The sequence below is a fragment of the Balaenoptera acutorostrata genome, chromosome 1 (assembly GCF_949987535.1).
Source record: "Balaenoptera acutorostrata chromosome 1, mBalAcu1.1, whole genome shotgun sequence".
Classification (NCBI taxonomy): Eukaryota; Metazoa; Chordata; class Mammalia; order Artiodactyla; family Balaenopteridae; genus Balaenoptera; species Balaenoptera acutorostrata.
The window spans coordinates 110,106,627-110,223,175 of NC_080064.1; the positions used below are offsets into that span (position 1 = coordinate 110,106,627).

The following is a 116,549-nucleotide window of genomic DNA, read 5'->3' on the forward strand; positions in this document are numbered from 1 at the left end:
GGGTCTTGGGTCCAAGGTTCAGTGGTCAGTCGGGACTGTTTTAAAGGCTGGAAAGAGGTTTTTGGGAGAAAGACACCTCAAAATATAGAGGCACTCAGAGATTGAAAGAAATGTCCCCAGCTCCTAGCACAGGGCTTAGGTATTAAAATATGTGCTTATTGAATAGATTAGTGAATGGGGATTAAGGTATAACTCAAAGTTTTAGGGCCCAACTAAAATCTCAATTCAATCCAATACATATTAAGCACTTACTTCAAATACAAACCACTGTGAGATGTAGTCCCAGTCTTTAAGAAAATGACCATCTATTTGAACTAAAACAAGACTTACATGTACTAAATGATTAAAAAGCAATACCAAGGGACTTCCCTGGTGGCGCAGTGGTTAAGAATCCGCCTGCCAATGCAGGGGACACCGGTTCGAGCCCTGGTCTGGGAAGATCACACACATGCCGCGGAGCAACTAAGCCTGTGCGCCACAACTACTGAGACCTCGTGCCACAACTACTGAAGCCCACGCCTGTGCTCCACAACGAGAAGCCAATGCAATGAGAAGCCAATGCACCGCAACGAGGAGTAGCCCCCACTCGCCACATCTAGAGAAAGCCCTTGTGCACCAATGAAGACCCAATGCAGCCAAAAGTAAATAAATAAAATTAATTAATTAAAAAAAAAACAGGGCTTCCCTGGTGGCGCAGTGGTTGAGAATCTGCCTGCCAATGCAGGGGACACGGGTTCGAGCCCTGGTCTGGGAAGATCCCACATGCTGCGGAGCAACTGGGCCCATGAGCCACAATTACTGAGCCTGCATGTCTGGAGCCTGTGCTCTGCAACCAGAGTGGCCGTGATAATGAGAGGCCCGCGCAACGCGATGAAGAGTGACCCCTGCTTGCCACCACTAGAGAAAGCCCTCGCACAGAAACAAAGACGTAACGCAGCCATAAATTAATTAATTAATTAATTAAATAAACCCAAAGTTAAAAAAAAGAGCAAAAAAATAAATAAATAAAATAAATAAAAAAAATTTAAAAAAACAATACCAAGTCTCAAAAAAAAAAAGCCCCCCCCAAAGCTACATTGAATATAATTCATAAATGAAAGAAAAGACAATAAGTGCTCTTCATAATAACTGCAGGGAAAGATGTTGGATACATTTTATCATGGAGGCCGGGAGAACTTTGGTGGGAGTTGGCTTGGTGCAAAAGAAAGGAGAAAATCTTCCAAAGAATGTAGTTTCAGCAAAAGCTTTTACTTGGTGAACATGGAGCCTGAAGCATGGATAGCAAAAGGGCCTGTGTGACTGATACGTAAGAGAGATACTAGTTAGAAGCAGAGGACAGGGGAAGAGGGAGACAAACTACGGAAGGCCTGGAATACCAAGGTGAGTAGGTTAAAAAATTTGATAGGAAAAGGACGTCATTTCGAGTTCTTGAATAAAGGTGTTACTGTCAAAATGCTTTATCTTAGCAAGATAAGGAGACCTTCTGGTAAGAAAACAGGAAGGTTCAAGGATGAGGGGAGAGAGGCAGTGAGACAAGGATGGTGGCATTGGGTATGGAAAGAAATGGAAGAGTCTTAGAGCTGTTTCAAAGGACAAATCCTACTCCCCAGGGTCTTCTGGAGAAAATCACAGTCCCACAGATTGGAGCCTTTAATAAATTCAGGATCTCCAAGCTTGGAAAATTACCCTCTCCCAACCCCTACAAGTAGCTGTGTCAAATCCTTTCTCAAGTTCCTTTCCTCACAGCTTCCTTGCTCATCTTAGCAGAACCCACATCCATCTTCAGAGAAAAATAGAGATAATAAAGTGAGCATCCCACCAACATTTTGCCCTCTAGAGATGCACTTAGCTGCATTCTCACATCTCTCTCATCCCAGCAGGTGGGGCATCTGTACTGCTTGTCTAAGGTTCACCTTTCTGCTTTACTGTAAGCTCCATTCACACAGGGCCCAGCTGTCTTGTCTCTCTCACCGCAGTTATCCTTTGCAGTTAGCACAGTGCCTGGCACATTGCAGCTGTTAACTAGTAACACATGGTTGAACAAATCTGACTCTGTATCTCCTACTTAGGTGCTTTATGCCACATGTCTTCAAATACTTTCTCCTTCCTTTATTTCTAATCTCTCCTTTTCTACTGACATCTTCCCTTCTGCATATACACATGCTCAAATATCTCCCATGATGAAAAGAAAAAAAAATTCTAAACTTTCTCTTAATCCTTGCCTGTATTGAATCAACACTCAATTTTTCTCTTTCCTTCACAGCTAAATTTGTAGAGTCATCTATTCTTGCTGTACCCATTTTTCCCCCTTCTCAATCACTTCTCAATCATTTTCGTTTTGGCCCCCCATCACTCCATTGAGATTGTTCTCATCCAGGCCACTAATGACCTCTTTGTCACATTCAATGAACAGCTCTCTTCAGTCTTTATCCTTTGGCCCTCTTTATGGCATTTGGCCCTGTTGACCCTTCCTTCCTTGAAATACTCTCCTCTTTTGGCTCCTGAGTCCTTCTTTCTTTCAACAAAGACTAGGGACTTAATAGATACATTTTTTAAATGAATGAATGGCTCCACTTCTATTGATGTGGCCTCTCTTTCTCAGCCTTTCTGACCTCTCCTTAAATGTTGGTGTTTCCTAGGTCATGTCCTTAGCTGTAGTCTACCTCTTAGTCTTAGCTAAAGTCCACCTCTTCTTGCTCTACATACCCTCACCAGTCAAGATAATCTGCACCAACAGTTACAGTAACTATTTATATGTGGCTCCCCATAAACTTTATAGATATTCAATCTCAGTCTTTCTCCTGAGCTCTAAACTCACTTTTATAATTGCTTATTGGATACTTCCATTTGGATTGTTCATAGGTACTTACCACTTAGTCTAAGGACAGGAAGCTTGTCTTTTATCTTTGTATTCCCAGCACTTAAGTCATAATGCCTGGCATATCGTAAATAGAGGAAGAAATAAATGCACCAAAGATGAAAGCTACCTCCAGCTATGTCAGGCTGAAGTCTTGCTTAACTGCTTCAGATCACACTGAACTTTCTCTTTCTGAACGGATATGAGAGTACTGATCCTAACAATGGTAAAACCTCAGCTGATCAGAAACATAGGAATGTTCCATTCTGAGTATTTTTCCAGATAGTTTGATTTTACCAAAGTAAGTGCAAAACATTTTCATGTTAACTGTTTCAAATAGGGATTATTCAAAAAGATATTGTTAATTTCCTGTGGATTATATAGTGGAAAGACCACAACCAGGAGTCATTAAGACCCTGACTGACCTTGTAAGATAAACCACTTTATCTCTAAGGCAGAGTCTGTCACGTGTGAGTGGACACTTTACCTGCCTGCTTACTCACAAGACGAAGTAAGATAACGTAGGTGAAATGTTTTGTAAATCTCAAAGTGTTTCACACATTCAAGACATCATTTAACAAGATTTTTGCTTACTCAGAGGAAGCACTGTGAACTTAATTGTCCAGGTAAATAGTGAGGACCCCAAAGTCTAGAACATATGTACTTAATACTGTTTGCTTCTTCTCCACATGGCCAAAAATGCTGCAATTTTCAATTGTCAGCTTTTTTGTTTTCCTTCTCTTCCCTTGTTATTTGTGTTAATTCTCATTGTTATCAGTGTTCTTGCTTCTAAAAGCTCCTCTTTCCTCTTTTAACTTGCTGCTAATTATATGCTGTGGGTTCAGAGAAGATTACTAGAAATGGGTATAGATTAAGAGAAAATAAAAGAAAGACTTCCACATGAGTGAAACAAACGAACATTATTGCATGTGACTGTTATGTTCCTACCATTTCCCCCTTATCTCCTGGTTGTTGGTTGTGTTTTGAATTTCTTCTTTCAGCAAATATTTATTGAGCACAGTAGTGCCAGGCACTAAAGCATAACCCCTGCCCTCATGGAGTTTACAGCCTAGTAGGGAGGCAGTTAATAAAATCACAAATTACAATAAAGAGTAATTATCATGATAAGGGAGGTATGCGCTTCTACAGGACTATGGAATCTAGGGGTGCTGTGTAGTTTAGGGAGTCACGATGGCTTCACAGTCATGATGGCTTCAGATGACTTTCCAGCTGAGACCTGAAGGATGGGTAGGAATTAACCAGGCAGGGCAGAGGTATGCATGGGAAGAAAGTTCCAGGCAGAGACACAAGAAGTGGGAAAGTCTAGAGTACAGGAAGAGGGAGAAGGAGAGGGAGAGAGAGAAGCCAACCGCGATGTATATTGGAGGAGCTGAGAGGATTACAACACAGCTAGAACAGAGTGTAAGGCAAAGCTGGAGAGGTAAACAGGTAAGGAGCTGGTAGCAGAATTCTGGATTCAGAAGGTATTACTGTATTTGCATCTTCTTGTATGTTAATTCCTCTTCTTATTATCCAATTCGATTATCTATTTCTTTTAAAAAGGACTTTTACTTTTCCTGTGATTTTGGTAGTGCCACCTACTATTGTTCCTTGAGTGTGTGATCAGTGAATTAATAGAGCGTATAGGAATAGAATGCTGCCACAGTCATTATAAGGTTGAAGTTATTACCTCCTAACCTTGTGAGGTAGTTGTCAGAAAAAGCATAGGCTTGGAAATCACACAAGTCCTCAGTCTGCCATTTATTAGCTCTCTAATTTGGGAACAGGTTATCTAACCTCTTTAAGCCTCAGTCTTTTTCATCAGCGAAAAGGAGATAGTGACATTTAGTTCATAAAGGTATCAGAGGATGAAGTGAGAGATTTATATAACATCTAGCAGAGTGCACCCAACAAATGCCAGCTCCAGTTCTTTCCTCTCGCTTCCCTCCCCTGAACTCGCAGTCCATTCTTCTCCATCTGCCCCCACACCTTGCTCCATAAACATTACCTCTCCTTTGCATTTTCTAAGCCTCCCTTTCCACTGGCTCCTTCCTTTCAGCCTACAAATGTCCTCGAACTCCAAACTAAAAATAGTCCCTCTGTCAATCCAGTTCCCCATCCCCTTAAGCTACATTTCCATTTCTCTTCATCCCTTTACCACCATACTCCTTAAAGGAGTTGTTAACATTTCCTAATCCAAGTTGTATCAAGGACCCTCAGCTCTGGAACCTGGGCTGAGAGAGGTGGGAATAAGAAAGGAGCCAAGACCCAATCACTGTCTCCAAGGAGGAGAACCAATGGTTTTGGAGTCACTGGTATGCTGACTGCCTCCACTTCTGAACTTCAATCTTTACTCTTCAACTTTTCACAACCGGACACTGTTCCAATTCTTCCCTTTCTGTTAGAACTTCTTATAAAACCACCAGCTCTCAAGGTCTCTCACTGGTTCTCATACTGTGCTTAAGCAAGCTATACCAGTGATCACTTCCTTTTAAGCATGCCCTTTCCTCAGCTAAAATTTCGCTGAAGCCTCTAACCTAGTCCCACTGGGCTAATGATTTCACTCCCCCAATCAAAAACCTTTAATGTCTCCCTACTGTCTACAGCAAAAGTCTGAAGTGTTGAGCAACTCCCTTAAAGGCTTTCATGATCTGGTCTTTTTCCTTCTTCACTTCTCTTTCAAACAACCTATGCTCCAGTCATACAGAATAAATCACCGCTTCCTGAACATGCCCTGTATTATCTTTGTTTGCTCTATGGCTTATGCTTATCTCCATTATCTGGGAAGCAGAAGCATTTCTTCCACACTCTGCCTAGTAAGTAGTTAAATCCATCCTTCTAAGTCCACCTCTTCAGCCCTCCTATCAGAAATAATCTAAATTTCTCTTTACTCTCATAATTCCTTAAACTTCTGTTACAGCTAATGACATCATTTGACTTGTATTACAGTTATGTGTGATTACATTTATCTCCCTGACCAGGCTGGGAGATAAATGTAAGCACATTTCTTTTTTTTTTTTTTTTGGCCGTGTGGGCATGTGGGGTCTTAGCTAGCGAGGCATGTGAGATCTTAGTTCCCTGACCAGAACTGAACCTGCACCCTCTGCGTTGGAAGCACGGGGTCTTTTTTTTTGGAAGCGCGGAGTCTTAACCACTGGACTGCCAGGGAAGTCCCCGTAAGATTCTTTGTAAAAAAAACAAACAAACTTCTTTTTACACATTTATTTATTTTTGGCTGCATTGGGTCTTCATTGCCGCACATGGGCTTTCTCTAGTTGCGGGGAGCCAGGGCTACTGTTCATTGCGGTGGCTTCTCTTGTTGCCGAGCATGGGCTCTAGGCGCTCGGGCTTCAGTAGCTGTGGAACGCGGGCTCAGTAGTTGTGGCTCGTGGGCTTAGTTGCTCCGCGACATGTGGGATCTTCCTGGACCAGGGCTCAAACCCATGTTCCCTGCATTGGCAGGTGGATTCTTAACCACTGCGCCACCAGGGAAGTCCCTTACCTTCATTCTTTTTTTTTTTTTTTTTAACATCTTTATTGGAGTATAATTGCTTTACAATGGTGTGTTAGTTTCTGCTTTATAACAAAGTGAATCAGCTATACATATACATATATTCCCATATCTCCTCCCTCTTGCATCTCCCTCCCACCCTCCCTATCCCATCCCTCTAGGTGGTCACAAAGCACTGAGCTAATCTCCCTGTGCTATGCGCTGCTTCCCACTAGCTATCTATTTTACATTTGGTAGTGTATATATGTCCATGCCACTCTCTCACTTTGTCCCAGCTTCCCCTTCCCCCTCCCCGTGTCCTCAAGTCCATTCTCTAGTAGGTCTGTGTCTTTATTCCTGTCCTGCCCCTAGGTTCTTCATGACCATTTTTTTCTTTTTTTTTTTTTTTTTGATTCCATATATATGTGTTAGCATAAGGTATTTTTCTCTTTCTGACTTACTTCACTCTGTATGACAGACTCTAGGTCCATCCACCTCACTACAAATAACTCCATTTTGTTTCTTTTTATGGCTGAGTAATATTCCATTGTATATATGTGCCACATCTTCTTTATCCATTCATCTGTCGATGGACATTTAGGTAGATTCCATGTCCTGGCTATTGTAAATAGAGCTGCAATGAACATTGTGGTAGATGACTCTTTTTGAATTATGGTTTTCTCTGGGTATATGCCCAGTAGTGGGATTGCTGGGTCGTATGGTAGTTCTATTTTTAGTTTTTTAAGGAACCTCCATACTGTTCTCCATAGTGGCTGTATCAATTTACATTCCCACCAACAGTGCAAGAGGGTTCCCTTTTCTCCACACCCTCCCCAGCATTTATTGTTTGTAGATTTTTTGAGGATGGCCATTCTGACTGGGGTGAGATTAGTATATATGCTGCAGAAGCGAGCACTACCTTCATTCTTATAACCTGTTAGCAGCTATAAAGCACAGTGAGAGCGCTGCCTCTAGTGGTTCAATGATGTGCTGACACCTGCTGGTCATATCTAGTTCGGCAGCCCTGATCCCAGCACCTTCGTCTCTCTTAAGTATTAAGGGTGGGGACCCCCTTACCCAGCCAGACACTGAAAGCGTAAGCTCGTGGTAATGTCGCCCCACAGCACCACCCATCCCTGGAGACTCCAGGGACACACTCCGACCTCCTGATCTCTAACTTGCTTCTGGTGTCTCCAGTCTAAGTTCAGTTCAATCTTCAGAACTTTCCCCACGGACCCCCCACCCCAGCAATCTGTACTTAACATTTTCCCCCATTACCACAGACATATAAGGAGAACAAGATCTCAAGGAACTGGGCAGCAAGGATAGAAAGAGGCAGACAACTTGAGAGCAGGAGATGTACAATTCCTCTTCCTCACCTCAAAGAATCAAGACTATTTCCTACAGAGTGCTATTCCTTTTGACCTTTTATTTCTAGGAGGCTGTCGGGGTCATAGACCTTCTTGGTGACAGTGTGATGAACGGGAGGTTGAGCACAGAGTAGGTAGGCGGGGCTTGGGGGTGGGGCCAGGCCAAAGGGCCTCTCACTTAGGAGCTTCTCCATTCTGTCAGCTCTCCCGGAACATCCAAGGCAAGACTGGCACCCAGGGCGCAGCAGGTGAGGGACCGGGCAATGACAGAAGGGTAGGCTTTAGGGGTGATGGTGGCAGAAGAGTCCTAGCTCTGTCAGCCTGAGCTTTCCGTATCGTGAGACTCTCATTTGATAGAATTCTTGAGCCCCCAGTGGGGAGGTCCAGCTCAGTTCTTCCTGGGTCCAGGCAGCCTCAGAAAGACATGGTTTGGTTTGGGTGGGGGCAGGGCTGAGGGACGGCGGTGGATAAGGGTATGTGACAGACCACTGAGAGATGCAAGGAGATCTTAGGAGACATGGAGGTAGACGTAAGGGCCAGCAGGAGAGCATGGCCAGAGGACCACAGGGCAGGACTCAGACAAGAGAAAACAGGAGACTGAAACACGGAGAGGGGGAGAGGACAGTGGACAAAACGTGAGATGGTAACGGGGGCAGTGGAGAGCTGGGTAGCAGGAAGGCCAAGGAGGAAGGAAGGCTCACATGGAGCAATCTCCTCTTCCGGATGTAGAGCGTGGTCCAGAAAGCCCCAGGCAAAGCCGGGAGCAGAGCAAGGTTCCAGATTCCCACTGGACCAATTCAGCTGGGGGAGAAGCACCCCTCCTCCCAGGTACCCACCTCCCCTGCTTCTTCAGACTCCTATTTTGTTTGGGGGAGAGGGCCAGGCTGCTCCTCACTGCGGTCAGGGCCACATCCTGCAGAGCAGGGGAGGGGGAAGTAAGAAGCAAAACAAGCAGAACCACCACGGGCGAAGACCATGGGGAGAGCGCCCTGGATACTTGCAGCTGATGTGCCACCAGGAGGTCCCCAGCACAGTCCCAGCGGAGGACCTGAGACCGCTAGGACTGTCCTGAGGTGCTTGTTTCTCACGATTCCTCAGTGTGCTTCAACCTCATTGAGAGCATTCCAAGGGAGGGAGGCGTCTCTGGATTATGTGGTTCAAAGCCCGCTTTTATCATTTGCTAGTGACTTTAGCCAAGTTGCTTAATTTTTCTTAGTTTCATTTTTCTCGTTGCAATTTGGGGATACCTACCTTACAAAGGGCTGGGAAGACTGAGATAAAGCACTTGGCACATAGTAGGTTCTCAATAAATGTTCATTATTATTTTTATCAGGACTCCCAGGACCCCTATATTTCTCACATCTTTAAAGGCAGTACAGCACACTAGCTGACATGGGCTTTTGGAGTCAGAAAAACAGTTGTGTTTGACCTTGGGTAAATTATTTAACGTAAGCCTCAGTTTGCTCAGCTGTAAAACAAGGATAGTAATACCTACACCTCACAGATGTACGGTACCCAGTCAGTGTCCAAAAATGGCAGCTGTGAGAACTATCTGCCAGGTAAGCTTTATCTTCTCCACTGTAGTAGCAACAGCCTACTTCCCCTAAGGTCTTAACTTGTGGTGCGCTAGCATCCGGTGTGCCTTCATTCCTCTAGCCAAAGCTATTACTGCTCCTCTGGTTTTAGAGATCATGATTTCCTACAGTACAAAAGGAGAAAAAAATGGGAACAAAGCACAGAGGACTGAGGGGGCCCAGGGGGAGAAAGATGACAAACAAAGATGAAGATGAGATAGAAACCAAAGAGACAGAAAGGGGAAAAGCCATTTCTCTCTAAGGAAGCCTGTGGCCTTTCTTCTAGTGACTATGACCACATACCCCCCCCCCATCTAACCCTTCCCTAGGAATCATGGAGTCCTTCAGTTCAAAGAGTCTGGCGCTGCAAGCAGAGAAGAAGCTACTGAGTAAGATGGCAGGTCGGTCTGTGGCTCATCTCTTCATCGATGAGACGAGCAGCGAGGTGCTAGATGAGCTCTACCGTGTGTCCAAAGAATACACACACAGCAGGCCCCAGGCCCAGCGGGTTATCAAGGACCTGATCAAGGTGGCTGTCAAGGTGGCCGTGCTGCACCGTAGTGGCTGCTTCAGCCCCAGCGAGCTGGCCTTGGCTACCCGCTTTCGCCAGAAGCTGCGGCAGGGCGCCATGACCGCGCTCAGCTTCGGCGAGGTGGACTTCACCTTTGAGGCTGCTGTGCTGGCCGGCCTGCTGCGCGAGTGCCGGGATATGCTGCTGGAGCTGGTGGAGCACCACCTCACACCCAAGTCACATGGCCGCATCCGCCACGTGTTCGATCACTTCTCTGACCCAGGCCTGCTCACGGCCCTCTACGGGCCTGACTACACTCAGCACCTTGGCAAGATCTGTGATGGGCTCAGGAAGCTGCTGGATGAGGGGAAGCTCTGAGAGCCCTGACCCCAGCATGTTCCTTCTTGGCAAAATGGCTGACTGAGAAAACAACAGATAATGGGCTTTCTAACCCTGCTCATCTGCACTAATGCTTTTCAACCCTCAGGTTTCAGTCTTTCCCAAGAGTGCCTGTGACTCTGAGACCACCCCACCCCCAACTGCTGGTGGAGAAGAAGCAATGCTGAGGGTTGAGGCCTCTCTCCTACTCCAGCCCCAAGACAGGAAACAAAGCTGCCTGAAAAAGATGAAGCGAAACTTGGATCTCTATTTTCCCCACAAGGGACCTTTCAAACAGGGAAGCCCCCTCCCCTCAGAACCAGGGGAAGAGGGCATAGCCCATCTAACTCCTCTGGGGACACTAAGGACAGGGGGCGCAGGGAGCCTTTAGAGACATCCTAGACCTTCAGCTCTACGCAGAGTCTGGACAGATACCAGAGACTCTGCTCCAGAGGGCAGGAAGAAGGGGCTAGGGCAGGGGAGAGTCTCACAGAGGAAATAAAACTACTAAAACATGCACAGGGCTCAATGTTTAATCTCTCCAGCTTCTTGTATCTCATGATCATCACAGAGGAAAGAGGTATATAAACACCACTCATCTCACCTCTCACCATTTCCATGCAGGAGACTGAGGCATATTTCCAGCATCACCGGGGTTCCCTTGCCTACTTCTTCTGTTTAAGAAACTCAAAAAAAACTGTACCGCAGATCAGTGCTACAAATTGCAAATAAATATGCATTGAGGAGCAAGACATAGATCAGTAGGCTCTGGTCGGGAAAGGACATAAGAAAAAGACTTCCACAACTGTCCTCCTCTTCAAACTCCACAGCAATTCTTCTTCCATCCCTTAGCCTCACACAGGCTGAACAGAGGAGCAGATTAGAAGGGTGAACTGGTGGCATGGAGAGTTCAGGACCCTACATCACTGTTTTTTCCTCAGAGCAAGAGTTGTGAAAAAGTTATAGTGACCTGGTTAGTCAAGACTGAGCCCAAATTCTTTCATTCGAGATTGGGGGCGAGGCACAGTCTGCCGTTCCCTGCAGCGGGGCTAGATCACTGATTGCCCGTTCTCAGTAACATGGTTGGCTACGAAGGTGGGGAAGGTGGGCCAGAAGTCACTGGCTCACTTACTGTTCCTGGGTTCCCCTCATCCCAGGGCTATAGAAATCCCATTTTTCAGCTAATAGTGGGAAAGAATAAGATATAGCAAATAAATAATATTTCAGTATAGCACCAAATAAATTAGGTAACATAGTTGGAGATGGGGAGGAAGTTCGGGGCTGTGAGAGTCCTTGCCTCCCTGCTCTAAGGCCAAGGAATGGTGAAAGGGATGGGAAAGGCAGCAGGGATGTTAAAAGAGCCTTTTGAATCTAAAGGACAACTCTAGATTCAGCCCCAGAACTGAGAAGGGGTCTATTTCCCATCCCTTATCCTTGCCAATAGAACTGTTCCAGACCAAGGAACTCTTGACAGACAAGAAGGCTCGGAAGATGGCAGGAGTAAGGGAGGTGGGCTGGGAGGCCATGTTCCTGAGCCTCACCTCAGGCTCCTCTCTCCCTCAAGTTGCTCCTTCAACATCTGGCTTCTCTCAATCAGTTGTGGAGACATCAGAGTTTGAAGATTTCATCCTCCTGGTCCCGAAGTGTCCGGGTCCGAGAGGTCCGGGTCAGCGGCACGGGACCTAGGACTGCTCGTTGCTGCATCCGAGGAGAGCTCAGGTGAAGACCTGAATCCTCCCCAGGTATCCTGCAGGTGAGGAAAGGGGGAAAGAGCAACAGATCAAGGGAAGAGGCTGAGACTAGGCTGAGTGAAGAAGTACGTGGGAAGCTGTCCTCTAATATACATGAGCTGGTTGCCTTAAGATGGGGTCTAAGTACCTTCTGGATAAATCCTAATCCTAATGCTCCTTCATGGAACATCAGAGCAGTAACAACAGTCAACTATTTCACTCCACTGAGAACACAGAACCATTACCCAGTGCCTCTACCCATTCCAGCAGCCACAGGCTCTGCTCATTGTCTTGTGGCCACCTGAGGGAAAGGTTTCACCTTGCTTCTGCTGACACTGGAATTACTTACTTTGTGTCTGGTCAGGTACGGTTGGGGGAACAGAGAGTCTATGGAGGGACTTAAAAGGACTCATTCAAGACTCACCCACTTTCCCCCTTTTTCAGCTTCTGGGCAGCAGCCTTCTTTGACAAGCTGATCTGTGAATCAAGCTTCTTAAGGAAATCAGAGGCAGAGAGGTCATGAATGGGGGGCTCCTGGCCAGGTGTGGGAAGGACTTCACCATTGGCACGTCCCGAACCTGTCTCTTGTTTCTTCCTCTCAGCTGAATGTGGCCCAACTTCATCCTTACTTGGCTGTACCTCTTCCTCTCCATCCTTCTCTTCCTCAGAATCCAAACCATTGAACAGGTCTCTGGGCTCTGTCAGGATGGGGATGTAGAGGGTTTTCTTCAGGAAGATCGAGTCATTAGTATAAAGGCGGTTTGCACGCTTAATCTGTTCCATCTTTAAAAAAAAGTCACCACAGTTAATGACAGTAATACAATCCATCTTATATTTGTATAGCACCTCATGCTTTTTAAAGTGATTGTACAAAGTCTTATCTGACCCTATAACAACCAAAACTACAGTGGGCTGATATTATCCCTATTTTATTAATCAGTAGCTTTCATACTTTTTGGTCTTAGGGCCCTTTTACATTTTAAAAAATTATTGAGGAAAAAAGCTTTTACTTATGTTGATCACATCTATCAATATTTAAGGTATTATAAAATTAAAACTGAAAAAATTTAAAAACACTTCCATGACATATTAACATAAATATTTTGATGAAAAATAACTATATTTTCCAAAACAAAAACAACAAACACGTAGCAAGAACAGAGGCACTGTTTTACATTTTTGTAAATCACTTTAATGTCCGACTTAATGGAAGACAACAGGATTTTCATATCTACCTCTACGTGCATCTGCTGCAATATCACATGTCACGTAGCCTCTGGAAAACACAGTACACCCATGAGAATAAAAAAGACAAATAAAGTCTTGTTATTATTACCATGAAAATTGTTTTGACCTTGTGGATCCCTACAGAGTCTTAGGGACCCCCTTAGGGGTCCCTGGACCTCAATTTAACTACTGTTAAAGATGAAGGAACTGAGGTTCAGAAAGGTTAAGTTACTTGCCTAGCAAGTTATTGACAGAGCTAGAACTAGAATTCTGGGCCTTTTTACTCCTTCCAGGAATGCTTTTCTTATTATGTTAATAATTTCACTGATCAAATATTTATTTAGTACCTATTGATTCATCACTGAACATAGTGACTGACATCACCATCTATATCTACCTGCCTCCCAAGGTAGAAATATCAATGTCATCCTTAACTCATACTTTTCTTTCATGATCCATACCTAACAGGTCAACAAAAATGCTGCAAAAATCTCTCACATCTGGTCTCATCTTCACATTCACTGCCATTGACTTAGAACAGACTCTTAATATTTCTCATCTGGGTATTGTAACAGTTTTTTGTTTTGTTTTTTATAAATTTATTTATTTATTTTTGGCTGTGTTCAGTCTTCGTTGCTGTCCGCAGGCTTTCTCTAGTTGTGGTGAGCGGGGGCTACTCTTCACTGCAGTGCGTGAACTCTTCTCACTGCGGTGGTTTCTCTTGTTGTGGAGCATGGGCTCTAGGCGCGCGGGCTTCAGTAGTTGCGGTACGCAGGCTCAGTAGTTGTAACTCGTGGGCTCTAGAGCAGCGCAGGCTCAGTAGTTGTGGCGCACGGGCTTAGTTGCTCCACGGCACGTGGGATCTTCCTGGACCAGGGCTCGAACCTGTGTCCCCTGCATTGGCAGGCGGATTCTTAACCACTGTGCCACCAGTAAAGCCCCAACCCACTACCTTGCTTATAAACCTTCTATGGCTCCTCATTGGCTCAGAGATAAAATCCAAATTAGCAGGACTTCTCTGGCAGTCCAGTGGTTAGGACTCAGCACTTTCACTCACAGGGCCCGGGTTCGATCCCTGGTCGGGGAACTAAGATCTCACAAGCCACGTGGTGTGGCCAAAAAAAAAATTCCAAATTAGCATTCGAGGGCATTCTCAATCTAGCTCTCATAGGAAGTCCACCCACACCTCCCTTCTTCTGCCACTTATACATTTTGCCATCCTGAACTTTTTTTCTTCCAACATTTCATGATCTTTCACCCTTTTGTGTCTTTATCTGCCTGGAATGTTTCTCCACTACTCCCTTCTCTACCTGGAAAACTTCTCATCAACTCTCATTCCCTTTGTGTTATCTTCTTCAGGGCTCCCAATGCATACTGTAAATATTGCTGTAATAGTACCTACCCTATTATATTGTTATTCATCTCTTTGCATATTTGTCTTGCCCAAACTGTGAGTCCTTTAAGGGCAGGGTTGGTGACTTGCTGTCTCTGTATGCCTAACGCACCCCTCAGCATCGCACAAACTTGGCACACAGCAGAGGCTCATTAATGCTTTATGAGTAAATGAACTAGATAATAAGATATAGGAACCACAGACACAGTATGTCAGTATTTTATTATCCGAGGCCAGGCAGCCAGTTTTACTAAAAACGCATCCCATAATGGCACCAGTTTGGGAAATCATGATTCTTACATCTGTCAAATATCAAAGCTGTTTCCACTCCAGGGCAAGACTACTATAATAAAGTTGACTTATAAAGTCTTATGCTATAATGAGTTTAAAAATAAAATTGGATTGATCTGAACAATAAAAAAAAGTTAAAAATGGCTTGCAGTTTTGTACTTTTTCTTCGCCAAGTGCTTTGATGCTATTCATTTTATTTTGCCTAGATAATATCCTAGGTCTCTTTTGTCTTGATAATATCCTAGGTCCTTTTCTGTTGCTTTTATCATTTCCTAGAAGTACCATATAAGGGGACGTTGTTCCACTTCCATCGAGCCAAGAGCTAGAAAGGTCATTAGAATCTAGTTAGTTTAATAGAGCAATTCAAAGTGAGGATTTTAGAATGAGACAACCTGGTCTGAATCCTAGCTCTACTAATTAGACTAGTTGTATATAGTCTATGGCAAATTATCTCTCTAAGCTTCAGTCTCCTTATCTTTAAAATTTTATTTTTATTGAAGTATAATTGACTTACAATATTTTATTAGTTTCAGATGTACAACACAGTGATATTCCTTACCTTTAAATGGAAATAGTTACATCTACCTCATAAAGATTTACAGAGAAATATGAGATAATATATAGGGCTTGGCGCATACTAAGTGTTCCTTAAATGACAGGTAGGTAATAACTTAGGTAATTGATTTATCTAAGTTTTTAATTTAATACGTCTTCCTCATTTTACAAATGATAAGAAACTGAGGCCCCAAACAGGGGAAGTGATTGACTATTCAGTCACTCAGCTAGTAAGCAGCAGAATGAGGCCAGAACCTAAAACTCTTCTTCACTAGATTACAGAGGTTTTCTGTACTCAGAAAGGTACAGGGCTGTAAGAATAAGAAAACCTCCAAAAAAATTGTTGATTCACTAGCAGCACAGTTTCCTTCATTGCATGGCCTCTGAGCCTCTGCTGGGATGAAAGCATTGCTCAGTACTTTCACATCTACTTCCTTTGTTTAGGCCATCCCTCTACTTGAAATGTTCACTTTACTATACTCCCAAATCTCCATGTGTGGAAATATTAGCCATAATTTCATTCATTCAAAAAACATCTATTAAGCTTTTATGTGCTGGGGACTATGCCAGGCTCTAGAGATATAAAATTGAAAGGAAATAGTTCTGTCCCTTAAAGAGAGTACAGGCTACTGGAAAGACAAAGATGTAAAAGGTGTAAACCACTGGATTACATAGGTTTATAGAGAGAAGCATAGAGGAAAGAATGTCCAAGTCTTTCAAGGCCCATTGCGATGGCTCCCTTAAAATCTGCACTGATGTCCCCTTCCAAATAAAAATCAGTCTTCTTTCCTGACTTCCCCCTCTTTGTTAACACCTCTACGAACTCACCACATTCTGTCACCTACAATCATTATTTGTGTCCCTGTCCATATCTCACTAGACTGTAAATTACATGAGGGCAGCAACTATACACTTTATTTATGTTTCTGTCTCCCAAGGTGGTTACCATAGTGCTTTAAACATACCAAGCATTAAAATGTTGGCTAAATTCAACAGGATATGGAAAAAAAAAACAACCTTTATCAACTTTAAAACAATGTATTTTTACACCTACCAGATACACCCTATGCAGGAGCTGAAATGCTTGGCATAGAGAGTACCTGTTTTGTACCAAGGAGGCCACCTTCCAGAAAAGAAGAGGGCAGAGCATTGAGGAAAACAGAACAAGAAGAGACAGGCACGTAGGGAACTTAGGACTAAAAATTAGCTCTCCATTGTTTGCTGTAAATGTTTAATCACTCTCAATGAATGTTTCTATGTGGTTAACAGTACAAGCTTTGGAGTCAGACAGACCTGTTTGAATTTTCACTTCAACACTTTAGTTATTTGACCTTGGTCAAACTGGTTAACCAATCTAAGTCTCGGTTTCTTCATCTGTAAAAAGGGGACAATAATTGTGTGCTTGATAGCGATATGAGGATCAAATGGGCTAATAGATGTAAAGTCTTTAGTATAGTGACTGGCGTAAGAAATAGGAGTTGCGCCCCTCCACTGGGATTAGTGGGACAGGATTTGTCCCAACCAGACAGTGTAACACTGAGATGGGAACACAAACCAAAAGACAAAGGTGAACCAGACTTACATCACAATTAATTTATCACAATTAGTTAATTTAAACACAATTAAGAAAATTTCAGGGGAAGTTGCCTAGAGGGCCACTACCTTCTCATGAGGAGGAAGTCTCTTCTAAGTGGGTGTCTGCGTCCCAATCCTGTTAGACTCACCGTCACCCCGTATTTGAGCGCTAGTCCAGCCAGGGTGTCTCCGGGCGCCAACTGATGCTCCAGGCGTCTTTCCCTCACCGGGGAGCAGGCAGACTGCACCAGGCTTCCATAAGAACGAGCCCGGCTCCCTTGAAGCAGTCCTGACCCACCAAGGGGGGCCTGTCTAGAGGGAGAAGCCATCTCCTCACCCTGCGGACAACTGGGGTTGCAACTGCGGGAGGCCCGTCTAAGTGACCAATAGTGACGGGCCCGGGGTCTCTAAGACTTAGAAGATTCCTTTCCCCTTCAGTCTTCTGTCCTAAGTCTCCCCGCCTCCCCAGGCACTACGCGACCTCTCAGCCCTCGCCTCTCCTCCCTCCAAGCCCCTTTCCCACCAATCTGTACTCCGACTATTCAGTCCCTACCTGAGTCTCTCCTTAGCACCCCTCCGACTTTCGATTCCCCACAACAACTCGCGACATTGAACTCTGACCTTTGAATTCTAGACAGCCTCCTCAACACTCAGCTCAGTTTGCCCCTAGGTCCGACAGCCCGACCTCCCGGTCCCACAACACCCCGTCTCCGCCCCGTCCCGGGGTGGGCTTGCTAGGGTCAGGAACAAATCAGGCCCACCCCAGGTGGGCTGTGGCCGCAGGAGAAGCGCGTGATGAAAGCGAGAGTCTACAGCACACTTTCCCCTCAGCGATCCTCAAAGGTACCCTCCGCATCAAATTAGTTACACCCTCAAATTCGGGCTCCACATCCAGGTTCTTGTCCCTCCAAACCCTCGAATCTGTCAAGATGCAGGGGCCTGTATCCAGCCCGGCGGCAAGTTCTTTGAAAAAAAAGACTTCATTTCCCTAAAGGCTCCGCGCCGGCGGGGTCGCAGGGCACCATAGGAAATGCAGTCCCCATCCGCAGGCAAGGGGCGGGCTTCCGGGATCGCGCAGTGCATGCATGGAAGAGCGTCCCCGGAAGTAAGGGGGCCAACCGGAAAGAGACAGGAAGGAAGGAAGCAGTCCCACTCTCGCTACGGTGGCCTGAAAGGAGTGGCGAAGGCGGAGCCGTAGAATTGAACATTTCTGGGGCTCACAGTCGTGATGTCTTTCAAGAGGGAAGGGGATGATTGGAGTCAACTCTATGTGCTCAAAGTAAGCGCGAGAGAAGAGCGTCTGGAGCAGCTTCACCTGCCCCCTGAAGGCTGTGAAGGAGTTGTTTTGTTGCTGTGACAACAACTGGTGGGGGGTGGTGCGGAGGGAGCCAGACGACTAGAGCTGCTGTTGACCCCTTCTTCGCCCCAGATCTCTGCTCTCCCCATGGTCTTTATTCCCTTTGAGTCCTCGTCCCTATCGTTTCACTTTTATCCCGTCCGGATTTCTTCCCCTATCTCCTGCAGAAACGAAGAGTTGGGGATCTGCTGGCCAGTTATATCCCAGAGGATGAGGCGCTGATGCTACGGGATGGACGGTGAGGGCGAGGAGTGGATCAAGCCTAAGGGTTCTGCGGTTAGAGGCTCAATAAACTTTTTTTTTTTTTTTTTTTTTGGCTGCGTTGGGTCTTTGTTGCTGCCCACGGGCTTTCTCTAGTTGCGGCGAGTGGGGGCTACTCTTTGTTGTGGTGCGCGGGCTTCTCACTGTGGTGGCTTCTCTTGTTGCGGAGCACAGGCTCTAAGTGCGCGGGCTTCAGTAGTTGTGGCTCGCGGGCTCTAGAGCGCAGGCTCAGTAGTTGTGGCGCACAGGCTTAGTTGCTCTGTGGCATGTGGGATCTTCCTGGACCAGGGCTTGAACCCGTGTCCCCTGCATTGGCAGGTGGACTCTCAACCACTGTGCCACCAGGGATGCCCAACAAACTTTTGTTATTAAGGAGGAGAGTGGGAGTATCTAGGATTCTTTAGCTAGGAGTGAGTGACAGGGATGTGGTTGGTGGACATTGGGAGACTTGGGAGTTGGGCTTTGGAAAGGAGTGCTAGGACGGGGTGTGACCTATGGCCAAGACTCCACTACTCTGGGGCCAGTTATCTTCTTCTTTCCTTCTCCCCAGCTTTGCTTGTGCCATATGTCCCCATCGACCTGTACTGGACACTCTGGCCATGCTGACTGCCCACCGTGCAGGCAAGAAACATCTGTCCAGTAAGTTTGGGAGAAGACAGAGAATGGAGAATGAACCCTTAAAATCTCTTCAGACCACCCTTGGTGCTCTGCTTTTAATTCTCTTCCCCTTTCTCCTCAGGCCTGCAGCTTTTCTATGGCAAGAAGCAGCCGGGAAAGGGCATGGAGCAGAATCCAAGAGAGCAGAATGAACTGAGGAGGGAAGAGACCAAAGCGGAGGTAATCAGAGTGGGGAGGTTGTGTTCCAGGCAGGTCTGTGCTGCACACCTTAGGCATGAAGGGCTTTGGCTTCTTTCTAGCTCTGAAGGCTCTGACTCTGTCTCCCATCTCCATGCCAGGCTCCTCTGTTAACCCAGACTCGACTTATCACCCAGAGTGCTCTGCACAGAGCTCCTCACTATAACAGTTGCTGCCGCCGGAAGTACAGGTCTGTGGGGTGGGAAAGCCAGAGATAGGGAGGGACAGGAAATAGATGGCTCTAAGTGATCGTTTTCCTAATTGTAATCTGAGGAATACTAGTGTTCTGGAGGTGTTAACTTGTATTTCAGGCAGGAAAAAGAATCTTGTAATTAAAAAAAAAGTTTGGGAAGTGGTGCTTTGTAATCCTATTTGAAGAATAGTAATATTAGTGTATTTTAAGGGCTCTACAAAGTCTTAAGATTAAAAAAAAAAAAACCTTAAAAAAGTTAACTTAGCCTTTCCTAAATTCACTGGATCCCAAAATCCTTCTTATGCAGAACGCTTATTAATATTTTGAGGAACACAGTTTAGGAAGCACTGCTTTAAGGGGTTGGGAGTCACAGGAGATTTGGCCCTTTCCTTTACTGCTTTTACAGACTTTGATTCTTCTCTACCCAGACCAGAAGCCCTTCGTTCCTCTGTCTCTCGTTCCCCTTTGCCACCCCCAGAGGTTGAACCCCAAAGTGGGAAGATCAGTAGAGAACCTGAGTCTGAGGCTGGCTCACAGACCAAGGAATCAGCAACTGTCTCATCCCCTGCACCTATGAGCCCCACAAGAAGACGGGCCCTGGATCATTACCTCACCCTTCGAAGGTGAATATGCAGAATCACTTTCCTCAGATTTCCCCTTTTCTCTCTGACCCTCCTTTTTTCAAAGCTTCTCAAGTGTTTTTACTTATCCCCACTAATTTCTTAATAAACTTCCTTTCCTGACCAATTCTATTTTTTCTGATGTTTCCAGCTCGGGATGGATCCCAGATGGACGAGGTCGATGGGTAAAAGATGAAAATGTTGAGTTTGACTCTGATGAAGAGGAACCCCCTGATTTCCCATTGGACTGACACCCTCTTTCCCCGTTCAGTTCACAAATAAACTACAGCGGGTGCTGGGAGCCTAACTTTCCTTGAGTCTGGCTCCTTGTTTCAGGATTTCAGATCTGTACCTTCTCAGCCCAGCCAGTTCTTCTCTGCAATGTACACAGCTCCCCATACTTCTAACCCCTCCCCCACCTTCTACCAAAGTCATGCCAAGCGTCAGCTGCATGCAGCCCGGTGCCCTATTAATAAGTCTGTCAGAAGGAGGTTTTTGCCCTTCATGTTTTCTGCCTTCTTCTCCACCTCCACGCAAAGTCCTTTCCTCCTTCAAATAACATGGGGGTTGTGGGTAGGCGTTCGGGGGGAGGGGCCGGACATGTCAAGAAACAGGGCCAGGGCTGGCCACCCTGTGAAAGTAGAAGAGGCTAAAGGCATTGGCAGGGTTATGGGGAACACCAAGGGAGGGAGCTCCCCCACCTCCTGCTGGTAACCTGAACCTCCCTGCCTGCTGATGCCCAGAGTATAAATAATCCCCTGATGAACTGGCAGTAACCCTTGGGGGTTAGCGCCAAGATTTCCACCCCAAAGCCCAAGGAAGGAGGCAGGCAGAGTGGACAGAAGGACCTTTATTTACAAGATGAGGATTTAAGCTTTCAGGGCTCCGAGCTCTAGTTGGTAAAGGGAAGGGTAGTGTTATCTCTTCTTTTGCTGGCGACCTGTAAAGGAAGAAGAGTAAACACAAGTCATTATCCCATCTCTTGCTTCCTGCAAAGGTGCTCTTCTTCTTTCTAGTTCCTTGGCCAGACTCACAAAGAGGTAATGTCTTAGGCCACCAAACATGCCTTTCCCCCCTCACATTAACAAAATAAGAAACAACGCAGCAAATAAAAATATCATTCCCCCAAACAGGTATGTGTAGCTTCCCTCCGCCTCTCTCCTGGTATATTTGGGCAGAGGAGCTTTTCTGTCTACTTTTGGATCACCTACGGGGTTTGAGCTGCTCATGTGAGTCACTTTGGCAGCACCCCAGGCTGTTAGTCACTAAGTCAGCTTTCAGGAGCATCCACCAGCTTCTGCAGCTACGTGCCCTCTCCCCCACACACCACGTCTGCAGCTACTCACGCAGTTCATTGTTCCGGGTCATGGCCTGGGCTGCCCGAGTTCGTGGCCCCTGCTGTGTAAAGTGGTAGCCAAAGCGGACAATGGAGGGGCACTGTTCAAGCACGGTGGCCATCTCCATCTCCACTGCGTCGCCAGGCCACTGGCGCTGGGGGAAGGAGAGATGGAAACTGTCACCCACCCCGTCTGGGTTGTTCACAGTCCTAGACCACCGACCCTTTGGGAGGTCAAAGAGGCTTGTTTCTCCAGAGTGGGTGATAAGAGGTGCTGCCTTGGCTCCCCTCATAGGGACAAAGAAGAGGAGAGTTCAAACAAGATCAGATGAGATCCTGCCCCAGTGGCTGCCTCAGGGAGGAGGCTCAGTGAGTGTTAGCTGACTGCAAAGACCAGGAGAAGGGAATGCTGACCTGGTTGTCTACGCGGAGCTCAGTGAGTGTGGTATTCTCCCGAACTGCCTTCAGCACAGCCATGAGCCCTGTGCTGCTAATGAAGTTGGATTCAATGTTCAGGCTCTGCAGGCTACGATTCTCACGCAACATGTCAGCCACCGCCTGGGTAGTAGGAACTTGGGTTAGCATTAGGGGACAGTTTCACAGATGACTGAGGAGAGAAAGAACAGGAGCAAGAGGGAAACAGCTCTTGGAGAAGAGTCCTTGAGCTGTGGGTGGGGCTTGAGGGAGGCAGGTGTGGGAGTAGGTAGCAAGGAAAGCAGGGAGATTAAGTGTGCAGTGCAGTTGGCATGGGTAGGAGGGTTGTGGCTCTTCAGGAAGATGAGCTGAGGATTTCAGAGCGGTGAGTCATAGGACTGAGGGTAGGAGTCTCCAGCAGGGCTCCCCTAAGAGAGCATGATGGGAATAGCACCCCCAGCACAACCCTTTATGTCAGCCCTGCCAGCGGGGCATGTCAGGGTGCAGGGAGAGGGCTAGGGATGTCAACTAGCCTTACATTGGCAACGGGGTCACCGCTCCTTGTGGCCACCAGACTGAAGCTCCGGACATGGGTATTTGTCTTCATTGCTTCACACAGCTCAGTTAGCATGGGTATCGGGATGTCCTATCAAAGGGGAATAGGGGATGGTGGGCTAGGGGACTCACACATGTCAGCAGAGTTATCCCAGTGTTATTGCTTAGGGGATGGGGGTCAGATACCTGGATATTATTGAGGTTCACCTCCTCCAGCTCCTTGTCATTGCTTCGAACACTCTTCAGTATCTCCTCGATGTTTGTGGGATTTGGGGGCTCATCTGGCACTGGCTTATACTTGTCAGGCTGCACCACACCTGGTGGGTGAGGGCAGGAAGGAAACCCCAACATGTCCCCCACAATCTCCTCCCCATTGGTTCTCATGACTTATGCATCGTGTCCTCTCCCTGATTCACCTGTTTCACCCTTTGCTACCTTTGCTCAGACTCTGGGACTGCCTGCCAAGAGCCCTGGGTGCCATGCTCCCAAACACACTCACTGCTAATGCCTTCAGTGTTGCAGATTTCTCCGCTGCAGATAGCATCATAGTATTGCTTGTTGCTCATCAGTGTGTACATGCCCAGAATGGCTGGAGAGAGTAGGCAGAGGGGAGACAGGGAATGAGAAAAATGGACTTGTTCCAGGGCCCCCACCGACCTCATTCTGAATCTGTTGCATTTTTGAAGCCTGAACTCTTCCACTCTCCCTTGGTCCTAAGGGTCCCTTCCATTAAACTGCGTAAGGCAGTGGTTTTTAAAACATTGAGACAGGGCTAAGGGAAGATCCCTAAGGAGACACTACAGGGTGAGGGAGTCTGTCAGACCCTCCTGTTTTCAGCCAGAATAGTTTTGCTTTATAATCCCTGTAAAATTGCCCTAGAGTTGTTAACTTATTAAATTTAAAGATGAGTGAATACATACATAAACAAGTAAGAAAAATTTAAAACCACTGCCTGAGGCTTTCTCAAAACGTCCACATCCTGGTTCAGGGCCTTGCCTTCCCTGCTAGCCCCATGCCATGGTTAGGAGCCCCTGCCCCAGATCTTCCCAACTCCTCAACTTCCCGCAGCTGCCCACCTGCTAGATCACACATCTCAGCATCTGTGGCATGGGCCAGTGCCTCCTCCAGCTCAGGCTCCAGAGTGATCTGCTCCTGGGCTGGAATTTCTCTCTTGGGCTGAATGTAGGGTTTCCCTGATGGGGAGATGAGGATGGTTCAGATACAGGTCATTTCTCCTAAGATCCTGGCCTCCAGATTCCTTTCCTTCTCCAGGAGGTGGAATGCTGGGTCACTAGGAGCCACTGTAAAGCCTGAGTCCTCTACAAGCTCAGGACTCCTGGGTCCCCTTGATCTCGTCTAAGAGCTGAAGAGTGCAAGCTGGCATGCAGGTGTAGGCAGCTGAGTCCCTGGGCAGCTAGGAGCTGGAAGGTGAGAGGGAAGCTGGAGGGGACATTTGAGAGACAACCATTTGGGTTCTGGGAGGCATGGATGTTAGTGTCTCCATACCCTTCTTCTCGCCTGTGTAGGGAACCAAGTCATCACGCTCTTTGACCTCTAGTGCCTGCTGTTCCAGGTACTGCAAAAGGGCCTCTCGGTCCAGCGGCCCCGTTGGGCTCTTCTTTGTCTGGTCACGTTGTCTTAGTCCAGCTGGCAGGAGCATGTTCTTAGGGATGAGTTTTGGGGAGCAAGTCAGACCTCCCCTCTGACCTGGGGCACCTCCAAGGCTCCCTAAAACATCTCCAGACACCATTCCCCTGACCCTCTTGGGACTCCAGGCCCTGTAGATAGCCCTGGTCTCAGTCACGCGGGGCCCCACACCCTTCCCAAATGCGTGGGGACTGCCCCTGGTACCCTGTGCTAGAGCCCCTACCTCGGGGTCCATCTCCTGTAGCTCGCAGTCCAGCTGCTCTAGCTCCTCGGGGCTCAAGGTCCTTAGGATCTCATCTTCATCTATGTCTCTGTATTTCTCCAGTTCCTTCTGATACGATGACATGACGGCCCCCACCCCCTCCCCACAGTGTGGCACTCACGGAGCCTGGGGTACATGGGGAAAGTGGTTGGACAATGGAAAGATGTACATGGACGCAGTAGGGACACAGAGACAGGTCAGTGGGGCAGAACAATAAACTGGTTGCCTTGGAGGACAGACCTAGTTGGGCATGGGAAGACGGGGGAAGGTTAGGTTGCTCAGCTAGGACCAGAGCCTCCTTCTGGCTCCCACAGCTTCCACCCACTCCGGATGGGGATACCACGCATCCAGGCTGAATTTGCCTTCCCCAGTGTATAAGAAATCCTGGCAGTACCTCTCCCCTATTACCTCGACTGTCCGTGCCTCTTGCCCTAGCACAGCTGCTGGGAGCCCTGCAAGCACAGCTGGCCCCAAGCCCAGCTCCTATTGAAAGGAAGGGGGGCAGGCAGAGAGCTTCAGGGAAATTCCTCCTCTCTTCCCCATAATCCAGTTTTTCCTAAACTGGTTTAAGAAAGCAAGGAGGATTGCAGGGGGGAAAAGACAGTGCTCTGACTCTACCCTCATTTCCTCTTTTATTGTGTTGGATCAAGATTTCACTGTTTGCTAAAATTCTAAATCCTAAGGCAAAGCAAGGGCTCAGAGGAGCTGGGGGACTTCCAGGTTGGGGGAAGGGTGGTACGGCCTTAGAAGCAGGTACTGAGTTCCCATAATTTGTCCCTGGCTTTGGACAGGAAGGTGACACCAGTCTTATGGGTGGGAAATGCCTTCTAAATGGGATAAAGTTTCTCTAAAAACAGTGAGAGGATTAAACTCGCATGATCTTTTACAATGTGAAAAATAAACACAAGCCACACATACACACCATGCTGAATATGAAAGATTCAGAGAATGTGTGAGATACTTACATTGACAATGTAACCTACAGTTACGGGAGAACACAAGACAGCGGCAGAAACATGCTGAGTGACAGAGGCACACACTCCATTTCATTCCCAGTAGGAGCCACCCTTCTCCTCCCATCTCCCACCAGGCTCTGACCCGTGAGGCCCCTGCCTTCCCCACCTACCAGTCCTGGTGGCCACCTCCGTTCTCACCTCCCCTTCTGTCGGTTGGTCTGTCTGTTCTACAGGAGAACTGTCCTGGCAGCAGGAGGAGCCCAGTGACGGGGGAGAGGGTGGGGGAACAGTGAGCTCAGCATTTTATTATTTTAGCTCTGGCCAGGTGGGGGTAGTGGGAGATCACATATACACAGCCCCCATACCCTGCCCAGCCCTGAGAGCCTCTAGTGGCCACTAAGAGCCATGGCACCTCATCCCCTTCATACAAGCCCGAGTCCTAGAAACTGGAGTTCTATGAGAATCACACAGTTCCTACTTATTTGGTGCCTGCTATATTCAAAGCAGTGACTATACAGAGATATAAAAGTGAGTATAAGGATTTTGTTTTGGTGTCTAATTTTAAGGTGTTTATAAACTGTTAGAGGAATGAATATTTTACAATTCAAAAAGGGCAACTCTAGGAATTCCCTGGCAGTCCAACGGTTAGGACTCGGCACTTTCACTGCTGAAGGCTTAGGGTCAATCCCTGGTCAGGGAACTAAGATCCCACAAGCCACGCAGCATGGCCAAAAAATAAAAATAACCCTTAAAAAAATAAATAAGTAAAAAGGGCAACTCATAATAAATGCTATTAAACAAATATAAAGGCCCATATATACTCATTCACAAATATTTTTTGCTCCCAACCTAGATTAGACACCAGACAAAAGGGATCTTTCTATTTTATTAGATTAAAAAACACAAACAAAAGCAGTAGGAACTAGGGGAAAAGATAGGGAAAGAAATACAGAGAAGGGCTGGACAAAGACCAGCATGACAAAGGGGAGAAGCAGGCTTCTTAAGAGCCCTAACTTAAGAGCCCCAAGTTAGGACAGGAAAGAGGTTTCTAAGGACTAGACATCCCTTCATTTGATGACAATTTTCTGGCGCAAGGCTCGGGGCCCAGAGCCAGGGAGGGGCTCAGGAGGTGGTGGGCCAGGGCCCAGGGCTGAAGCAGTGGGCGGCAGTCCGTGGGCAGTGATGTACTTCTTGTAGGCCTCACGGATGATCTTGAAGGCTCGAGCAGTGGCGTAGGGTATGTCTGTAACAGGGTCCCGGTACAGGGCTGGGCGATGGGTCACTGGGCAGACCTCCCGAACAGGGACCTTTGGAGGCCGCCCTTGGGGAAACCATTCCTCAAACGTCGCATCATCACTAAAAGTGATGAAGGTACGTGAGCAGCAAGCAGGAGGGATGACGGGTCCAGTCCCAGCACGGGGTGTCAATGCAGAAGCTGTGGGAGCAGGATCAAGTCTGAGGGAAAAGACAGAGAAAAACACAAAGAGCCGAGGGACTTCCCTGGTGGTCCAGTGGTTAAGACTCCTCTCTCCCAATGCAGGGGGGCCTGGGTTCGATCCCCGGTCAGGGAACTAGATCCCGCATGCACACCGCAACTAAGACTGAGCGCAGCCAAATAAATAAATAATTTTAAAATTAAAAAAAGCTGAGGAGAGAAAACTGATAAAGAAAGAGATCAGACAGATGAGGAAAGAGGAGGAGGCAGTGGGTGGCAACATTCTGAGAGAATCTATTAAGTGACAGAACAAAACAAAGCAGAGCCGGATGGAAAAACAGAAAAGGAGAAGAGAGAGGCTAAAAGAGAAATAGGAGATGACAGGAAGAGGAATCTGAAAGATACTCAGGTGTTAGAGAGCTGTGTGAGGAAAGCAAGTGAGATGGGGCTGAGGAAATACAAGCTGAATACAGAAGGGAGAAACCGCACTCCTCTTCTCCCCTTGAGGTTCACTCACTCACCCTTCTACGTCGACATTCTCTTCTTTAGGGCCTGGCTCCCCAACTAGTGGCACTGTCACTGAATGGTAGGTGATTATGGGCCCAGGGCACTTCCGCTTCTTGTGGACCTGCTTCTTTTTGTCAGCCTCAAGCCGCTCATATGTCTCTTCAGGAAGGAATGAGGGGATGGTCAATTCCCGTCTTCCCAAACCCCAGTTCTGTCCTACAGTCTCTTATCTTCCTGGCTGTCTAGTCACTGCCTACCCAAGCCAATCAGGAAAGTCCTCTAAGGCCCTCAAGCATCTGCCATTTCATAAGCTTTCTGCTTGCCCCTCTTGACATCCTCTCTGCTCATCATTTCTTAGGTCCACTTGGTTCCTCACCCACTCAGAACTGTAGGGCTTCAGAGTTGAAAGGGACCCTTTGATGAAGAGCCTACTCATTTCCCCAGATACCCCTCCGTTACTGCCCTGTCAACTTGCTCCCATCCAAGGCAGCACACTGCATCTTCAGGCATCTCTAATCATTAGAGTTCTTTCCCATTTTGAGCTGAAACATACTTCCTGTTGACACTGTTTTACCTTTTAAGGCCATAAGGGACACAAGTCTAACCTGTCTTCCACTTGACAGTCCTTTAAATAGTTGAAATTAGTGTCCACGAAGCAACAGACAAGGGATTAATCTCCAAAATATACAAACAGCTCATGCAGCTCAATATCAAAAAAACAAACACCCCAATCAAAAAATGGGTGGAAGACCTATACAGACATTTCTCCAAAGAAAACATACAGATGGCCGAGAGGCACATGAAAAGATGCTCAACATCACTAATTATTAGAGAAATGCAAATCAAAACTACAATGACGTATCACCTCCCACCGGTCAGAATGGCCATTATCAAAAAATCTACAAACAATAAATGCTGGAGAGGGTGTGGAGAAAAGGGAACCCTCTTGCACTGTTGGTGGGAATGTAAATTGATACAGCCACTATGGAGAACAGTATGGAAGTTCCTTAAAAAATTAAAAATAGGGGCTAGGGGTGAGAAAAAAAAAAATAGAATTATCATATGACCCAGCAATCCCACTACTGGGCATATACCCTGAGAAAACCATAATTCAAAAAGACACACGCATTCCAATGTCACTGCAGCACTATTTACAATAACCAGGTCATGGAAGCAACTTAAGCGTCCATCAACAGATGAATGGGTAAAGATGTGGTATATAAATGCACTGGAATATTACTCAGCCATAAAAAGGAAAGAAATTGGGTCTTTTGTAGAGACGTGGATGGACCTAGAGACTGTCATACAGAGTGAAGTAAGTCAGAAAGAGAAAAACAAATACCGTATGTTAAGACATATATGTGGAATCTAGAAAAATGGTACAGATGAACCTGTTTGCAAAGCAGAAATAGAGACACAGACGTAGAGAACAAATGTATGGACATCAAGGGGGAAAAGGGGGAGGTGGGATGAATTGGGAGATTGGGATTAACATATATACACTAATATGTATAAAATAGATAACTAATGAGACCCTGCTGTATAGCATAGGGAACTCTACATAATGCTCTGTGGTGACCTAAATGGGAAGGAAATCCAAAAAAGAGGGGATATATGTATACATATAGCTGATTCACTTCTCTGTACAGCAGAAACTAACATTGTAAAGCAACTATACCCCAATTAAAAAAAAAAAAAGAATGAAATTAGTGTCCGTCTCTCTCCAGGCTGATCACAACACCCCTTCCACTGAACCATTCCTCATACAACATGGTTCTGAGTCACTCCCTCCTTTGCCACCCCTGTGCCTAAAATACTCTTCTATTCCTGTACTTATCACAGTCTATGGCAGAGGCTGCAAGATGGCAGCCCCCTTACGTGTTCTGCTTGATTTGTATAGCGCTTTAAAGAAAATTTTGAATTAGCTGCTGACATTTAAAAGTCAGGAAATTACATTTAAATACAGAGATTTCTGGTCCCTTTTAAAAATAACAAGAAAATCTGGCAACCCTGTGTCTGTATTCTCACAGGGCAACGATTAGCTGAGCTGAGTAACTGCTCCTCCTTTCAGGCACTCCTCTCTAGTTCACCACAGTTGCCCTGGCTGGACCCGGTGACACTGCTCTATGGCAGTTCATTGTTGGTAGATATGTCTCTTCCTTAAGGGCAGTGACTGTGACTCATATTACCTATATATTATCACGGTCACGCAGCATTCCACACGTTACAGGAATTCAATAAAGATTTGTTAATGTATAAACAGATCTAAATATTCCTGGTCCCTTTGTCCTCCTTAAACGTGGTATTGTGAACACAATCCTCTAGATAGAGTAAGAGCAGAAGAGTCCTCTGGACTACAACCCCCCCTGCCCCCCCACACCCCCAGTGATTTAACCTCTTTTGTACTTGAATTCTGGTTGGTAATATTGCTTTCTTTCTCTTGAGCCAACCTTCCAACCCTTCTCTCGAACACTTCCCTGTACCCTCTGTAACTCCTGCTCTATAATCAGCCAACTCATCTATTTCCTTAATTTCCTCACTCGGCATGCCTTCCAAAACTTGCCTTACGGGAAACCTGTCATCCACGGAGGCCACCACTCTCCTCTGGTAGAGGCTGATTATTCTCCCACATCCTGGGCAGGATGTGCCTGTGTCCTACTGGGCCCCACACTTCAGGTCTCTTTGCTCCACACTCTAGATACCTCTGTTCTTCTAGTTCTTCAGTACTTCTAATACCTGAATATCTCTTCATTCTATCTATCACCCCTTCCAGCCTTCATTTTCCTTGTTATTTATTTATTAATTTAAACCCTCTGTTTTATTTATTTTTTGGCCGCACAGCACAGCATGGGGGATCTTAGTTCCCCAACCAGGGATCGAACCCGTGCCCCCTGCAATGGAAGCGCGGAGTCTTAACCACTGGACCGCCACGGAAGTCCCTTGTTTTCCTTTTAAAATCGAGCTTAGGTTCCTCAATCTATCAGTCATTCTCTTGTCAGTCTAAACTCCCTCGCCCAGACCTGGATTGCTGAGTGCTACTGGAGAAAAGTTACACAATAGGTAGAGCGGAACCCCAGAAATTCATGGTCCCAAACTTCAACAGACCCGCCAACACCAGCAGATGATCCTATCTCCACAACTATTTCAAACAGTCTTCACTCTCAAGCTTCCAACTCTATTCCCAACACCTGAGAGATGACAGTGCCTAAAAGACATCAGATGAAAACTACTGCACTTTCCTGCTCTGGATTTACAACCCTACAACTATGAGCCACCCTTCCTTCCTTCCTCTTAATGGAGGCCAATTCTTCCACCCATGCCCTAGCTCCCACCCCGCCTCCCATTTCTCCAAAACCCTACACTACTAACAATCCTTTCTTCCTTTTCTGTCTTTAAATTCTTTCAGTTGCATCTCACCAAAAATACACACTCTCCAATCTTTGATGTTCCCTCTCCTACCCTTCATGGCCAAATTTTAGAAGTCTGGCTTCCCAGCCAACTTCCAAATGGCTTGGTCCCCAAAAAGTGTTAAAGTCATCTCTGACCTCCATGTCACCAAAACCAATGGACACTTCTCAGTTCTCTTCACTGGTGTCTCAGCAGCTCTCAGCAACTACTCTCTTGTAACAGTCTCTTTCCTTAGTGCTCTTATGACAAACTCTCCTGGAGTTTCCCACTCTCTGGCCACTCCTCATATTCTTTTCTAAGCTCCTCCTCTTATAGGAGACCATTACATTTTAGTGTCTGCAGGACCTTCTTGAGCCTCTGTCTACTCTTCTTCCTCTATGCTTTCTCCCTGGGTAATCTCATCCACTCCAATGTCAATTACCATCCATATTCTAAAACTTCCGAATTTATATTTCTAGCCCAGATATCTTGTCCAAGCATCAGATTTGTGTGTTTAACTGACTTCTCAGCACTGCATGAATTGCTCATAGACACTTCAAATCCAACATGCTCAAAAATGAACTTATTATTTCTTCTCCTGCCAAACAAGCCCCTCCAGGATCTCCTATGTCAGTTACCGATATCAGAAGCCTGGGAATCACTCTCTTTACAGTGGCCTGAAACAATCAATGTAGTCAAAGGATACAGATTGTAATTACAGTGACATCAAGTGACCACGTTATTTGTGATGGTTCTCATTTATATGTTTTAAGAGATAGCTACTGTTTTAAAGCACGGCATTGCCATTATACAGACAGAGATTATATTTCCCATTTTAAAGCTAATATATTAAAAAAAAATGTCACGAGAATACATCCTGAAAATGTTGGAAATGAATTAAATCTTTTCTCAGTCATTGTGGTCTTCTGGAGTTAAGTTATCTAAATTTCAAAACTATCATTAAACTGAAATGAGTTGGGTCCAGATATTCTGGGTAAACAATCTTCTACTCCACAGTGAAATTGTATTTGGGTTATACACGTTCAATTATATGTGCTTAGTCAAAAAAGAGACAGATTCAGAGAGAGAGAAATAACAAATTAAATATTGTAGGAGATTTCACCTGTTGTTTCACTCAATGAAAGTATGCCCCAGAGTGAGCATGTGATGGGAGGTACGAAATCTGCTGTTCCCTCAATTTCTCACGTACCTCTCGTGATCTGAGAATCCTCACCATCGTTCAAAGAAATGTATGTTTTTGTACAATATGTTACCATACATGACTGTGTGCCCAATGGCACATAAACTGAAGAGATTTTAAAGAATTCTTACTTTATAGCAATGTATCCCATGAACTGACTGATTCTACTCAATTTCTAATTCTCATGATCATTAAAGTAGGCATCATCACCCCATTGTGTGAACAAGGAGAGAAAGATGCAAGTAGGTTGCAAGTAATTTGCCTGCAGTCTTACAGCAAATGAACAGTAGAACTAGGATCTGAACTGAGTTCTGTATGATTCTTATTTTAGACCAAAGTACTTCAATATAACTTGTTCTTCAGAGCCCTCATAACTGCTTACTTCCTTGCTCCTAATCACTTACTCTCCCCATTTCTTTCTTCTGATTCCCTTGTCCCAAATCTCCATCTTTCCAGTTCTTTGGGTCCTCCAGGTCTCAGTTTTTCTCATGCTCCTTAGCCCCTCTACCCACTGTTCTGAAAACCAGACTGACCCAGTGAACGTAAGTTGAGCTCCTCTGTGATCTTGGCCTCCCTGAGCAGCTCCTCCTGGGTCAGTGGCCGCTCACAGTGGGGCCCCTTTCGCCGCCGTGACTGGCCTTGCCTCTCTTGTACCCGAAGGAATGTTTGTCGTGTGTGCTCAGCTGTAGATTGCCGCATGGACTTCCGACCTGGGAAGAAAATAAGAGAGGGAGAAATCTTTGAATTCATGTCTACCTCCTCTGTATTTTTTTTTTTAAATTTTAAAACTTTTTATTTGGAAATCATGTCAAACTTACAAAAAATTTGTAAGAATAGTACAAAGAACACCCATGTATCCTTTACCAGATCACCTGTTAATATTTTGCCCTATTTGCATTCTGTGTGTGTGTGTGTGTGTTTTCTGAATAATCTGTGAGTTAAGTTGCACACATCATGGCTCTCTTCCCCTAAATACTCGGTGTATATTTCCTAAGAATAAGAATTGTCCTTACATACCCATAGTACAGTTACCAACTTCAGTAAACTTAACACTAATACAATACTTTATCACCATATTTCAATTTTGTCAGTTGACCCAAACATCCCCACTCACTGTCAGAGCCATCATCCTGTAGTTCTAGTGGAAGCAATGCCTTCTCTTCTCGGGTCTTCTGAGAGCTACCAGCTGGGGTGCTGACCTTTCGAGGCCTCAAGCTCTTCAGAGGCTCCTGGGGATAGATTGGAATCAGACACCAGGGAAGAGAAGAAATAGAAGAAAGAAGATGAAGATCTTAGGAAGAGAAAACCAGCACAGTAGAAAATGAGATTGGTGTGGGGACAACTGGGACCTGATGAAAGGGAGACTACAAATTAAGGAAGTCCAAGAAAACCAGGCCTCCCCTGCACCTTATACGCTTTGGTGACTACTCGGCGCTTCCTTCTCGGCTCTTCTGCTTCTCCATCACTGGATGGTTCATCCCCTTCGTCGATGTCAAAGTCAGAGTCCACCTCATCCTCTGTGTCTGACTGGTCCCCTTGATACTCATCATCTCCTGATTCCTGAGGACATAGGGAGATGAGGTTCTCACTGGCATCAGTTATTAATGCCCCTCCAGGAGGAACAGAATCCCTCTGCTTATTGATAATGGCTGCCCCACTCTCCTTCCCATCCCAACCTTTCATTTGCCTCAGGCAAGAAGCTTTCCTAGCTGATGGCTCCAGCACCACCCCTTCTAACATTAATTGATTGCCCTTCTCCTGTAGCACATTGTGTTAAGTGCTGGGGTACAAAAGCATATGGTTTGATCTCTACCTTCAGGGGTCTCACAGTCTAGTAGATGTCACAGCATAATTATAAAAGGAAGTTTTAATACAAGGCAACATATAAACTACCAAAGGCAATAAAATGTTACAGGTGTTCAGAGGAAGGTACACCTGCTATGAATAGGTGGCCTGGGAAGGCCTAAACTTTAGAGTTTATTCCTTTAGAACAAGGGCTGACAAACTTTTTCTGTAAATGGCCAGATTAAAACAGGTAGTGGGCCAGATTCAGCCAGCAGGTTGTAGTTTACTAAACCCTGCTTTAGACTCTAAAGAATGAAGAGGACTTGAGCCATGGTTTAAAATACTGGTAGTATTTAGATAACCAAGAGGGAAGAAGGAATCATGGGCAGATCAAGTGGCAGGAACAAAGATGCAGAAGCAAGAATGTGTATAACATGTTGATAGAATAAGCATTTAGACCTAAGTAAAGCAGAAGGTTTGTCTCTGGCAAGAAGTCTTCCTAGCTGACTGCTTTTGGCTCCAGTACAGCCTCCTTCCAACATTAACTGATTGCCCTATAGAGCTACAAGATTTGAAAAGAAGGTTGTATTCAATCTGTAGAAAAACTTAAGTGTCAGGCTAATAAACTTATGACTTTAACTTGCAGGCCAGTGATTCTCAATCCTCTCCCTCTCCTTACTTGTCCCAGCATTGATAATCACTGTTGAAGTAAACTAAAGTTACTGAGAAATATGTCTCATTCCTCAGGTGAGTTGGGACAGAAAAATAGTTGGGTACTACTACTATCTATAATGGGAAGCCACCGAAGATTTGGGGGGAGGGGAAAACTGTATACAAGGGGTGTTTCAGAAAGCTCTGGAGGTGGTCGGATGCGCTGGAGTAGAGAACATGGAGTAGAGCCAAGGCCTGAGGTGATACAAGCTAGGGCTAAAACGGCAGCCACACTGGAAAGGAAAGAGGAAAAAAAACCAGTTGGGGACAGGAGAGTTAATTGGGTGGGGCTGCACCTCAAACATGTGGCTTTCTCTTCAATCAATGATGAGATTCATGGGCTAATCTTGGTACACATGGTGCCAAAGTAAGCAAATAACACAGACAGTTGACACTCCAAGCCAGCCGGCGTTCAGTCTTGCACTGATGACCATCATTTCCTCCCAACTGATGTTTGTGAAAGACAACCTGGGAACACATTAATCCCCTCAGCCCTGACCTGGTATTAAGTCAAATCACCAGAGGGTAGTAGTTCAACTACACACTAGCTTAGTGCCCAATTGAAATGCTTTCACTAAGTTACGTATTTACTACCATTCCTTTGGCTTTTATCGAGGGTCATTAAGAGACATGACTAGATAAGAGTATATTTTTACATCATCTACCAAACCCCTGTTACTTTATATATAAGGATACAATTCTTCCTAGGTTTAATGCTGAATAAGTTTATCTCTCTTAAAGAACTTATATGCTTCTTTCTTACTAAAAAAAGAAATTCAGGATTTGGCTGCCAGGAGAGTCACAGCTAAATTTAATGTCAACTGCTATTACCATTTTAGCAGAGGCTCCTGGTACAATTACTTCTGATCTGTCTCTATTTTTACTGTTCCTACTTTTTGTTTATATGGTAAGCCTCCTTAAATCCTTTTTGGAAGCACAAAGGGTACATATTAAATAACGACTCGTAAAATGACGGGAATAGGAAAATGGCTTTTGAAGGAGGGATGAGAAGGTTCTATTTTAAACTAATTGGTCAGGGCTGTGTAAGTAATGATTCCTAATCAGTCACCAAGTCCTGTGGATTCTATTTCCTTAATTTCTCTTGACCCCTCCTATTCATGTTTCTCCACTCCCACTGCCTCCTTCAAATCATTTTCCTCATTACAGAGTGATCTCTCTAAAGTACAAATCTGATCATGAAATAATCTTCTCAGTCCTTTGAACGGAAGAGCAAAACTCCTTAACATGGCTCACAAGGCTGTACAGGATCTGGCCCATGCCTACTCCCTCTAACTTGTATTCTCCTTCATGGCCTGGAGAATGAGAGTAGATGTGAGAGTTCCAGACAAAGATCTCAGTGCCTTTACATATTGTGTCCCACCCCCTCGCGGGACTAACCTTCCTCCTCTCCCTGCTTCCAGTCCTATGGTTCTTCATCCACCCAAGACCTACTTTTCATACTGTCCTCAGCTTAAACATCATGTCCCCCAGGGATGTCCATCCCAAACAACAACTCTGGCTCCCATGTGTTACCACAGCACCCTATGCTTAACACTTATTTTACTCCTTATCACACAATATTTTAACTGACTGTTAACTCAGCTAATTCCCCCACTGGAGTCTGGAATATGTAAAGATAAAGAGGTGTTTTTAATTCTCTCTGTTTCCATAGAGCCTTTCACGGTGATTGGCTTGCTCTAGGTGCTTAAAACATTGAAGAATGGATAGATTCAATCAATAAAAATTTAACAAGTGCCAACTCAATCCAGACACTGGACATATACTGTTGAACAAAACAGACCACCTCTGACCTTACAGAGCTTACAATCTAATGGTAAAGTATAAGCAAATAAGCACACCAAATCTAATTACAAATTGAAATATGTTTTACGAAGGAAATATACGGGGACACTTTTTTGGACAGCCAAGGAACGGTTATCTAAGACATCTATACAACGAGATTTGAAAGCTGAAAAAGGAGTAGGCTAAGTCCCTCTAATTTTTTTTTGAGAGGTTCCTTTCTATGCTTCACGTTAATAACCAGGCAATGGGCCAACGAGTATATACCGCGTGACTACGATGTGCCTGGCGTATACTAGACACGTCAAAAGTGCACTGAGTGACACAACTGGGGAAATACACAGTAGGTTTCAGCCACACTCTCGGGTCCTCCGGACAGCTTCACCATTCCTGACCCGTCCAAACCCATCCAGGGCTCCCCTTCTAGGACTCCAGTTTATCCCCCCATCTCGCCCGCCCCATCTCGAGGATCAGCTACCAGGGCTCCTCTCTCTTCCCCGCTCCCTTCTTTGTCCGAGGTTTCTCCCTTCGTCAGGACTCCTTTTACCTTTCTTCCCTCCCTCTTCCTGGGCCCGGCTCTTACCTCTGTAAAACCCCCATAAGTCGTCTGGTAGAACTCATCTTCCTCCTCTGCCTCCAGGAGCCCAGAAAGCCGGTTCCCCGCGGTCTTCCGGGGGGCCCGACCCCCAGCCAAGCTCATATGGCCTACACGAACTGCGTCGCCACCAGCAGCCCCTCACCCAGCACCGTTCTCTGGGCTCGGTGCTCGACACCACTACCTGCGGGCGGGCGGCGGAAGCCGGTCGCCTACAGGCAGAAGTAGCAGAGCGTCGACAGGCTCCTAGTCCCGTCCCCTAGGCCTTCTCAAAGCTTCAGCCCCGCCCACTCCTGCGTAGAGACCACCCCAAGCTCCTCGCCCCAGTTCGCGCGCCCATCTGGGCTGTGGAATGACTCCACTCGGTGACACCAGGAGCCCCACTACCCCAAGTACAGAATTTGGGAGTGTAGAAATTTTCATTTAGAAGAGGTCAGTCTCCCTCTGCTCCAGTACGTTTTCCACTCTGCTGTCAGTAGAAACCTTTCTAAAAACCCAGATTTTGTCACTCTTCTGCTCAAAAATCTTTAATGGCTCCCCGTCAACTACAGGATAAAGTCCAAAATCCTTGTGGCAGAATAGTAGTGTGGTTAAGAGCACAGCTTTAGAGCCAGCCAGACCTGAGTTTGCGTTTGAGCTTAAGGTCTTCTAGCTGTGTGACTTTGGACAAGTTGCTTTACCCCGCTGAATTTCAGTTTTCTCATCTGTAAAGTGGGACTAATAATAATACCTACCCTTTAAGGTGGTTGAGAAGATTAAGAAGTGTAATCCTTGTAAACTGCTTAGCACAGTATTTAGTAAGCACATAGATGTTTAGTAGGTGATAATTATTAATTTTTTTGTATTTATCTGGTTGCTCTGGGTCTTAGTTGTGTCAGGCAGCCTCCTTAGTTGCAGCTTGCCAGCTCCTAGTTGCGGCATGTGAACTCTTAGTTGCAGCATGTGAACTCTTAGCTGCGGCATGCATGTGGGATCTAGTTCCCTGACCAGGGATCAAACCTGGGCCCCCTGCATTGGGAGCGTGGAGTCTTAACCAGTGCGCCACCAGCGAAGTCCCTAGGTGATAATTATTCACATGGCACTCAAGGTCCTTCATAATTTAGCCTCTCCCTGCCTTTCATAGCCTCGACTCCTGCCACATCATCCTATTCTAGCATCATTTCCCTGACACCAATTCACTGTCGTGCCTCCATGCTTTTCCTTCTCCTTAAAATCTCTTTCCTTTCTTGTCTATCTGGCAAAATTCCAATTCTATAGGACAGTGGAGTCTTCTCAACACCCATTTCTCTCTTCCCAGTCACAGCTCCTATAACCCTTGTGATCATGCCTCCTAAATCCTCGGGAATAGTTCCAATCTCAAATAGTTTGTGGTATTATCAAGAATGTATCAGGACTTCCCTGGTGGTCCAGTGGCTAAGTCTCCACACTCCCAATGCAGTGGGCCTGGGGTTCGATCCCTGGTCAGGGAACTAGATCCCACATGCCACAACTAAGAGCCCACACGCGGCAACGAAGATCCTGTGTACCGCAACTAAGACCTGAGGCAGCCAAATAAAATATAAATAAATAAATATTAAAAAAAAGAATGTATCAAAATAATGCCATTCACAGCGACATGCATGGACCTAGAGATTGTCATACAGAGTGAAGTAAGTCAAAAAAAGAAAGACAAATATGGTATATCACTTATATGTGGAATCTAGAAAAATGGTACAGCTGAACTTATTTGCAAAGCAGAAATAGAGTCACAGATGTAGCAAACAAACTTATGGTTACCAAGGAGGGAAGGAGAGAGGTGGGATGAATTGGGAGACTGGGATTGACATATATACACTACTATACATAAAATAGATAACTAATGAGAACCTATGTATAGCACAGGGAACTCTACTCAATGCTCTGTGGTGACCTAAATGGGAAGGAAATCTAAAAAAGAGTGGATGTATGTATGTGTATAACCGATTCACTTTGCTGTACAGCAGAAACTAACACAACATTGTAAAGCAAATATACTCCAATAAAAATTAATTTAAAAAAAGTGTATAAACTTCTCTTCCCATTTTTTTTAAATAAATTTATTTTATTTATTTATTTTTGGCTCTGTTGGGTTTTCGTTGCTGCACGCGGGCTTTCTCTAGTTGCAGCGAGCAGGGGCTACTCATTGTTGCAGTGCGCAGGCTTCTCATTGCGGTGGCTTCTCTCGTTGTGGAGCACGGGCTCTAGGCACGCGGGCTCAGTAGTTGTGGCTCACGGGCTCTAGAGCACAGGCTCAGTAGTTGTGGCACACAAGCTTAGTTGCTCCGCGGCATGTGGGATCTTCCCGGACCAGGGATCGAACCCGTGTCCCCTGCATTGGCAGGCGGATTCTTAACCACTGCGCCACCAGGGAAGCCCTCTTCCCATTTTTTATTCTGAAAATATGGTTTTCAAAACACAGCATTTGTGCATACTCTGTGATGGCACCTATTATGTTTTATTCTAATCATTTCTGTGTCTGTCTTTCTCATTAGTCTGTGATCTTTTTGAGGCCAGGGACTTTATCTTCATCTGTGTATACCAGGAATTCCCATAGTGCCTAGGATGTAGTTGAGGCTAAATAATGCTAATTCAATGAATGAATGAAATAATGACTAATTGAGTGAATAAGATACCCATCCTCTTATTTTGCCTCTATGTTGACCTAGCCACTCCATTTTGACGTTAGGAACTGTCCTAAGACACGAAGGTCACTTTAGTAAGGCTGTGTGTGTTTGTGTGTGTCTGTGTATATACTATTTTCTTCAAGTCTGTATGTGTGGATCTATTTTGAGATCACCAGATTGCCACCCTCCTTTCTAAAGGATATATTGGTGAACTCCCTTTTGCATTTCCTTGGGGACACCAAGCCAATGTGTGCTGTTCTGCCCCTGCTTCCACACCCTGCCACGTCACCCCAGTACTGCTATGCCAGGAATGTTACTGGGGAAGAGTGGCTCTATGACTCAGAGGCCACCCCAGGGATTGACTGGGAGTGGAGGCAAAGACAAGGTTTTGGGGGAAATATGGAAAACACCCCTAGCCCCACTTTTTGAATTTTGCCTTCATCTATTCATATATTCAGGAGCATGTATTAGGCACCTGCTCTGTGCCAGGCACTATTCTAGATGTCTGAGATATAAAAATGGATAAGATGTAATCTTTGCCCTGAAATGTTCACAGTCTTATGAGGGAGACGAACAAGCAAACAGACTGACATAATACAAGGTGGTAGGAGTAACAGTAGCTATTTTCTGGTACGTAAAGGAGAAACAAAAACGCCTAAGAAGCTACAAAACAGGGGTCTCTTCTTTCAGGAGGGCTGAAATCTAATTCATAGACCAAATACAAAGGAGAAGATCCCCCTGTTGACTTACCGCCTTGGTAAGTCAGGGTTTTATTGGTCTATTTCTAATTTTAAAATCAGAATCATAAAATACTTCAATGTTACACAATCCCACTGCTATGGAATTATAAGTGGTAATCCAAGCATTTGAAGTTTGTCTACCTTCAGTACCTAAAGGAAGATGAATAACCCAGCAGGTGGCAGCAGGGAAACAATTATTTTAGATCTTGATGAGGCAGGGGGAAGAAGGCAGAGGTAAATGCTTGGAGATATTTTCTGGACGTTCAGGTCCTATGTTCCCTTTCGAAGACCCAGAAGACATCCGGATAGAGGATAACCAGGCCCATGTTGGGGGCTGCAATACCTAGGATTTTCCCTCCATTCCTCTTCATTTATTCATTCCACGAATAATTTTTGAGCCCCTACTATGTACAGACTTACGTCATGGGAGGAGCTGGAGATACAAGGGCGAAACACAGTCCTTGCTCTCTAGCAGCTTACAGTCTGTTCAGAGAGAGATAGTCAGGTCTTCATATCCTCATCAGGGTTCATAATCTCCAGGGTATTTTGTTAAAATTGAGCGGGGTTAGTACGAAGACTAGACTAGAATGGGGAATTTCTCTGAGTCTCCATGCCCTTTGGAGCATAGGTAACAGAGAGGCTAAGGGCTTGGATCACAGGAAGATTGTGTTAGGTTTCTGATCGCCTTCCGTGGCCCTTTTGGACAGGTCTTTATTCCTGTCCATTTATCAAATAAATGGGCGTTATTCGTTCATTTATCAAATATTTACTCAACTCAATCACTGTGCCCAGTATTGCGTTTGAGGCAAAGTGTAGATCTGTTTCGAATGTCATTCGGAGGAAGGCAAGACATGCACGCATGTTAAACTAAATGGTAAACAAGGCAGTAAAGCCGGAAGAATACTTGGTGGAATGTGATGTTTTGTGATAGTCGACTGTTTAACGTCTTTGACTTGACACCGGCGCTTCTATCGGGAGTTCTTCCTGGGCTGTGAACTGAAAGGGTCAGCCCCGCGTACTCTGATCCCCTGCTCAGACTTCGCAACCTAGTCCCTTCAAAGAGTCGAACGTAGATTTACTCACCGAGGCACCGTAGACAGGGGCGCGCCGTCTTCGACCCTTGGATTTGTTAGGGCGCGAGGGACCCGCGTCATGTGACCAGGAGCAGCCTCCTGATTGGCTTGATTTCTCTGGGGACCTCCCTCCTCCCCCATTGGATGGGATAGGCCGTGGAGAAGGTTGGGCGCATGCGCGATGCCTGGATTGCCTTGGCCACCGGGAGTGGAGCGGTGGGGTTGGGCGATAAACAGGCTGTGGCTAGGGAGGAAGGGGAGGGGGCATTCGCTCCGCTGGGACTTCTCACTCCCCACCCTGTTCTTTTAGGTGTGGTTTGGTCCGGACGCGGGGTCCCGGCAGCTGGCTTGAGCTTCCTCTGTTGTGAAAGGGGAAAGTAGCTCCCGCGGAAAGCGGTTAAAGTTGCGGAGAGGGTGCGAGACGAGAGTTCTCCCCCATGCCCGCCGAATGGTGCGGCCCTGAGTTGGTCCCGGAGCCGGCGCGACGTATCTGAGAGAGGGGGCGGGGAGGTGGCCCGCAGAACGCGGGTTCTGTGAAGAGACGTGGGGAAGATTCGACTCGGAGAAGAGGAAGAGGATTGAAAGGGAGCGAGGCCGCTGAGGGGGAGGGGGCTGCCAAGATGGCGTCGGCCTCTTCTGGGTCGTCGGCGGTCGGGTTTTCATCCGCGGATTCCGGGGTCCCTCCCTGCACCTCGTCTTCAGGTAATCAGGGCGGAGCGTGGGCTGGGGGCTGTTGACAGCTGTGCGATGGGAGAGAGAGCGAGACTCAGGAAGGGCACCTGTAGTTGGGGATGTCCGAGTCGTTGCCGGTAAGGAGAACAGAGAACTAGGCTTTCCTAGCTTTCTGAGCTGGCAGGGGTAGTGTGAGGAACGGATGGATTTGACTGAGAAAAGGGAAGCTGTCAGGAACATTGGCTGGCTTCGAGGAGACCGGGTTGAGGGCTTTGAAGGAGTAGGGTTAGGAAGGGATGGAGATTGACGGTGGGGGTAGGAAGGCAACAGAAAGGGAACCGAAGGGAGTAGAGTAAATGGAGGCTTCATAAGTAGGGAGGAATTACGTAGTGTGAGAGGCAGGTAGAAACCAAGTTGATTGCGGGATTAATTGGATGAAACTGTGGAAGAGAAGCCATGGGACTTAAAAGGTATGGAAGCGTTATGGGACGCTTTCCATTGCTGGGGAGTTAGGGAATTGTGGATTTTGTTGGGGGTGGGAGTTATTGGAGCCGTCTTTTTCGTCAGAGCCTTCCCCTAATGCGTCATTCCTTCTCACTTCGTGCCCCCCGCCCGCAAACACGCGTGCGCTCGCACAGATACACGTACACATTTTATCAAACATTCTCCTTTGGAGACTCCCATCTCTAGACTGCCCAACTTTGGGAAGGAATGGGAGGTTTTGAAGAAAACCTGAGGAATGTGGAAAATCAGGGCTAAAAGACCCTGAAAACAGATGGAGAAGGCGGAACGATGGCGTCTCGAATTGCAGTAAAGGTTGAGGGAGGTGATGCTGGGAATTAGGCCTGAGAAGGATGGGGTGGGGGTGGCTCTCAGTGCTGTGGCGAATATTGCATAATAGGAGATGGACTGGAGGAATGATTAGGCACGACATTGGCACTTGGAGAAGGGAGCCAGGGAATATAGCTCAAAGTGGTTAGAAACTTTTGAAGATTGAGGGAGGGCTGAGGAGCCCACAAGAAAAGCAACAGATTGTGTGTAGGAGGGAAAATGTGTGGTGTTGGGGTTTGTGTTTGTGTGTGGGGGGGGTAGTTTGAGTCAGAAACTGTTCTAGAGCTTCCATCAGAAATGTCTGGGGTTCCACAGTGACTGTTGCCTCTACACTGTGAACAGGAGAGGCTGCCAGATGATGGATGCTTTACCTGAGACATTGACATTTCCTTAGGCCTGGTATTGCATCCTTCCCATTTTGAGTTGACTAAATAGAGGGTTCCACCTTTCATATTCCAGTTCAGATGAGCAAATATTTGGTCACAAATATCTTTTTCCAAACTGCAGTTTTATTTATGTACATCTATTTTTAATTTCTTGAGAGGTGATTTTTACCTTTCCTATAAAGGATTAGCAGGCCAGAACAACTCATGTTGCATTATAAATGTGAAGAAGAATAAAGTTAAAATGACAGTGTTTTTAATACAGTAGCTCCTCAATTTAAAGCCTCTTCTCCCCCTCCCCCACTGCTGAAAGAAGAATTGTTGTGTACAGTCATTAAACAGACTTAACTATCAAATCAGGGATTAGAAACCAGGTTGATCTTTTTTTTTTTTAATTTATTTATTTTTTATTTTCGGCTGCCTTGGGTCTTTGTTGCTGCGCGCGGGCTTTCTCTAGTTACGGCGAGCGGGGGCTACTCTTCGTTGGCAATGCGCGGGCTTCTCATTGCGGTGGCTTCTCTTGTTGCGGAGCACGATCTCTAGGCGCACAGGCTTCAGTAGTTGTGGGTCGCGGGCTCTAGAGCGCAGGCTCAGTAGTTGTGGCGCACGGGCTTAGTTGCTTCGCGGCATGTGGGATCTTCCCGGACCAGGGCTCGAACCCGTGTCCCCTGCATTGTCAGGCGGATTCTTAATCACTGCGCCACCAGGGAAGTCCTACTATCTATTTTAGATGTCACTATTTGATATTTTTGTATGTTTTTATATTTCCTGCCAGATCCGAGGACTAGCAGGATGTAATTCAGATTGAATAAGTGTTTTTTGCTATTGTGTTTTCACCAGAAAATCAAATATTAGATTTTAGTGGACTTTACAGCTCCTTGGCTCTACTGTGTTCATATGTGAAGTCAAGATATAAAAATGACTAAAAATAAATAGCTTAGATTCCTTTTTTTACTTTTGTTTCTTAACACCCTCCTTTTCTGCTTCTTTGGCAAATACTGAAATGGATTAAGAAATTAAGAAAAATTCTCATAAATATTTCTGAAAACATGGGATTATCGTGTGCGGATATGCAGTGTTGACTTTTTGGTGTATCTGCATGCTCACTTAGGTTTTGGCTTACTGAATTTAATTTAATAGAATATTTCATTTCAAGGATATGTTTTTGAAGAGGATAAGATGTTTGATTCTGATGCAAAAAAGGCTACTGAGAATGTGTTTTATTTGTGATTGGAGGGGAGTGGTGCTCTGTCGGGATGGTACCAGGGGAATTAAGACATTGGCAGGAATAAACAATGGTTTATGATTTCCTAAATTGTTAAAGGCTAGCTTTGTAGAAATTCAAGGTAGGACTGTGTGTGTTTGTGTTTTAATCATCCTAAAACCAAGTTACTGTACTTAGGTGTTCAGCTGAACTCAAATATTGGTGAAACTGAAATCCTAAAGGCAAGATTCTCTGGCAGTGTTGAAAGTGGATACAAAATAAGAATGTCAGGGGCTTCCCTGGCGGCGCAGTGGTTGAGAATCTGCCTGCCAATGCAGGGCACTCGGGTTCGAGCCCTGGTCTGGGAGGATCCCACATGCCGCGGAGCGACTAGGCCCGTGAGCCACAACTACTGAGCCTGCGCGTCTGGAGCCTGTGCTCCGCAACAAGAGAGGCCGCGATAGTGAGAGGCCCGCGCATCGCGATGAAGAGTGGCCCCCACTTGCCGCAACTAGAGGAAGCCCTCGCACAGAAACGAACACCCAACACAGCCATAAATAAATAAATAAAATTAAAAAAAATTTTATTAAAAAAAATATATATAAGAATGTCAGGATTCAGGGACAAATTGATGTTTTAGATAAGTCACTCATAACCTTTGGAGGCTCAAAATCTTTTGGCATTCAAATTAGGAAGGGCAGGTAATTTAGGACAGTTGTTCCCTGCCAGTATTAAACCTCTGTCTCTATTATTTCACCATTAAGGGAGAGCTGGTCTTTTAAGCTGCTGACGAGTGAAATACAGAAGGTAGAGCAAAGCATTCACTCTGAGAGATATTTGAGAGATGTCTGAGAGATCTTTTCCCAGTGGAGTAATTACCATGTTTGGATTTGTGGGAGGGAGGCAATTATAAATGAATATCAGTTTACAGCAGCCATTATCATGTGCTTGTTCTTAAACTTTGGTTAAGAAAAGGTGATGCAGTTTGCTGTCAGCTGTTTCATGTGTTAAAGGAAATGTATTCCTTCTCTTCCTTTACCTCCTATCCTCATTATTTGGACAGTGGCACCACTTAAAAAATAAAATCAGCCCTGATAAGGTGCTGTTGACAGTGTGACCATCTGTCACACCAGTGTAAGAGAGCCCCCTGTCTGCAGTTTGACTAGTCCATCAAGAGTTTGAAATTCAGCCACTGAGTCCCCTTTTTACCACCAGGAAGGGAGTCAAGAGTTTTTGTTTTGGAGACTTGATTTGAAGTTAGTGGAGGAGTTGAAAAGTAAAGTTAGAGCGTTGAGGTGTCCTTTGCTTCCCTGAAATAAGAGCTGTGTGATAAAATCATGTGTGACTCCCCTAAGAAAAAGCACTTGAAACCTTAGAAGATCATGAACCTATAGCTCCTTTTGCTTCAGACCAGAACGTTTCTGAAATTGTCACACATCACCAAATGGTTTTATCATGAGCACAAATGATTTGGAGGTAACTTTTACAGCTCCTTTTCTGACTTTCCCTTAACTACTGAGGGAGATCCTGGAAGACACAGGAGAGAAGATTTTTGCTTGCAACTTTTGTAGTAGAGCCAGTCTTATCAGTCCTTGATTCTGGTGGCTTTGTTCTTCCCAGCAGAGCTCCACCAGTAAATGTATGCTGTAAACTGATAACTCCAAGTGGTAGGGGTTTTTTGTCTGTGTTCTTTCGTACAGTGTAGGCCATTTGTAGACTGATCTCTTTCCCTTCAATTCTTCCATACTAGTGAAAAATAAAGCAACTTAAGCCACTTTATTGGAGTGAGAAACTGAAATTTGGAAATGTAAAGATAGAACAGAATGCCATGTAGGCGGAATATCACCAGGTTTCGTTTTGATTGGTATTTTCTAAGTAGGGAGAGATTTTTCTTTTTGCTTTCTCCGCAGAGGGTTTACACCCACCTACCCCCTCCTTTTTTCTTTTGTCCCCTTGGTAGATTCTGCTGGAAAACTGACATTAGAATGTCATTGTTTTTAATTATCCATTTATTTCTGCCATGGCTGCTCAAGCCCACTGTCAAGTATAATTATATAGACTTATTAGGTATCCAATATCTGATATTAATTGGTTATGTGTACTTATAAGTTAGCTTTGAATATCAAAATACATACTATGTTTTTTTTGATAATTTCTGTGTGCTGTTCTGGTTTGATATAAAACTGTTCTGATTAATAACTTTGCTTAAATATGTGCTAGCTACTAGCTGTTAAATATTTTATCAGTCTATTTTTCTTTGATAATAAATAATGGAAACTATAGCCTGTGAAGTGAACAACAGCGATAACACCAGGCCACATTCAGAACTGGGGAGAAGGGAAGTGTGGGGGAGTATTTTGTCCTTTAAGCTGGATATTTTCTTTCCTAGAATTTTGGGATATTCTTACTTGACATGAAGAAAGCAAAAAGACCACAGTTGTCAGTTTCTTCTCTCTTCTTTTTACTGGGTGTATCCTCTTGATCAAGGATACAAGTATGCTTCAGGAAGTATGCTGTTTCTGATAGCTCGGCAGAGAGAATCTCTGTTTCTCTGTGTTCCAAACCCCAGCCCATCATTCAGTCTCAGAGAGAGAGTGTTTGGACTGATGGTGTTTCCTAGAGGAAACCCCTTCCTAGTTCATTTCCCCTGTTGTGCTTCACTTCTCCACCCTTTCCTATCAAAAGAGAACATTGTTTAGTTTCTACATATGTGTTGGTTCTGTTTCATTCATATCTTCTATGAGCTTCTGTTGTTTCTTTTACTGTTTTTTTGTTTGAAGTGAACTTTTTTCCCTCAACTCCTCCATCTTTTTTTTTTTTTTTTTTTTTGGATTTTCTTATTTATTTATTTATTTATTTATTTTTGGCTGTGTTGGGTCTTCGGTTCGTGCGAGGGCTTTCTCCAGTTGCGGCAAGCGGGGGCCACTCTTCATCGCGGTGCGGGGACCGGTCTTCATCGCGGTGCGCGGGCCTTTCTCTATCGCGGCCCCTCCCGTCGCGGGGCACAGGCTCCAGACGCGCAGGCTCAGCAATTGTGGCTCACGGGCCCAGCTGCTCCGCGGCATGTGGGATCTTCCCAGACCAGGGCTCGAACCCGTGTCCCCTGCATTAGCAGGCAGATTCTCAACCACTGCGCCACCAGGGAAGCCCCCTCCATCTTTTTAAACCTTGTTATTGATCATTTTTCTTTCGCCTCCTGTGAAATTAGTCTGTTTGTTTATAATGGCTGTATACAATATGTATTAATTTTTAAATATCTGATTCCCAAAAAGTCACCTTATTGTTGGAGTCTGAAGAAGACTGGTAAAAAGAGAGAAGGGCAGATTCCTTGTAAAGAGTTCCATATATCTTATTATTTGCCTTGTGTACTAAACTGAGCAATATGGAGTTAACCAAGAGTAAGCACTATCCCAAAGGATCAGTAATGTTGATGGGGAGTGGGCAAAGGGAAGTTACAGGAAGAGAATGGGAAGAGGTTTTTTTTTTATTTTAGGGATATATAAATAGCTTAGAGTATATTAGCTTTTCTGTGCACAGTGTAGGTAAGCATCCCTGGTAAACTCCAAGTTGTCATTGACAAGAACCTGTATAAAAGGGATGGCAGAGAAGTAACTTGGCCATATCTCTTAGTTTCTTGCATTAGTGTCAGGGAGGTGATTGAAGTGCATTGTTGAGGTAATTTATGCTCATTATCATATCATTTAAGTTACTTTCTAGGCTCAAATATGTACATTCTAAGCCAGCAATATCCACTGCTTTTTTTCAAGATAGTTAGAACCAGATTTGGAAATAGAATTGGGAGGTGGTGATCTGCCAGAAATCTGTTTCTGCTTCTTGGCTGTGGGTTGGCTTATCCAGGAGACTCAGGTCTTTTAAAGAAGGACTCAGATTTTTTTCACAAATTTCAACCAAAATTTTGCTGCTAAGAGATACATATTTGAGGCCTGAGAACCGTGAAATTTGGCTTATAGAACTAGAAGCAAAAATTTATCACTAGGGCTTCCCTGGTGGCGCAGTGGTTAAGAATCCGCCTGCCAATGCAGGGGACACGGGTTCTAGCCCTGGTCCGGGAAGATCCCATGTGCCATGGAGCAACTAAGCCCGTGTGCCACAATTACTGAGACTGCGCTCTAGAGCCCGCGAGCCCCAACTGCTGAGCCTGTGTGCCACAACTACTGAAGCCTGTGCACCTAGAGCCCGTGCTCTGCAACAAGCACTGCAATGTGAAGCCCACGCACCACAATGAAGAGCAGCCCCCGCTCACCACAACTAGAGAAAGCCCGCACGCAGCAACGAAGACCCAATGCAGCCAAAGATAAATAAATTTTTAAAAAAAATTATCACTAGAGGGAAATGTAGAGATATTTTAATTTAACCCTCTCATTTTCCAAATTAGAAAAGTGAGATTCAAAGACATTGTTAATAGTGGCAAAGACTTTGCATAAAATCTGTATGTTGTCAAGATGGGTCTTAGTAAATTTGCGGCTCATTCCTTGCTACTTAGTTGGCTCTTAGCTGAGCCAGGTTGGCTCTCAGCTGACCCCAGGACTGGTAGATCAAACTGCTTTTGAGCTTTTGTTTCTAAGGCATCCTTGCCTTTCTCATTTTTTCTAGAAGATCCTTAGGAAAAATTGACACCTGCTAGGAAATAAAATTTAGCTCTTCTCTAAGATGTGGCTTGGTTTTCTTAATTGGCTTGGTTTAGTTCTTATTGAGGGCATAGTAATAGTGCCTTTTCTTTTTTTCCTTTTAACACTATCTCTTAGAGCTGTGTGCTCAGCAGTACTTCTCATTAGGTAGGCTGACACTTCAGACATATTTGTGAGTATTTTCATTTGGATATCATATTATGCCTCCTACATGCAGTGGTATAATTAAAATTCAGTATTTCAAGTTAAAGAGGACCAGAGAACTTGTTTGAGATAGTCCAGCAAACAGCTGGGCTGATGACTTGTATTTTGTGCAGGTTTTTGCTTTTGCTTTTTTTTTTTTCCTTTTGAAATCTCTGGCTCTCAATATTATCAACCAGGAGACCCTCTAAGAATTAGCATTTTGCTTCCAAAAAGTCTGCTTGTCTCTTTCTGCTTTATATAAGAATTATTGACACATTTTTGTAGTAGTATTGATAGGTCTCTGGAATTGCTTCTCTATGACCTGTTCAGGCAAAACTCGTCTAAGGAATGCACATCCGGCCAACTTCTAGCCTCCCAAAATTATATGAGTACTTCAAACATTGAAGTCAGTCACAGACTGCCTCTTAGTTTCTCATCTGGTAGATGATGTCATCTCATCTCCGACGGAAATGCTTCTGCTCTGAAAGCACTGGGAGAGGCTCTGGTATTAAGGCCAACTCTGTTTTGTTCCAAGCACTGAGAGCAGGGCGGGGGAGGGGAACAACAACTCATATTTTGGAGCTATTTACTGTCTGAAAATATCTTTGTTTCAATTATCTCCTCTTTTAAGGCCTTCGGTACCTTTTTCATCACAAACACAATTTAGGGTGGGGCCAAGGACCAAAATGGAGTGCTTCCTTGAGACCAGTACAGAGTTACTCAGAAAAATTTTCTGTGACATGGTATGATGATTCAAATTTGTATTTTAGCAGGAATTGATTGGGTTGTTTCCACTTAGGCACTTGACTTGGCTAGTTCAGCTGTTGTGAAATTATTTTAGTAACATTAAAGATTTCTCAGCTAATTTTGATAATTTTGAGGCTAGATCTTTATTTTTCAAGTACCCAGGAGATCTGCTGAAATTAGGTATACCTGTTTTATAGGAGAAAATTGATATTCTGAAGGATATGAAAGGTAAATTCTTCAGAGGGAACCTCTTATATGTGCTGATACAGGTTTGTTTCAGGTTGTATAGGCATCTCAAAGTAATAATAAAGAATGGGAGGGAGTGTATAGGAGTCATGCTTATTTGTAGCTTGGAGTTGTCAGCAGGTTTCTAGACATCTTTTCACATTTTTCCTCTATCTCTGCAGCAGCATAATATGTTGTAATGAGCTTGAGTTAATGTGTGGGGAGGGGATTGATGGTGGTCTGTATGTGTGGGACTGTTGAGCACTAGTTTACTGGGAAAAATGGTTATAAAACAGAGAAAGATAATAAAGCCATCCGTGTGTATCTCTTTCCTTTAATTGTTAAATTATCTAATTATTTGTTACAGAAAATTTATATAGATAAGGAAAAATAGAAACTTAAACTTACAATATCAACTTAATCCCACTATCCAGTATAGTCATATTTTAACATTCTGGTATATAATCTTTTGGACCTTTTCTATGTGTATAAATACATGTGACTTTATAGGTAAGTGTTTTAGAAAAATATTGCATTATGTAATTTTTTACCTTTTTCCATTCAACAATTTATTGTGACATCCTATCCATAAAAATAATGGATTTTATCCTACACATAAAAATAATGGTTGTATACTAGTCCATTTTATGACTGCACTACAATTTATGTCACCTATATTGTTCATTTAGATCCTTTCCCATTATATCTACCCAATTATAGTTATTATGTACAGTGCTACAATAAATATCTTTGTATATATGTCTTTGTCCACTTGACTAATTATTTCCTTAGGATAAATTCCCACTTGTGGGACAAATGGTACATATTTGTTTTTAAGGCTTTTTGCTAGATATTACCAAATTGCTGTCACAAGTGGAAGACAGTCAAGTAAAATGTATACACAGTCTTTTTTAAAAGGATAGAAGCCTGCATGCAAGGAGCTTTATACCTGGAATTTTTTTGCCAATCTGAAATCACTCCAGTGTGAAATTGTTTGGGTTACAAGTTTTGTGATCACTCCTGGAATTTTTCTTTTTTCTTTTTTTTTTCTTCCTGGAATTTTTCTGCCTGAGCTTCTCCTTCTGTCTCTTTTTTTTTGACATTTACCTAGAACTGCAGAAAATCATCTAACATTTCACAGTATGGTACTGGGGGTCATCAGGTCAGGTCCTGTTCATAATTTTAAACTTTAGAGTTGTTGTGTGTTTTGTTTTTGTTTTTGTTTTTTTTTTAAATGTGCTTATTCTGCTGTTAAGCAGGTAGAACCCCAGAAGTAAGTGATAATTTTCTGTTTTTCCTCATTTAGGTTTCAACTTTCTGTGCTGTGGGGTCAACCGTAAGAGAGGTAGAACTGATGTGTATTTGTGCTGAAGAAGCATGAGCTCCTTGCAGTTACTAGCAGCCAACTCCTCTTCCCCATAACAATTGCAGACTTTTTTTTAGTAGTAGTGCATGGCCTTCTGAGAAGGCTGTGGATGTCTTGCAAGCATTATTTCACTTTAGCTCCCATTCCCCTCTGTCCTCTCCAAAAAAGATGCTGTCTTAACACAGAAACTTCTTTTCTCACAGTTCCACAGTATGAAATGAATCAGTTCACTATCTTTTGTCTCCCTCGAAGTCTTCCCGTAACTCCATTTCCTTTTGTTTCAGTAAATGAGTCTCTTTTTCTTTTCCCTTTCTGTTGTACCTCTCATTTCCCCTGACCCTTCCCATCCTGTAGATGGGGTTTCATAATTCACAGTGATAGTAGTAATAATTGCTAGTATTTATAGAGCATTTATTACATGTTAGGTGCTATACAGGACTTATTTAATTCTCATAACAACCCTATGAAATACATGTTATTATATGTCCATTTTATAGATGAGGTAACCAAGGCCTAGAGCATTTTAACCAACTTGTCCAAAGTTACCTAGTTGTAAATGGTAGATCTAGTATTCAAATCTAGCCAACCTAGGTGTTCTGGTTTCAGAGTCCACATTCCTACCCACTATACCTTATTGCTCTCTCACTAATCTGAAAGTCTGTTTGTGAGCTAACTTGACTTTAAACCAGATTAAATATTTGTTGTTCAACAAAAGAATAGTGCAGAAGGGAACTTCCCCTTCTGACTTTAGCTGTCTTAAAAAAGCAACCAAATTCTGAGCTCCTCCGTGCATAATATGTGGAGTTATTGATCATTCTTTAAGAAAATATTTTAGAAGTTAATGTGGATTTTTGCCAAGGATTGGTAACTGATTCTGCAGTCAATTCCAAGATCGCTGACACAAGAGTGCCCACAGATGCCCTCTTTTTGTCATTGCAGATCCAATGATTGTAACCCTTATGCTTTTAATCAGAGCAAGACATGGTTCCACTTACACCAAAAAGAAAACTCCAATCTGAGATGAATTAAAAACTTTTTTTTTCTCTCTCTCTCTCTCTGTTAAAGTTGTTCATGTCTTATTACAAAGACAAAAAGGTACTTTCTACTGCTAGTGAGGACCTTAACATCTGTGAAACTGCTCTTTCAAGTATCAGACTTGAAAGATAGCTTCTGCTCCTCTAGAATACTGGCATTGTCTGATTCAGAACAAGGATAATCTCACTAAAAGAAATGAAAGATACTTTCCTACTGTTTTTGCCAGTGACATTGATGACTGTTGCTGGAGGAACAGAGTGTTGTTATTCATTTCATTGAGAGGAACTGAAGGAGGAGGTCTCTGCTCTTAATCCTCTTATCAGTGAAAATGGAAGGGAAAGAAATACCTCAAGGGAAGAAAATATATGTTCATATTGTCCATTAGCAATTCTGAGATTTATTTAGTTTGTAAAAGTATTCTAGTTCCCTTGGTTTCTTGTCCTACCTAGACTCCAAGTGGCCAGGAAATTGAAAACAAAAGATAGTTTAGAAGAAAGAGAGTTGAACTGGGGCTTAGGAATATGGATTCCAGTTCTGGCTCTGTCACTGCCTTTGCTCTGTGATTTTGAGCACATCCCTTATGCTCTGTACTTTTTTTTTTTTTTTTTTTTTTTAAATTTTTATTTATTTATTTATTTATGGCTGTGTTGGGTCTTCGTTTCTGTGCGAGGGCTTTCTCTAGTTGTGGCAAGTGGGGGCCACTCTTCATCGCGGTGCGTGGGCCTCATTACCGCGGCCTCTCTTGTTGCGGAGCACAGGCTCCAGACGCGCAGGCTCAGTAATTGTGGCGCACGGGCCTAGTTGCTCTGCGGCATGTGGGATCTTCCCAGACCAGGGCTCGAACCCGTGTCCCCTGCATTGGCAGGCAGATTCTCAACCACTGCGCCACCAGGGAAGCCCTGTACTTTTACTTATAAATAAGATTAGATTAAAATTTCAAAGACCCTTGCTGAATGATTTTTTTCTTAATATAAATTGTTATTGATTTATTTGCTTGAAAATGGGCAAGTAGGTTCATATGTGGCTGAAGGAACTAAGTTCTCAACTTGTTCTATTTAAAAATCAACTTTCATTTAATATCTATAAATTTCAGCCAGATTGAACCTGCTCCGGTCAGAATTTTTAAAAAATTCCCAAAGTTAGTACACCCTTGCTCCTCTAGGTCTTTTATTTATTAATATTTTTGGTGAACAACAAGTCAGTCTTTTTTTAGTAAATATGTAATTTAGTACAGTTTTGTACCTTGATCCTTGATAATGTCCTCTAGGTCTTTTACATTTCCATCTTTCTGCAGAGGAACTAGGGCTTGAAATCACCATGGTTAGCTCTATATCATCTATTGAGCCACTCAGAATTAAGTTATTTGAGCCATTATTTTTCTGATGCAGCCTGTTTGTCATGGCTTTATTTTTTGCTTCCAGTAGAGCAACATTAGCTGGTTGTTTAGAATGCTTCTTGGTCTAGGGCCTGTTAATAAGTAGGAGTTACATAGTCATGAAGGAAACAAACTATGGAAACGTTTTTCCCTGAGGAAGAGGAAATTTAACATTGGAACTCTGCCCTATACTCAGTTTCCCCACCCAAAAAGAGGATGATACATATGGATCGTGGATATGGGGATTATAAGATGATAGTATATACTTATCAGAGATCATTTTTCACACAGATGCTAAAAAACAAACTTTCTGTTGAATAACATTCTAGTCTTATCCATAAGGATGACTCTCGTTCTCCTTAAACATTGGCTGGATGGCATTGCTAAGCCGGGTGTTGCCATGCTGAGTTGGTATTCTTTTCTTTTCTCTCTTTTTTTTCCTCACTTCTCCTCCCCCCTCTGTCCTCCTCCCCCCTCTTCCTCTGTTTCTGCTCCTCCTCTTCCTTCTGAAGAGAAAGCTTGATTATGAGATGAACAGGTACAGTGCTGGTGACTCTTCAGTCTCAGTAGGCAGTTTCTCATTGGCAGAGCCTTGGGCCAAATGGTCAAGCCTTAGCAGATGGTACCTGCTTCCCTGAAATATCACTCTGCTCTTCATTGGGTTTCTTCTGGAACAAGCTGGGTGTTACAGCAACATTGATAAAATTCTCTAGATACTTTTCTGTTCCTGTCCATTCTTCTTTGGGAGGTTGGAGCTCTGACCTGTGCCCTAGGGGCAAAACTTCAGACAAGGAAGAGAGTAAGTCTTGGGTCCTGATTCTCCTCCCCGTGTTACTTTTTCTGATTATTATTATTTAGACCCCAATATCCATCCAACTGCTTCAGCTATAGTGTTCTTGGGATTAATCCAAGCTTTGCAGTTGCAGATAGCTAAGTAATTGGCACCATATTCCACTGAGTGAAGTCCTCCCACCCTCATTCTGGGTACTTTGTAAGAGGGTAGCAGCCGTAGAGCTATGTGTTTGTGTGATAAAACTAGGAAAGGTAGCAAAGTAGAACTTTTTAGGGAGTAAGAAAGCCCCAGACCTACTCTCTGCCTTGAAATCACTTACCTGCTTTTTTTTCTCCATTGTTTAACTTGGTCCAGTGACTCCTTGCATGCAGAAGAGGTTATGTTCTAGGAGAGACTGTCAGCCTAGGACTGGATGTTGGCTCTTGGTTCTGCCAGCTCTCTCCAAACCCCTTCCTCTGGGGTAAAAGAGGAAGGGATAAGCCAGGTGCTGACCAAGGAGTCCAGAATCAGTGTTGTCTTCTCAACTGAAAGCATACTGATTTCCTTATTGAGACTTACTAATTCTACAGTTGCCTGTACACTTGCACAGGTTATGTTGGGGGGAGGCGGAGGCTGAGGGTTTGGGGAGGAGCCAAGAACTTTGAGGTGCTAATTAGAATTTCATGAAGGTCTAGGTAATTGAACATTAAACCTTCCTGGGGGCCCAGCTTTACTCTTGCCTTAGAAATCACGTATGGGGCTTCCCTGGTGGCGCAGTGGTTAAGAATCTGCCCGGCAGTGCAGGGGACACGTGTTCGATCCCTGGTCCAGGAAGATCCCACATGCTGCGGAGTAACTAAGCCCATGCGCCACAACTACTGAGCCTGCGCTCTAGAGCCCGCAAGCTACAACTACTGAGCCCGTGTGCCACAACTACTGAAGCCTGCGCGCTTAGAGCCTGTGCTCCGTAACACGGGAAGCCACCACAAAGAGAAGCATGTACACCACGACAAAGAGTAGCCCCTGCTCGCTGCAACGAGAGAAAGCCTGCATGCAGTAACGAAGACCCAACACAGCCTAAATAAATAAAATAAATTTTTAAAAAATTTAAAAAAAAGGAAACCGTCTTGCACTGTCTGTGGTTTCTTTAAAAAAAAAAAATTCACATATGACAACATATTTGTATAGCACGTTGTAGTCCATGAAGTACTTTGATTTAGTTTATCTTTTTTTGGGCTGTGTTGGGTGGGTCTTAGTTGCAGCACGCAGGATCTTTCATTGCAGCACGTGGGCTTCTCTCTAGTTGTGGCACCCTGGCTCCAGAGCGTGGGGGCTCAGTAGTCGCAGCACACGGGCTTAGTTGCCCCATGGCATGTGGGATCTTAGTTCCTTGACCAGGGATTGAACCAGCATCCCTGCATTGCAAGATGGATTTTAAACCACTGGACCACCAGGGAAGTCCCTGATTTAGTTTGTCTTATCTAATCTTTACATAAACCTTCTAATATGGTTCCTCTTTTTTTAGTTAAATATAGAGAACAGTTTACCTGATGTAACAGGGATTTGAACCCAGGTCTTCTGATTTTTAAATAGCTCAGCATGTTGGCTCTTGTCTAAAAGGTTTTAAGTCAGTAACAGTTTTAATCATAAATCTGACTCGTCCTGGCTTATTGTTCCTTGGAAGCTTTAGCTTAGGGTTCCAGTTCTAAAATGGTCTTTCACCTACCTGAACTTGACCTGACTGAAGATGAATCATCCTGCAAAAAGCATAGATGATTGGGCTCTGCTGTTTTTCTAATTTTCTGGGCCATTTTATGCAGCACATCTTCCTAACAGCTAGATGACATTTCCCTTACCTCCTTTTTTGAGAAGAGGAATGAAAACCATCTGTTCCCCATAATTTTGCTACTCTGACTCACTATGGGGAAGGAAATTTGCTGCTCTGCTTTTTGGTACCAGAAATGCTTAGTCTGTGGCCTTTGTACTACTAGGGTCTACCACAATCTCTCCTCTGAGCCCAGCTATATTCTGAAATTCTTAGGACCCTTGATCGTTGGTCTTAAACAATAATAATTAGAGCTTTACCTGATTGCCCTTTAAGCCCATCTTGTCTCTGCTGCTGTTTTACCATTAAACCTTACATATGGACCAGAACTGGGGTCTTCCTACTCAGGTATTATTGAGGATTCGTCCGAATTGGATTCTTCTTTTTAATTTTCTTTAATATGGCTAATCTTTATTCGTTTTGAATTCTTTAGAACTAGATCAAAGTAATATATCAGTAATCTTTGAAGAAAAAAGGCCAACATTCTTCAATATGAAGGAGAGAAAGTTCTGTCTCCGTGTTTCCAATGTGATCATGGATGAAAGTTATAGGGATCGCAGACCCTTAAGAATTGATTTAACCTTTTAGAGTATTTTTCTATAGATAATGGTCTTTTAGTCACTTTCTAAACATACTTATTCTTGAAATCTTCTTCTGCATTTAAATGGATAAAAGTCGTAATATTCATGAGATTTAACTACACACTTATCTTACACATCTCCACTGATTATATATTTAGTAAGTACACACCAACAAATTCCTGTTGCTTTTACAGCAGCAATCAAGATGAGGATGGAAGGATGTAGAATCAGGTTCTGCCTGTACTCTATGCTTTTCCATTTTTTTGACATTGCATTTTCCCATCCTTAGCCTCCTCATCTCCATAGATCAACTTTTTTTAAAAATTGAAGAATAGTTGATTTATAATAATATATTAGTTTTAGATGTACAATGTAGTTATTCAATATTTTTATAGATGATACTCCATTTAAAGTTATTACACAATAATGGCTATATTTCACTGTGCTGTACAATATATCCTTGTTGCTTATTTATTTTATACACAGTAGTTTGTGTCTCTTAATCCCCTACCCCTAGCTTGTCCCTCCCCCCTTTTCCCTCCCCACTGGTAACCACTAGTTTTCTATATCTGTGAGTCTGTTCCTGTTCTGTTATATACATTCATCTGTTTTATTTTTTAGATTCCACATATAAGTGATAACATAGAGTATTTGTTTTTCTCTGACTTATTTCACTAAGCATAATACCCTCTAGGGACATCCACGTTGTTGCAGATGGCAGAATTTCATTCTTTTCTATGACTGAGTAATATTCCATTTGCATAAATATGTATGTGTATACACACACACACACACACACACACACAAACACACCACAGCTGCTTTATCCATTCATCTGTTGATGGACACTTAAGGTTGCTTCCATATCTTGGCTACTGTAAATAAAGCTTCCATAGACCAACTCTTTACCTTTTTTCTGAAATAATTAGTAGAAGTATAAAGCACCATAGATATGCTCTAAGAGTACCTACCCTTTTAGCTCTACAGGAAAAATTATTAATCAAGCCCAGGCTGTCCAATAAGTCTTAGGTATCTCTTACACCCTTTCTCTTTCAGCCATGGTATCACATGAGACCCTCTGGCTCTGATGGTTAAATGTATCAAGAACAGATATATTTCCTAGAGAAAATATGAACACTTGTGTAAGAAAAAGGACTAGAATGAGAACGGAATATGCATAAGGGCTCTGTGAGTATGGAGGAGGAAAAAGAAGGGACGTTTAAAATCCCTATCCAAAAGGATATGGTATCAATGAGCAAGAGGCAGGAGCTCATTGTCAGGTTTAGTGTGACTCAAATCCTGATTGTTTCAGTGTGCTTGATAGAGATCATGTGAGTGTGTGTATATACTTATGGTTGTGTTTGTTTATTTTTTTTTCACAGCATCTGGAATCAAGAGACCCATGGCATCTGAGGTGAGTTTTATATTGATACAATGGTTCTAAAACCTTAATTCTGGAATAGAAGGATACCTGTTTATAACATCCTTATTTTCCCCCTACTTGGGTCTTGGAATCTAGGTAGGGTTCTCACATCTCTTTGGTAGGCTAGTAATTATACAACTCTACTTTTGTCACAGTTTATTATGAATATTAATAATAGCTCAGATTTACTGAGCTCTTTTTTTAATGTTTTAAATTTATTTATTTTATTTATTTATTTTTGGATCTGTTGGGTCTTCGTTGCTGCACGCAGGCTCTCTCTGGTTGCGGTGAGTGGGGGCTACTCCTCGCTGCAGTGCGCGGGCTTCTCAATGTGGTGGCCTCTCCCGTCGTGAAGCACGGGCTCCAGGCACGCGGGCCTCAGCAGTTGCAGCACGCAGGCTCAGCAGTAGTGGCTCACGGGCTCCAGAGGGCAGACTCAGAAGTTGTGGCACACGGGCCCAGTTGCTCCACGGCACGCAGGATCTTCCTGGACCAGGGCTTGATCCCTGCATTGGCAGGCGGACTCCCAACCACTGCGCCACCAGGGAAGCCCCTGAGCTTTTTTTTAATGTACCAAAGAGTGAAATACCTAAATGCTCTTTATAGGTATTCTTATTTAATCCTGCAGAGAGCCTCTATGAGTGTAGGTACTGTTGTTATCCATGTTTTATAGATGAAAAAGTGAAGATCAGAGGTTCTATAGCTTGCCCAAGGTCCTGTAATTAATAAGGTTAGGATTCAAAGCCAGTCTGACACTAAAGCTCATTCTCTTGTTTTGCTGTTAATACCTCCTGATTGCGTAGCTTCAGTGAATGTGGCGAACTTCTTTTAACCGTACTGAAGCTGTTGATATTCTAAGTTTTTCTCTTTTGTGCAGAGTATCTTGTATTTGCTTAATTTTCTTCCCACAGAGTATTTCCCATTCCTCTTTTTACTTCTTGCATCTCTCCTGGGTTTTGTGACGGGGCCTCAGAGTGCGGACCATTTTGGCGTAGGATTTTAGGCTTTTTTCTCAGAACATCTTCCAAGATCTGTCAGGTTATATACTGAGGGTTTTCTGGCACTGAGGGTCTTAGCAAGAAGAGTAGAACTTAAATATCATCAGGCTTTAAGATGGTAGCATGCTATTTTCAGTAGTCTTTTTGCCTTCTGGCTTGTTAACTTGAGTATCGACATCATGAAGAATACCTTCATGTCTGTTGTGCTGGCATCTTGGCTGTGGAGAATAGCCTTCTAGCCTCTGCTCCACTGGTTTTACTTCTTCCTTTTTTCAGATGCTGTGATGTATGTGAGTAGAAAACAAAGCCATACCACATTCTCAGGAATCTCTTTGAGGCACTGAGGCCCTTATCTTAGAGGATTCATCTTATTGCCACAGTCTTTTAATACTTGGGCTTGCAGTACTTGCATTTGCCAGTGGCTAGATCATTTCTGCTGGTGAATTCAGTTTGAACAAATAGTGTTCAGGTCGGGTTGAATATTAGAGGGGTAGTAGTTTCTGAAAGGAAGCTGGATCTGTGGAGCTCTGCTTCTGTCTTGCTTTTGTAAACTGAGGGTCTTTCATTTTTTCTGGGGCTGCTATTGCTTACTTCTCCTGTTTCTGCTTTTCTTTAATGATAATCATTTTAATTTTCTGTGTCATCTTTCTGAGGACCAAAGGTGAAATATGTGTCCTTTGGAGTTTTCTTCGTGTTCTTTTTTTTTTTAAATTGTATAGCTACTTTATTTATTTATTTATTTATCCTTGGCTGTGTTGGGTCTTCGGTTCGCGCGAGGGCTTTCTCCAGTTGCGGCAAGCGGGGGCCACTCTTCATCGCGGTGCGGGGACCGCTCTTCATCGCGGTGCGCGGGCCTTTCACTATCGCGGCCCCTCCCGTTGCGGGGCACAGGCTCCAGACGCGCAGGCTCAGTAGTTGTGGCTCACGGGCCCAGCTGCTCCGCGGCATGTGGGATCTTCCCAGACCAGGGCTCGAACCCGTGTCCCCTGCATTAGCAGGCAGACCCTCAACCACTGCGCCACCAGGGAAGCCCCTTCGTGTTCTTTTAGTCAGTTTAGTTCTTTGGGGAGCAACACTATAGCTGTGTGTTTGCATGGGAGGGATCTTCTGAAGATTTTATAAAATGTTCTTAACCTAAAAAGGGTGTGTTGCATGTTTTGTTTTTTTTGATTTACCATCGTGATAGCTGTTTGGTGTGTTACATGGGAATCATGTACTAATCTTGACTCTTCTTATTCTAGGTGCCTTATGCCTCTAGCATGTCCATGAAGAAAATAGGACACCGAGGTGTTGATTCCTCAGGAGAGACAACATATAAAAAGGTGTGTCTGGGTGAAACCCATTCATCTTACTCCAGGAAGGGATAGTTCTGTCTCGTTGATATTATTCTCCACATTCCATCCCATTTCTTCATACGCTAAACCTTTGCACAATAGCCATCATACAACTTGAACTTTATTTATTTATTTTTTATAAATTTAATTTATTTATTTTATTTTTATTTATTTTTGGCTGTGTTGGGTCTTCGTTGCTGCGCGCGGGCTTTCCCTAGTTGCGGCGAGCGGGGACCACTCTTCGCTGCGGCGCGTGGGCCTCTCACTGCGGTGGCCTCTCCTGCTGTGGAGCATGGGCTCCAGGCGCATGGCCCCAGCAGTTGTGGTACGCGGCTCAGTAGCTGTAGCTCGCGACTCCAGAGCGCAGGCTCGGTAGCCGTGGCACATGGGCACAGTTGCTCCGCGGCATGTGGGATCCTTCCAGACCAGGGCTCAAACCCGTGTCCCCTGCATTGGCAGGCGGATTCCCAACCACTGTGCCACTAGGGAAGCCCTGCAACTTGAACTTTAGAATTTACTTCACAAAGGGTCAATTATTTCCCATCTGTATATATGGGTTTTGTTTTGTTTTATAAATTTATTTATTTATTTATTTAATCTTTGGCTGCGTTGGCTCTTCGTTGCTGCGCGCGGGCTTTCTCTAGCTGTGACGAGTGGGAGCTACTCTTCGTTGCGGTGCGCGGGCTTCTTATTGTGGTGGTTTCTCTTGTTGCGGAACACGGGCTTTAGACACGCAGGCTTCAGTAGTTGTGGCGCACGGGCTCAGTAGTTGTGGCTCATGGGCTCTAGAGCACAGGCTCAGTAGTTGTGGCACACGGGCTTAGTTGCTCTGCAGTATGTGGGATATTCCCGGACCAGGGCTCTAACCCGTGTCCCCTGCATTGGCAGGCAGATTCTTAACCACTGTGCCACCAGGGAAGCCCTGTATATGTGTTTTTCGTTTTGTTTGTTTTTGTTTTTGTTTTTGGCTGAGTTGGGTCTTTGTTGCTGCTCGCCAGCTTTCTCTAGTTGCAGCAAGCAGGGGGCTACTCTTCATTGCGATGCATGGACTTCTCATTGTGGTGGCTTCTCTTGTTGCAGAGCATGGGCTCTAGGCACGCAGGCTTCAGTAGTTGTGGCACGTGGGCTCAGTAGTTGTGGCATACAGGCTTAGTTGCTCTGTGGCATGTGGGATCTTCCCGGACCAGGGATGGAACCCGTGTACCCTGCATTGGCAGGCAGATTCTTATCCACTGTGCCACCAAGGAAGTCCCTGTATATGTGTTTAAATGAGAATGTTCTTAATGAACAAATCTGGTGTTGGATGCTTTTTCACTGAGCTGAAGAAATTGTGTTTTCCTGTTAGATATAAACATGTAATAAGCCCCCAAGGCCGTTCTTACCTAGCTTTAGGGAACCATGTCTCTTGTGCTGGATGTACATAAAGTGAAGGCTGGATCCCATTCAGCTTGGTGATACAGAGATAGACAGCAGGTCAAGAATTTTTCTTTGCGTGTGTGTATATTTTGTTTTGGTTTTATTTTTTTTGTCTGTGCTGGGTCTTAGTTGTGGCATGCAGAGTCTTCATTGCAGCATGCGGGATCTTTAGTTGCAGCTTGTGGGTTTCTTAGTTGCGGCATGTGGACTCTTAGTTGTGGCATGTGGACTCTTAGTTGTGGCATGTGGACTCTTAATTGTGACATGCTGGCTCTTAGTTGTGGCATGCAGGCTCTTATTTGCAGCATGTGGACTCTCAGTTGTGGCATGCATGAGGGATCTAGTTCCCCGCCCAGGGATCGAACCCGGGCCCCCTGCATTTGGGAGCATGGAGTCTTACCCACTGGACCACCAGGGAAGTCCATGGGGTTGTTTTTTTTAAGATTGTAGTTTCAGTTGGTGAATAGGGCCTAGAACACCAGATTTTGAGCTAGAGATATCAAATGGATTGGAAAGATAGTAGTAATAGCCAAGAAGAGAAAATTGAACTGGTGAAGAGAAAACAGGAGAGAAGCATCCTGGAGTGACCCAATTCCCCAGTTCTGGACTAATTGGAGATGCTTAGGTTTCCTGGGGTACAGTGTTCAACCTCCTATTTGGCATCTATACCTTGTCTGGCCCATGTAAATTTTTCTTGTGTTTGTTCTCTGTCTTTATTGCATTGTCCGAAGTGATAGAGGTGGACTGACTCATTCTCAGTCAGGGACCTGACTCTCCCTGGGAATGGGCTCTGAGGCCCATGTCAATTAAACAGACATTTATTGAGCTCTTTTTATGTGCTGAACACTGAGACAGAAAGATGAGTTTCTAGTCTAATTGGAGAGGCAAGCACTTAAAAAATTTGTTATAATTTTATTTATTTTTTTAAAATATTCTTATTTTTAAATTTTTTTTAAAGTTTATTTTAAAGTGTTAAACTATTTTTTTTTTGGCCGCGTTGGGTCTTCGTTGCTGTGCATGGGCTTTCTCTAGCTGTGGTAAGTAGGGGCTACTCTTCGTTGCAGTGTGCGGGCTTCTCACTGCAGTGGCTTCTCTTGTTGCAGAGCACAGGCTCGAGGCGTGTGGGCTTCAGTAGTTGTGGTGCGCGGGCTCAGTAGTTGTGGTGCATGGGCTTAGTTGCTTCACGGCACGTGGAGTCTTCCCGGACCAGGGCTCAAACCCGTGTCCCCTGCATTGGCAGGTGGATTCTCAGCCAGTGTGCCACCAGGGAAATCCCTATTCTTATTTTTAAAAATATTTATTTATTTGGCTGCATCAGGTTTCGCTGTGGCACACGGTATCTTTCGTTGTGGTGTGCGGACACTTCGTTGCGGCTCACGGGCTTCTCTCTAGTTGTGGCACATGGGCTTCAGAGCGCACGGGCTTAGTTGCCCCATGGCATGTGGGATCTCAGTTCCCCGACCACGGATCGAACCTGCATCCCCTGCATTGGAAGGCGGATTCTTAACCACTGGACCACCAGGGAAGTCCCTAGTTATAACTTTAATGCCCAATGAGGACTAGGTAGAACATTGATACAAGTAATATTTGGTGAGGTTTGGGGATAAGGAAAATCACTTAGAACAAAATTGTCCAATAGAACTTTCTACAGTGATTGAAATGTGCTATATCTGTGTTATCCAGTGTGATAGCCACTAATCATACCTGAATGTGGCTAGTAAGACTGAAGAAATGATTTTTAAATTAAATTAACTTTAACTTAAAATTAAATAGCCGAGTGTGGCTAGTAGCTACTATATTGGACAGCACAGAACTAGATAATACGACATTTTCCCATGACATTGAAATCCTGGGTTGTAAGAGTGGGGCTCTTATATTTGTGTTTTGACCATAGTATGGTAATTTTAAATCTAAATACTTCTCTCAGAAATAATTTGAATCTTTCAGGCTTTCTTCTTCAGTTAGGAGCTTTTTTTGCCACTCAGTTGTCCTTGGAATGCCAGTCAGGCCTTGCCTTAGAGAACTGAGCTTCAGTAGCTAGGCAGTGAATCAGAGTATCAGTTAATTTTAGTTACATTCTGTTTCAGATGAATAAAATGTTTGGAGGACTCCATATACTCTGGGGGCAGGAACCTTTGGAGTGAGACTTAGGATTGTTCTCTCAGTACAATGTATCTTCCAGATATAGATGTGGATAGGAGGGAACACCTTGTTTAGAGAGTCCCCACTTTGCTACTCTGTATCTTCATGCTCTTCCAATCTTTGCAGGCTTAACTGCCATGTAGAGCGTGGGGATGGGGAAACTGGATTGCCCCAGTTCAGTCTGAACTACTAGAAAGGCATTTGCTCTCTGGTGTTCCTTCTGGTTCTTCTCTCCTGAGTTTTTATTGCTATGATCAGATTTAATACTAGAAACTTTCCTCTTGTTTCTCAGACAACCTCATCAGCTTTAAAAGGTGCCATCCAGTTAGGCATTACTCACACTGTGGGGAGCCTGAGTACCAAACCAGAGCGGGATGTCCTCATGCAAGACTTCTATGTGGTGGAGAGTATCTTCTTCCCGAGGTACAGAGGTTAATGTTCAGGGGAATGTCCTAGAAAATGTGGCTTTTTTATATCATCATCAGGGCATTTTAGGGTTCATGTCTAATTTAGGCATGCATCCAATCCTTAACCTGATTTTAATCAGGGTGATATGGGGACTGGAGAATTTGAAGAGCACATGCTCTCCTTTGGATGTTTCCATGAGCCTCTGGCCTGTGGACTGAGCCCTCAAAAACAATTTAGTGCATCGGGAGGAGGTAATACGATTCCCTGTGCCTATGTCTTAATCCCCATGCTGCGCCTTGTCCCATTATGTAACTGACTCATCCAGTCCCTTTGGTTCTCTCAGGAGGGGTGTATTGACCTGCCTCTGGGTGACTGAGTGTCTTTCCAGGGTGTGGACTCCCTAAATTACAGGGACTGGTAAGTTATGGCTTCTTCTGTTTAACCCCACAGTGAAGGGAGCAACCTGACTCCTGCTCATCACTACAATGACTTTCGGTTCAAGACCTATGCACCTGTTGCCTTCCGCTACTTTCGGGAGTTATTTGGTATCCGCCCTGATGATTACTTGGTAAGCTTCCAGATTTCAGAACCGTGGGACTCCAGTATCAGAGGGATACTTCCAAAGGAAGACCCTCTCTCCACACTCTTGCTCTAGTTTTCCTTTAGAATAGAATTGCATCTGTAGTTGATTTCTGGTTGGGCATGCCCTTGTATCTCTGAACCTCTTGCTCTCTTTTCTCTGGGCCCAGTACTCCCTCTGCAATGAGCCGCTGATTGAACTCTGCAACTCTGGGGCTAGTGGTTCCCTCTTCTATGTGTCCAGTGATGATGAATTCATCATTAAAACAGTCCAGCACAAAGAGGCGGAGTTTCTGCAGAAGCTGCTTCCAGGATACTACATGGTGAGAGGACCAGGAGCACTGGCTGCCTGAGCTGCCCACTCCACTCCAGGACAAGCTGGGGAGGCTGCCATCAGGGGGACAAAACAATGTCAGCACTTCTGTCATAGAAACGTAGTTCATCTTTGTGCTTTTCCCATCTCTTTTGTCTCTCTATGGCTAAAGGGGGTTTTGTTTATCTGTCCCATTTTAAGTGTTTTTAGCTTAGACCCTGCTACCCAACGACAAGATTCAATGATGATTTAAAAAAAAATTTTTTTTATTGGAGTATAGTTGATTTACAGTGTTTTGTTTCTGCTGTACAGCAAGCAAAGTGAGTCAGTTGTACATACACATATATCCACTTTTTTTAGATTCTATTCCCATATTACAGAGTATTGAATAGAGTTCCCTGTGCTATTCAGTTGGTTCTTATTAATTATCCGTTCTGTGTATAATAGTGTGTGTATGTCAATCCCAGTCTCCCAGTTTATCCCCCTACCTTTTCCCCCCGGTAACCACAAGTTTGTTTTCTACATCAGTGACTCAACTTCTGTTTTGTAAATAGGTTCATTTGTACCATTTTTTTAAATTCCACATATAAGTGATAACATATGATATTTATTTTTCTCTTTCTGACTTACTTTCACTCAGTATGACAATCTCTAGGTCCATCCATGTCACTGCAAATGGCATTATTTCATTCTTTTTTATGGCTGAGTAATATTCCATTGTATATATGTACCACATCTTCTTTATCCATTCCTCTGTTGATGGACATTTAGGTTGCTTCCATGTCCTGGCTGTTGTAAATAGGGCTGCAAAGAACATTGGAGTGCATATATCCTTTCGAATTACGGTTTTTTCTGGATATATGCCCAGGAGTGGAATTGCTGGATCATATGGTAGCTCTATTTTTAGTTTTTTAAGGAATCTCCATACTGTTCTCCATAGTGGCTGTACCAATTTACATTCCCACCAACAGTGTAGGAGGGTTCCCTTTTCTCCACACCCTCTCCAGCATTTATTGTTTGTAGATTTTTTGATGGTGGCCATTCTGACCAGTGTGCGGTGATACCTCATTGTAGTTTTGATTTGCATTTCTCTAATAATTAGTGATGTTGAGCATCTTTTCATGTGCTTTTTGGCCATCTGTATGTCTTCTTTGGAGAAATGTCTATTTATATCTTCTACCCATTTTTTGATTGGGTTTTTTTTTTTTTTTTATATTGAGCTGCATGAGCTGTTTGTATATTTTGGAGAAAAATCACTTGTCGGTCACTTCATTTGCAAATATTTTCTCCCATTTTTTGGGCTTTCTCTTCATTTTGTTGATGGTTTCCTTTGCTGTGCGAAAGCTTCTAAGTTTAATTAGGTCCCATTTGTTTATTTTTGTTTTTATTCAATGATGATTCTGCTTTCCATTCTTAGTCCAGCTCCTAGAGTAGAGTATGAGGTTGGTTACTTCCCTTGATAATACTGTATTTTTTCTTACTCTGACTGATACCTCTTGGAGGTTCTGGAGAAGTTAGGGAACTCTCCTTTGCCTCCTTTCATACTCACAAGAATATACTATACAGAAGGCTAAGCATTAAGTCTTTTTCAGTGCTGTCTTCTCTTAAACCTCTCTGAAGGAACATGTTCATCATATGTTTAGTATCCTGACTGCTTACTATATTGTAGGCCTGCCACTTGGCTTGGTGGTGATCTCATTATTGAGATAGATACATTGGGAAATTTTAAACAAATGTAATGTGGGCTTATGGGCAGATTGTATCTGAATCCCATGTAACAGACAAAGGAAGCGGGGTGACAGCTTTTGCCCTTGAGTTTTACTGAAAATCAGCTAACTTGCTCTTCTACTTCTTTCTACTTTCTTGCCCTCAGAACCTCAACCAGAACCCTCGGACTTTGCTGCCTAAGTTCTATGGACTGTACTGTGTGCAGGCAGGTGGCAAGAACATTCGAATTGTGGTGATGAACAATCTCTTACCACGGTCAGTCAAAATGCATATCAAATATGACCTCAAGGGCTCAACCTACAAAAGGCGGGCTTCCCAAAAAGAGCGAGACAAGCCTCTCCCCACCCTTAAAGACCTGGACTTCTTACAAGACATCCCTGATGGTCTCTTTTTGGATGCCGATATGTACAATGCTCTGTGCAAGACCCTGCAGCGCGACTGTTTGGTGAGTTTGTCATATTTCCTTCTCTCTCAGGCACCAGAAATCTCAGACTCTAAAACAGCTTGGTCATTCTTAGGCATCTAATCTGTGGGAGACGGGACTCTGTTCCTTAGCTCCATCTGTGCCAGACTTCATTTAAAATAACTTTTATATTAGATCATTTATGCCTTTACATTTTTACTTTCTCCCCGTTTGTCTAACTCCCCTCCCCTGTCTTTTTTTTCTCTACCTGCTACCTGTCCTGGGCCTCATAAGCATACATTCTCCTTATTTTCATACCAGCACCACCATTGCTCAGTTTTTGGTCCTGTCTGCCAAATCCAAATTTATATCTTAGAAGCTGAGTGCTGCTGAAAAAAATCACACAACTGTGTTTACTGGCATCTCTACAGATTTATGATATCCAGCCCTACCTGGGCCCTCAGTATTCCTCATCAATCCATTTCCTGTTCCTCCCAGAGATTGCACATGATTGGCACTCTCTTCAAACAGTTTTCTGACTCTCATCCCCCCAGCCTTGTTTCTCAACAAACTACCTCAGCTTTCTATTCTGTACCATCCCTTTGTCCTGCCCCCATCATCACTTTATAAATGGATCTACACTTAACCATCCTTAATCTATATTTTCTTCCCAACTTGGTCGATTATTCCAGGTCAGTCCCTTTGTGACCTAGATCCATTTCCTCCTGTTTCTCTAGGATCCTGCTTCATCACTTACTTCCTTTCCCACCTCTGGCTTCAGCCTCAACTGACTGTTTTCTATCTATATACAAACAAGTTTATCTCTTTTTTATTTTAAGATTAGGAGAATGTTTTTCAATGTCTTCATTTAATGATGCCTCCATTTCTCTTTTCCCTTTCTCTTCTCCTGTTTCTGCCTCAACCCACTGTGTCCTGGCTTTTGCCCTCACCACTTCAACTGAACTGCTCTCTCCAATGACCACCTAGATGCCGAATAGAGAGTACTTCTCAGTCCTTCCTTGAATTTTCTGCAGTGTTTGACAGTTGATTGATTCCACTTTCTCAACATCTGTTGGTTTTTGTGACATCTTTCCCTACTGATTTTTTCACCTTTTTTTTTGTTTTTTGTTTTTTGCAAACTGCTTTTGTAGGATTGTCATCTTCTATTCAGTCCATCATGTTATCCAGCCTTGCCTTTCTTTGCTTACTCTGCATCTACTTCCAGGATAATGCCTATTTTAGTTTGGCTCTTTTGGTTGTGAGGACTGGAGACTTGGTGGAGCAGAGAGGTTTTTCAAACCACACATAAGAGTCAGTCCTGAACTCTCTTTATCCCTTACTCTATCCACCTACCAAAACCCCCAAAGTGAGCTACTGGAACTGGTGGAAATATACAAGGTTGAGAACTGTAGGAGACAGTCCAGGCTCCTTAATATGACACATCAGGCCTGTCATTGCCTTGCCCCTAGCATCCTCTCTCATGTGCCAAATACCTAGCCTTTGCATTTTATGTTCTAGCAACACCAGATTATACCTCCCTGCACGTAGCCTGCTGTTTCATGCTTCCAGGCCTTGGCATTCTTCTTTCCTTCCTTTATTTACTTGCACGTATTTTCTCTCTAATCGATCCCTCATAAACCTATTTATGTACGTCTCTGTAGTATTCCTCAATCATGTATGCACTTCCATTGTTACACATAGTAGACTGTATTGTATTTATTTTTACATTAGTTTCCCTTTCTAAATTATAATATCCATGAGGACAGAAGCTCTCTTACGTATCTTTGTATCCACATAAGCAGGCACAGTGCCTACAGATGGTAAGGATTCAGCAAATAATGAACTGAAGTGAAGCTAGCCATATAAGGACCTGCCACAGATCTGCTCTGTCACAAAGTTTACTTTTACCAGACCCTCCTTGTGGATTTTTTAGAGCTCAAATATGTGTTTCTTCTTTCATTGAGAATATAATGCTCTTTTCATGAAGAGATACAAGGAAAGAACAAACAAAGAGGATCTTGTGGGCTAGGCCGTGGCCTAATTTGTATGTACTCTGGTGAAGGAAAGCTGAAGGGATATCAGTGAAGGGTGACCAGAGGAGGTCAATGTACTGTTCTCCAAGGAGTAGGAGGAGCAAAGGATAATCCTGTGGTTAGCTCTGGAGGTTCACTAGCAAGAACAATTAGATCAGGAAAGCTGTGAGATCCTGAAAAAAGATTCTCATACCTCCCAAGGCTCAGATCATGTTTTTTCCTTCCATTAGGTGCTGCAGAGCTTCAAGATAATGGACTATAGCCTCCTGGTGTCAATCCATAACATAGATCATGCACAACGAGAGCCTTTAGGCAATGAAGCACAATATTCAACTGACACTCGTAGACCAGCCCCCCAAAAGGCTCTCTATTCCACAGCCATGGAATCTATCCAGGGCGAGGCTCGACGAGGTGGCACCATGGAGACTGATGACCAGTGAGTGGACTCGGGCGCTGGGAAGGAGTGTATAGGCTCAGAGCACTTTTTCTTGAGGGAGGGACGCAGCTTCTGAGGAGGAGTAGCCTTTATTCAGCAGTTAAGTCAATAGCATTAATGCTTACAGAACTATAGGATGAGCTTTCCTAAGAATGTAAAAGGAAAGGAAGATGTCTTAAATTTGGGATTTGTACATCTGGGAAGGAGAACTATTCAAAATTAAGAGACTTCTTTTCTTTTTTAAATTTTATTTATTTATTTAGTTAGTTAGTTTTAAACAAACATATAATTTCTTTTTGTTGTTGTTGTTATTTTATTTTATTTTTATTTTATTTTATTTTTATTTTTGGTTGCACTGAGTCTCAGTTGTGGCAGGCAGACTCCTTAGTTGCGGTTCACTGGCTCCTTTAGTTGCGGCATGTGTGCTCCTTAGTTGCGGCTGGTGGACTCCTTAGTTGTGGCATGCGAACCCTTAGTTGAGGCATGCATGTGGGGTCTAGTTCCCTGACCAGGGGTCGAACCCACGTCCTCTGCATTGCAAGGCAGATCCTAAACCACTGCACCACCAGGGAAGTCCTGAGACCTTTTTTTTTTTTTTTTTTTTTTTAAATTTATTTTTGGCTGCGTTTGGTCTTCGTTGCTGTGCGCAGGCTTTCTCTAGTTGCGGCGAATGGGGGCTACTCTTCGTTGTGGTGCACGGGCTTCTCATTGTGGTGGCTTCTCTTGTTGCGGAGCACCGGCTCTAGGCGTGTGAGCTTCAGCAGTTGCAGCACGTAGGCTCAGTAGTTGCAGCATGCGGGCCCCTAGAGTGCATGGGCTTCAGTAGTTGTGGCACGTGGGCTCAGTAGTTGTGGCTCATGGCCTCTAGAGTGTAGACTCAGTAGTTGTGGCATATGGGCTTAGTTGCTTCGCAGCATGTGGGATCTTCCCAGACTAGGGATCGAACCCGTGTTCCCTGCATTGGCAGGCAGTTTCTTAACTACTGCGCCACCAGGGAAGTCCAAGACTTTTTTTTTTTTTTTTTTTTAAATTAATAAATTTATTTATTTATCCTTGGCTGTGTTGGGTCTTCGTTTCTGTGCCAGGGCTTTCTCTAGTTGCGGCTAGCGGGGGCCACTCTTCATTGTGGTGCACGGGCTTCTCACTATCATGGCCTCTCTTGTTGCGGAGCACAGGCTCCAGACGCGCAGGCTCAGTAACTGTGGCTCACGGGCCCAGGTGCTCTAGCGGCATGTGGGATCCTCCCAGACCAGGGCCCGAACCCGCGTCCCCCGCATTGGCGGGCGGACTCCCAACCACTGCGCCACCAGGGAAGCCCGGGAAGTCCAAGACTTTTAAAAAAATGTTCAGGGGTTTAAAAAAAAAAAAAAAAAAAAAATGTTCAGGGGGGCTTCCCTGGTGGCGCAGTGGTTAGGAATCCGCCTGCCAATGCAGGGGACACGGGTTCGTGCCCCGGGCCGGGAAGATCCCACATGCCGTGCAGCGGCTAGGCCCGTGAGCCACAACTACTGAGCCTGCGCATCTGGAGCCTGTGCTCCGCAACGGGAGAGGCCGCGACAGTGAGAGGCCCGCGCACCGCGATGAAGAGTGGCCCCCGCTTGCCACAACTGGAGAAAGCCCTCGCACAGAAACTAAGACCCAACACAGCCAAAAATAAATAAATAAATAAATAAATTTATTAAAAAAAAAAAAAAGTTCACTCAGAGTCTTAGATGCACGCCTGCAAATTATATTAGAACTTAATCAAAAACAATTTATTATAGACTTCTTTATGGAAGGTGTCTTTGTTACCATCATGGATCAAGGAAGTGTAGTTACTAAAGTATCAAATGTCTTTTAAGTGGTTTCATTTTAAAGTATTCTTTACCATGACTCTCCAGAAGAGTGTCTCAATGGGCATAAATTAAAATATGAAAGTACTGGGGAGGAATTCCCGGGCGGTCCAGTGGTTAGGACTCCATGCTTTCACTGCCGAGAGCCCCAGTTCGATCCCTGATCAGGGAACTAAGATCCCACAAGCCTTGCAGCGCAGCCAAAAAAAAAAAAAGAGTAGAGTACTAAGGAAGTTTAGAGTTAATTGGGAGAATATTCCTAAAATTGCTGAGTAGGGGTGATTTTTAGATTCTCTTCCGTGAATTTGGGGTGGGAGAAGCAGGCAGGTGAGATTTGGAGAGAAAGAGGTTATAATACATAAGCCAAAGTGGGTGGGGCTGGGCGAAGTCTCTCACTCTTCCCCAGTTTATGGAAGATGATGAGACTTCTAACTACGCTTAGGTCTCAGTTACATGTCCTGATCTGATTTGAGGTTAGCAGAAGCCTCTGCCTGCTAGACAAAAGATTTTCTTACTCTTTCTTTCTTGTCTTCCCCAGTATGGGTGGCATCCCGGCCCGGAATAGTAAAGGGGAAAGGCTCCTGCTTTATATCGGGATCATTGACATTCTGCAGTCTTACAGGTGAGGAGCATATAGATCCTAGGGGCAGAGTGGATGTAGGTTTACTCACATTGCTCTTTTAGATGGGTGTCACCAAATTCTTCCTGAAGCAAGAAGAGTAAGTTGCAGTCTGGCTGCTTGCCTCATTGGGTTTCAGATGGTTTTTTATTTCCTGATTATGCCTGTCTGTTGGCTTCCTTATCCCACCATCTCCCCAAACATAGCATACACCTCTGTGGAAAGCTGAGTCAGTCCTTAGAAGCACCAGGGTAGAAACGCCATCTCTCTGGCTTTTTGTGGAAAACCTGTGAGATGAGTCATACTCCACATTAGGATACAGCTGGAAAGACATCCCTCCTTTCCATGGAGGAAAAACAAGAGGATCACTGTGTTCTGTGAAAAGTATTAGCCTGTGGAATTCAGGCAGTGGAGTGGTAGTGAAGGAAGAGCTGGAAATGTTAGACCCCAGTTTTGCTCCTGTAAGGTTTCAGGTGCTAATGAGGACTGGACAGTACTTGGCCCCCTTCCAGGTTTGCCCATCTGTCCCTCCAGCTCCCCTTTTACAATAAATATTCTTGTCCCTGACTTGCTGGGACATATTGACTACCCCTTTCTGAGGGGGGCAATAATCGACTTATCTAGAAACAGCTTCGATCTCCATGTGGAATAAGCACTACCCTGTCTGTTCTTTGGAAAGCCAGCATAATAGTGGGGGTGCTTTCCCGGTCTCTCTCTTTGCTCCTATGATTGTTCTTTTAACTCTGTAAAGTAGAAAACTATAAGGTCATTCATTTAATGTGAATGCATGATATACATTTTTCTTGGCAGGTTTGTTAAGAAGTTGGAGCACTCTTGGAAAGCTCTGGTACATGATGGGGTGAGTAGCAGTCAGCTAGAGGCTCTCCTCTTTCTGCCTCTCTCAATTCTGATTTGCCCCCTCAGTTTCCTCTTACCTTATTTCATTTGTGGGTTCTACCCGTCTGCTAGGGTCTCAGCCTAGGGAAAAACGGCCCTTGGACTAGAGATCCTCTTGCTGGGCCTCCTCCTCTCTAACCCTGCAGCTATCTCTCTTGCTCTGCAGGACACCGTATCAGTGCATCGCCCAAGCTTCTACGCCGAACGGTTCCAGCGCTTCATGTGCACTACAGTGTTCAAGAAGATCCCCTGTAAGTGGCTTCTGCCAGATGACCCTCCAATGGCTCCCTTACTTCAAGAGATGGGGGGCAGGACACCTCTGTCAGGGAATTGCCAAAGCCAGAGGCTTCTCCTACTCTACCCACATCCCGTGAGAGCTGCTGCCCATTCTTATGTCGGTCACTTTGTCTGTCTCAGTTGTTTCCAAGTTGCTGCTTTCCCCCTGGCAATCCCTACATGTGTCATTGGGGGGAGGGACATTTCTGAGAAAATGGTGGGGTTGTAAAAATGTTTAGTTGTGGGTGTAGGACCCATGCCACAGTCTGAGATAGGCAAAGCTGGACTTTTATGGACAGAGATAGGCAAGAATATTACCATATCCCCAAGGCCAGGAAGTTCTTAGATTAGGATCAGAAGGTTGGAGAAGCACTTACTCATTTCTGCTTAGCAGGTGTTCTTAGTCTCTTCCCTCAACTTTCTTGGTTGGGAAGTGCCAATGTTCTTCTTTCCAAACCTTTCACGCTGCTGCCACTGGCAAATTCCAGCTCCTCCTTCCCATCTCTGTCTCCTCATCATAGGCATCAGTTGTCCCTCGGTGAGGCAGAGCGGACTTAGGCATGCCAAACAGTCTTAAGAAACATGGAAAAATCCTTTCGAAGTCTTTTCAGAGTGATATATAAACAAGTGTAAAGTATCACCATCGTGCTGTGTGTGTAAGTGCTACAGGGATATAGAGTGAAAGGGTCATCTTTGTCTGGTTTAACTGAAGGATACTATTAAAGAACAAAGGAATTACAGAATAGGAGACATGTCATCAGGCGGAAGCAAAACCATTGAGGTTGCATGTAGGAGGGGAGAGATATGTGTCTCCTTTCCTCTAGGTTCTCTGCTTCTTTTCCAAAGTAAAGTGGACTGAGATGCCCCCTCCTCTGAAGAGTAGTTCATAGAGCCCATCTTTGTTGACATTAACCCCTTTTCCTGCTTTGCAGAGGAACAACTTTGGGTTTGTGTTGGGGACGCTAGCAAGTTGTATCTATGTCTTGGTGACGGTTTCTGAGGTGGGTGCTAAGTAGGCTCTCTCTTTCCCTTTTGAAGTGAAGCCCTCTCCTTCCAAAAAGTTTCGGTCTGGCTCATCTTTCTCTCGGCGAGCAGGCCCCAGCGGCAACTCCTGCGTAACTTACCAGCCATCGGTCTCTGGGGAACACAAGGCACAAGTGACAACAAAGGCGGAAGTGGAGCCAGGTCAGCGCCAGGGTTGGGGTCCCCGTGTGATGGGGCGCTCCCTCCCTTCCTTCTGAGTCCTTGTCTGCTTAGGACCTCTACTCCCCGTTCCTGTCCACGAAAATCCAAGTTGCTATATATTTTTTCCTATATTTTCCCCACCCCCTTTTCTCTTCTTTTTTATTTATTGATTTTCTTCCCCTTTCTTTTTTCCAGGCGTCCACTTCGGTCGTCCTGATGTTTTACCTCAGACTCCACCTTTAGAGAAAATCAGTGAGGTCTCGACTATTCCTGACCCCTATTTCTCACCTGTAGTTGGAGAGACTTTGCAAATGCTAACTACAAGGTTGGTTCCTTGGCCCCTTTCTCCATGTAATCTTCTCATCTCCCTCTTCAGGTCCTTGAGAACCTTCATAATTCTGTTTTTTCCAGAGACTATTGTTTGTCTTTTGCTCTTCGCTAGATTTTTGCATGTTCATCTTCCTAAGAGCTCATCTTTAGTGATTTGGAAAAGTGTATCAACATCTCTGCATTTTTAGGGGGTGGTGGGAAGTCTTTATGTACAGACTTTTCTGGTATTCAATCAAAATACCCCAACTAATGCTTCATCTCCTGGTGAGTTAAGTGAGAATTCTTAGCTTAGGATTTAAGGCTGGAAAGATTCCCAGGCACTAAAGACAGTGAACAGTTAACCTTTCAAAAGGATCCAGTGTAAAGATTGTGATTTAATTTTGTTTTTGGTGTGTTAATCATCTATTACATCATAATATATTACCCCAGAACTTAGTGACTTAAAATAACAAACATATGTCATAGTTTCTGTGAGTTAGAAATCTGGGTGAAGCTTAACTGGGTCCTCTGGCGCAAGGTCTTTCATGATAGTGAAGCTCTTTGTCCAGGGCTATAGGCTCATCTGAAGGCTCAACTGAGAGGCTTCACTTCTAAGCTCATTTATGTGGTTTTTGACAGGATTCAGATTCTGGTGAGTTGCTGGACTGAGGGTCTTAGTTTCTTGCTGGCTGTTTTCTGGGGGCCTCCCTCAGTTCTTTGCCACATGAGCCCCTCCATAGGACAACTAAGAACATGGCAGCTCGCTTCCCTTAGCATGAGCAAGTGACAGTGCATGCACCTAAGCAGAAGCCACAGTCTTTCATAACCAAATCTCCTATTCTGCATTCTAGTCACTTAATCTAGCCCACACTTGAGGAATGAATTACCTAAGAGTGTATCAGGAAGCAGTGATCACTGTGGACCTGTGACACTAAAGAGACAGGCTATCTTCTCCCCATACACCCAGCATACAATGATGAGACAAACAACAGACAACCTCTTTACACATTCCTGTATAAAAAAGGGAGAACGGGAGGCACAGAGGAGTCTGATCCATAGCTAGTGTAAAATCCAGCAAATGTTGGAGTTTCTTTTATCAGGTCTCAAAGCATGAGAATAATTCGTGGCTCTTGGCTCTACCTTTTGGACTCTTGGTTTTGCCTTCTGAGTCTTCCTTTTTCATGAAAACTAGAATGTGTTTGCAGCTGAGTAATTTTCTCGGCCTGCTTCTTGCCAGAATTTTGGGGATCCAGTGGTCTCTTTTCATTGTGTACTATTTCTGTCCCTTTTAGTCCAAGCAGGACAATGTTTCTGCTGCTCTAATACCCTCAAAGATTTTGTGGGCCTCCTATGAATCTCATTGGGATTCACGCTATTAGACAGAAGCCACTCCACAAATACCTTCTTGATAAGCTCTATGCTTCTTAGAGATCCTGTTAAGTTGAGAGGATCTGAGAGACATACCCTTAATCTTTTGAATCGCTTTTTGTATGACTGAATAGTACTTTGAGTTCTTAACAGATGTTTTACAGTCATACCCTTGGCTTCATCTGTAGACCACATTTTCCTGGCAGTGCCTTAGATTTTATCCATTTCTTAATTTTAGCATTATTTGCTATCTGGAGAGGCTCAGAATTTTCAAAACCATCAAGTCTTGGCTTCTTTTTGTTTAATAGTCCTTCCCTGAATTTGTTTTTCTTCTCTCATATTTTAACTATAAGCATTAAGAAGAAACCAGGTGGCACCTTCAACACTTGGTTTAGAAATCTCCCTAGCCAGATCACCCAGTTCATTAGGCACGTATTCTACTTTTCGCGTAACTGTAGATGACATTGTTGCTAAACTTTGTTCCACTACATTGCAAAGATCCCCTTTCCTTCAATTTTTAATAAGATTTTTTTCACTTTAAGCCCTTACTGGCAATCCCCTTAAAGTCCAGAATTCTACAGTATATTCAGGGCACTTTTAAACTTTCACTAAAACTGTCCGCAAACCCAGTTCCCTCTTCCAAAGCCACTTCCACATTTTAGATTTTTATTACAGCAGCACTTCACTTCCAGGTACAAAAATATATATTATCTATTGTGTGACAAATTACCCCAAATTTTAGCAGCTAAAAACAACAAACATTATTATCTCAGATTTAATGTAGCTTAAGAATCTGGGTGTGGCTTAGCTGGGTGCCTTTGGCTTAAAGTCTCTCAGGAGGTTACAGTGAAGCTATTAGCCAGCAGTGTGGTCTCATCTGAAGGCTCGCCCAGGGGAGGATCAGCTTCCAAGCTTATCTATATGGTTGTTGGCAGGATTCAGTTTCTTGTAGGCTATTGGGCTAAGGGCTCAGTTCTTTGTTGGCTGTTGGCCAGTTCCCTCAGTTCCTTGTCACATGGTCCTTTCCATAAGGCAGCTCACTGCATGGCAGCTAGCTTCCTCAGAGCAAACAAGTGAGAGAGCAGGTGCCCAAGAGGAAGCTATAGTCTTTTTGTAGCCTAATCTCAGAATTGACTTTACATCTCCTGTGGTGCATTCTGTTCACTAGAAGAAAGTCACTAAGTTCAGCCCACACTAAAGAGGAGAAAATTACACAATGGCATGACTATCAGGCTGCAGTGTTCATTGGGTGCCTACCACACCTGGGGATTGAAGAAGGTAGAGGAGGGTGTTAGGAAATATTTTATAGAAGTCAAGACAAGAAAGTAAATAGTTAATTAAAACAATGTGCTTCCAAATCTAGTAGCTTCTTAGCCCCTTCTTTAAGAATCCTAAATTGATTCCCAGTGAAATTAAATGGAGAAGCAGTATGAGATTTGACCTGAGAGTCCCTTTTCTCATTTATTTACTAATTCTTCTTTCTGCCTCCATTTTTTTCCCCCTCCTGTTAGCTCAACCCTCTTGGAAAAGCATGAAGTTCCAGAGTCAGAGTTCATCCATGTAAGTGTCTGGGATGTGGGGGAGGTGGATGCTTTGGAAGGGTATAAAGAGCATCACTGATGGAGTGGAGCAACAAAGTAATTGGCAGGGTTAGGGGGACTGGGTGCCCCCCTAAATCTTACTTTTCAAAATTTTTGTTTCTGATATCTTGTTCTTGGAAGCTGAGACTGAACTAGAAGGAAACTTGAATTCCTTTCCTGCCTCCTTGTCTCATACTGCACATCCTTAACTTTAAACCCTTTCCCTTTTCAGTGAACAAAAATCCTCGGAAGACCTGGAGCAAGATTCTACTATCTCTGTGATCCCAAGATGTCAGCCCTTGACCCAGCAATGCTGAGTTTTCTTTTTCTTGGTCATCAAAAAAAATGTACTGGAGGCTAAGGGAGCTCTCCGTCTCCTCCCTGAAGAAGAACCTCTTCTACTTCCCCTTCCTCATGAATGGGCGTTAGTGCCTCGGACAGTTGAGGACAGCAGCATCCTCTGTACTCCTGAGCTGGTGGCACAAGCTTTCAACTAGCCAGCCTTGCTTCCACAACTGAATTGTTTTCAAACCCCCATTCTTCCTATTGGAAGTGGGGTTGCTGGACTTGGTGGTTTTCTTCCCCCTCATCTACCTTTCACCAGGAGCTGGACTCTTAATTTCCTCAGGACAGACCGGCTGGTACATTATCCCGACCTTAGCTCTTTTTCTGTGGAAGAAGACCCCTGTAATCTTTGTAAAGTTTTTTTTGGGGGGTAAGGGTGTTTAACCACCTCCCAGCCGCCTTCTTTTGGTTCCTTAAAAAAGGAAAAGAAAAATAGCACACAATTTCAAGCCAGACAGTTTCAGATCAAAACTCCATAAGTATTGGAGAGATGCGTATTCATAGGGTTCCCTCAGAAGAGCCCTGGTGTTTGAGAAACAGAAGCTGCTCTGCCAGGAGTGGCTCCTCTTTAACTCCTCCTCTCTTAATGAATTTCTGAAAGCTGAAGGAATGGAGAGAGTGGGACGTGGGGTAATCGTTACCCCTTTTGTTAAACAGTGGGGCAGTCATAGGGCTAAAAGGTCAGAACCCTTCCTAGGCAGGACCCTACTCACGGCCAGGCCATAATGATTATTACTGTTTTGCAATTTGAAATGTATTCTGCTTGTTTTTCTAAATATGAAGACTTATCAAATGAATTTTAGATTCTTCTCCAAAGGAGATTTCTTCCTTGCTCTTACCACCTTTTCCAACAGCGTTCTGCTGTTCATGGAGCTGAGATGGAGAAGGGGACACCTGTGTCTGTTTAACAGGTAGTCCATAACTGTGAGGCTAGAGAATATTCTCTTAAACTCATGGAGAGCCAGCAGATTCTTGCCTTAGTGAGGTCATTGCTGTGCCACATGCCCTGCCGCCTCTCTTCATGCAGAGAACGTGGAAACGGGGGCTGTGTAATCCCTTTCCTCCCCATGTTCTCCATCTGATCCTCCTGCCCCTGTCAGGGGAAGAAGGGGGCCTGGCATCTCAGGCAGATTGTTGAATCCCCATCCTGTCCCCTCTCCGTCCCACCCTGCCTTGATAGTAGGTTAGCTAATACCCCGAGTAACTGTCTATATTAGACACCCCCAGCCAGTTTCTGGCTGCCTGTCTTTGCTGCCATGTTCTTTTTTACAAGAAGAAAAGAAACAATTCTTGCTATTTTTTTTTCATAATTTACTATTTATGATGTATTTAAGTGTTTTATTCAGGACAGAGTTCTGTAGGGGGTGGGAGGGAATATTTGAGGGAGGCTGGGTCTTAGGGAAGGGAATGGGGAATCAACATTTTTATGAAGTGTCACTATTTGCCTCTACTTTGTATTGTTCAGAAATGGCAAATACAATATAAAAGTGATAAATACCTGGTTTTAATGTATTAAACTTTCATCAGTTATTTAGACTTCTTGCTACTTCCTGGTTCTTTCTCGTATACCATCTGCTCCACCCACCTACCTCAGGCTCAGTTTTGTTCATGTTACCCTGAAACAAATGCATCCTTTCCAGTTTTTCCTCACTCCAGCTTCGGTCTAACTCAGGCTGAGAGAAATGGCTTCATTCATTACCTTCTGGTCACCTCCTCCATCTTAACAACTTAAACTTGACAAGGAAAAGCTGTGAATGACTAGGAAGGGAATTAATGTGGGTCTGTTGCCTAGGGATTTGGGGATCCAAAGCTCAAAATTCTACTCAGGTTTAGGAGGAAAGGAGAGGGACAGTGGGAAAAGCAAGCTTGAGATTGGTTGGCCCTAGGATTCTCTGCCTTTCCTTCCCTTGACCTGGCCCCAGGTGTCTGTCACTCCTAGAAAAGCATAGAGACTGTTTTCCTCAGCTATGTGTTTTTCTCTTCTGTGAGGTTGAGCTTAGGCTATTTTACTGGAATGGGAAACTAGACAAAAAGGGATGTTCTAAGGCGATGGGGGAGATTTGGAGAGAAACAAACTAAATAATGTTCCTTTCCACACCACTATTCCGTACCTTGTTAAGGTCATTCTACAAATATTTGTGCAGCAGCTAATGAGCAAGAGCCATGACTGCATGGGGCAGTGGAAGGTCAAAAGAAGTAATTGACCTTCAAGAGTTTATAGTGTCCAGGAGGAGCACACACATACGTGCACACAAAAACAACATGTTAGACGTGATACAGTTAAGGATTTCAGTTCTCTGAAAGAGTGATACAAAGTATAAAGGTCGAGGAAGATTAGAGGTTATTGTGGGCCTGAAGTGTTGGGGAAAGTTTCACTTGAGCACAAGGGCCTAGAGGTATGAGAATGATCTGTTTTAGAGAACAAGGAAGAGATCATGGTGAAAGCAATGGTGGAGGGAGACCTGAGTCAGAATATTGGAATAAGTATAGGTGGAGGCAACGCTGGAAACCCTGACTGATACAAGCTGAGGGATTTTTATTTTAAACTGTAGGCAATGGGGAAGCATAGAACGTTTTTGTCCCTAAGTGGGGCATGATCAAAACAAAATTCCGAAACTAATCTGTTGACAAAGTTCCATCACAGTGGATAGAAAAAGCAGACAGTTTAGATTGTAATAATTTAGGTGTGAGGTGATGTGCGTCTAGGATGGTGGTGGTATCAACTGGAGAGGAAGGGAGAGAATTGTGATGGTAATAAAAAGGAAAACAACTTTACGATAGAACAAGTAGTTGGAATAAAGGAGGAATTGGGTATTCTCAGAGTTTTGAATTTGAGTTTAAGCCACAGGCTCAGCCCTCCTTTAGGCTGGGTAAGGAGAAGACTTTTTCCCGAAAAGGAATTGAATCTGAACATGTGGTAGGGAAAAAAATGATCTTTCTGCTACCCTTACCTCGTCACTCTTTTTTTTTTTTAAAAAAAACATCTCTATTGGAGTATAATTGCTTTACAATGGTGTGTTAGTTTCTGCTTTATAACAAAGTGAATCAGCTATACATATACATATATCCCCATATCTCTTCCCTCTTGCATCTCCCTCCCTCCCACCCTCCCTATCCCACCCCTCTAGGTGGTCACAAAGCACCAAGCTGATCTCCCTGTGCAATGCGGCTGCTTCCCACTAGCTATCGATTTTACATTTGGTAGTGTGTATATGTCAATGCCAGTCTCTCACTTTGTCCCAATTTACCCTGCCCCCTCCCACTGTCCTCAGGTCCATTCTCTAGTAGGTCTGCGTCTTTATTCCTGTCCTGCCCCTAGGTTCTTTATAACCATTTTTTTTTTTAAGATTCCATATATATGTGTTAGCATACGGTATTTGTTTTTCTCTTTCTGACTTCACTCTGTGTGACAGACTCTAGGTCCATCCACCTCACTACAAATAACTTAGTTTCATTTCTTTTTATGGCTGAGTAATATTCCATTGTATATATGTGCCACATCTTTATCCATTCATCTGTCGATGGACACTTAGGTTGCTTCCATGTCCTGGCTATTGTAAATAGAGCCACAGTGAACATTGTGGTACATGACTCTTTTTGAATTATGGCTTTCTCAGTAGTGGGATTGCTGGGTCGTATGGTAGTTCTATTTTTAGTTTTTTAAGGAACCTCCATACTGTTCTCCATAGTGACTGTATCAATTTACATTCCCACCCACTGTGCAAGAGGGTTCCCTTTTCTCTACACCCTCTCCAGCATTTATTGTTTGTAGATTTTTTGATGATGGCCATTCTGACTGGCGTGAGTTGATACCTCATTGTAGTTTTGATTTGCATTTCTCTAATGATTAGTGATGTTGAGCATCCTTTCATGTGTTTGTTGGCAATATAGATATCTTCTTTGGAGAAATGTCTATTTAGGTCTTCTGCCCATATTTGGATTGGGTTGTTTGTTTTTTTTTTATATTGAGCTGCATGAGCTGTTTGTAAATTTTGGAGATTAATCCAAAATTTGCAAATATTTTGCAAATATATTCTCCCATTCTGAGGGTTGTCTTTTCGTCTTGTTTATGTTTTCCTTTGCTGTGCAAAAACTGACCCTGGATAGTCAAAGCAATCTTGAGAAAGAAACATGGAGCTGGAGGAATCAGGCTCCCTGACTTCAGACTATACTACAAAGCTACAGTAATCAAGACAGTATGGTACTGGCACAAAAACAGAAATATAGATCAATGGAACAGGATAGAAAGCCCAGAGATAAACCCACACACATATGGTCACCTTATTTTTGATAAAGGAGGCAAGAATATACAATGGAGAAAAGACAGCCTCTTAAATAGGTGGTGCTGGGAAAACTGGACAGCTACATGTAAAAGAATGAAATTAGAACACTCCCTAACACCATACACAAAAATAAGCTCAAAATGGATTAAAGACCTAAATGTAAGGCCAGACACTATCAAACTCTTAGAGGAAAACATAGGCAGAACACTCTATGACATAAATCACAGCAAGATCCTTTTTGACCCACCTCCTAGAGAAATGGAAATAAAAACAAAAATAAACAAATGGGACCTAATGGAACTTAAAAACTTTTGCATACCTCGTCACTCTTCAACATACTCAGGCAGCTGCTGAGTGGGTGCACTAGATGGTCAGAGGGTCCCTCTAGTGGTGCGTAGCAGCTACTACTTATTGTACAGCTGTACCCTGCCATCTGTATTCAGATGCAAGTAGGGCCTGTTCCAAAAATGAGGGAAATCAAAGCCATAGGATTATAAAGCTGGAAATCCTGGTCTAATGTTTTACTCTTAAGCATGTCAATCTCAGCTATTCTGAAAGTTATTCACTGCAGTTGGAGTCTCATTCACTCTTTAAACAAAGATTAGCCAGTTAAAATAGATTTCAGATTATCCTGTTCATTCTTGGGAATTCCCTGGTGGTCCAGGTTTAGGACTCTGCGCTTCCACTGCAGGGGGCCCAGGTTTGATCCCTGGTTGGGGAACTAAGATATCACAAGCTGCAGGGCACAGCCAAAAAAATAAATAAATAAAGGGACGTCTTGTTTTTAAAAAAAAAACAAAAAACAAGCTGTTCATTCCTTAGTTTTTCAAAGACACAAAAACAGTTCAATATCACCTCCTGTAAAATTATTTCTTTAAAGTTCATTAAAAAGCATGAGCTATTTCTAATTCCTCCTCTTTTTTTTACTTTTTAAAAAAAATTTTTTTATTATGGAAATTTCCAAACCAAAAGTACAGTATAGGAAACTAACATGTATGCATCACCCAGCTTCAATAATTGTCAACATAAATAAGGCCAATCTGTTTTATGTATACTTTCTACCCCACCCCTCCTTTCTCTCTGCACCTCCAAAGGATTAAGTTAAAATAAATCCCAGACATCATATCCGTTCATGCATAAATACCTCAATATATAACTCAAGAGATAAGGGCTCTTTTTAAACATAACAACATTATCATGCCTTTAAAAATTGATAATTCCATAATAATACCCAGTCAGTGGTCAATGTTAGCCAATTGTCTTACAAATGAATTTTTTTTGGCTGCGCTGTGCGGCTTGTGGGATCTTAGTTCCCTGACCAGGGATCGAACCCGTGCCCTCGGCAGTGAAAGTGTGGAGTCCTAACCACTGGACCACCAGGGAAGTCCCGAAGTGAATTCTTACAGATAGTTTTTTTTGACCCCAATCTCTCTTGTACTCACTCCAAGTTTTTACCCCGACCACCCAACCGAAACGTCTTTTATTAAGGTCACTGATGACCTCAGTGTTGCTAAATATATCAGTCCTCATCTTACTTGACATGTCAGCAGCATCTGACAGTTTATTACTCTTTGAAATATTTTCTTCATTTAGCTTCTGGGATACTACGTGTTTTCTCCCGGTTGTCCTTACCAAGGTGCTGCACTGCTCCATCTCCATCCGCTTTTCTGGTTCCTCCTTTCCTCTCTAACCTCTAAATGTTGAAATGTCCACGGCTCAACCATAGGCCCCCTTCTTTTAGTCTACATTCACTCCTTAGGTAATGTTTTAAAGTTTTAAAGGCCCTGTATAATTTGTCAAACACCCCTGGTCACCTCATGATCAGCTAAAAACTCCCAAATTTCTATCTCCAGCCCAGATCTTTTTTCTGAACTGCAAACTCATATATCTACCCACTTACTTGACATCTCCATTTAGGTGTCTAATAGGCATCTTAAATCTAATGTGTCCAAAGCTAAATTTCTGGTTCCTGCCCCTCCTAGCCCATCTTCAGAAATAGTGCCTCCATTCTTCTAGTTGCTTAGAATCAACTCTAGTGTTTTCCTTAACACTCCCGTTTCTTACATCCTCCAACAAATCCACTGGCAAATTTTCTAAGTTTTGTATCGTATGACATACTCAAAATCCATCCATATGTCACTATTTTCACGTCTTGTTACCGCCCTACAATAAGCCACCAGCATACCTGATCACTGAAGTAGTCTCCTAACTGGTCTATATCCTGTTCTTTTCCCCCACAGTCTGTTCTCAATGCAGCAGCCAGAGTGAGCCTCTTCTGAAAATTTCCTACAGCTCCTATCTCAGAGTCCTTAAAGTAATCTTTGCGACTGTACATGATTCAACCTTTCCACTCCCTTTGCCTCTCTGGCCTCATTTCTTCTCTCTCTCTCCCTCTACTCCAGCCGTCATGGTCTTAAGTACACTCTTGCCTCAGGGCATTTGCACTTTCTCTTTCCCCCAGGTATCCTTCAGGTCTCTTTTCAACTGTAAGTCTTCCCTAATATTCTGTTTATATAAAAAAGAAAACACATCCATCCTAGTTTTATCATTGGACAATATATTTACTTATTGGTTTATTATCTGCCTTCCCCATAGAATACAAGCTCCACAAGAGCAGACTTTATTTTGTTCCCTTCCAAGTTCTCTACATCGTGTAGCTCCTTTTCAAAAAAATGTAATTCTTGTCTTGTTTTTAAAATATTTTGTTTATGTTTGAACTTGTCACTAATTATTTTTCTGTGCTTTCTTATTTTTCTTCCCTTTCCTGTCTACTATCCTGTCTATGGTTACAGTGACAGGTTTTTTTGTTTTTTGTTTTTCTCTAGTGATACAGAGATTTAACTCATACCAGCTGTGATGGTTACCAATAACTTTTGAACATATCCGTTAAAACTTTACAAACATTTAGGTAATATCTACAACACACTTGCCATCTCCATCTACTATCTACCATCTCTGTAGTCATGCCTTGGTCCCCCGCTCCTTTCCCCGCTTCCTTCAAGATAGAGACCTGGAATTTCCGGTTTTACTTTTGATGTGTGTGTGTGTGTGTGTGTGTGTAGGGGAAGGTAAGCCAAGGCATTTATTTGTTTATTTTATTTTTGGCCGCGCGGTGGCATGTGGGATCTTACTTCCCTGACCAGGGATGGAACCCGTGCCCTCTGCAGTGGAAGCGCAGAGTCCTAACCACTGGACCGACAGGAAATTCCCAGCCAAGGCATTTTTTAATGTAATTCTTAATTAAGAAACCAAAACCGTTGACTAGGTTGTCTCCCATTCTTCGGGAGATTAGTTAAAATTATTGATTCGTCAAACTTTTTCTGCATTCCTACCATGTGTCAGGCTATGTAGTGGACTCAGGGATAGCAGAGATTGCCACCTTTCCTGCCTTAATGCAGTGGGAAAGATAGATACACAAGCAAATGCAATTCAGGGGCATAAGGGCTTAGTAGTTTGATGAACAAAGTGCCATGGGGAACAGAGTGAGCTGGAAAGTCACTAGTCATCCCACCACTTTTTTAAAATGCTGATGCTGGAACAGACATAGCCACAGAACTTTCAAAGGTTCCTCCACAGCTTCTCTTAGATCCTGTCGGCAGGGAACCCCACCAGAAAACCTGAACGGCAGGGCAGGTGGAGGTGGGACCCTCTTTTTCAGGTTATCTCGCCTCTTCCCCAACACCACCCACCCACCCCGCCCCAAACGTCCCTTTTATTTTGGCGGCGCCTACAACTCCCAGAACGCAACGCGGAGAATGGAGGCGGAACCAGCTGGCGGAGCTGAGATCAGTGATTGGTGATGAGCGCTGGGCCAATTGGAGGAGTTGTTGTTAGGTGGTCCAGGAGAACCGGTCTGGGAGGGAGGAAGGCGGCAAGATGGTGTTGGAAAGCACTATGGTTTGGTGAGTAGCTACCTCGGGCCCCCGTGTGGAGCGGGACTAGGTCGGGGGCGCGTGTAGCTCGGAGGCCGGGCGGGCCTCGGGTGGGTGAGCGCGCCTGATGGGCGAGATGAGGCCTTGGGCCGGGAGGGAAGGAGCCCCATCGACTCCCTGAGTCATCCTGGGGCCCCGGAGGTAGTTCCCGGAGGACAGGCCCGGGGTACTCCCCTTAACCCTCAGTTCGCGGACAGTCATTGATCGGCCCTGCTGCCTTTCTCTATTCCAGCTTCGTCTTCTCTAGCCCAGCCCAGGCCTGTCTTAGCCAGAGTCCCGCTTCTCGGACTCATCGTGATAGTCTTCTGCCCTCCTCTCTTCTTTTCAGAATGATGGATGTTAGAAAGAGAGATGATAAATCCCTTCCCCGCCCCATTCACTCGTCTCTAACTCCATTGCCTTCCCCTGTATCATCTTCAGAGGTACTCTTTATAGATTGCTTTCGAAGTGTCAGACATTTAATTTACTTTATCTGCCTTAAACCTCGCAGTACCTCAAGGTAAACATCGCTCCCTTTTGCAGATGAGGATACCAAGTCTTGGCAATTTTAAATGACTTATACAAAGTCATACATCTAATTAAGTGGTGAAGCCAAGGTTTAAACCCAGGATTATTTGACACAGAGGCTTTTATCCAGTGAGCTAGCTCTCTTCATCAGTCTCAGACTTGGCTGAGTAGCTATTGGGAGTCAGATTAGAAGCTGAGGACCAAACTTTTGCAAGATTTCAAGAGTTTCTTCTAAGTGTGAGCATAGAATGAAAACAGAATAGTACACAAACACACACAAATCTCCAATTGCATGGAACAGACACCTAGGAGTTTTCTTTTTGCCAGAAGGATAGCGTTGCCAGATAACATGCTGGATGCCCAGTTAAATTTGAATTTCACATAAACAGTAGTTTTTAATATCAAAAAGTGGCTATAAGTATGTCACAAATATTGCGTGGGATATACTTATACTAAAAAGTTATTGTTTATCTGAAATTCAAATTTAACTGGGAGTCCTATATTTTCATTTGCTAAATATGGCAGCCTGTGGGAGAGAGCATGTTAAGAGTAGAAAGAGGACAGGTTTGGAGTCCAAAAACCTGTGTTTTTAGTACTTACCAGCTGCATGTTCTTGAGAACGTAGTAAATCTCTCACTTTATCTATAAAATGAGATTATAATAGTAACATCTACTTGTAGCACAGGTAGGCAAAATGTAGGTCATGGTGGACTGTAAACTGTACAGCACTGTACATCTGTTAGTTGCCATGGGCTTGAGGAGTCCTCAAGAAAGAATTAAGAGGGACCTTGAAGAGACTTAGACAAATGTTAAGGAGAGCCCATTATGGGTAGGGAGAAGGGCATAAAGAAAGCTGCTGAAGTGTAAATTATCAGGGCATGTTTAGGAAGTAGGAAATAGACTAATGACTTTATTATTAGGTTGTTGGTTTAAGGTAGTTCCTTTTTTTTAGAGAAAGGTAGATACAACCAGGTAGAAGACCACAAATGTCAGGCTGAGGATGTTGAGTTCCATCCTATACCCTTCAGTACAGGACTACTGAAAAAGTTCTGAGGTTGGTCGAGGCAGAGCTGTATACAGAATGGAATTTAAGAATATTGATCTGGCTTGATGTATAGGAGGAAAGATTAGGTCCAGAGAGACGTATTGGTGGCCTATTGTACTAGCCCAGCCTTAGAATAACAATGAGAGCCACTCCTTTTCTCATGCTTTGCTGTGCATCAGAATTCTCTGGAGGAGTTCATTAAAAAATTGTGTATATTTGACTCTACTCTTGATCTGCTGAATCAGACACCCAGCCAGGGAAGTTTAGGCATCTGTATTCTTTTTTTAAATGAAGGCTTTATGGAATAGCTGGATAATATCGTAAGCCCTTTTTGATATGAATTTTTGTTGGGAAAAATAACATACCATTGCGCAAAAAGTAGTCACAGGAAATACATATGTTATTCCATTCATATAAAGTTCAACATTGGGAAAACTAAACAGCGCACTTTTTAGGGATGCATACCTAGTTGTGAAGGCATCTGTGTTTTTAACACTACCAGCACCACCTTCATCCTCCAAGTGGTTCTGATGCACACATGACAGTGTGAGGACTACCGCCATGTTCTGCACTGTGGGTTCTCCCTCCCTCTCAGGCCCCTCTTCTTCCTCTGACACCTTCCTTCCAGCCCTCATCCATCCGCTGGTCTTGCCCACAGTCTTTATACTTAGTAGCTATTCCATCTGGATGATCCTCAAAGCTTCCATTGTTTTTATATTTGGACTCACCTGCTGTATTTGAAGCTGGAAAGGCAGTTACTTCCCTGCTGGGAAAGTAATTGGAAACGGTGTATCAGGGAAAAAAGAATGTAATGCATGGTCAGTAGAGTCTGCCCTTGACCTCCTTCATATAGATTGAATTTCCACTATAAGAACTAGTCTGTGTTTCATGCTTAGTGTTAGGCACTGTGCTAAGTGCTTTCCATGCATTTAATCCTCATAGCAACCCTATGAGTGTAGGTATAATAAAACCCATTTTACAGATGAGGTAACTGGACCTTAGAGAAATTAAGTAGCTTCCTCAGGATCTCAGAACAAGTAAGTAGCAGAGTGGAGATTTGAGCCTGTGCCTGAACAGTGCCCTTCCCTCCCTTTCTACTTGTCTTCCAGTAGCTTCTTAATTACCTCTCTTCGTCATTTTTGATTTGTATTTATTCCCAGGCAAAGGATACTAAAGAAAAAAATTGCCCCCAAGCCCATATATTGCTTGCCAATAGAAATGAGGTGTCACATCGAGGACACTGCTTCCTTTTAGAGTTCTAAGGGACCTCAGTTCATCAAGAATTGATTCTCTGCTGGGGTGTATATAACTGCTTCACTTACCTGCCTTCTTTTGGTCTCCAGGAAGCTGGCCCTTGTATTTCATGTTATTTGGATTCTTCGCGATTGTGAAAAATTGCAGGGAGAGTATAGGCGAGACCCCCAAATCTATGAAACCTCATTTTTGCAGTTCAGTCCAGCTGCCAAAGCTGTTAAACATTTAACCAGATAATTACATTGTGCCTTCCTGCACTCAGTGCTGCCAAGTGTGTGTTATTTTACAAATATTTTACAAATATTTTTAAGTTGCCCTCTTCATTGCCTACCTTTGGAATACTCCTATTTTAATAGCAGACAGCATGTTCCTCCATGACCATGATTAATAACACTTAATGCACCTTATAAGAAGGTGGTTGTGGTACATTAGTAGCTCGCAGCCTTGGGTACTTGCATTATCACTTGTGGAGACTTAAAAAGTTTTTCCTCCTTTGGTTATTTTGAGGCAGTAAGTCTAGAAGAAGGCTTGGTCATCTGCATAAAAAGAAAAGAAAAAGAAAAAAGGTTGCAGGTGATTCTCTGTTCCGCAAAGACTGAGAGCCGCTGCCATACACCACAGTGCCCCTCACGGGAGAGTTGTTGAAGGAGGTGGGGGTCCCTGGAACTGGAGAGCATGTCTCAGAGAGATCCTGCAGTGTGTCTTCTCTCTCCTCCTTCACCCTAATCTGACAGCGTGGACAACAGCGAGTATATGCGGAACGGGGACTTCCTACCCACCCGGCTACAGGCCCAGCAGGATGCCGTCAACATAGTCTGTCACTCCAAGACCCGTAGCAACCCTGAGAACAACGTGGGCCTCATCACACTGGCCAAGTACGTGGGGCAGAGCAGGAGGGGTTTGGGGGAGGTGGGGGTGTTTCCTGTTTGTGACCCACTGTGGTGCCCAGGTTGCTACCCTTTTGTAGATTCCATGAGGCTTTCGTGAGAACTTCCTAGACTACCTTCTTCACTGTTCAGTATAAATATAAACAGCAACTAGTTTTTAATATTAACCTGAATTTAATATAGTTATGAAGCTAAATCTCCTGGGGTAAAATTTCACAGTGTATTTTTTCTTTTTTCTGGATGCACTGCGCGGCATGTGGGATCTTAGTTCCCTGACCGGGGATCAAGCCCGTGCCCCTTCTAGTGGAAGCGTGGAGTCTTAACCACTGGACCGCCAGGGAAGTTCCCACAGTGTATTTTAAAGGCAGTAAAAAGCGGTTTTGGGTCAGAGCCCCAGGGCGTATATCACACAGCCTATTACCCCAAAAGTGATTTGTTTTAGGAACTGATAATCCTCAAATGAGTGACCACCCATCCCGGTATACGTGTTATTAGCTAGAAAATGGGTCTAGAAATGGAGAGGGTAGGAGAGATAAGAAGGAGCATCCAGCTACTGTAGAGGATTCCCAGGGCTCTGAGAGCAAAGTAACATGAGAGAGGTTGGGGGTAATATTGGGAGGAAGAGGGCAAGTTTCTCACAAAATCAACCACTTCTTATTTTCTGTGTTTCATGTCTAAACACTAGATGTTTTTCTCTAGTTTTATTGAGATATAATTGACATGAAGTTCAAGGTGTACAAGATAATGATTTGAGAAATGTGTATATTGCAAAATGATCACCACAGTAAGTTTAATTAATACCCATGTCTCACATAGTTACAAATTTTTTTCCTTGTGATGAGAACTTATAAGATCCACTCTCTAAACACTAGATATTTGATTAAGAAAAATAAAGATTACAGTTATTATCAAGGTCCCTAAAGAAAAGATTAGTCAAGCACAGTTTGGAGGCACTTGTCCTGACCTGAAATCACAGAAGGTGCTTTCCCCACATCCCAGTGACTGTGAAGTGCTGACCACACTCACCCCTGACACCGGCCGCATCCTGTCTAAGCTCCACACTGTCCAACCCAAGGGCAAGATCACCTTCTGCACTGGCATCCGCGTGGCCCATGTGAGTCCTGCTGGATCCCTTTGGTGGTTCCTCCTTGCTCTGGGCTTCTGCCTCCACCCTTGTTCATTTTTCCCCTGGACTCTTGAGCTAGAACCAGCGCAAGGGAGGAGAGGTGACCTAGAGAAAGGAGTAGAAAGGATATGATGGGATGAATCCCAGGATCGGTGAAGATCATGAAGGGAAACATCCCTAGAATTGAGAATTAACCCCTCTTCCTTAGCCACAGAGAGGCACAGCAAGAAGGGAAGGGTGTAGGAGGGGGTTTAGACCTGGTGTGAGCATGATGGTAGGCTCGAGGTACACAGAAGCCATAAGAAAAAGAACAGAGTAACAGGAAAGAGCTGGGTGATTCCTCTGGCTGACTCCAGCAACTTCCTCTTCCTTTTCAAGCTGGCCCTGAAGCACCGACAGGGCAAGAATCACAAGATGCGAATCATTGCCTTTGTGGGAAGCCCCGTGGAGGACAATGAGAAGGATGTGAGTCCAGGTGGTAGCTGGGGAATTTGGGCACCACATGTTTGGGAATGGGGTCTGTTGGCCCTTAGGAGAGCTAGAGAGGCGTTGGGTTCATCACTTTGGGGAAAGGAGGATGTGCAGAACTCAGTGTTTCTGTCGGGGGACCTAGGAGAGGTCTACCAGTTCCTGTATGCTTTTGTGAGGTGTGTCATCGCCCATTATGGTACGGAATAGATTTCCTTATTTCTCTCCCCTTCCTCCCAGCTGGTGAAACTGGCTAAACGCCTCAAGAAGGAGAAAGTAAATGTTGACATTATCAATTTTGGGGAAGAGGTGAGTAAGGACCGGTCGGGGGGCACTGACTGCTGTGGTTGTAAACAGAGAACAGTCCTTACCCAGAGGAGTGTCTGCATGTGGGAGAGTAGCTACAGACAGGAGCTGACATGGCAGAGAATGGGGAGCAGGGCGAGAAGGAGCGCCTCCTATATTCTTCCCTCCCCAGGAGGTGAACACAGAAAAGCTGACCGCCTTTGTAAACACATTGAATGGCAAAGACGGAACAGGTTCTCATCTGGTGACAGTGCCTCCTGGGCCCAGCTTGGCTGATGCCCTCATCAGTTCTCCGATTCTGGCTGGGGAAGGCGGTGCCATGCTGGGTCTGGGTGCCAGTGACTTTGAATTTGGAGTGGATCCCAGTGCTGATCCTGAGCTGGCCTTGGTGAGCAGACGTTGACCTCAGGGGACCTTCTTTGTCCTCCTCTACTGGCCCACACGGCACATAGCTTCTCTAGGGCTAGACAGTCCTGATACCCTTGCTCGTTTTCCCAGACCCCCTCTTGGTCCCTCTTCCCCACAGTTCTGTCTGATCTCTAGGGGCACCAATGTCAGACTCTCTCTTGTTCGCTCCTCCCCGTTCAACCCCAGACTTCTCCCAAGTCCGTCCTTTTTTGCTGTATCACCTGTTATCTCTCCAGCCCCTTCCCCATGTGTATAAACCAGAAGCTCCCCCTTTACGGTCTGTTCCCACCCCTCAGCTGCCTTCCCCAGCTGCCTTCCCCAGCGCCCAGGGCCGGAGAATGTCTGACTTTCCCTGCCCTTGGCCAGGCCCTTCGTGTTTCTATGGAAGAGCAGCGGCAGCGGCAGGAGGAGGAGGCGCGGCGGGCAGCTGCCGCCTCTGCCGCTGAGGCTGGAATCGCTACGACGGGGACTGAAGGTGAAAGAGGTGGAATCTGAAGTCCCGGGACTGCGGGGTGCTCAGTGGAGGCCTGGTGTAGATGGGGGTGGGGGGTCTGGCAGTGTGGGAACACGTGGGCTTGGGGGTGGGTCTTTGTGGAATATGGCATGGTTCCACCCCGCCGCTCTCTCCCTTTTCCCAGACTCGGACGATGCCCTGCTGAAGATGACCATCAGCCAGCAGGAGTTTGGCCGCACCGGGCTCCCTGACCTAAGCAGTATGACCGAGGAAGAACAGATTGCATATGCGATGCAGATGTCCCTACAGGGTGCAGGTGAGCCAGAACCTGGGTGGTCGTGCTGAGGCAGAGAGATTGGATGAGGACATGAAACTGAATGGACTGACCTCTTTTCCTCAGAATTTGGCCAGGCAGAATCAGCTGACATTGACGCCAATTCAGCCATGGACACATCTGAGCCCACCAAGGTGAGGGCCAGCAATAACTCCCTGCCCCATCAGGCTTAAAATCCCCTTGTGTTCAGATCCTCAGCCCACTAGGCCTGGGACCATTCCTCTCTTGGGGTTTCATAGATGAGCTCTTGCAGGAGCAGAAGGAAAGAAACACATGGATGTACATTTCTTGTGTGTCAACCTTGCTAAGGCAAGAATGCTAGTGGCCAGAGTTGGAGAGGTGTCCTAGTATTTTGTAATTTTCCTTCCTTGCTGGTGGGAGCAGTCTGGACAATACTCAGTGTTATCATCTTCCCAGGAGGGTGAAAAAAGGGTCCACGAAAAAAAAAAGGGGGGAGTGGGTGTCTGACAGCAGGAAACCTAAAGGTGATGGCATCTATTTTTATCCTTTGAGCTCAGAAAGCAAAGTTCTCAGGCTTCTCCTCTAATTGATCAGTAATAAATGTTTGGGGGACTTCTCTGGTGGTCCAGTGGTTAGGACTCGGCACTTTCACTGCTGGGGGCCTGGGTTTGATCCCTGGTCGGGGAACTAAGATCTCGCAAGCCGCGCCAGTGGGGCCGAAAAATTAAACTAAAATAAATGTTTGAGTTCATACTGTGTATAGGCGCTGGGTATCTTCCCAAATCCTCCTTCCTATCCTTGGCCAGAGGTGCCCTCCACCGCCGGTCAGGTGCGCTCCCGTCTCTTACACTTGCTGGCTCCCCGGCCAGCCTACCCCCGCTGCCCCGAGCTGACACCGCCCTTTTTCAGGAGGAGGATGATTATGACGTGATGCAGGACCCCGAGTTCCTTCAGAGTGTCCTGGAGAACCTTCCAGGCGTGGATCCCAACAATGAGGCCATTAGAAATGCCATGGGCTCCCTGGCCTCCCAGGCCACCAAGGATGGCAAGAAGGACAAGAAGGAGGAGGACAAGAAGTGAGACTGGAGGGAAAAGGGAGCTGAGCCTGTGTGGGGCCGAGTGGGGCGGGGTGGGGTAGAGAGTTAGATGTGCTGTCTGTGACCACTGCAACCTAAATAAAGCTTGGCAACTTTTTTTCTTTTTTGCTTCAAACAGCGGTAGCTTTGAGTGTGACCATTCCCCTTCTGCCCATCTCCACCCCTGACAATCCTTCCTTAGGAGAAACTTTGCTGAGAGCCACTTGTGCTAGGCACTGGGGCCACAGAGGTGAATAGAAAACAGCACTGGCCTCTGGCCTTTTTTGCTGTATCACTTGTTATCTCTCCAGCTCCTTCCCCATGTGTATAAACCGGAAGGGCCAGCCTGTAAATGAGCAGTTACCTGCGTCTAATAAGTGCCCAAAGAGAGGCCTGAACAGGCACTGTGGAAATGATGAGGAGAGAGCGCCAAACCCTTGCAGGCTCCGGGAAGGCTCCTGGAGGCAACGTTTGAGCCCTCATCAGCCAGCGAGCAGGAGATGGGGATGCCCCCAGCCCGCAGGAACAGTGTGTGCTGCTGGCGCGGAGGCGCTGTGTCACTCAGGGACCGGTTGGGCGAGTGGCAGGAGATGGAGGTGGAAGAGTCGGCAACAGTCAACACCAGAGGTCAGGGATCTTTGAGGCCTGACTTTCACAAGGTGGGATCTGTGAAGGAGAAACATGTGTCTCCTTGGAGCACCAAATTTAGAGGAAGGTTTTTTGTGGGGCATGGACTAGAATGCACAATTCACATAATCTCCCCCTTTGTTTATTATATTTGAAGAGGTAAATAATATTTTACACATGAAATACTTAACCTATATATAAATTGTGAAGTGTAAGAAAACTGACATATCTGAAACCACTCAATGTAAGAGCTGGAATATTCCTAACACCTTGTCACATACCTATGCCTTTTTTTAACATCTTTTTTTTTAAAATTAATTAATTAATTAATTAATTTATTTTTGGCTGTGTTGGGTCTTCGTTTCTGTGCGAGGGCTTCCTCCAGTTGCGGCAAGCGAGGGCCACTCTTCATCGCGGTGCGCGGGCCTCTCACTGTCGCGGCCTCTCCCGTTGCGGAGCACAGGCTCCAGATGCGCAGGGTCAGTAGTTGTGGCTCACGGGCTTAGTTGCTCCGCAGCATGTGGAATCTTCCCAGACCAGGGTTCGAACCCGTGTCCCCTGCATTGGCAGGCAGATTCTTAACCACTGCGCCACCAGGGAAGCCCTTTAACATCTTTATTGGAGTATAATTGCTTTACGATGGTGTGTTAGTTTCTGCTTTATAACAGAGTGAATCAGTTATACATATACATATGTCCCCGTATCTCCTCCCTCACCTATGCCTTCTTGAACCCACCTCTTTACAGCCCCCTCAGACATAACTATTATCTTGAATTTCACATTTATTATTTTTTCCCCTTCACAGTTTTCTCATATACATAAAGATTTCTGACGAGAATGTTTAGTTTTGTATGTGTTTGAGCTTTATAAAAATAGTTTTAGGGAATTCTCTGGTGGTCCAGTGGTTAGGACTCGGCGCTTTCACAGCTGGGGCCCGGGTTCAGTCCCTCATCGGGGAACTGAGATCCCACAAGCTGAGTGGCATGGCCAAAAAAAATTTTTAAATAGTTTATACTGTGAGACTTCCAGGACTCTCTTTTATTTATTTAATTTATTTATTTATGACTGTGTTGGTTCTTAGTTTCTGTGTGAGGGCTTTCTCTAGTTGTGGCAAGTGGGGACCACTCTTCATCGCGGTGCGCGGGCCTCTCACCATCGCGGCCTCTCTTGTTGCGGAGCACAGGCTCCAGACGCGCAGGCTCAGTAATTGTGGCTCACGGGCCCAGTTGCTTCGTGGCATGTGGGATCTTCCCAGACCAGAGGTCGAACCCGTGTCCCCTGCATTGGCAGGCAGATTCTCAACCACTGTGCCACCAGGGAAGCCCCCAGGACTCTCTTTTTTAACAAATGTTTTGTTTCTGAGGTTCATCAGAGTTGCTGCACATAGCTGCTGCTTGTTCATATTTCATGGGTGTATATATATTATGTGAATATTCTACAATCTCCATTTTCCTGTGGATGAATCTGGCATTGCTTCCAGTTATTTTTCTATTACCAACAGGATGACAATGGAATTTTTCGTACACCTCTCTGGATGCACCTGTACAAGAGTTTCTGTAGGATACTTTACAGGATAATGCTGAATTGTTTTTCAAAGTGGTTGTATGAATTTGCACTCCTTCCTGCAGTATAAGAATTCCTATTGACCACATCCTTTCCAGCCCTTGGGATCATTAAAAGTTCTTAATTTCTTCCAAACTGGTGAGGATAAAATGATAACTCATGGTCTTTTTTTTTTTTTTTAATTTATTTAATTTATTTTATTTTTGGCTGTGTTGGGTCTTCGTTGCCGCACGCGGGCTTTCTCTAGTTGCGGCGAGTGGGGGCTACTCTTCACTGCGGTGCGCGGGCTCAGTAGTTGTGGCGCATGGGCTTAGTTGCTCCACGGCATGTGGGATCTTCCTGGACCAGGGCTCAAACCCGTGTCCCCTGCATTGGCAGGTGGATTCTTAACCACTGCGCCACCAGGGAAGCCCTCTTTTCACTTTTTTTAAAGGTATCCTTTAGTGACCAAAATTCTTACATTTAATGTCAAATTTCTCAATCTTTTCTTTCAAGGTTAGTGTTTGTGCATCCAGCACACTCTTCCCTAGGTCAGAAAAATAATTGTTTTCTTTTGAAAGTTCTATGGTTTTGCTTTTCACATAGAAATTCCTTATTCCATCTAGAATTGATTTCTGTGTACACTGAGAAAGGGATCCAATTTCAATTTTTTAATATGGAAAACCATTTGTTATGGCATTGTTTATTGAAAAAAAACCCTCCTTTCACTGTACTACTTTTTTTTTTTTTTATTGGCTGCTTGTTTTGGGTCTTCGTTGCTGCGTGGGCTTTCTCTAGTTGCAGTGAGCGGGGGCTACTCTTCGTTGTGGTGCGTGGGCTTCTCATTGTGGTGGCTTCTCTTGTTGCGGAACCCAGGCTCTAGGCACACGGGCTCAGTAGTTGTGGCTCGCGGGCTCTAGAGCGCAGGCTCAGTAGTTGTGGTGCATGGGCTTAGTTGCTCCGCAGCATGTGGGATCTTCCCAGACCAGGGCTCGAACCCGTCTCCCCTGCATTGGCAGGTGGATTCTCAACCACTGTGCCACCAGGGAAGCCCTCACTGTACTACTACTTCTGCCTGGGCCAAGATTCCATGAATTTCTTTTCCAGTATCCTGAAGTCAGACCTTAAAGCCTGAATGTAAACAAGCTTCCACCAAATGAAGCTAGAAAACCTACTTTGTGCTTACATTATATTCATATTGGATGAGTTCCATTTCTGAATAATGAATTTGTAAATGCTTGTGTCTAAATTTTAGGGGGAGACTAGTTTTGTTTTGAATCAAATATTACTTGAAAGAAATGTCTCATCATCTAGGGCTTGGGAATCTTTTATAGGTGTTGGTTATAAAGAAATTGGTCACTTTGGCTTTCCTGGGCTTGCGAGTAGTTCCCCAGCAAAATCATGTTCTGGCGAAGTCTGCCCATCAAGTCATGATGGGACCTGTGTCCCAGTCTCTGGTCCTCTGCATACCAACTGGGTGACTTCAGTGTTCATGAGGATGACTCAGCCAACACCTTGGCCTCTTCCAATTCAGAGATCATCATCACAGTTCATAATCTTTTGTACTCAACGGCAATACCCTGGATCATGTCCACCTTAAGAAATGCTCCCTGCTGGAGTCAAATACTCACTTGGCCCATGGACCTTTCTTTTCAGATCTCCCACATTAATACTCCATGTGTGCTTTTCAACAGTACTGTGAACAACGTGTGTACTCTGGGCAATTCCACTTCAGGAACTTACTCTAAATACCCAGTGATGTGCCAAAGACATGTACAGGGCGATGAAAAACTGAAAGCAACGTAAGGCCCAGCAGTTACGTTACATTATTATGGAATAACACACTATCAATAAACTTACTTTGGAAGAACATTTAATGGCATTGCATATATGATTATAATATTAGCAAATGCTTGCATAACACAATGTGCCAGGGACTATTCTAAATGCTTCACATGTTTTAAATCATTTAGCTTTCGCAACAACCCTAAGAGCTAGTAGCTGTAGCATTATTAGTTCTGTTTTATAAATAAGGAAACTGAAAGCCAGAGAAGGTAGGTAACTTACTCTACAGTGATGGTTCTGACAGTGTGGTCTGTGAACCCCTAAGGGTCCCCAAGACCCTTTCAGGGGGTTCGTGAGGTCAAAACTATTCTCATAATGATACTATGCCATGATGTTATTCGCCTCTTCCACTGCGTTGACACTGGCACTGATGCCAGAGCAGTGGGGGTGACAGTGTTGGTGCCTTAGCACGAATCCAAGGCGATGGTACCACGCTGTGCTGGCGGTCATTGTGTCCGTCACCCCCGTACACTCCTGGCTTGAAAAAACACAAAAACCGTCCCTGATGAAGTGTTAAAACAAAGTAATTGTATTAAATCTCAGCCCTTGAGTTTACGTACTTAATATGTCGGAGGTAAAGTGGGAAATACCCGTAGAGCACTTGGCCGCATCCTGGAGTACAGTGATTGACCTGGGGAAGGGCGCTTGTGCGGCTTTTTGAGTCGTGAGATGAACTAGCCACTTCTTCACAGAATAACATCTTTACTTGAACAGCTGCCAGACAAGCTATGGTTACTCAGACCTGGATGTTTGGCAAACACTGTCTCAAAAATAAATGAAGTGAGCCTCATTTCAGGAAAAACAACTACGGTTTTTGTTGTCTGTGATGAAATTTGAGTTCTCGAGTGAAATTTTGAATTTTGGAAAACTTACGTGTGCCACAGTGAACTTGACATTCTCAAAATCTTTTAGATGGATGACATTAATTTCTATTATGTATCAAAATTGTATATTGTCATGTGCCAACATTAGGAAGATCTGCATTATGCAGTGAACCAATATTCTCCAAATAATCCATTTCAAATGCAAAAAAAAAAAAAAGCAATGGATTCAAATGTAACAGATTGCAAAAAGTTCACTGATACGGTTTTGGATTCCACATTGTGACTAATCTTTTAGAAACCACTGTGTATCAAGGTTTGGTGTAGTATCAAAAATATCCACAGCTGTTGGAAAAGGGATTTGAAATATTCCTCCCTTTTTTTTTTTTTTTAATTTTATAGCTACTTTATTTATTTATTTATTTATTTTTGGCTGTGTTGGGTCTTCAGTTCGTGCGAGGGCTTTCTCTGGTTACGGCAAGTGGGGGCCACTCTTCATCGCGGTGCGGGGACCGCTCTTCATCGCGGTGCGCGGGCCTTTCACTATCGCGGCCCCTCCCGCTGCAGGGCACAGGCTCCAGACGCGCAGGCTCAGTAGCCGTGGCTCACGGGCCCAGCCGCTCCGCGGCATGTGGGATCCTCCCAGACCAGGGCTCGAACCCGTGTCCCCTGCATTAGCAGGCAGACTCTCAACCACTGCGCCACCAGGGAAGCCCGTCCTCCCTTTTTTAACAACATATTTGTGAGGCTGGATTTACAGCAACATTTTGCAACAGACTGAATGCAGACACAGATATGAGAATCCAGCTATATTCTGTTAAAGAGACTTGCAAAAATGTAAAACAGTGTATCCTTCTCATTACATTTTTATTTTGGAAAATATAGTTATTTTTCATGAAAACTGAATTATGTTAACATGTAATAGGTTTATGGTTGCTATTTCTTAATGGATTAATATTTAAAATTTTCTGTTTTAGTTTCTAATATAGTAAATATCAATATATATGATTTATGTAAACAAAAGCTCTTGGGAATCTTCAGTTTTTAAGAAGGTAAAGACATCCTAAGACCAAAAAGTCTGAGAACTGTTCTACAGCCTGGGAGTGATGGAGCGGAGGACAGTACCCAGGAAGTTTGGCTGTAGAATCCATGCTCTTGCGACTGAATTAGACACAAACCTCTCCTCTTGGAGCCCTAGCTGAACCCAAGTCCCCCTGGCTATTCAAGGTCTTCTTTCCTGCTCAAGTTCGAGTGGCCAATAATGAAACTGAGTTTGGTGCAAGCAAGACAGGCTTTTATGCAATGGCCAGAGAACAGAGAAGGGGGGTTCTAAAAGCACCTTCTACCTAAAGGGAGGGGTGTAAGGGAATTTTAAGGGTTAGGAGGCAGACAGTCATCAGGGCTCTAGGAAAGGGGCAGGGATTTTCAGGGGCAGCTGTGGCATGTGCAGTCTTCCACATTCCTTTGCACATGGCATAAACTGTTCTGGTAAAGTGCAAATGCCCCCTTTGGGTGGAGATGTTAGCAGGGTAGTGAAGCAAAGGTAACACTCGGACTCCTTCAGGTTTCATCTACGCAGGTGGGTTGCTGAGGTCAGGTCAATTCAGATTTGGTTTGGGGGGCGGTTGACTACTGTATCTCTCAAAGTACAGCTGCAAAGCATCTCTGCCAAATACCAGGTACATTTGAAGCAAACACAGATAAATCAGGGCAAGTGTCCTTCAGTTCTCAGGGGTTGGTATGGAAACACAGAGATGAATCAAGGCAAGGAAAGCAGCGACCTTTAGCCTACTTTGTCCACCATCTTGGACCTAATCTGTTCAGTATGGTTTTTTCTCTGGCCTTTGTAACCTGTTGATAAAAGAAAAGTAGCCTGTCAGTTTCTGCTCCTGAGGCCTGGGCTGCATAGCATGGGTGACACTTAAATGTTTAATTATACCTATTGTTTCCAAGATTAACACGAGGCCTGCCAAGACAGAGGTGAAAATGTCTTAGTATTTATTTCTGGAGGATAGAAACCCAGATTTGGGGGGAGGTGTTGCTTTTATGAATGTTTGAAAATGTTTCAGAATGTTACTTTTGTAGTACAGGGAAATGTAAAAATAACTTTACTTCTTTGAACTCAATTTCTTTTACTGGTAGCTTTTCCTTGCTTAGTTTCCATCTCTAAGGAGCAAAGACCTCATAACCTATCATTTAAAGCACTATCTTGCCAATAACATCATCTCCCCAGCTCCGTTTTACCCCACACTTGCCCGGCTAAACCCCAAGCATGGATTGGTTCTCAACCATCTACCTTTTCAGCTTTTGCATCTAAACTTGTCAGGTTCAGAGAGGTTAAGTCATTTGAGCAAGGACGCTTAGCTAATTAGGGGTCAGAACCAAGATCAAAACCCAGTCTATCTCACTGGAATGTGAGCCACCACAAAACAGCTATTTCCCATTATCAGCAGCCCTCTCACCACTTCCCTGCAGCAACGACTTCATCACACCTTCCTTTACTCCCCTGTCACTCTTCAGCAGAAGATGTCACCATTACAGAGGGAGGCAAGGCCCTCAGGAAGTCTGAACCCCTCCCCTCCCACCTCCTCCAGCTGCTCCTGGCAGCAGTTATGTCCTCTCTCCTGTCTCTTCTGTCTTCAGCTTCTGCTCTGCCAGTGCTTTCCACTTGGCATGTACACATCAAGTCCACGCTATCAATAACCTTACCTGAGACTTTATACTTTGCTGGTTGATGTTTTATTTTACGATGAATATTTCCTTCATAATAACAAAAATATTATAGGTTATTTATGGAAAGGGAAAATGCTCATGATGTATGAAATGAAACAAGCATCCTTCAAAGTTGCCAATTTTTATTCAAATACATGTGGGTGAATTAAAGGACCATCACATAAGGATGATGTCACCTCTGTCAACTGGGCTTATAGAAGAATTGTCTATTCTTTTCACTTTTCTGAGCTTTTTTTTTTTAAGGTTTATTTATTATTTATTTTTGGCTACATCCGGTCTTAGTTGCGGCACACAGGATCTTTTGTTGCGGCACGTGGGCTTCTCTCTAGTTGTGGCGTGTGGGTTTTCTCTTCTCTAGTTGTGGTGCGCAGGCTCCAGAGCACGTGGGCTCTGCAGTTTGCGGCATGTGGGCTCTCTAGTTGAGGTGCACAAGCTCAGTAGTTGTGATGCAGGGGCTTAGTTGCCCGCGGCATGTGGGATCTTAGTTCCCTGACAAAGGATTGAACCCGCGTCCCCTGCATTGTAAGGTGTATTCTTTACCACTGGACCACCAAGGAAGTCCTTTCTGTGCTTTCTGAGTTGCATGAAAAGAATATGTAACTACTTTTGTAATCAGAAAAGCTCACATGTTGTCTTTCAAAAATAAAATCACCGGGACTTCCCTGGTGACACAATGGTTAGGAATCTGCCTGCCCATGCAGGGGACACGGGTTCAATCCCTGGTCTGGGAGGATCCCACATGCCATGGAGCAACTAAGCTGGTGCACCACAACTGCTGAGCCTGTGCTCTAGAGCTTGCGAGACACAATTACTGAGCCCTCATGCCACAACTACTGAAGCCTGCGCGCCTAGAGCCTGTGTTCCGCAACGAGAAGCCACTGCAATGAGAAGCCCACACACAGCAACGAAGAGTAGCCTCCGCTCACCGCAACTAGAGAAAGCCCACGCGCAGCAACGAAGACCCAATACAGCCAAAATAAATAAATAAATTAATTAATTTAAAAAATTCTTTAAAAAAGATGGAGCTGGAGGAATCCGGCTCCCTGACCTCAGACTATACTACAAAGCTACAGTAATCAAAACAGTATGGTACTGGCACAAAAACAGAAATATAGATCAATGGAACAGGATAGAAAGCCCAAAGATAAAGCCACACACCTATGGTAACCTAATCTATGATAAAGGAGGCAAGAATATACAATGGAGAAAAGACAGTCTCTTCAATAAGTGGTTCTGGGAAAACTGGACAGCTACATGTAAAAGAATGAAATTAGTACACTCCCTAACACAGTACACAAAAATAACCTCAAAACGGATTAAAGACCTAAATGTAAAGCCGAACATTATAAAACTCTTAGAGGAAAACATAGGCAGAACACTCTTTGACAAGATCTTTTTTGACCCACCTCCTATAGTAATGAAAATAAAAACAAAAATAAACAAATGGGATCTAATTAAACTTAAAAGATTTTGCATAGCAAAGAAAACCATAAACAAAACAAAAAGACAACCCTCAGAATGGGTGAAAATATTTGCAAATGAAGCAACCGACAAATGATTCATCTCCAAAATATACAAACAGCTCATGCAGCTCAGTATCAAAAAAACAAATTACCCAATTAAAAAAGATCTAAATAGACATTTCTCCAAAGAAGACATACAGATGGTCAAAAGCACATGAAAAGATGCTCTTCATCACTAATTATTAGAGAAATGCAAATCAAAACAACAATGAGGTATCACCTCACACTGGTCAGAATGGCCATCATCAAAAAATCTACAAACAATAAATGCCAGAGAGGGTGTGGAGAAAAGGGAACCCTCCTACACTGTTGGTGGGAATGTAATTGGTACAGCCACTATGGAGAACAGTATGGAAGTTTCCTTAAAAAACTAAGAATAGAACTACCATATGATCCAGCAATTCCACTCCTGGGCATATACTAGAGAAAACCATAATTCAAAAAGATACATGCACCCCAATGCTCATTGCAGCACTATTTATAATAACCAGGACATGGAAGCAACCTAAATGTCCATCAGTAGAGGAATGGATAAAGAAGATGTGGTATGTATACAATGGAATATTACTAAACCATAAAAAAGAACAAAATAATGCCATTTGCAGCAACATGGATGGACCTAGAGATTGTCATACTGAGTGAAGTAAGTCAGACACAGAAAGACAAATATCATAAGATATCGTTTATATGTGGAATCTAAAAAAAGGGTACAACTGAACTTATTTACAAAACAGAAGTAGAGTCACGGATGTAGAAAACAGACTTATGGTTACCAGGGGATGGGGGGGAGGGATAAATTGGGAGACTGAGATTGACGTATACACACTACTATATATAGAATAGATAACAAACAAGAACCTGCTGTATAGCACAGAGAGTTCTGCTCAATACTCTGTAATGGCCTATATGGGAAAAGAATCTTTAAAAAAAAAAAAAAAAGAGTAGATATATGTATATGTATAACTGATTCACTTTGCTGTACACCTGAAACTAACACAACGTTGTAAATCAACTATACTTCAATAAAAAATTTTTAAAAAGAGACAATCAGATCCCCCACTCCTTTTTTCAGCCACCACCCTGTCTCTTTCTCTCTCTCTTTTTTTTTTTTTTGCCATGCTGTGAGGCTTGTGGGATCTTAGTTCCCTGACCAGGGATTGAACCCGGGCCCTCGGCAGTGAAAGCATGGAGTCCTAACCACTGGACTGCCAGCGAATTCCCCTGGTCTCTTTCTTTTTCACATCTCCGCTATTCCAAAGAGCAGTCTTCTCCACCTCCAAACCTTCCGCTCACCCCTCAGCCTGTTACAATCGCTCTTCCTCCACCTCCTGCATCCCTGAAAAAACCTCTCTTGCCAAGGTCACCAGTGACATCCTCCTTATCGACTCTAACCCTTAGCTTGCTTGCTCTCTCCATAGCATTTGGCCCTGTTAAGCATTTTCTTCTTGAAACTTGTTTCTTCTCCTGGTTTCCGTGATGGCACTCTCTCCACTCTCCACCCCCATTTTTTGGCCCCTCTATTTCAACTTTCTTTTCAGGCTCCTCTTTCTCTGCTTTTTCCTTAAACATTAGTATTCCTTGGGAGTTCCATCCTGGGCTTTCTTACTTCTCACTCTATGCCCTCTCTCTCTCAACATCCCCAACATCTCATTCTCTGGATCTCCAACATCCGTCATTTTTTAATGCTGCTGACGTCTGCATTTGTAGCTTCAGCCTATAGGTCGAAATGCATTCCAGAGTTTCAAATCCATAGAGCCATCCAGATACAGGACTTTTTAATTAAATGTCCCACAACACCCAACCCATCTTCTTCCCCATGCCCTTGCCTGTTCTTGTTTTCGTTTTTTTCTAAGGGGGTGAATCATCTTTTGTTTTTCTCTTTTCTTCCATCCTTACTGCTAAGCAATGTTGAAGTCCTGTCCTTTTTACCTCAAAATACCCCAAATTCATCCTCTCTTATCATCCCCCTACACACATTAGAGTCATGAAAAGATAATCTATGAAAGAAAGGAAGGAAGGAAGGAAGGAAGGAAAGAAGGAAGGAAGGAAGGAAAAGAAAAGAAAAGAAAAAAGGGAAAAGAAAAAAAGAAGGTTGGACAACAGGCTTCTAATTGGCAACAATAGATACAAAACCACATTGGAATTGTATGTAAAGTCTTGATGGAAAATAAACATCAGCCTGGAATTCTATTATACGCTCCCATTTTCTTTGGGTTTACTCTGCTGTTTTTTTTTTTAACCTTCTTAAATTGGCAATTAGCTCATATTTTTTAGTCTTTATTGTTTCCTTGTTTGGTCAATTTTCATATAGTTTTATAAAATATATTTTTCCTCAGATTTTATTTTATACTACAATGTCATATTTTGACAATACTTGTGAGATATTCTTTTTTTAAAATAAATTTATTTATTTATGGCTGCGTTGGGTCTTCGTTGCTGCATGCAGGCTTTCTCTAGTTGCGGTGAGCAGGGGCTACTCTTTGTAGCGGTGCATGGGCTTCTCATTGTGGTGGCTTCTCTTTGTTGCGGAGCACAGGCTCTAGGCGCACGGGCTTCAGTAGTTGCAGCACGTGGACTCAGTAGTTGTGGTGTGAGGGCTCTAGAGCGCAGGCTCAATAGTTGTGGCACACAGGCTTAGTTGCTCCGCGGCATGTGAGATCTTCCCGGACCAGGGCTCGAACCCATGTGCCCTGCATTGGCAGGCGTATTCTTAACCACTGCACCACCAGGGAAGTCCCGTGAGATATTCTTTTACTGACATTCCTGAGAATGGAATGGAGTTAAAATATGAATAAAACACAAGGCCATTATCTGATAAGTCAGGATAGAGAAATCAGAGCTATATGACAAATGAGTTAAGACTATAATGATGAAACAACAGAATGAGGTATTGTTTGAAATATTGATAGAATCAACACTTTACGCACCTCAGAGTTATGAGGAAAGTAACTTCCTATCCTGAGAGGACAAATTTGATGCAAAATAAATTATTATAATGTGAAAACACATTAGAGTAATCCAAAATGTGTTTTTCTAATAGATTCCATTACGACACCTAACAATCATTGGGAGATGCAGTCATATGTCACTTCTGGTTCTCAGAGATATACTGGTTCAGTACATCTTGGGTGGGGTAATTAATCTGCATTTTTAATCACCATCACAAGTAAAACCGACTTAGGCTGTTTCAGAGATAACACTGTTTTCATATTGTGTGAGAGATGAATGACAATTTATGCACTTCCTTTTTTTTTTGGCTGCGAGGCTTCCTGGATCTTATTTTCCTGACCAGGAATTGAACCCGTGCCCTTGGCAGTGAAAGTGTGGAGTCCTAACCACTGGACCGCCAGAGAATTCCCTGTACAATTCTAATAGCTGCTTTTAATGTATATAGAGAGAGACCTCCATGAAATTCTATAATAGATGTAGGAAATTTCAGCATTTTTTGCGCATTTTATTTATTTATTTAATTAAGTTTTTTTGGCCATGCTGCTACAGCATGTGGGATCTTAGTTCCCCAAACAGGATTTGAACACGTGCCCCCTGCATTGGGAGGGCAGAGTCTTAACCACTGGACCACTAGGGAAGCCCATCTGCAGTTTTTTGAGAAAAAAACCCTAAACCTATAGCTCATCAGAAACAAAATAAACTTCTCCAACCTACTGCTTTTAGGAAATGTTGCTTTGTAAATTTTGGTAATAAAATCAATAAAACCCCTAGTTCACTTAGTACACTTTTTTTTTTTTTTTTAAATTATTTATTTATTTATTTATTTTGGCTGTGTTGGGTCTTCGTTTCTGTGTGAGGGCTTTCTCTAGTTGTGGCAAGCGGGGGCCACTCTTCATCACAGTGCGCAGGCCTCTCACTGTCGCGGCCTCTGTTGTTGCGGAGAGCACAGGCTCCAGACGCGCAGGTTCAGTAGTTGTGGCTCACGGGCCTAGTTGCTCCGCGGCATGTGGGATCTTCCCAGACCAGGGCTCGAACCCGTGCCCCCTGCATTAGCAGGCAGATTCTCAACCACTGCGCCACCAGGGAAGCCCCACTTAGTACACTTTTTACGATAGAAGATTGGGATTTAGCTCTTTACTCCACATGCAACACTCCTCTTCCAATAGTAGACAATGATTTTTGGGTAAATTGGTATTTACTGTTTGTATAATTATGACTATGTAAACTCTGTTCACTATTAAGCCACTATTAAATTTGACTCTTATGCACAGTTTTGTTTTTCCCAGAATTTATAATTGCCTTGGGCTCTTTTGTTTCTTTGTTTCATTTTCATTTCCTCTGTTAGAAGTGTAAACCTCTCAAATTTGTCAAACAAAGTAGGTAGCCTGATGACCTCATGTGATGGCCTTCTGTTCCAATCTGGCTGGTTGCATGAGGCCTGCTGCAAAGTTGTCCTGGCTCTTCCCTACACCGTCATCCAGGGAATCCCTTTGTTTCTCTTCTGTGTGGATCCTCTGTCTCCTAGATACCATGTTCTGATTTTCCCTGGTTTCATGCTCTGTGTTAGTGGAATTCATCATCCACTAGCTTCCTGAGGAAGGGAGCCCAGAAAGCAAATTTCCTGTCTTTGCATGCCTGAAAACATCTTGGCGGAGTATACAATTTTAGATTAAAAATAATGTTTGTTTAGAATTTTGAGGGCATTGTCCCTTGTTTTCTAGTTTTTAGGAGTATTATTAAATCCAATGCCATTCTGAATATGCAACTGAGTATCTTTTGTATGCAACCTGATTTTCTCTCTGGAAAACTTTAGAAGTTGCTCTTAATATTTACTTTAAAATTCCATGATGAAAATCCCTTGGGTGAAAAAAAAAAAAATCCCTTGGGTGTTTGATTTTTTAAAATTTTTGTTTCTTTGTTTTTTTAAATTTAATGTGCTGGGCATTTAATGGGCCCTTTCAATCTGGAAACTCATGTCCTTCAGTGCAGGAAATTGTTATTGAATTATTTCTTTAATAATTTTCCCACTGGCTATTTTATTTCTTCTCTCTTTCTAAAACTCCTTTTACCCAAATATTCTGTCTCCTAGACTGAACCTCTTATTTTCTTACATTTATTTCATATTTTCTATTTCTTTGTATTTTTATTCTACTCTCCAGGATATTTCTTCAACTTTATCTTAGAATCTTTTTTATTAAATTACTAACTTCTACTTCCATTTTTTTCCTTCGTTTTTTTGGCCCATGCCGTGCAGCTTGTGGGAATCTTAGTTACTTGATCAGGGATCGAACTCAGCCCATGCAGTGAAAGTGCCGCGTCTTAACCACTGGACCGCCAGGGAATTCCCTCCACTTCCATATTTTTATTTTTATTTATTTTATTTATTTATTTATTTATTTTTGGCTGGACAGACATATGGGATCTTAGTTCCCTGACCAGGTATCAAACCCATGCCCCCTGCAATGGAAGGGTGGAGTGTTAACCACTGGACTGCCAGGGAAGTTTCTCACTTCTTATTTTTAATTTCCAAGAAGTCTTTATTATTTTCTTTTTTAAAAAATTTTTATTGGAGTATAGTTGATTTAAGTGTTGTATTAGTTTCAGGTGTACAGCAAAGTGAATCAGTTATACAAAAAATATGGAACAGGGACTTCCCTGGTGGTGCAGTGGTTAAGAATCCGCCCACCAATGAAGGGGACACAGGTTTGATCCCTGGTTCCGGAAGATCCCATATGCCGCGGAGCAACTAAGCCTGTGTGCCACAACTACAGAGCCCACGTGCCACAACTACTGAAGCCCGTGTGCCTAAAGCCTGTGCTCCGCAACAAGAGAAGCCACTGCAGTGAGAAGCCCATGCAGCACAACGAAGAGTAACCCCCACTCACCGCAACTAGAGAAAGCCCACGCACAGCAACGAAGACCAAACGCAGCCAAAAAAATAAATAAATAAAATTAAATAAATAAATAAAATAAAATAAAATAAAATAAAATAAAATGCCATCAGCTAGTGAGAAATGTCAACTACTCCATACCATCAGCCAACCCCAGGCCTTGGGTCCGCTTGCCTCACTTTCTCTTCCTTTAAAAAAAAAAAATTTGGAACACTTCACAAATTTACGTGTCATCCTTGTGCAGGGGCCATGCTAATCTTCTCTGTACCGTCCAACTTTAGTATATGTGCTGCCAAAGCGAGCACAAGTCTTTATTATTTTCTGAATGTTCCTTTTAAAAATAGCATCCTTTCTTTTATCATGGGTGCAATATTTTCTCTTGATTTCTGAAGATATTAATTGCAGTTTTTTGGACGTTTTCTTCTGGTCCCTTCATTACCCTCCAGGTTCCTTTTCTTTTGGCTTCTGACTTTTTTTTTTTTTATTTTTTTTTATTTTATAGCTACTTTATTTATTTATTTCTTTATTTTTGGCTGTGTTGGGTCTTCAGTTCGTGCGAGGGCTTTCTCTAGTTGCGGCAAGTGGGGGCCACTCTTCATCGCGGTGCAGGGACCGCTCTTCATCGCGGTGCGCGGGCCTCTCACTATGGCGGCCTCTCCCGTTGCGGGGCACAGGCTCCAGACGCGCAGGCTCAGCAGTTGTGGCTCACGGGCCCAGCTGCTCCGCGGCATGTGGGATCTTCCCAGACCAGGGCTCGAACCCGCGTCCCCTGCATTAGCAGGCAGACTCTCAACCACTGCGCCACCAGGGAAGCCCCTGGCTTCTGACTTTTATGTTTGAGGCTGCCTTCAACTCTCCGGCGAGCCTTGGCTGTCTGTTCCAACTTAAGCATGAGGTCCACAAGAGCTGACTGGAAGCCCCGTGGAGGTGCCAGAGATGGTCAGCTGGGGGGACTCACTGTGTGGTGGGTGAGGGAGAGATCAGTCTTCTAGCGCCTGTAAACTTTGTCTCCTGGGCCAATCATTATCCCCAAAAAGGAATTTTCAGTCCCCTTGCCCCTGCTTCCAGAGGACAAAGAACTTTTAATCTTTAAAGTCTTTACAAGTTCTAAGACTCCAATTATTTTATTCCTGTTTGGTTTTCCACTCCCTACCTCATGAGTAGAATGGAAAATATTCAAACTTAAGGATTTAAAACTTTACGCATATAAAAGACTTTCCATTTTTCAAAACTACATCTATCATCTTCTCCATTATGTTTTTAAATTTCCTTACTCTCATTTTGATGTGGTTTCTGGATGAAGCAGAGATAAATGTGTGTGCTCAATCCACCATGTTTAACCAGAAGTTCCTACCTCCTTAAGTCTTTATTATCTTTTTTCTCTAACTCATGACATGGTTGTAAAAATTAAAGTTGGTAGTGCATGTGTAACATGATGTTCAAAGAGATTTTTCTTGTTGTCTTAGAGTTTGAGCTAAGTCCTCAAGGAGAGAAGAGCATGTAGGTACTCCACTTTGTAGAGAAAGACTTTACTGGACAGACAAAAGAGAACAACTCCTCTAACAATTATGGTCCCTTATCATCATCTTCAGCCTCTATAAATGAGAATATTGACAAGGGAATGGAGAGTTACGGAGATAAGGCTTTTGGTCTGTTCTGTAATGCATTGTTATTTCCCCTTCCTCATTCTTAGGTAGGTGAGCAGAGGCTACAGACCAAGTAAGGAGAGTACCAAGAGATTGCAGGTGCTTGCAGGAAACTCAGTCCTTGGCTGGATGATTCTTGTGTAATGGAATTATTGTCCTAGTGCTGCTACAGAGCTCAAGCAAAGCACTGTGAGAGAGTTTTGGAAAAACTGACATGAGTTTACTGGCATTTGGGAGATGCATCTGAACATAGAGATGAGTATACGCTGATAGTTTGGTGAATGGGGCATATTAGAGATTGACAGGAGCCTGGCCCTGGAACAGCAGTGCTCAAGAGTAGCCTGTACTTCCAGCACCTGGCATGGGAAGGATGTGGGAGTTTCTCATGGGCCAAGAGGACATCATAGAAAGTACCTGGGCTTTAACCATCTAGATGGGACCCTGTCCAAGAGAGACCCCTGCAGGGCAAGAGGACTCTAATGGCAAGGTACTGTGGGCTAGAAGCTCAGGGTACTGTGCAAGATGTCAATTGGAGATGCACTGCAGACATCAAGGACTATGCAGTGTGGAGGCCCCGTGAGTCTCCTCAAATACCACCCCCGAAGAGAAAGCCAGAACTTAGGCACCTGTCATACAGAAGGTTCTAACAGCCTTGGTCATATAAAATTACCCTTTTTCCTTTCTCCCACCATTCCAGCCCTCTAGAAGCCAGAGGCAGGAAGTGGAGGGAGGGTGGAAGAAGAGCGAAGATAAAGGTACCCCCCATCCTTTGCCATTTCAGGTCTCTGGGCTGTGGGTCCAACCTGAGCTGGGGGTGTGTGACCTGGGAATTGAATATAAGACTGTAATTTTAAAACTGGACTGTTCAAGACTTGTATTCCATGAAAATGACAAGAAAACCATGAGGTGTACTTGAGAAATGTGTTCCAGGGTGGGGAAGCCTGCTGACAGAGCAGGGTTGAAGGCAGCAGTTGATGGCAAGATAGGGTGGGGGGAGATTCTTCGCACCTTATCAAACCCAGACAGTTAAATAAATCAGCTACAACTTAAAGTGCTAGGCATTCATTCAATCAGCATTTATTGAGTGCCTACTCTGTGCCAGATTCTATGTAAACTTCAGGGAATAAAAATAATGAGTGAAACCAAAGGAGCCCCTGCTTTGGATAATCAAGTGAGGAAGACATACTGTCTAAGGTAGAAACTGCATTTAGCTGCTAATAATGGAGACCAGAAATAAGACTGGAGTTTTATTTTTCTTTTGTGTCAAGAATGTCCATGGGTAAGTAGTTCACAGTAGCTCCATCATCAACAGAGCCCATCTATCTCTATCGCCATTCTCTACCTCTTTATCTCTATCTCTATCACCATTCTATCTATTTGTATCACCATTCTCAGACTGTGGTTTTCATTCTTAAGGTTAACTCATGGTCCAAGGTGACTGAATGGGGCTCCAGCTTTCATATCTGCATTCCAGACAGAAATCAGGAGGAAAGGGGAAAGGGCAGAAGAGGATCAATATCAGCTTTTTGGCCCCCTTTTAAAAAGCCTTCTTGGGGGGCTTCCCTGGTGGCGCAGTGGTTGAGAGTCCGCCTGCCAATGCAGGGGACACGGGTTCGAGCCCTGGTCTGGGAGGATCCCACATGCCGCGGAGCAACTAGGCCCGTGAGCCACAGTTGCTGAGCCTGCGCATCTGGAGCCTGTGCTCTGCAACAAGAGAGGCCGCGATGGTGAGAGGCCCGCGCACCGCGATGAAGAGTGGCCCCCGCTTGCCACAACTAGAGAAAGCCCTCGCACAGAAACCAAGTCCCAACACAGCCATAAATAAATAAATAAATAAATATTTAAAAAAATAAAAATAAAAAAAATAAAAAAATAAAAAGCCTTCTTGGATGTCTCATCCAACAACTTTGGCTGACATCTCACTGGCCAGAATTTTCTCACATGACCACTCTTAGGTGCAAGGGAATGCGGGAAATATAAGAATTGTTTTATTGAGGAAGAAGAGGAGAATGGAGTTTAGATAGATAACTACCAAACTGTGCAGCAGTACATCCCTTCAGCTACTCAAAATCTATCATTTCCTCACGTGGCTCTTTGTGGTCCGGTAAACTCTAAACCAAAGACGAATTGTCAGCCCCCAACACACCTGATATACAATGGTGGAACAGGAAATGTCAACCACAAGCAAAACTCTCATTCAGAAAATGAAAGCCTAGGAAACACCCAGCAGTCACTAGTCACTAATCTATTGACCATTGAGTGGCTTGTGTATGTTCTCATCCCTTGAACCTGGATGTGCCAGTGGCTGCTTGACCAGTAGAACATAGAGGAAGTAATGCTCTATAGCCTCTGAGGCTCGGTCCTGAAAGGCAATGCAGCTTCTGCCTCGTTTGCTGGAACACTTATGCTGGGACCCCCTAAGTTAGCATTCCAACTGGCCTGAGGCCACCATCTTGTGAGGAAACCCAAATTTGCCTACACAGAGAGCCACTGAGAAGCTCCGAGAATATATGAAGAAAGTGAGATGCCCAGTCAGCCCCTAGCTGCTCCAGCTTCAGCTGTGTAACTATAATCGCATGAGATACCCTGAGCCAGAGTGCCCAACGAAGCCCTCTGGAGCCAAAGGAACTGTGGGGATAACAAATAATTGTTATTTTTAATAATTGAAGTATAGTTCATTTACAATGTTGTGCCAGTCTCTGCTGAACAGCAAAGTGACTCAGTTTTATACATATAGACATTCTTTTTTTAAATATTCTTTTCCATTATGGTTTATCCCAGGAGATTGGATATAGTTCCCTGTACTGTACAGTAGGACCTTGTTGTTTATCCATTCTAAATGTGATAGTTTGTGAGCTTCCCTGGTGGTGCAGTGGTTAAGAATACCCCTGCCAATGCAGGGGACACGGGTTCGAGCCCTGGTCCGGGGAGATTCCACATGCTGCGGAGCAACTAAGCCCGTGTGCAACAGCTACTGAGCCTGTTCTCTAAAGCCTGCGAGCCACAAATACTGAGCCCATGTGCCACAGCTGCTGAGCCCGTGTACCACAACTGCTGAAGCCTGTGCACCTAGAGCCTGCGCTCCGCAATGAAGAGTAGCCCCCGCTCACCACAACTAGAGAAAGCCCGCACGCAGCAAGGAAGACCCAACGCAGCCAAAAATTAAAAAAATAATTAATTAAATAAAATTTTAGAAAAATATAATAGTTTGCATCTACTAATCCCAAATTCCCAGCCCATCCCTCTCCCTCCCTCCCTCCCTGCCTTGGCAACACAAGTCTGATCCCTATGTCTGTGAGTCTGTTCCTGTTTTATAGATAGGTTCATTTGTGCCACATTTTAGATTCCACATGTAAGTGATATGATATGGTATTTGTCTTTCACTTTCTGACTTACTTCACTTAGTATGATAATCTTTAGTTGTATCCATGTTGCTGCAATTGGCATTATTTTGTTCTTTCTTATGGCTGAGGAGTATTTCATTGTATATATGTACCACATCTTCTTTATCCATTCCTCTGTCGGTGGACATTTAGGTTGTTTCCATGTCTTGGCTATTGTGAATAATGCTGCTATCGTCATAGGGGTGCATGTATCTTTTTGAATTAAAGTCTTGTTCAGGTATATGCCCAGCAGTGGGATTGCTGAATCGTATGGTAATTCTATTTTTAGTTTTCTGAGGAACCTCCATACTGTTTTCCATAATGGCTGCACCAAGTTACATTTCCACCAACAGTGTAGGAGGGTTCCCTTCTCTCCACACCCTCTCCAGTATTTGTTATCCATAGAATTTTTATTTATTTAATTTATTTATTTTTGGCTGCATTGGGTCTTCGTTGCTGCGTGCAGGCTTTCTCTAGTTGCGGCAAGCTGGGGCTACTCTTCATTGTGGTGCGAGGGCTTCTCATTGTGGTGACTTCTCTTGTTGCAGAGCATGGGCTCTAGGTGCACGGGCTTCAGTAGTTGTGGCACATGGGCTCAGTAGTTGTGGCTCCCGGGCTCTAGAGCGCAGGCTCAATAGTTGTGGTGCACGGGCTTAGCTGCTCCACGGCATGTGGGATCTTCCCGGACCAGGGCTTGAACCCGTGTCCCTTGCATTGGCAGGCAGATTCTTAACCACTGAGCCACCAGGGAAGTCCCTTGTAGGCTTTTTAATGATGGCCATTCTTACTGGTGTGAGGTGGTACCTCATTGTAGCTCTGATTTGCATTTCTCTAATAATTAGTGACGTTGAGCATCGTTTCATGTGTCTACTGGCCATCTGTATGTCTTCTTTGGAGAAATGTCTATTAAGATCTTCTGCCCATTTTTCGATTGGGTTGTTTGTTTGTTTGATTTATTTTATTTTTGGCTGCATTTGGTCTTCGTTGCTGCGCGCTGGCTTTCTCTAGCTGCCTCGAGCAGGGCCTACTCTTCGTTGTGGTGCGTGGGCTTCTCATTGTGGTGGCTTCTCTTGTTGCAGAGCATGGGCTCCAGGCACTCAGACCCCAGTAGTTGTGGCGCACGGGCCTAGTTGCTCTGGGGCATGTGGGATCCTCCTGGACCAGGGCTCGAACCTGTGTCCCCTGCTTTGGCAGGCGGACTCCCAACCACTGTGCCACCAGGGAAGCCTCAGTTATTTGTTTTTTTGTTGTTGAGTTATATAAGCTGTTTGTATATTTTGGAGATTAAGCCCTTGTTCGTCGCATCATTTGCAAATACTCTCTCCCATTCTGTAGGTTGTCCTTTTTTTTTTTTTTTTTTAATGGTTTCCTTTGCTGTGCAAAAGCTTGTAAGTTTGATTAGGTCCCAACAAATAATTGTTATTTTAATCCACTAAATTTTGAGGTGGCAATAGATAACCAGAACAACAGTGTATATCAGATCTGGGGGTCAAGGACCACCTGCCCCAACACAGGAGTAAGTTCCTTGGTTGGTCTATCTGGTTTCCCCTGGTTCTGCCCCCTGGGAAAATCCTCAGTGTCCCGTGGTCCCTTGCTCTGTCCTCAGGGAGGTTGTTTCTTGTCCATGATCCCTCATGGCCCATCTGAGCAGGCCCCTGTGGGTGACACCCTCTTTAAGGGCTACACAGCTTTGGCAGCACCTCTAGAGGAGCCACTTCTGTGTAGGAGGTTCAGGATGTTTTAGCTTACAGCCATAGCTGTTGCAGGCCAGATATGGGTTTTTTGTGTGTGTT

The 116,549-nt window shown here is 44.1% G+C and overlaps 7 protein-coding genes and 1 non-coding gene across 17 annotated transcripts; 4 read left to right on the top strand and 4 right to left on the bottom strand.

Annotated features, from left to right (window-relative positions):
* The first annotated feature begins 7,896 nt into the window (after positions 1-7,896).
* On the top strand, positions 7,897-10,651 carry TNFAIP8L2 (TNF alpha induced protein 8 like 2). 2 transcript variants are annotated; one of them, XM_057545834.1, is made up of 3 exons: positions 7,897-7,965; positions 9,621-9,820; positions 10,290-10,651. In XM_057545834.1, exons 2-3 carry the CDS (start codon positions 9,626-9,628, stop codon positions 10,569-10,571), a joined length of 477 nt encoding a protein of 158 aa, XP_057401817.1. In that variant the 5' UTR covers positions 7,897-7,965; positions 9,621-9,625; the 3' UTR covers positions 10,572-10,651. The 2 variants fall into 2 exon arrangements, with proteins under 2 accessions (XP_057401817.1, XP_007178090.1); XM_007178028.2 differs by having other exon boundaries at positions 9,621-10,378.
* A 44-nt stretch (positions 10,652-10,695) lies between these two features.
* On the bottom strand, positions 10,696-17,988 carry LYSMD1 (LysM domain containing 1). Its single transcript, XM_007178026.3, has 3 exons — positions 17,101-17,988; positions 12,335-12,693; positions 10,696-11,927 (listed from the first exon to the last, which is right to left on the bottom strand). The coding sequence occupies exons 1-3, from the start codon at positions 17,278-17,280 to the stop codon at positions 11,789-11,791; spliced, it is 678 nt and encodes a 225-aa protein (XP_007178088.1). The 5' UTR covers positions 17,281-17,988; the 3' UTR covers positions 10,696-11,788.
* An 86-nt stretch (positions 17,989-18,074) lies between these two features.
* Positions 18,075-20,544, top strand: SCNM1 (sodium channel modifier 1). Its single transcript, XM_057545818.1, has 7 exons — positions 18,075-18,230; positions 18,476-18,546; positions 19,120-19,208; positions 19,309-19,406; positions 19,526-19,614; positions 20,046-20,240; positions 20,389-20,544. Exons 1-7 carry the CDS (start codon positions 18,180-18,182, stop codon positions 20,486-20,488), a joined length of 693 nt encoding a protein of 230 aa, XP_057401801.1. The 5' UTR covers positions 18,075-18,179; the 3' UTR covers positions 20,489-20,544.
* Positions 20,545-21,069: 525 nt separating this feature from the next.
* Positions 21,070-25,683, bottom strand: TMOD4 (tropomodulin 4). Its single transcript, XM_007178032.2, has 10 exons — positions 25,578-25,683; positions 24,413-24,577; positions 24,049-24,205; positions 23,619-23,735; positions 23,042-23,131; positions 22,729-22,859; positions 22,526-22,633; positions 21,988-22,131; positions 21,584-21,728; positions 21,070-21,177 (listed from the first exon to the last, which is right to left on the bottom strand). Exons 2-10 carry the CDS (start codon positions 24,533-24,535, stop codon positions 21,155-21,157), a joined length of 1,038 nt encoding a protein of 345 aa, XP_007178094.2. The 5' UTR covers positions 24,536-24,577; positions 25,578-25,683; the 3' UTR covers positions 21,070-21,154.
* A 592-nt stretch (positions 25,684-26,275) lies between these two features.
* Positions 26,276-37,050, bottom strand: VPS72 (vacuolar protein sorting 72 homolog). Of its 2 annotated transcripts, none has more exons than XM_007178034.2 (6): positions 36,817-37,050; positions 33,345-33,497; positions 33,052-33,166; positions 32,471-32,647; positions 27,364-27,508; positions 26,276-26,862 (listed from the first exon to the last, which is right to left on the bottom strand). In XM_007178034.2, exons 1-6 carry the CDS (start codon positions 36,931-36,933, stop codon positions 26,475-26,477), a joined length of 1,095 nt encoding a protein of 364 aa, XP_007178096.1. In that variant the 5' UTR covers positions 36,934-37,050; the 3' UTR covers positions 26,276-26,474. The 2 variants fall into 2 exon arrangements, with proteins under 2 accessions (XP_007178096.1, XP_007178097.1); XM_007178035.3 differs by having other exon boundaries at positions 26,616-26,842; positions 36,817-37,046.
* A 4,439-nt stretch (positions 37,051-41,489) lies between these two features.
* PIP5K1A (phosphatidylinositol-4-phosphate 5-kinase type 1 alpha) lies at positions 41,490-80,291 on the top strand. 3 transcript variants are annotated; one of them, XM_007178036.3, is made up of 16 exons: positions 41,491-41,985; positions 51,484-51,522; positions 58,514-58,545; positions 60,794-60,874; positions 64,737-64,867; positions 65,303-65,420; positions 65,602-65,754; positions 67,618-67,917; positions 70,139-70,344; positions 72,715-72,798; positions 73,606-73,654; positions 73,859-73,943; positions 75,007-75,153; positions 75,349-75,478; positions 78,342-78,390; positions 78,643-80,291. In XM_007178036.3, the coding sequence occupies exons 1-16, from the start codon at positions 41,904-41,906 to the stop codon at positions 78,643-78,645; spliced, it is 1,689 nt and encodes a 562-aa protein (XP_007178098.1). In that variant the 5' UTR covers positions 41,491-41,903; the 3' UTR covers positions 78,646-80,291. The 3 variants fall into 3 exon arrangements, with proteins under 3 accessions (XP_007178100.1, XP_007178098.1, XP_007178099.1); XM_007178037.3 differs by lacking the exon at positions 51,484-51,522 and having other exon boundaries at positions 41,493-41,985; XM_007178038.3 differs by lacking the exons at positions 75,007-75,153; positions 75,349-75,478 and having other exon boundaries at positions 41,490-41,985.
* Positions 80,292-86,831: 6,540 nt separating this feature from the next.
* Positions 86,832-98,788, top strand: PSMD4 (proteasome 26S subunit ubiquitin receptor, non-ATPase 4). 6 transcript variants are annotated; one of them, XM_057543001.1, is made up of 10 exons: positions 86,900-86,940; positions 90,511-90,651; positions 91,663-91,777; positions 92,168-92,254; positions 92,498-92,566; positions 92,736-92,951; positions 93,338-93,455; positions 93,610-93,741; positions 93,826-93,893; positions 98,660-98,788. In XM_057543001.1, the coding sequence occupies exons 1-10, from the start codon at positions 86,915-86,917 to the stop codon at positions 98,711-98,713; spliced, it is 1,026 nt and encodes a 341-aa protein (XP_057398984.1). In that variant the 5' UTR covers positions 86,900-86,914; the 3' UTR covers positions 98,714-98,788. The 6 variants fall into 6 exon arrangements, with proteins under 6 accessions (XP_057398973.1, XP_007178103.1, XP_057399000.1 ...); XM_007178039.3 differs by lacking the exon at positions 98,660-98,788 and adding an exon at positions 94,630-94,915; XM_007178040.2 differs by lacking the exon at positions 98,660-98,788 and adding an exon at positions 94,630-94,908 and having other exon boundaries at positions 93,338-93,446.
* An 11,138-nt stretch (positions 98,789-109,926) lies between these two features.
* Positions 109,927-110,032, bottom strand: LOC130705945 (U6 spliceosomal RNA). The gene has a single exon (XR_009006340.1). It is a non-coding gene; the product is annotated as a U6 spliceosomal RNA (small nuclear RNA).
* Between the last annotated feature and the right edge of the window lie 6,517 nt (positions 110,033-116,549).

Bases quoted from the DNA above. Each gene is read 5' to 3' on its own strand.
- TNFAIP8L2 (XM_007178028.2), top strand. From the start codon at position 9,626: ATGGAGTCCTTCAGTTCAAAGAGTCTGGCGCTGCAAGCAGAGAAGAAG.
- LYSMD1 (XM_007178026.3), bottom strand. From the start codon at position 17,280: ATGGCTTCTCCCTCTAGACAGGCCCCCCTTGGTGGGTCAGGACTGCTT. The intron at 12,694-17,100 runs GTGAGTCTAACA...TTTTTTTTAAAG, and splicing joins CGCTCAAATACGGGGTGACG to ATGGAACAGATTAAGCGTGC. The intron at 11,928-12,334 runs GTGAGTCTTGAA...CCTCACCTGCAG, and splicing joins CTGAAAAAGGGGGAAAGTGG to GATACCTGGGGAGGATTCAG.
- SCNM1 (XM_057545818.1), top strand. From the start codon at position 18,180: ATGTCTTTCAAGAGGGAAGGGGATGATTGGAGTCAACTCTATGTGCTC. The intron at 19,615-20,045 runs GTCTGTGGGGTG...TTCTCTACCCAG, and splicing joins TGCTGCCGCCGGAAGTACAG to ACCAGAAGCCCTTCGTTCCT. The intron at 20,241-20,388 runs GTGAATATGCAG...TGATGTTTCCAG, and splicing joins CATTACCTCACCCTTCGAAG to CTCGGGATGGATCCCAGATG.
- TMOD4 (XM_007178032.2), bottom strand. From the start codon at position 24,535: ATGTCATCGTATCAGAAGGAACTGGAGAAATACAGAGACATAGATGAA. The intron at 22,634-22,728 runs GTATCTGACCCC...CCCCTTTGATAG, and splicing joins TGAACCTCAATAATATCCAG to GACATCCCGATACCCATGCT. The intron at 22,132-22,525 runs GTAAGGCTAGTT...CCTACTACCCAG, and splicing joins GCGGTGACCCCGTTGCCAAT to GCGGTGGCTGACATGTTGCG.
- VPS72 (XM_007178034.2), bottom strand. From the start codon at position 36,933: ATGAGCTTGGCTGGGGGTCGGGCCCCCCGGAAGACCGCGGGGAACCGG. The intron at 33,498-36,816 runs GTAAGAGCCGGG...CTATGTCCTCAG, and splicing joins CTTATGGGGGTTTTACAGAG to GAATCAGGAGATGATGAGTA. The intron at 33,167-33,344 runs GTGCAGGGGAGG...ATCTATCCCCAG, and splicing joins TAGTCACCAAAGCGTATAAG to GAGCCTCTGAAGAGCTTGAG.
- PIP5K1A (XM_007178036.3), top strand. From the start codon at position 41,904: ATGGCGTCGGCCTCTTCTGGGTCGTCGGCGGTCGGGTTTTCATCCGCG. The intron at 64,868-65,302 runs GTACAGAGGTTA...TTAACCCCACAG, and splicing joins GAGAGTATCTTCTTCCCGAG to TGAAGGGAGCAACCTGACTC. The intron at 75,154-75,348 runs GTCAGCGCCAGG...TCTTTTTTCCAG, and splicing joins AAAGGCGGAAGTGGAGCCAG to GCGTCCACTTCGGTCGTCCT.
- PSMD4 (XM_007178039.3), top strand. From the start codon at position 86,915: ATGGTGTTGGAAAGCACTATGGTTTG. The intron at 92,255-92,497 runs GTGAGTCCAGGT...CCTTCCTCCCAG, and splicing joins TGGAGGACAATGAGAAGGAT to CTGGTGAAACTGGCTAAACG. The intron at 93,894-94,629 runs GTGAGGGCCAGC...GCCCTTTTTCAG, and splicing joins ACACATCTGAGCCCACCAAG to GAGGAGGATGATTATGACGT.